This window comes from Cupressus sempervirens, chromosome 10 (assembly GCF_028749045.1).
Source record: "Cupressus sempervirens isolate cs-2001-9-10 chromosome 10, ASM2874904v1, whole genome shotgun sequence".
Classification (NCBI taxonomy): Eukaryota; Viridiplantae; Streptophyta; class Pinopsida; order Cupressales; family Cupressaceae; genus Cupressus; species Cupressus sempervirens.
In genome coordinates this window covers 758839147-758983325 of record NC_143127.1, presented here as the reverse complement: position 1 = coordinate 758983325, position 144179 = coordinate 758839147, and the positions used below count along the sequence as shown (strand labels likewise).

Below are 144179 nucleotides of genomic sequence, written 5' to 3'. Positions count from 1 at the left end.
GACGAACAAAACATTTACACCACATGATGTCAATACTCACAACATATAAACATTTGTGAAATCATGAAGACTAACTTATTGAGTGATAAATTATATCTCATTACCAAAAATTGGAAAACTAAATCGGTAGGAACTAGACGCTACGAATCCTTGTTAATATGTATACTATGTTGTGAAAAGTAACGTTTCATAAATATGGAAATTGTTAGGTCCCAAGAATAATAACAAGAAGAAGTGGTGGTTATAAAAGTGAAACCATTGTTACAAATTCAAGTACACATCCAATAATTTCACTTGGAAATAGTTCAGTAGGAAAAAAAATTAAATTGTGATATTGTTATCAGAATTAATTGTGTAGTTGTTGAGTCAAAATAATTGATCCACATTTCATGAGTAGTGGTTCACAAGAACCTATCTCTCATGAGAATGAATGGAACACTTAGCACTCATTGCATCTAGATGATGCTCACTAAGGTGAAGCATCATGACTTCCCAAGAGGTCACCCATCCTAGTACTACTCATGGAACATGGGTCAATAAGTTTGACTCAAAAAATGCATAGTTGAATCCTGATAGCAATATCACAAATTGACTTGCTATGGAAAATATCTAGTACTTATCAATTGATGTGCTTAAAGAGATTTACAATGAATGGTTCATGAGGTACAACACTTGTTGAAGGTTTTGTAAGTGGGTTTGCAAGCAAAGTGGGCTTAACTTTGGAGGGAACTTCATGGTTAAGCGCACTTGAGTTGGAGTAGTATAGGGATGGATGACCCTAGATGCAATGAGTGTTAAGTGTTCCATTCATTCTCATGAGATATGTGTTCTTGTGAACCACTAGTCATGAAACATGGGTGAATGAGTTTGACTCAAAAAAATGCGCAATTGAATCCTTGGAAATATTAAATTGTTATGTTAGGATTTTAACTTATGATATGTACTAGGACCGAGTTCACATGGTTAGTGATTCGATGGTTAGGGATTCAGTGTTTCAATGTCATGATAGAAAATGGATTATGATAATATTCATAATTTTAATTTGGTTATGATAAGTAGAAATTAATGTTGATATGCAGATTTTGATATTTCAATGTTTTAAATATTTCATATGAAAACGATTAAAAATGAAAGTTAATTGTGATAAGTGAATAGGCTAGTCAATGTGAATTATGCAATATTAAATTGCCACACACATATATACATGTATTTTTATAAGATTTTCATTGGACTACTAATGCTCAAGTTTAGGGTGTGGGAAATTGAACCATGGAATTTAATTAGGGAAACAAGGCCCAAACTCATGCAAACACAGTATAGCTAAGGTAAATCTTTGGAAGATTCAAGACCTCATTGTTATGTGTTTATTTTGTACAATGTGAGTTTGCATGTGTGTGATAAATTTAAATTCATGAGTAAATAGGGACATGTCATTGTGATGTGTAATGTTTTTTAATGTGTCACTTGACACTTGTAATTTTCCATGTGTAGATGACATGTCACTTAGAGTTTTGGGCATGAGGTCACTTACCTTAATCTAATCTCCATTAAGCATTTGAGTAAACCCACTTGGGAGAGTGTTTGGATGGGTCACCATCATGTAAATTTCGGATTCATACTTGATAGGGACTTTAGAAGGCCTAAAAGTGGTCCCAAGATGTCATTTTAGTGAAAATAAGCTAACCACATGATAGTATAACATGTTAGGGTTTTAAATTTCACCATTTTAGTGTCTAGATAACTTTGGATACCCTTTTAGCAAGTCATTCCTTAAGCATTTCGAAATTAGGAGTGTCTCATGTTTCCTTCCACACTCACCTAGTTGGTCAAGGCTATAATTTTAGGAGATAGTGGTGTAGGAAGGGAGGCTTATGTTATGACTATTTTTAAATAGTGAGGGTTTTGGGAACATTTTTAAAGGGTTTGTGACAAACTAGTGGAGTGTCTACCCACTCTCTAACTTTAGAGACACTTAGGGTTTTGGAGATGAGGAGAGAAGGAAAGGAGCTCTTCAACAACTCTCGTTGTCATTTTTCTTGGACTAAGGTTGGTTCATCTTGCTCATGGAGTCTCTTCCTTAATACTTTCATTACAATGTAGCATTCATGTAAATGTTGGAATGGTGATTCATGTTGTGGGAAGATTGTGATATTGTTATGTTGTGATGGAAATATGTTTGTTGCATTTGAGTTTCTCTTTGTTTTCTCCATTTGTTATGTATGTTGTTTATGGGTGTGAGGACTTCACTCACCCTTTGGGAAGGGAAGAGAAGTCCAAGGTGAAGAGCTTAGTTCGGCTTGAAAATGTATTTGAGAGCCTTGGAGTATGGATTCCATTGTAGCCATAATCATTCATATCTTGTTTTGGGTGTGATAAGGGAAGTATGGTGGAGAGAGGAAGTTTATGGAGTATGGGCTCCAAGAAAGCTATAGTTGATGGTAGTGTGTTTGGGAATTTATTGTGAAGAGGAGGATGATTGTGAAAGCCCCAAAAGGGCATGGAAACTACTTATTGTAGATATTGTTTGATATGGAAAATCTCCTATTTGAAAATCCCACCTTCACCCTATGTTCATGGTTCCATTTGTGAACCGTTATGAAATCCTTTGGATGGGATTGTTCAAGTGTTGCATCATGGTGTTTTATACATTTTCAAGATTTTATGTTGTATCTCATTTGAGCCTTGTTTCCCCTAGCTCAAGGGTGGTCTCTTTGGAGGCCTGTGGCTGGGAGGAGAGTATCCATGGTTCTTGTTATTTTTGTCTTATATAATTGCAGGTTTTGTGCTCATAGGATTCAAGAAGAAGCTAGGGAAATGGAAATATTGATTTATCATAATAGACTTAATTGGAATATAAAAGAAATTAATTTCAAGGGATATAATTGCATTTGGATGCTCAATTAAAGAACATGTAAATGTAGAATTGCACTCATTTTGAATCATGAATGAATACATTTCAAAAAGATTTCTCATATAAAAAAATTCATGATGCATTAGTTCAACAAGAAATATCACTTAAAGTTCCATTACTGATTGGAAGAATTAATCTATTAGCTTCATATTTAATCTTGTTTCAAATACATTTCAAGTGTTAAGTTTATTGTTCAAGTGATCTTATATAGATTCATTAATCTAGATAGTTATATTGGAATGTTTAATAACATCATATTACTACCCAACCAATATCACAACATCATAGTTGAATAGAGAAGATCAATCGAATAGATACTAGAACAAAAATAATCAAAGAGGAACACAATGATAAGCTAATATTATAGGTTGGGAGAAAGTATTACACTATGTAGAAAATGTATGGGGAGGGAGAAATAATCCACTCCCTAATCACAAACCGATAAAATATTCATAGGGAATATTCCCTAGAATCTTTGACTTCTAAAATTAAATTAAACATATGCATAGTAACAACAAACATTTAAAAATATATATTTATAGAACATTCATGTGAGATCCCATGAGAGTCACGTGAAGTGAACTCGAAGAAATATTTATAAATTTAAAACTCTACAATAATCCCTAACAAGGGAAATCGACTACCCAAATATAACAAAGAAACATTCAAAAAATAAATAAACACACAAAGTAATATGAAAAGATGGGAAGGGACACCTTTTGGTCAGTGGTCCCCACACACCCTTCAACTTATTCCCCATGCAACACCCCTAACTATTTTCACACCTAGCACCACCTAACTAACATGTGACCCCACACCACTCTCTATCCTAAGTGCACGTCGCCTTGATTGGGGATCTGATAAGGACATGGACAAGTGGGTTGAAAGGTGATTGGTGATTGTGTTGTGATGTGGAGCCTAACAAGAGCTGATGGTTTATTTGGTGTGTCTTCCCCCCGGATTATTTCTACGGGAGTTTGGGGGTAGCGCCCCCAAGTCGAGTTCAAGGGGTAGTGCCCTAAGTGTGCTCCCTATCACAGTATAGAGTGGGTCGAGGGGCAAAGCCCCCATGAGGGTTTTCAAGGACAATTCCCTCAAAGCCAAAAATGACCTTATATTGTAAAAGGTTTTGGCTGCTACTTTTCTACTAGATGACTTATTCTAGCCCTAATTTTGTAAGCGGCAAAAGCTTGTATAAAATGACATAGGGTTAGGGATTTCATAATGGATGGTGATATTGTAGCTTCTTGTAGCAGTATTGAGTTGTAAGGGATTGCAGATTATAATCACTGGATAATAAAAATATTGGACTTGTTGTCGGTGGACGTAGTCCATGGATTGGGTGAACCACGTTAAATCCTTGTGTCTTGTGTTCTCATTTGTGTACTTTATTATTTTCTAATATTGGTTATATTTGCATGTAACTATTATTTATGTTTGTGGTTAATCCTAAAAAATTGGTGCAAGTTGTAACATAACTTTCATCCCTCTCCACACCTCAACTCTCCCCATACGAGCATTAATAATGCGCTGCCAAGTCTGACATGGATTAGACCTTTTTCCCTAGGCACTATCCCATGTCTACTTGACACAAGTCCCTAGCTTAGGTGCAAGAAAAGGGTCAGCCAAGTTAAAAGGGGTGCATGATAGGAGGAAGTACTTGGAAGGGGGGAGTGGTCCACACTTTCCCCAAACCTTCCTCACCCTTGTCAACTCAATGCACCTCCTTCTAGGTAAAAATACACTCGCCCTAGGTTGTATGACCCTCCATATCTCCACCTCACCCATAGCCCATGTTGGATGTGATAAGACTTTAGGGGATCACATGAGAAAGATGGCTTTGGGGAAATAGTTAGATTAAGGGGGATCAGCTAGTTAATAAGGAATTATGATTTGGCTATAACATTCATTAATGTACAAGCCCAAATGCATATATCTAAGCATGAGAACTTGGCTATGAAATTCATTATCTCTCACTTGAATTGACTCTATTCCCAATAGACTGTCTAAGGCTATTGGTTTTTGACGTCTAGCAGGCAACCATATAGTAGAAGTCGCCAAAATTGTTACCAATTTTTACCACACTATGCAAATTGGTAGAAATGTTGACCATCTCATGAACATACAAGGTGATAGCCATGACCCACATTCTTGTATTATTCATTTATTGTCATGCAAACATGAGAGGGATACGTAAAGCTTTGGTTATACATTCTTTTATTTTGTATCCCTAAGTCTTAATCATTTTCTATATTGTATGTCGATTTTCTTAGGGATATTTCAAGTTGCAATCATGCGAAGGCCTTTCATCACTTTGTCACTTTGGTTTATGCTCTAACTATCAGATGAACTACAAAGGTGTGAAATGGTCAAGTCCACAGTTAGCACGGCTTCACAATTGTTTGGGCTAACTCTCAAATGAAAGTTGTGAAGTTGCAAAGTCAAACAGCTATAGTCAAATTCAATGCCTTTGCATCATTGCATGTAGTTAGGGGTTACCTTGGGTCAGAGCTGCGAGGTGGAAATCCCCTTTGTTTGCACTATCGCATGGAGTCAAAGGAAAACTAGAGTTAAGGATGTGAGGTTGCACAAACCCATTTTTGCAACATCGCAAGGGGTAGGGCAAGTTAATATTCAAGTCAATAAAGGTAAATAAATTCAATTGATAGCACTCTATCAAAAGCACTTAGTTTCAAGTTGTGATGATGCAAAAATTTAACCATCTTTAGTCAGATACCATTGTTGCTTCATCTTCACAGAGTTAAAATGCTAACTCCCAATCACAGGTCACGAAGCTACGATGTCGTGAAATAGTTAAGTTAGGGCTTTGTCATAATGTTGTGGGTTAAAAGGCTTTGAGATTATTGACAACTGCAAAGATGTGAAAGGGGAAAGTTGACAGTGAATCAAGGGGCAATCACGGCGTTGCATGGATTTAGTGTTAACCAAAGGTCAGGGTTGCGAAGTGGTGAATGCCTTGTTCGCATCGTCACAAGGTTAAAATTGTGGTCGAGTTTAGGGGGTGCTAAGGAGTGAAAAAGGAAAGGTATGAAGCCTTACAACATTGCATGATTAAGTAGCAATTAGGTCCTAACCATTGCGAGGGTGTGAGGGTGTTAGTTTGTGATGTTCACAAGATCACAATAGTTGATGAGCCAAAATGATTCCAAGCCGCAAACCAATGATAAGACATGAAATGAAGAGATCACAGTTTTGTGAAGCCAAGTAGTTAAGGAGGAAAGTATTTTGTGAGGTCGTGAACAGTAGCAGGCACAGGTCAAACATAATAGGGAAGATGTAGGTTGAGGTGGTAGATTGCTTAAAAGGCATAGGTCCAAGTTACAAGGTTTGATAGTTGATTTTGATCAACTTGATGAAGTTGTTGATTTGGCATATTGAGAACACTATCAAAAACAACTCTTTGATGGAGGAAAATCTCTTGGTCTCCTGCAACCACCTTTTGGTGTTATCCATGCCTAATTAATGAAAATTCCATCCCTCTGCCACCATGGTGATCCATCTACTATCCAAAGAAATTATGGTCACCGGTTATGTCTCTTCCAAGCCTAATTTGCATGCAAGACTTGATCTTTTGCATAGGGATGTGCATCTGATCAGATCTTCTTTCTATCTCTCAGCTACTGCTCTCATCTACATTTTTACTCCACTTGGCTAGAGTTTGAACTCAATGTAATCATCAAAGTTATGTCTGAACTCTATAAAAGGTAGCTGTAAATATGTTTTAGAGGTTCCATTTTTTTTCAAAAAAAACCTTTTTCTCATGATCTCTCAGGAGTCCTTCAAAATTTTCTATAGATTACTTCAGTTTGATTAATCTTGTTAAACTACTTTTGAAGCTTGAATAAAGGAATTGTTTAGAAGCCCTTCTTGTATTCATTTTTGTTGTATAAGTCACTGGTCTAATGTAACTTTTGTGATGTATTTTTAAATCTTTGAGTTGTGTCTTAATTTTTATCTACAAGTGAATTTTTTAGAATATTCATATAGGTTACAAGTCATGATTTTGTGCTTCCTTTTAGGTTGTTAACTATGAGTAACGTTATTCCCATTAGCATCTTGTTTAAAGCCTAATCCTTCTTGTGAAGTATTTGTGTATGAGTTTTCTGAGGTCAATATTGTGCTAATGTTTAACTATTTAGAAATGATTCATCATGTCAGGCCAACAATATTCTCATCTTAATATTTTGATGTATCACCTCAAGTTACTTTTCAATATTTACATTCATGCAAGTAATCCTTCTATCTCTTTCCCTCCAAAGTTTAAATTTATATTTGAAGACCAAATAGGTGAAGCATCATAAGGAACTGGCCTAGAACCCAAAGATTCACTCCTAACCCTAGTACACCCACTACCCAGGAGTGTTTCCATGTTACTCAAAGTGACTAAGTTTTAAGGTTCAATTAGGGTGCAACTTTTAGAGATAACAATTTTGGCATGCCCGATGGAACAAGAGCTAATTTTTTAGTTCTTTTCAAGCTTTGTATGACTAATTTTTTGTGTGGAGAGTAGTATTTTCTACCTTTAGAGGCAAGGTTTTAACACATCTGGCAACTTTGGAAGGGTATCAACTAGATTTCAGCAGATTAGGCGATGGTATGTGGAAAGTCAAACCTGGTTTTTCTAGTTTTTCAATGATTTTAGCAATTTTCTAGATCATATAAATGTTTCAACATGTCTTCTTGTCATGCAAATTTACCTTATCATCTTCATTTCCATGAAGATCCTCATATCACATCCTACCAACCATGTCAAGAAGAATATTATGTTGGTTATACCCAACAAAATATTAGAAATCATATATCAGTGAATACCCAGCAGGTTCTATATGTTTACCACCCACCCATCCTAGTTCAAGTCTTATGGCAGTCTACCCATATGCATCAACAACTCCATGAGAGTCAATTTATTTCTAGCTATCATGATTTTCAAAATCAACCTCAGCATGTTGTTAGCACACACCTAGATGATGTTTTACTTAACTTGTAAAATGAGATGAGGAGTATTGATAGGAATCAAGAGCATATTATGCAACAGGAGGAATGGGATTACAAAGCTAACCAAAGTTAGTAGGTGATAGATTTGTAGCAAAGTCACCATGATGAATATTTTGAAAGGGAGATAGTTGTAAAGGAAGAGTAGAGGAGATGGTTTTCTGCTCGACTTCAAGAGATAAAGACCCAATCCCTTTGTGTCCCTAGTTTCAAACCAAAATCTCATGAGTCTATTAACCATTCCATGAAGGTGGAGGCCCCTAAAGAAGTAGAACAACCCTTGCAAGCAACTGTAATGATAGAGTATTTAAAGAGAAGGTTTCCTAGCTTCAGGCAAATTGATTTTCCCCAAAATCCCATTTTAGGCCTTAAGTGAATTGAGCCTCTACAACTTCCAAGTAATGTGGACTAGAGCAATAAATAATATTAATTAAAAATATACAATAATACAAATATTTACCATGGTTCTCTCAATGTAGGCTATGTCTACTAGGGAAAAAATTGCCTAGTTCCTTTCTATTATTAAGTAAAGAGAAATTACAATATATATGATATATTTCACATTACATGATCTCTTATATATAGGATTTTTAAGGTACTTTTTGAAGATTATTTTACATACTAAAATAATATTGAATTTATGCATTAAATAATAGGCAATTTTTTCTTTACTAGTGTTGCCCCCCAAAACTCTCAATTAGGGAGTTTCCCTCAAACACCTACAATGGGCTCCTTCCTCAATCCCCTAATAGAAGGGTCATCTCTATAGGTTTTGCAAGAAGGGATCCACCCTCCTTACACTCTCCTATTAATTAGTTTTGTGGGGAAATGTGATTGATAAAGTCACAAAAAATTAAGCATAATGAAATAACCAGTCACTACATACTAGTAATTTGTGACCAAGTAGATCGACCTATTGTAATGTGCATTGGAGCTTGGTGATTCCCTCATCTCATCCTAATTCTATTTGGTGAGAGGATGTGATCATGTTTGGTCTCAATCACCATCAAGCATCTCTTTTCATCTTTATCCCTTCTATTGTTATTTATGGAAAGTGTTTATGAAGTTATTCTTCTACTCTGGACACATTTGTTGTGCAACTGTGTGATCTTCAATAATTTCCTTATGTCTCATAGCCTCTCTTATAACACTTGTTTACACATTATAATGCAAGTATAACATGTTGTGTTATTTCTTTCATGATGATATTGTTAAGTTAATCTAAAATATTTGAAAAAATATTATTCTAGGTTATCTTGGATTATTCCCTCAAGAGTTTCTTGGCAGATATTAGACTAACATTGATACTAACAATCTACACTACAAAGAGTGTTATGATACCTCAAGTGGCCCTTGCTTGAGTGTTGTAACCACTAATATTAATGATTGGTCTAACTCGTAATATCATTAATATTCCATCGTTTATTCAAATACAAATAGATAAATAAGTTGAAAATAACAGTCTCATTGATTAACAAGAAGCTATGATAAAATCTAGTATCTAAATAACTTATACATTCTTAGTGACCCAAACTTTTGACATCTATTCTTTATACATGAATCTAAGTGTGGGTTTCTTAAGTACTATAAATAACCTTAATTGAGATGATTTGATGGTAATGGAATTCCAATCAAACTCACACTACATTTGAAGAACATTTAAAATAGGAAATGTACAAGATAGAAAACTCCATTAGGAGTCATTCCTACAGTTCTACAAGATTCTCCTTGTCCTTCAAATTTTTTACTCTTTGATCACAATATCAATAGAAAGAAACAATCAATAGCTTCTATTCATGACAACACATCAAATTTGGCACATCTACGACTATTACCTTGTAAATTATTAGGGATAGTATGTTGCAAGTAGTATTCTTTGGTTGTAACTTCACAATTGAACTTTTTGCTATAAATTAGCAACTCACAAAGTATGTGTCTATACATATACATAGACATACATTCATGCATATATAGATAGATACATATGCGCGCGCACATATTCGTACATATATATAGTATTTTTTAAATTTTTTTTCCCATCCTTATACAATATTCATCTTCATGAATACTATTTTCCATAAAATTATGTAATAATAATTGTCCATTTTTCTATATCCAAATAATCGACTCAAGATTCCTTTCTAATCCTCCACAATATGTTATCTCTACTTTTATGTCATGCACACATGGTAGTCTAAATAAAATGAATAATAAGAGATTATTATCCTTACCTATTTGTAACTCATGTGTCTACTCTTAGCTAATTAAGGTTCCTCACTTTTTCTCATTAATCTTAATTTTCAATTGAGATTGAATCACATTATTCGCATTATGTTCTTTACCTTTGTATATTAATTTCATTATCCATCATTTCAAGGCCTTTTCAAATGATAATTGGCACATGTAGATTATAATCTTGGATATGTAGTAGTAGAGATGTGGTATGACACTAAAAGTTCAAATATAGAGTTTGTTTTGGCTTTCATTTCTCTTTTTTTACTTCTGTTGTTGTTATATCTAAGTACACACTATTGGATTTGAGCAAATATGCAAATCAAATCCACAAGCCCTCGAATCACCTACACATAGAAAACCTGTCATAGAGAAGAAAAAGACAAGAAGAGGCAAGGGTTTGGTATAAGAAAATTGTATTCTCAGATAAAATGCAAATTGCTATACAATATGATATGAATTTACAATGAGAGAGACCAAATATAAAGGCCTAAAGGAAGCTTGTAGAACAAGCTGGAAAGTGTTAGAAGATAAGGTTGACAACTAAGCATATGTCCACAAAAGGTGGAATATCCTCGATCAAGGTGAGAGGATAAGTATGACTAGATAGAAACAAACTCCTGTGTTGTCAACAACTCCTAGACTACAACTATTAACTAAATCCATTAACCTAAGTAAACTTAAGTAAAAAAATAAATAATTATTTACTATAACACACACGTTATTCAAGTTTTTGGGTTTATATAGTAATCTCACTTTTTTTATAGTTTAGATTAAGGGTCCACAATAGTTATGACTATAAATAAGTAGATTTAGAAAAGTATAAAGAAAAATATAAAATATCACAATGAAACACTTCGAATTTCATATTGATGGTAGAGAAAATCAATATACTCCAACCAAATAATCAAGTCCTTCCTATATTTCATTGTTTAAATTATAAAAATATAATTTAGAATAATATAGCCATAATCTGAGCAAAAAGCATCATTCCCAAAACCTCTAATATGCAATAGAAAGAGGAAGACGTTATTTTGTAAAATTCATTACATCCACAAAGTCATACAAAATAATAATATTTCATGGACAAATAAAGGGTAGATATAGGACATCTTGTTTACAATTGAGATGCTCTACAACTAAGCTACTAGTCATCATCATGATCAATCCATCTTCAATTAATTGTTACTCATATTGAAAAAAAATGGTGATAAGCAAGAGGAATTTAAAATGTCTATGATTTGGGAACTAATTTATTTCTTGATTTACAAGTCAAATGAAAAAATGAAGGTATTTTTATTTCACAATTAAAGTATATTAAGGAAATATTGAAGAAGTTTGGAGTGGAAATGCTAAATTGGTATGTAACATGTATGAATACTTGTTGTAAATTGAGTAAAGATGTTGAATCTCCTAATATTAATGAGAATTTATATAGATTAATTATTGAAGGACCATTATATTTTACAACTACTAGATTATATATCATGCATTTAGTTTGTCTTGTAGCTAGATTCTAACAAGATCCTAGAGAAACACATGTTGTTGTTGTGAAAAGATTTTTCAAAAAACTTGAAAAGAACTTAACACAATGTATTATGGTATCTTAGGAAATCTGACTTTACTTTAATTTCTTAAATTGATTCAAGTTGGATTGATCATGTAAATGATAGGAAAAGTACAAATGGGGTTTTATTTTTTCTTGGACTCTAATTAGTTGCTTGGTCAAGAAAGAAATAAGATTTAGTATCTCTGTCTATCACAGAATAAGAATATATTTTGCTACATTATATTGTACATTGGTGTTATGGATAAAAAAAACTTTTAAGGATATAGGATTACTATTTGATGAACCTATTTATATCCTTTGTATCAATACTAATGTTATAAATATTTTAAATAATATGGTACTCCATTCAAAAACAAAACACATATTTCAATCTAGTATCATGTTTGAGAGGTAAAGCTTTGGATAATGAGGTAAGACTTGAGTATGTTCCTAAAAAGAATAAATTTATGACATCTACCAAGGAACTTTCTAAATATACTTTATATATTTTGACAGAGATAAGAAGTTGTTGCCCCTCCCTTCCATATTTAGATACAATACAGTTGCATTAATCTAATGGACTTTATGTGTAATCTTAATTTAGACTAATAGTGGAGGCATCCTCTCATGGGGAGATAAGTATAGGTACAATTTGGTATGTGTTCTCCTAAGGGAGATTAGATTGAGAACGTATATTTGAGTTTGGAATTTTCTATTGATGTCAAAGGGGGGGATAATTAGGCACGAGGGAATTTTTAGAAGGAGAGAATTAGATATACAAAATTATAGTTATTGATGTTTTTCCATAAATGAAAAGGGGTGAGATCATTACAGGTATGAATAGAGAGAGGTGGATGAGTATTTATATTGCCATTGATATTAACATGCCATTATGTTCATTGGTAACAGGTTGTTGTGTATATTCTTGAATTTCCTGTGTAGTGGTCCTAAGAGATATGCTTCACATTTCTTCTATATATTACAAATGTTTTGATGTATTATAGAAATCTTGTTAATTATTATTTAGAAAATTTAGATTCAATATTTTATTTTTCAGATCATAGTTTAGAGAAATTGGTGTTCACAAGTGTGTGACAATGTTTGGTAGATTTTCCTATGATAAATGCATGTATGCATTGCTAGCATGAATTTTGATACTATGGAGGATCATATTGTCATTGCTGGAGACATGATTTAGAGCTTATGTATTACATTCATGATAGTATTTGTCACTGATGTTAGCATATTGGTTATTTTATAAAGACTAATAGAACAATAGAAAGAGATTGGCTTCGTGCAATTTGAGGATTAAAGATCAACTTATGTGCACTTGGGATTATGTTCTGGAGTATTTCTACAGTTAAGAGCATGTACAAAAATATGAAGACGGGATGGAGTTGTGAAGATTTTGGTAAAGACAACTTTCAAACAGTGTTTTTGAAAAGTGGTTACTGATGTTTGGATTTTATCTCCTAATAGAGATGGAATCTAATTGAGTGAGCTAAGATGGAGGTTGAAGACATGTTGAATATGACTTGGTTAAGTTAGTATGATTAGACGTTCATCACATGAATAGTTATGACAACTGTGAACCAGTAGATAAATTGTAATCTTGAAAAGATGTAATATTGCAATGTAAGATGTATTGTAACATCTTAAGGTGGTTCTATAGTAAAAAGGACAAGGTGAAGGTTGTTGCTGAAAACATGCATATTTGGGTGGATCAGGCTGATGACCTGATAAAGACTTCTTAGCTGGTCGGTTGTTGTTCTTTTTTTGTCTTTTCCAACTTTGTCTTGGGTGATCTCATGGATGTTCTTTTAGGAGGTTTTTCTCATGTTGTCATGTACCGCTTGTCTCTAATGTTTACTTCTCTTGTTTACCTCTAGACTTTTGTTGTTTTGTAAATGTTTCGGGTCCTCTAAAACCTATTTTTACTTAATCAAAACATCTTAAGGTGGTTCTATATTATTATCATAAATCGGAAAACCCTTAAGGATGAATCAATATTTTTTCTAGGACTTGGTATAAAGGAAAGATGTTTTCCTTGGTTGTAATTATCAGTGAGATCATTTTCTTGTTATGCAAACTAAAGAGTGAGATCTAGTGTAGATATTTTGTAATCAATGAGAATTTATTTGTAATATATATTGTGTGAGCTTGGTATGCAAAGTTGTGAAGATCAAAGCAAAGTTTGGTATAGTTCAAACACGGTGAACTGAAAAGAAATTGTATTTACCAAGACAAGTTGCTAGTTTGACAGTTGTTATTTCATATTGTATTATTTAGAAGGAATAGTGCATAGGCTATTTAGATAGTGGGTTTGGTGGTCTTTTTTTCAACTACTAACAAGGTTGCTACAACTCCTAATATGGATTCAAAGCCTCATAATAGGGACTCACATGTATTGATTGTATTTCATTAACTCTTAGTAGGGTTAATATCCTCTTACAAGGAACATTTATATTAGTAGATCATTTTGTGAGTACCATCCCCACTAGGGTTTTCCATTTGATCAAGGGTTTCCCTAGTTAACAAATCTGGTGTTATTGTGCATGGTTATCTTTCTATGGTTGTTGTATCTACTATTTACATATTTCAAAATTAATAAGGATATTGAGAGTTGTTTTAATTGCATAACTGACCCCTCCCCCCCTCTCTATTATCTTGGTGGACTTTTCTTTGTAACAATTGGTATCAGAGCATCAGGTCCTTGAAGGAAAATCTTAACTACTTAAGGAGATCTATGACAATACATTTTAGGAAAGAGAGTCCAAAGTTTGTTGGATTTAACTATGACAACTAGAAAGAAAATATGAAGACACATTTACTGTGCATGAATCCAGATTATTGGTTGGTAACTAAAAATAGTAAAAATGTGATTGAAGAAGATAAGGTTGAAGGTTGTGAAGAGAGTCAAAAAAATACATTCATGTACAACATGCTTGCAAGAGAGGCATTGTTATCACCTCTTCTAGAAACTAAATATGGTCAAGTAAAATCCTTGAGACTTGCTCATGAAGTTTGGAATGATTTACAAGTTACACAAGAGACACTATTATTAGCTCTTCTAGAAACTAAATATAGTCAGGTAAAATCCTTGAGACTTGCTCATGAAGCTTGGAATGATTTACAAGTTACATTTGAAGGTGATAAAAATTATCAAAAGGCTAGATTGCAAAATTGGATATGTTTATTTCAAGATGTTAAGATGTTGGAAGATGAATCTATAAGAAGTTATTTTGGTAGAATTTCAAAAATTGTTATAGTAATTAAGACTTGTGGAGGAGAAAAATTAGAAGATGAAGTTGTATGGAAAATATTGAAGACCTTGACACCTTCTTACAAACAGACAACACAAATTATTGAACAATTCATTCCTTGTACATCTAATTTTACAAGAGATACTCTTCATGGAAGGTTACAAACTGTTGAAATGTTGATGAAACAAAGTGGAGAATTGCCTAGAGTGGAGATTGCTTTCTATGTACAAAGAGACAAACCTTTGTTGACAAGAAGTGCAAGTAAAAGTGGAGACTATGCTAATAGAAGCCAAACAAGAGATGAAGAAGATAAGAAGATTCAAGGAGTAATATTTCTTATGAAAAGAGAACCTAAAGGTAAAAAATATATTATTTGTTGGACATGTCAAGAATTTGGTCATTATTCCTCTAAATGTCCTAAAAGAGAAAAGAAGTTCTAGACAAAGCCTTACAAGTCAAGAGCACCTAAGGATTTCTTTTATGTTAATGAGGAAGTTGAATTTGATTTCAAAATGGTAGACTTTCTAAATGAGAGTGATAATGAGGAAGATGATGAAATTGGATTTGTTGCTATTAAAGAGGAGAGCCCTAAAAAAGATGAAATAAAAGAAGAAATAAGAGAAGAAAAAGCACTAGCATGGCAAGTTGAAAAAAAAAAGTCTAATTGGATTATAGATAGTAGTTGTTCCCATCATATGACAGGAAATATGAAAAAATTTGCAGAATTAATAGCTATGATGGTGGAGTAGTTAGATTTGGAAATAATGCATCATGTGACATAAGAGGGAAAGAATATATTACACTTGATGGAAGACTAACACTAATGATGTTTATTTTGTAGATGGTTTAAAACATAATATTTGGAGTGTTGGACAACTTATTGATTGTTAGAGTTTTAGGTGACTCTACAACACCCCCAGGATCAAATGAAAGACTAAGATAACTTCCACAAGAGATTGGCAAGACAATTGCATGAACATGCAAGAATGTTATTATTGATAATGGACTTGATTGACATCCAATGGATTGATTTAAAATGTACATAATATACCTCCTTATATAGGAGAGGCAATAAGAGACAATAATAGGGAGAAGATAAGCTATCACCCACACAAGGTGGAATCACATGTCCATCAAAGGTGGATCATCCTCCATTATGCAATGAACTATGTGTGATGATGAGGATGATAATGTCATAAGTGCACTAAAGGTGGAATGAGATAACAACTATGACCACCTAGAGTGGAATTCTCCTACACCATGTGTTTAATTGAGGTGCAAACTCCTAAGTGTCTCAATCACAAACTATTATGCAATGCATTATTCTAAGTAAGCTTAAGTAAGTGTAATTAGTGAATATTTAATTACACCAACACCCCCCCATAAGTGAAACTTAGGGAAATGCACTTAAACTCACAATGCAAGATGGGTCCTAGTTACTAGGCCATTTTAGGTACCCATGGACAATATGCAAAGCAATGCATGAAATGTAATCTCTCATAAAATGGAGAAAGAGAGAAAACTTCATGGGAAAAACCCTCCTCCAAAAAGAGAGAGATGAAAGATGCATGGATGGATGGAGTACTTAAGACCCCCCAAAAATTGTATACATCATGTATATACAAAGAATGATCCCCCCATTGGAAGGAAATAAGGAGACATGATATCCCCCTCATAATGAAGAAGCTCTAATGTAGATGAAGAGTACCTACAAGAAAAATATATTCCAATGTCTACAAGAAACATGTCTCTCCTTAGGAAGAGATAAATACATCAAAAGATGAAGAAGTCACTCCATGTAAAAAGTGAGGAAGGAGGAAGAAGGTCTCTATGTATGCATCTCTGAAGACTAAATAGGTGTCTCCAAGCTCAAAGATTCTATCACACCATCAAGATAATCTATGAGATGTGAAAAACCAAGAGAAAATGAAGAGTTGGGAAATCCAATCTCCAAAGAAGGTGAAGAAGTATCTCAAAGAGAAACCCCCTCAGATGCATTAACCCAATCTACATTATGAGACTCGTCTGAAAGAGCATCTAGGAATTGATAAAGATCATCCTACTTAATAGTAGAACTCATATCTGAAGAAGTAGGAGGTGGAGGAGTAGGAAGTTCAACACTTGTCTCAAGAACAAAATGATTCAAGTGTCCAATGTTCTCCTCACATGAATTATTCACCCTTGATAAAGGTTAGGTACATCATGAATATCATCATCATTATCAATAAAATGTGCAAAACAATAAAAGTGTGATGTATGATCAACAACTCTCATAGCTATGACATCTCTAATCTCCATGTCCCTAATATAGACATAATCAGGAGTGAACTCAATAATTTTACCTTGTATCCCATGAGTAATTTGGTAAATGGAAAGGATATGAATGGTCAAGGATGGTACACAAAGAATATCATTAAATTTACCCTATCCTATAGGAATAGAACCTTCCCACAAACCTTCATGTATGTATTATTATCCATAAATATAGGTGGAGAATCACAAGGCTCAATAGAAGAAAACATATCCATAGAAGATGCATATGATGTGATGCATCTGAATCAAGAAGCCATTTACCTTGCTCAGGATGTGTGGAAGCAATGAATGCTTGTCCTTTGCCTTTGTATGATGATGTTGATGTAGTAACTACCTGATATTGAGAAGAAGGAGAAGACACTGATGAGGGCAATTGGATATTGTTCTTTTGAAAAATGTGGGTAAGCCCATCAATCTTCTTATGGAAACATTTATGTTCATCATGTCCTAACTTTTTTCAATAAGCACATTTATCTCTCTTTCTTCTAGATGATTCCTCTCTTGAAGAGGACTTGAATTCAATATTATGTTGTGAAGGAGAGTCATCACCTTTTTCATGTTGCTTAGGATCCTTGTGTTGTCTGTTTCCCTTTCCTTTGGGAGCCTTTGGAGAAGAGTCATTTGTAACCAATGCTTGATACTTGGAAGGCTTCAATTGACCCATGTGTGCTAACTTTTCTTGTTCCCTTGTGAGTTGAGCTGCAAATTCATCAAGAGAAGGCATTTTGTATGCACTACCAAGAGCATCCATAGTAGCATGGAATGTGGAAACAAATATTGAATATACAAGACCTAGCTTGGAAAGAATTGATAACATCAATTGCTCATCATCTTTAGTAATACCATAATTAGAAAGCTCCAATCTAATGGAATTGAACTTAGAGAAAAAGTCTTGAATATTGTGAAAATCACATGGACTTGGACTTATCAGTTCATTCTCCAATTTGAATTTTCTTATTCTATCAGGTTTATGAAAGATCCCTTCCAATGTTGTCCAAGCATCATGAGGATGTGTGTAGGATGAAATATGATATAATAAATCATTGGAGATGGTAGATCTAAGATAGCCAAGTGCTTTATCCCTTCTATCAAACCATTTCCTTCTTTCTACAACACCTGTAGCTGGTTCTAGATCCTGTCCAAGAATCATTCTAAGCAATCCAATACTCATCAACTGATTAGAAATTGTTTGTTTCTATTCATGATAGTTATATGGAGTGAGTAATGGAACTTTTGAAAAATTCATAATGAATCAAAGAATGACTAAAATCAATTGATAACTCGTTCAAATTACTGACTCAATTAAGAAAATTGCAAAATCCAAGTATTCACCAAGTGTAAATATAGCCAAAAAAGACCTATTTCTGAAAGTGATATGTCCACTCCAAATCATTAAAATCTAATTATAGATCTGGAAAGTAGAGGAAAATTCATGCACTTTCAAAAAAAAAAATTGCACATGAAAGTGTTACCGAATGTGCCCAAATAGAGCCTTGAAAGTTGCAGAAAATGGGATTTGCAATTTTCAGAAAAATTTAGAGACAGAGATCCAAAATTACCTACACCACTGTGTAGATTGTGAAATTCTGCCCCAAAACAAAAAAAAAAATTGCTTAGAAAAAGGAGTCTTTATGAGGGAGATATTATTGTTTGAAAATCGCCTCTGAAATTATTTTTTCTGAATCACTGCCGTCACACCTTCAAAAATCAAATGGCTCTAGATTTGGCCTCAGATGTCTGATTTGGATGAAACAAAATTCAATTTAGGGGTTTTTGGACCTCCTCTATATGATGCTGACCTTTGATTTGCACCGACAAGCTCCAATTTTCACTTGCAATAGAACGTCACAAAATAGGACTCCCGAAATCTCCTCTAAATTGTGATGTCCAAATTGCCAAAGCTACACCAATAATAAGTCAAGCCAAGATTGTATTTCTTGAGAAGATTTTTTCACTCCATTAGAGCTCTGATGCCATGTTAGAGTTTTAGGTGACTCTAGAACACCCCCAAGATCAAATGAAAGAACAAGATAACTTCCACAAGAGATTGGCAAGACAATTGCATGAAGATGAAAGAATGCTATTATTGATAATGGACTTGATTGACATCCAATGGATTGATTTAAAATGTACATAATACACCTCCTTATATAGGAGAGGTGATAAGAGACAATGATAGGGAGAAGATAAGCTATCACCCACACAAGGTGGAATCACATGTCCACCAAAGGTGGATCATCCTCCATTATGCAATGAAGTATGTGTGATGATGAGGATGATAATGTGATAAGTGCACTAAAGGTGTAATGAGATAACAACTATGACCACCTAGAGTGGAATTCTCCTACACTATGTGTTTAATTGAGGTACAAACTCTTAAGTGTCCCAATCACAAACTACTATGCAATGCATTATCCTAAGTAATCTTAAATAATTGTAATTAGTAAATATTTAATTACACCAACATTGATAAGGGATATCAGTTGCAGTTTATAGATAAGACATGCATTATCAATAACAATAATGACACATTGATTGATACTAGTACAAGAAAAAGAGATAATGTATTTCAATTGAATCCTACTAAAATGACAAGTTTAATTCATAAGGTGGATGATAGTTGGTTGTGATATAAGATATTTTATCATATCAACTTCGGTGGCATTCTAAAGGTTAGTACTACATTTGTAATTAGAGATTGTCCCAAGATTGTGAAACCTACTAGCATGATGTATAAAGAATGTGTTATTTGAAAAACAAAAAAGTTATTTTCTGAGAAAAAAGTATACTACTTCGATAAAAGTGGAGATTGTGCACATAGATTTGAGTGGTCTTACAAATACTAGAGCATTCTATGGTGAAATTTATTTGATGATTCTTGTTGGTGATTTCACTACAATGATGTAGGTTGCATTTCTTAGAGAAAAATCTAAAGCTTTTGAGAAATTCAATAGATTTAAGAGTAGAGTTGAGAATGAATATGGTTTGAAGATTAGATTCTTGAGATCTAATACAGGAGGATAATTTATTTTGAATGATTTTAACAATTTTTTTAAAGAAAATGGTATAAAGAGATGGCTTTCAGCACCTAAGACACCTGAGTAGAATGGGATAGCAGAAAGGAGAAACAAATCAGTGACTAAAGCATCAAGAGCAATGATGTTGGAAAACAATGTATTGCATATCTTTTGGAGAGAAGCAGTTAACACAACATTATATACTATGAATAGAGTGCATATTAGACAAGGCACTGGTAAGACCCCTTATGAACTTTGGTTTGGACATGTACCTATTGTGAAGTACTTTAGAATCTTTGGAAGTAAATGTTATATTAAGAGGGATTATGATGTTAGAAAGTTTGATTCTATAAGTGATGAAGGAATGTTTCTTCGATATTCGTTGAAAAGAAAAGCATATATAGATGTTTTAATTAGATATCAAAGACTATTATTGAGAGTGTTGATGTGAGAGTTGATGAAAAGTTTATAATTCAAGAAAGGATACTTGATTATAATTCTGATGAAGAGACTAATCCGAGAACTAATAGGCAAAATGTTGAGCAGGTTTTGTTTTATGAAACTGGCACTGATTCATAGACTAGAATAGAAAGAGAAGAACCTAGATCTGAACCTAACGAAGAAATCAAAGTTGAGATAATGACAGCTAATAGGAATGTGGAAAAAAATCACCCTATTAACATATCATTAGAAGAAAATATAAAGCAGTTATGATAAGGAACAAGGTACATGCAAAACTATGGTTAATTTCTCATGGAAATTGGTTCCTAGACCAAAAGATAAGAATGTTATTGGAACTAAATGGGTATTTAGAAACAAGATGAATGAACAAGGTGAAGTTGTAAGAGAAAAAATATATATTGGTATGTAAAGGATATTTACAAAAAGAAGGAATTGATGTTGAAGAAACTTCTGCACCAATTGCCAGACTAGAGGCAGTAAGAATGCTTTTGGCATATGCAACTAACAACTATCATATGGATGTTAAATCAACTTTTATAAATGGAGAACTAGAAGAAGAGGTATACATTAAAGAACTTGGTGGTTTTCCTTTAACAAATAAAGATGATATGGTTTGCAGATTGAAAAATGCATTGTATGGAATGGCACATGCACATGAAGCCTAGTATGCAAGATTGGATAAGTATTTGACAAGTTTGGGATTTGTAAAAGGTAATGTTGATAGTAGTTTGTATTTGAGAAAGAATGAAAATGACCTATTGATTATTGAAGTATTTGTGGATGACATTATTTTTGGAGGAAATGATGAAGCAAGTGAGGCATTTTTGGGGGAAATGAGGAAAGAATTTGAGATGAGTATAATTGGTGAAATAAAATACTTCTTAGGATTTCATATTGTATAGAAGAATGATGGTATTTTTATATCACAAATGAAGTATCTTAAAGATTAACTAAAAATATTTGGATTGGAAAGTTGTAAACCTATTGGAACTCCTATGGTAATTGGATGTAAGTTATCTAGCAAAGATGAATCCCCTATTGTTGACCAGAAAAGTTACAGATCTATGATTGGCATATTGCAGTATTTGACACAAACTAGATCTGATATAGCTAATCCAGTAGGAATTATCGCAATATTTTAGGAAGATCCTAAAGAGACACATTGTGTAGTAGTAAAAGGAATTTTTAGATATTTGAAAGGCACACCTAATTATGGATTATGGTATGAAAAATTGCATGATTTCACTTTATGTGCATACACTGATGTTAATTGGGAAGGAAGTGTAGATGGATGAAAGAGCACTAGTGGTGGAGCATTCTTCTTGGGAGGCAGATTGGTTTCTTGGCTAAGAAAGAAACATTATTGCATTTCACAGAGTATGATAAAAGAAGAATATTTAGTAGCAACAAAAAACTGTAACTAAATTATTTAGATGAAGAAAATGTTGAAAGACATTGGAATAGAGTTTGTTGGACCTGTTACCATATGTTATGATAACACAAGTACTATAAGTATGTGAAAGAATCCAGTATTGTATTCAAAGACAAAGTATATATCTATTAAGCATCACTTCTTTAGAGAGAAAGTTGTAGAAAAAGTGATTAGATTGGAGTATGTCAGCACAAAGGAGATAATATAATATATATTTACAAAACCTTTGGTGAAGGAAATATTTGAGTACTTGAGATGTATGCTTGGGGTTATGCCTCAACCTACTTCAGAGTAGATGATGCAGATATTGCATCAGTCTAGATGGTCACAAAGCACTATTTCTTTACATGGACTAGATGCTTGATGCTTCCTCTATGGGGGAGTATCTATGCTTGAGATGAGTCATTAAGGACTTTTAGTATTGGTATTTTATGGTGTCTTTGGGCACTACAATTTTAACAGATTATTTTGGAAATGAATGAACTTCAAGAATTGACATAATGATACCTTTTTTGTTTATGTCAATGGAGGAGAGATGAGTAAATGAAAAACATTATACTTAATACACCCTTTGGGGGAGAAAAGAGATGTATAGTAGTTGTTGATTTTGAATACTGATGAGAGAGATTATTGATTGATGAAGAGGATTTGTTGATTGATGAAGAGGATTGGATTAATGACGAAGATTTATAAAAAGATGTTGATGTATGGGGAAGATTAACATCTTCCTTGTGCATGTTGGCTACTTGATAACAAATGACATTCATGAGAAGCATGAATGGTAGAGAAAAGGCATATGAGGAAGAATTATATTTGGTATTCTTGGAGCTTAGAAGTTTGTCATCTATGTTTCCATCAATACCAAAGGGGGAGATTTTTAGCATGCATGTTGATGGTATTCCTATGGGGGGTGTATTAGCATTTTTGGAGATATGATTTAGAGCTTATGTGTTGCATTCATGATAGTATTTGTCATTGATGTCAACATATTGGTTATTCTATGGAGATTGGTTGAACAATAAAAAGATATTGGTTTTGTGTAGTTTGAGGATTAAAGATGGAATATGTTCTAGAGTGTGTCTACATGTTACATTTAAAGTGTGTATGGAAATATGAAGACTAGATAAAGTTATGAAGATTTTGATAAAGGCCTTTCAGACAACATTTTTTAAAAGAGAGTACTATTGCTTGGATTTTATCTCCTAACAGAAATGGAATATGGTTGAGAGAGCTAAGACTAAGGTTGAAAACATGTTAAATATGACTTGATTAAGTTGGTATGATTGGATGTTCATCACATGAAAAGTTATGAAGACTGTGAGTCGACAGATTAATTGTGATCTTGAAATGATGCAATTTTGTAATGTAACATGTATTGTAATATCTTAAGGTGGTCCTATATTATTATTATTATAAACTGGGAAAGCCTCAAGGTTGAATCAATAATGTTCTTTAGGACTTTATATAAAGATGTTTTCCTTGGTTGTAATTATCAGCAAAATCATTTTCATGTTATGCGAACTTAAGAGTGAGATCTAGTGTTGATATTTTGTAATCAGTGAGAATACCTATTGTGTGAGCTTGGTATGAAAATTTGTGAAGATTATAGAAAATTTTGGTATCATTGAGGCATGATGAGATGAAAAGGAATTGTATTTGGCATGACAAGTTGTTGGTTGGATAGTTTTTGTTTCATATTGTATTATTTAGAAGTAGTATAGAGGTTATATTTCTTTGGTTTTTGTATGTATTATTTACATGGTTCACAATTAATAAGGATATTGAGAGTTGTTTTAATTTCATAACTGATTCAGCACTCCCCCCCCCCCCCCCCAACCCCCACCCCAAATTGTCTTGGTGGAGTTTACTTTCTTACATGCATTTCTCTTCTTGTTAGCTTCTAGTGTCATGGATTTGGAATTGTTCTTATAATGTTTATATATTTTTTAAGTTCTACTAGTGCAAGTTTTTGTATTTCAAAGTTGTGTATTCAAAGTTTGATGGTATTTACTCTAGGTTTGACTAACCTTATGTGTTTAACCTTTCATATAAAATCTCTTTTGAATGTAAATCGAAGAGTAATGTATATGTTGTATATTTTGGTCCTAGTTAAGACACGGTGTGGTCCACTTTTTGTTCCTTTCCAATGCAAGAAGGTTTAAGTGTTGACTAAATTTGAACTATGTTTATTTAAGATTCTTAGCCAACCTTGGGAGATTTTGCATGTGTATTAATTTTGTATAAATAAAGAATAAATATTGTGTGTGTGTGTGTGTGTGTGTGTGTGTGTGTGTGTGTGTGTGTGTGTGTGTGTGTGTGTGTGTGTGTGTGTGTGTGTGTGTGTGTGTGTGTGTGTGTGTGTGTGTGTGTGTGTGTGTGTGATGAAGATTTATGAAAGATAATAGATCTCCCTATATGTGAGGATATGAGTAAGTGAAAAGTGTGGTAATGTGGAGTAAAAACTTCCATATGTTAGCTACTAGAAGAAGTGGATACAAGGTATCTACAATTCTTTCAGCAAGGTTGTAGCACTACACCAATGGTGTATCTTTTATTTTTTATTTTTCATCATCTAGATAGTGAGATCTCATACAATAAGACTTCTCCAGGGTAGTGAGCATTTTATTTAGAAATCATTCTTTGCAAAAAAATCATTGATTAGTGTCACCCCAATAGGTGTTTGTACAATTAAGAGTTAATTTTCTTTGAGGTTTTTCCCTTAATGGGGTTTTCTACATAAATTTAATGTTTCTTGTGTATTCCAATTCTTGTTTTTACATATTCCTTTCATAGTCACATTATTTTATGATTGAGGATTAAATAAGTTTTGCGGACCTAATTCAAGAAAAAATTTATAAGTTTTAGAGAAAATTGATTCACCCCTCTCTCAGTTGTCTTTTGTAAGGAAACTCAAGTGCGAAAACAGCTTCCTACACTAATCTCATAAGGAAAGTATGATGCAAATCCTATTAAAAATCTTCTACACTTATAGATTCAATATCATGTAAACAACAATATTGCAGCCAACCATGCATATAGAAAATAGAGAAAGAAAGAAACACATAACACAAAGATTCGCCAGTGGGAAAAAACCTTTCAGTAAAACAACCCCACCCCTTCAGAACCTTCTCAATGTATTATCTTCAACAAAAGGTTACAATACACTTGCAGTGCAAGCTCAATAGCGACAACAGAAGACTCTAATAGCAAATTATAGTACCAACAATACACTCTCACGCATCATTTCTCTTCGCAACCCTAAAAATGTTTATAACATAGGCTTCACTTTATGGCTACTCCCAAAGGTAAACTGTATTAGGGTTTTACCATTCTCCGAGAAAATAGGAACCCTAAAAAAAAATTTGAACCCCACTATTGGGGTAGAGTGTACAGTACTCAAATATCTTAGTTGCCACATGTCTTCACCTGTCATTGAATCTTCCTAACATAGCTCTTACATGTCATAGGAATCTGTCATAACCATTTTAGTCATGATCTCCTTACACACAATTCAAGATGTCGACACATCAACATTATTTGCAAGAAATACATTTTACAAAACAAATAATAAGAATAGGAATTATACAAGGTTGAGACACCTTATTCCTAACATCTTTCACATTTAATGTACACATATATGAATATATAGATACATGTATGTACAAGTATATATGTACATGTATTTATGTATTTACATACATATATACACACATGCACGCATGCGCGCACGCACACACACACACACACACACACACACACACACATATTTTAATGTCATATATTATGCAAACTTTGTTAAGGGTGTCCAACTCCACACTTTCTTAGAACATGTTTTGGTGTATTTTCATTTTAGCATTCATTATAAGACTCATTTTGTATTTAAGTTATAGTAAATGTAAATGATGAGTCCTCTATCAATTCAATGTTATTAAATATCTTTGATGACCATTTAACTATGGGTTCCCCTTTAATTATTTTATTCATTTTATATTTATTTAAGAATATATATAAATTATGAGCATTTTAATGTATAAAATTTCTAGAACATAGTTAAAATTGTAAGAATTAATGTTTTGATTTGCACTCAATGATCATCAAGAAGAGAAAAAGTAAGAAATTAAATTGCAAACCTAGGATTAAAGAGATATAGATGGAGGTGATGTATGGGGGTGGGGGTAGTACAAGAAAGAAGTAAGAAACTAGAAAATAATAAGACAAGGGAAGATTAAAAAAGGAAAAGATTAATATAAAAAATTAATTAAAAGAAAAAAAGTAAGATGTTTTGAATTGCACTCAACAATCATCAAGAAGAGAAAAAGTAAGAAATTAAATTGCAAACCTAGGCTTTAAGAGATATAGATGGAGGTGGTGTAGGGGGGTGGGTGGTTGTACAAGAAAGAGGTAAGAAACTAGAAAATAATAAGAAAAAGGGAAAAATAAATAAATAACTAAATTAAAAGAAAAAATTCAACAAAAACACTTTATAAAAAAAAATTAAAAAAAATTAACAAAACTAGAACATAAAAGTAGAAAATGTAAACAAAAATAAGAACTATATATACATATATGTATGAAATTTTTTATTTTTTTTAAGTGACCAAGGTCATTGATATTTTACTAATATTTCAAAATAAATACAAAAAAAAACCCTAAAAAATGAACAAGTTGTACAAAATATAGTGTATGTATCATATCCAACAAAAGCAAAATAGTCCCAAGAGAAATATAATAAATCCACCCACCAACCCCCATACTGGCAGAGCCAGTAGCATATAAATATGACAAAAAATATATATCATTTGAGATGTGCATAGTACATCAAAAAATTATTACAAATGAAGATGAAACTAGAGGCTATTAGAATCCCTACAAGAAGAACATGAAGACTCCAAAAACTAGTTACTAGTGCTAGTAAGAGGAAGGGAGAACATATATCCCATTTCATTAAAAAATGTTATGTTCAATGTACCCTCTTGCAAGGAAATCTCACTCAATGATGAAAAATTACAAGAACCATTTAGGAAATGAAGAATCTTGATCATATTCTCTATGTGGCTTGTAATGCATGAATTGCCAAAATATCAAGGTCATCACGCCTCTAAGGATGACCCAAGAGAGTGTAGATCCCCCAAAATTGTTCAAGTAAAATAGAAATAAATATAAACTCTTCAATAGTTCCTTGAAGTGTTTCATCCAACATGCCAAATCTAGCAACAACAAGCAACTCTCAAAGGTAGACGTTAGTTGTAAAATGAAGAAAGTTGATAACACCACCAATGGGAAAGGTTGCATCTTTACTTTGTGAGAATTGAGTAAGTGGTAAAGAGTATATTCATCTATGTGTGTGTGTGTGTGTGTGTTGATATACATATACATATCTCTATGTGTGTGTGTGTATACACAGACACACACACCCACACACACATACATACATATACATATATATATACACATATACACATATATACATATATACATACATATATATACATACATATATATATATATATGTGTGTGTATATATACATATGTATATATATATATGTGTATATATATAGACATATATATATATATACATATATATATATACACAAATATATATATACACATATATACATATATATATATATATATGTGTATGTATATATATATATGTGTGTGTGTGTGTGTGTATATACAATATATGTGTATATAATATATGTATATAATATATATATACATATGTATATATACATATATATACATACATATATATGTATATACACATATATATACATATACATATATATATGTATATGTATGTAGATATATATGTATATATATACATTCATATATATATATATATATATGTGTATATATGTGTGTATATATATATATATATATATATGTATGTATATATATATATATATATATATGTATGTATATATATGTGTATGTATATATATATATGTATATATGTGTATATATATACATATATATATATCTACATACATATACATATACATATATATATATATGTATATGTATATGTATGTATATGTACATATATATATATGTACATATACATATATATGTATATGTACATATATATATGTACATATACATACATACATACATACATATATATATATATATATTGTTGGAAACTACAATTGGAGCAATTGTTATGTTGTCATTGATGTCAAACCTATTGGTAAGATAGAGTATCAAACCTACTAGAGAGACATTTACTAACAGTGTACAGAGCCATATAATTTGATTGATGAAGATGATTTGAAATGAAGAGATTATGAAATGACCTAGTGGAAGGTTGAGTTGAGATGTGTTAAGTTTCATGGAAATACAATAAGCACTTGATAAGTCAATCATTGACAAAATAATGTGTTGTTCAAAGCAATACATAAAGTGAAGAAGATGGTTAGATGAAGCTTGGAGTTAAAATAAGTCAAAAGGATAAGCTTGACTGAGTATCAGTATTGCACAATCAATGAAGGAGCTAAAGTGGAAGATTAAGGAACTTAAGTAAAAGCCAAACAAAATAGTTCAATTTGAGTGTTAGTTATTGCCAAAAAAATGTATGAAGACATGTTGTAGTGACCAAGCATAATAATGGTCAAGTGAGCATGTTGATGCTAAATGAGAAAGTACAGTATATGTCGATCTATATAGTGATGATCAAGCAGAAGAACATGGTGATGATCGAGTGACAACAAAAGTTAAAATTTGAGAAAGATTTGAATTTGAGGCCAACGGAGTTGGAATTTTGAATTAATTAAAGCACATAGAAGATAAGGATTGATGAGCTTGCATATTTAATGCATGATGAGAGTTTTTTAAGAGATCAAAGGAAAGGATTTGATTAGAAGTTTCTAAGAGAAGAAGGAGAACAAAGATGGAAGAATTTAATGAATCTGACCTAACCCTAAGATCAATAGTGATGTTTAAGCAGAAAAAGATCAAAATTACCTATTTAAGGAGGCATAAGAGATGTTTTCTAAGGTTGGTTCATTATTGATTGGCGATCTTAAGGAGAATTTGTGAAGGGTAGAATAGTAGAGGTGAAGTGTGAAGAGTTTGGTGGAGTGCTTACTTGAGGAGATGCCAAGAAGATCAGTGATAGAGATGTCAATGGAGGCTAGTCAATGAACTAGAAGATGAGTGAATGGAAATATGAATTTGCAAGGTAATTTTTACTGTACAGATCGAACCTACTATTACATTCTAACCATTGTATTTGTCAAAATCCTTTAATTAAGGTTGACCTAACAATCATTTTGTAAAACTTTTAATCAAGGTGACATCCTAATAGAATATTCTTAAGTCCTCTAACAAGGCCACTCCTAACAGTGTGATTAAATCCTTTCACAAGGTCACATTTAATAGTGTGTTGTATAACCTTTAACAAGGTTGGCTCTTAATCGAGCTCACTTTAGAAGAGTGAAAAATTGGTAGCATGTTACTTGGTGGTTTTTCCCAAATTGGGTTTCCAGGCTAAATCATGGTGTCAAAGTGTTATTTTCATGTATGGATGTAATTTTTATGCATGCTATACTTTATAGTATTTTATTTACTGATAGTTGAGTCATATAGAGAGAGAGTTAAGATGTTGCATGAAATTTAAATTGTTAATGATATGCTATATAAACTGAGTGGGTATTTGAGATTGATTAAGTTGTTTGAAGTTAGGTAAAGTTGAATTGGTACATCTAGATCTAAGGATAACTGATTCACTCCCCCCCCCCCCCCATCTATTCTAAATCATTATAAAAATTGGTGCTTGTAAGGCAAGTTTGAAAGGACTCAAGCCAAAGATCAAGATGTATAAGAGAGAGATACCTAAGATGAACAAGGAGAACTTCCTAGCATGGCAAAGACTGATGAGATTGCATTTATTTGGTATTGGAGATTCCACATCATACTACTTGGATAATGAATACATTGAGGTGCCTAGACCTATGATAGTTGAACAAATGAAAGAGAAGTAGGAGCACAATCAAATGATGGTTAAACTTGCAACAACCCCAAGTTATGTGAAATTTAATGGTGTGAAGGAATGCACTACTGCTAAGAAAGTGTGGGACAAGTTGGTAAAAATCCATGGAGAAGAACAATGTTTTGAGAGCTAAGGCAGAAAGCCTACGAGAAAAATTTGATGACATGAGAATGAAAGAAGGTGAAATGGTTGTACAATATTGTGTTCAAATCAAAGAAGTAGTGAATGCTATCAGAGGAGGTGAAGAACAAATAACTGATGAGACTGTGATGAGTAAGGTATTAAGGACTTTGCTTCTTATCTATGTAATCAGAGTATCTACAATTCAAGAACTAAGATGTACACCAAGTAATGATCTAACCTTAGATATTCTAATTGATATACTTACTGCATTTGAGTTATCCAATTTTGATAATTATTCCCCTACTAGTATTGAATCTACATTCAAAGTACAACTAACCCTTAATGGATCTAAGAAAAAAAAGGAGAAAGTATGTAGAAAGTGATAGTGGATCCAATGATGAGCTTGAAGCATTGTTAGCTAGAAGACTTCCTAGAGCAAAAGGAAAATATAAATGTAAACTTCCTATTATCTATTTTACATGTAACAAAGTTGGTCATATTGTTCCTAGTTGTCTTGACAAAGATGAGAAGGATGAAAGGAAAGACTTCAAGTACAAAGGCAGGAGAAATGACTAGAGATAATAGAGGCAGCAACGATAGAAGATACTACAAGAATAAAGGTAAGAAATCTTGTTATATTATTGAAGAGGATGGTTTGTTAGAAATAGGGAATACTGAGAGGGGGGTGAATCAATAATCTACAAAGTTTAGCCCAAAACTAGATATTATTAATTACCTTATAACTTGCATATAAAAGTAAACTAATTATGTTGAACAATAAACATAACCATGCAATAAGAGAACTCATAACACCATGTTTTGTTAACTAGGGAAACCCTAGCAAAGGGACCAGTAGGGATGGTACCCACAAAATGATCCACTAAACAAAAGTATATGGTTAAAGATATTGACCCTAATAGGAGTTTATTACATATGTATAGTATCTTGGTCCTTGTTAGAGGACTTAGCCCTTGTTAGAAGCATCGAACCTATTAGGAGTTGTTATATACAAATACAAAATGTATGCTAGATGAGTCCACTACCCAAACATGCAATATACAATGGAGTTCCTTAATACAAAGAGATAGATACAAAATCCTCTTTCACATTGTTGCTGATATCTTCAATATTTGATATTTTCCTTTTTTTGTTCAATAGAACTTCGATTTGCATTCCTCTAATCATACATCAAATTTTTTATATCATTTATCACATATGAAACAACATGTTCAACATTTTAACTTCACATTTCCAAACTTTCTTTTATACATTTTCAATTACAATATTATTACCCAGTCAACCTTCATGCTTATATGCACTTTATAAAATACATTATTACAACTTTATGACCTAGTTTTGACATCTAGGATGTTATCCCCAATTAGTTGATTAGTTATTTCATAAACAAAATAATTCCTTAACCCAAAATACCCATTTTTCAATTATGCTTTGTTCTACCTGTAAACTACTGTAACTAGTAATTCACTCATAACTCTATCTATACAATATGTACTAACTTGTGTTATAGAATACATCACCATAGTAATATATTCTTCCTTCCCTTAAGTGTGCATATGCCAATATGACTTCTGTGAAGCTCACCAACCAAAAATCCATCCATTTTGCCAAATAAATTGTATAATTCTTAGACAAATTTCTAAATATGATTGCCATAATTTGATCTTCAAGATCTTCCTTCTTCATAATGAAGATATGTTGCCATAAATGAAAATATCTAATATCTACCTTAGCCAAATTGCCAACAATATCCCCCTTTGGCATTGATGGCAACATATGAGAAATTTGGCTAAGTCCCAAAAACTTATAGCATCAAAACTTTACAAAATTTGGTTGTATCAAAATCTTCAAAATTCAAAACTTGTGGATCATTACTTTTAACCATCTTTCCTTATGTCTTCAAATTACATAATATAACTCCCCCTTTGACTAATCTTCCTTCCATACATAAATATATCTATACAATTTTTCTTACCTTACTCTCCCCCTTTGACATCAATGACAAAGGTGCCCAAACTTATTTACAAGCAAAAAATGTATTACCTCTAATTCATGCCAAATTTGAGATTCTAGATATGCAATTTGTAAAGCTTTTCTTCAAGCTCTCAAAATATTTCTCTCAGGTGTTCTTGATTCCCTTTGATAAGTTAAGTAATGCGCATAGGCCATAGGATGCCACCTCTACTACATTCAAATCTATATAAATAAATTTATCATAAGATGTCTTAGTTGCAAGACATTCCTCAAGATGTTTCTACACATTACTAACTTTCAGTGTCAGATGTACTCTTAGAAAAGAGAACCTCTTTATCACTTTCTCTTTTCTCAGCTCCATTATTCTGATATCATCATGTACTTTTGCAATCTTTGCCTCTAAATCTTCAATATTTGTGTCAAGATGTTGTAATTTAGATGTCAAAACTTATAGCTCATTCAGTTTAGCACTGAACTCATCATTCATATCATTTATATAATTTTATGACAAGGTGCATTGTCCATACAATTTCATGCCTTCTTCTAATAATTTTCTTAGATTCTTGATGCAAACATCAAGTGATTGCAAGTCATTCCTCACATTTGTGCATATAGTGTCAAACAACTATATATCATGCTTGATTTGTGCTTGACTTGGCGTCATCTTAGCTAACTGAGTGTGTTCAGTGTCAAATATTCTTATCATATTTATTTCTCTTTCTCGAGGGTCGGTATCTATTATTTTAATTGATATAACTTCTTGTAGCTTGTTTGAAACTTCGCTTAATGTTCTTTCCAATATTTTGACCTTTTTCTTATTCTTAAATAATTTACTTAAGGATGAAATCAAACCTTGTTGATCATCATCATCAGTTAAGTTTTCCAGTGATGTTACCAAGGGCATCTTCCCTTTCTTCTCATTTTCTTATTCTTCTTCTTTCTTCTTTTTCCCTTCTTTCTCTTTTCTTTTCTCTTCCTCTTCCTTTTTCTTTTGCTCCTCTTCTAATCTCTTCCTTTCCTCCTCAATTTTCTTCTTCTCTTCCTCCATTCTCATGTGTTCTTCCTCCTTAATCTTTCTATCATCTTCTTCCATTTTTTTCTTTTCATCTTCTTCTTTCTTTTTCTTCATTGCTTCTAACCTTTCTTCTTCTTTCTTTATTTTCTTATCTTTTGCTTCTCTATTCTTCTTATTTTCTTCTTCCTTTTTTCTTTTCCTTCTCTTCTTCTTATTCTTATTCTTCATTCTCAGAGTTGGTGTATCTTACCAAATTGCCAACATTAGTGCCATAGTCTTTGAATGGATCCTCTATAGTATCTAAAGTGATCCTTATACTGTCCACTTGAATGGTATCGGTACCAATGGACACTTGCAGAGTTGACTTTGTCATCAATGTAGTTACTATTATAGACTATGTAGTCTTCTCTATTGTTGCGGTCTCTGCATGTGTTTTCTTTACTTCAGTCACAAGGATTGCTCCCCTTGAATCTCTACTTAGTTGTGGAGTGTTGGATATAGAGGTCATGAATTTCACAATTGTAGATTTGGTTTCTTTATTTACCTCTTCATAATTAGCACCCATCAACAAAATTGATCTCCTTTTGTTTCTCAACAAAGGTTCAATACCCTTCATCATTTTATCTATGTCATCATCAGTAGTAACTTCACAGAATTGTATGATTAGATTTTCTCTGTATCTTTTATCTTTTTTTGCCACTCTTCTTCTTCTATTAATTAGTCTATTAAATAGGTCTTGTGGAATATCCTTTTGTGTGTCCTCAAATCTTTTATTTTCTGCATGTGCCTAACTACAACATTCTCTAGTTGTAATCTATCCATATTGCTATATAAATTGCAATACTTGTTTAATAGTACAAAATTGTTGTTATTAATTATTTGCACATTCAGATTTTCTAATTTGGGTTTCCAAGTCTTCTTACCCAAATTTTTCCTTACTTATGCTTCAACCTTCTCAATGGTCTTTTCCCCTATTTCCTTTGACTCTTCTTCATCAAATTTATCTGACTCAATTACCTATAAGGTTTTTCTTCTCTTACCAGGACTACTAGCCATCTTCTTTGTCCTTTTCTTGGGTTGTGGCTCAGTTGACTCTTATTTCATTTTTGATAATCTGGCTAACCTACTCTTCACTCTTATCCTTCTATATTAATCATATAGTATTAGGTTGTACTTGTGATACTATGACATATGGTATAGCTGATGATGCTACTTGTGGTTCTGCAACAATTATTCTTTCTGAGGGTCCTGCTATTGTAAGTGATGTCACATACATAATTCCTTCCTAACCACTTTACCTCAGACCAGTTTGTTGCTACTTCTTTTGGAGCCATTTTAGCTTCCTCCACAATTTTCTTCTTTGTAACCTCTACCTTCTTCTTTGAAGATTTCTCAAGCTAAGCTTAAGTAGTTGCTTGCATGATTTCTTCAAAGGTTCCAAACATATTAAATTCATCATCTCTTGCTAATTTAAAATTACATCTACATATCCCTCTACTTGCTCCTTAGTAGCCTCATAACCAAGTGTTTCAACATAAGTCATTCTTTCTTCAACTAGTTCTGTCTAGGTAAGATCAAAATCAACCATGAAACATATTTCATTCTTGAATTTCCTCACAAGTGAAGATGGGATTCTATACCTTTGTCTCATTTCATCTTGGAATGTTTTCACAATAAGATTTGCACTATTGTCAATCTTATCAACTAGATGTCTTATATATACATTAGTCATCTTCTCAATTGTGTTCTTATCATTGTTAATTAGTTCAATCATAGATACGAAAGGAAATCTCTTAATCAAATGGAAAAACATATAAATGATTAGTAATCTAAATCTGAATTGACTATTCTTTACTTTCTTTATCCTTTCCAAGTTTTTTATCAACTACACTCTCAAGATTTCACACATGTTGACCTTAACTCTTTCCACACACATCTTGTAGGCTGCATGTATAAGGTCTACTACCATATCATCCTCTCTAAAGCTAGCACATATCTTGGATGCCATGATCCAACATTTAAATCTCACATCATGTTGCTTTATCTTACTTATCACTATTCCTCTTCCATTGTATTCAAGCTTGGTGTTTTCTAACACAAGTTTCTTCATATTCTTTTCATTTACTAGAATTCCTTCATTTCTCAAACCAATCACCTCATGAATTAGGTTGGCTGATATTTCTACCACATTTTCTCCTAATCATAATTTCCCATCAAGAATCTTGCTCAATATAACTTTTTCTCAATCCTCATTGTCAAAGTCATGTGAAAATATCATCTCAATCATTTCATTTTGTTCTAGGAATTCATAACCAGTTTTAAGACTCATGTCTTGGTTGTAAATGTGATCAAATTCTTTTGATATGCTTCTGTCACCTACTATTTCAAACTTGCTTTTCAGATAGCTTCCTACATTCTCCTAATATAATACTTCATTTTGAATAATGGAGAATGTTGTTGTAGGGTCTTCCTCTAAGGGTTGAATAGGGCTAATCTTGATCTTAGTTTTAGCCTCAACCTTGACATTATGAATCAAACTCATATCCATGTTTACCACAAATTCTGAATTCAAATTCATAGATAAAGCTTTCAAAATTTGTTAAATACCTTGACTTTGTAGATCTAGGGTTTCTTTTTTTGGCACTTGAAAACTCTTTCAAATTTTCGTTAAATTTACTCCAAAAGTACTTATTTAACTCTTTCATGATCAAATGGTGCTTCAACAACCAATTTCCAACCTTCAATTGCTTCCAATTTACCGTTGCATTAATTATGCAAGTATGCAATCAACAAAAAGTTGTTTCTGGTTACCAGGCAACTCAATTTCTTTTGTGCACTCATATACGATCCAAATCATTTGTGTTCTTAACCATGGCTTTACACCATCATGTTTTACCTCATACTAATTGCGCAAACCTTAACTTGCTCTCTATCATTACTTATACCTTTTTTATTCTCAGTCTCTTATCTAAAGTACTTAATTCAAATAGGATGAATCAAATACAATTGTTGACTTCAATCTTCCTTGAAGTGCTTTAAATAACTATTATTCCAATACTACATGTGAGAAAGATGGATCTTTGGCTTTGACAACTACCTCTTTGAATTCCTCTACATGTTCCTTTAAGCTCTCTTTCTGACTATTATTGCTATTGTCTGTTCTTTTGACATTCATGTTCATATTTCTTCTAAAGTTTGGATTCCTGTTGATGTTTCTCTTATCCATTCTATAAAATCTTTCTAAATGATCAAGTTGTTACACAACTAGCATACTAGTGCATTATTTCCAAATCTAGGTCTAGGCTAGTTTACTAGTGCTATGTAATCTCTGGCTATATGTCTTAAATTGTTACACTTATAACATACAATATTATTCCTTACTCCATTAGTTACTTCATTGGGGTATGTGCAGGATCATGGTGTGCCAAAAAGTGGTGATGTGAAAAAAGTGGAGTTTTAAACATCTAAAAGCGTTTCAAAATCCATTAACTATTTTCCACCCATCTTGGTACCAAAGCAAAAAGGTGATACCAACCCTTTTTGGGTATCCGATCCAATATTAGGTACTCGATCCCACATTGGATGCCTAATTTGACATTGGGTATCTGATATAAGATCAGGTACCCGAAACTTGTGACCACAAATTTAAACCAGAAAAATAAAGCACTTATTTTTCATTGTTTCTTGTTTGGTTTTGGTGTTTTCTTGCCCCCATTTCGAGTATATGATTGTAGATTAGGTATAGGATTTAGGGAACCTAAAGTTATTTTTTAATTTATTTATTATTATTTTCATTGAATTATATTTAAAAATATAAATCACTAATTTTTTATTTTGATTAAAAATTATTAATACTAATAGTAATTTTTGGATTCTTTGCAATTTAATAGGCATGTTTGACCCAAATGATGTCGATAACACTGAGCCATGAAATAGAGTTCCTCAAAACCCTCCACCAAATGATCTAGTACCTCCTGAAAACCCTCCAACAAATGATCCACTACCCCCTCAAAACCCTCCTTGAATTGAATATTTTATACAAGAAAAATTTATCGAGCTGAGGGGTTTTCAAGCCACATATAACAATATACTTGCATTGGCTCCCATGTTATCCATGTTAAACACCATAGTGGATAATATTGAGACACTCATCGATGAACAAAATGTTGCTCTTCACTGGCATGAGTAAATGCATGCCATGTTTGATGATGGGTTGGACTATGATGAGGTTGTGGCCCTATACATAACTAAAGGTGATATAGTTAACCTTTTTGTGAACCCAAAACCCAGTTAAAAAGTGGAACCCAAAAAGTCCAAATTATCAATTAAATGGTACACAAATGAGGCTACGCATATAAACTTTTGGGATCGTTGGCGGATGGTTTTTGACAAACCTCCACACAATAGTTTAGAGGTCCCATTCTATTTCATTAAAAAATTATATACTAAATCTGTGTTGAGCCTCAAGGTGAACTACTAGAGAATGAGGCCCAACATGGGTGTAGGAGGAGGAGCTCCTAAGGATAGACCCTTTCCTTAGTAGAAGAAAGCTAGCACTTTTTTCCCCCCTACTGATGTCTCCTCCCTCCTCCAGTGCAACATCTTGATATCATTGCAAAGGCTAGTTCTCAAACTATTAGATTCATCCATATATTGAGTATCCTATTGATATCCTATAATATGTCATTGTTACCTCTCCATATTGATGATGCTGGTGCGATTTCATCATTGGAGAGCCCATCACATGTTTATGTGCCCCATACTTGCATAAAATGGAAGAATATTTTTCTGGGTCCCATTGGTGATCATTCTGAGTATCTATTTCAATTTTAGGAGGAGGATACAACACACGTGCCTATAGAAACTACACACCCTGACATGAGATTGGAGGGACATGCTAAGCCATGGGATCCTTTTGTCTAGGTATGTGTATACATTTTTTTGTTACGACATAGTTGATTTAAAGTTAATCTATATAACAGAACAATTTTAATCCATACTGACTTATACATGTATGTGATCGTCATTCATGTTTAGTTGATGACTGAGGAAAAGTTTACATAGGTTAATGATGTCACGTTCTTAGCTATTTCATTTGGCCTTAAGACATCTACGATACATTATGTTGTGTTCTCATTGCTTTTCTATTTGATATTGGAACATATATGTTTTCTAATCTTTCTTTTCTCTTGCAAGTATCACCTGTCAATGGGGGAAAAGTGCGGGGAGTGAGGCACAACCCATTGACAAGGGAAAGGTCATTAGGTGTTTGTAAAGTGATTAAATATTGATGCATTCTTGTAAAATTCTTGTGCTAATGAAATTTAATTACATTATTTATTGTATAGGACATGGCTACTGGTGATGAGTCCAGGTAGATTCGGCATCGCAAAACCTCTAGCATTTCCATTTGCAGTGAGATCCCCATTGTACATAAAACTATCATTTATTTGTTATTTTCCTTTTTATTATTAAAAATTTCAAAACTGATTTCCATGATATTAACAAGTAGGCTTTTGTATCTCATAGGAAACACCTAGTACATAGAATGCTAGACGTCAAAGGTAAGTTTTAGTTTGAATTCTTGATTATATGTTATAAATTTAGTATGCTATCAATTATAATGTTATATTTTAAGTTGTAGATCAATATGACAACCATACTTGAACATATTGTTGAAAACAAGATTGTTTGATGTGTGCAATCTGTAACAATCATTATATTGTCAATGGTGTCAAACTTGCTACTTGTTGGTGAGACAATTTCTTTTTGGTCTGAATGTTGTCATTTGTTTGATTGATGAAGAGGATTTGATAAGATGTGATAACAACTAGAGTACCTAGAGAAAGGTTGAGTTATATGATGTATAAAAGGAGCACTAAGACCAAGTGAGACATGGATGATATGATGTATTATTTATCTAGTTAAAGCTAAAGTTAATGTATACACTAGCTAAGTCTAGAAGAACAAGGAATACAAATTGTGTCTATTAAGCTTGACCAAGTGATCAATTAGAGTCAAGCGATGTTAGTTCAAGCCAAGCAAAAAATCAATTAGTGCCAAGCAAAGTGAAGATATATTGTTTGTCAAGTGAATTTAGTATGTGTCGAGTTATAGTAAAAGATAGTATGTGTAGAGTAAATTTTAGTGGAACTCGAGCAACCTAGTGTGTGTCAAGCATCATAGGCTAGTTGTTGTTGAGTGACAACAATTAGAGTTTGATCAAAGATTCACTGAATCTGAGCCGACAAAGTTGATTTCTTGGATTGCGTGAAGCATCTGGAAGATAAGCTTGATGAGCTAGAGGCACAAAACTTGAGATAAACCATTTTGAGGTGAATTCAAAGAGGATTATAGAAGAAGTTTCTAGAGGGAACAAAATGAAAAAGAGGGAGGATTCAATGAATGTGACCTAACCCTAAGATGGATGATTGTGATTAAGTGGAAAAAGGTCATAAAGCTCTTTATAAGGGGATACAAGGCCAAAAATAATAGTTGGCATGTGTGAGAACCCAAGGAAGACAAGAAGTCTAAGGTGTTGCTTCATATGGTGGCCGAATAGAAGAATCTGCAATTGGCATGCAAAGCAAGAAGGCTTAAGAGGATGAATGCTTGAAGGGTGAACAAAATGTCAGAGATGAAGTGTATGAAATCCAAGAATAATGGAGGATTGAAACATAGATTTGTAATCTACAAGTGAGTTGTGATTTGTTATCAGATCAAGTCCTGCTATCACTTTCTAATCATTGTATCAATTTAGGATAAATCCTTTGGATTAAGGTTGACCTAACAGACATCTATAAATCCTTTAACTAGGTGATATTCTAATGGAATTTTTTAAAGTCCTCTAACAAGGCTCACTCCTAATAGGGTGATTGAAATCCTTCAACAAGGCCACATTTAACAGTGTGTATTGTAACCTTTAATAGGGTTGGCCTTACACAGGGCATCAGTTCAGAAGAGTGAGAATTAGTAGCATTTTATTGATGATTTTTCCCAAATTGGATTTCCACATGAAATCCTTGTGTCAAAATTTGTGAATGATTTGGTAGTGTTTAATGTTTACATTTTTGCAAAGTGATTCTGACCTAGGATAGTAACCTACTAAGTTATGGAATTATTAGATGCATGCATGATACATGATAATGAGATATATGGATATGAATTTTGTTAAGTGTTGAAAAGTTTAATTTGGATATTTGGACCTTGGATAACTAATTCACCCCCCTCTTAGTTATTCTAAAGTATTCCAATAATTGGTATTAGAGAATTGGTTACTTGTGAGGAATAGTTTGAAGGTACTATAAGCTAAAAGATCAAAATGCCCAAAAGAGAGGTACCCAAGCTTAATAAGGAGAAATTCCCTGCATGGAAGAGTTTGATGAAGCTTCATCTAGGAGGACTTGGAGACTATGTACAATCTACCATTATCACTAAACATGTTGACCCTACTAAAGCCCCTACTATTGATGACCTGAAAAAGAAGAAAGAGCAAAATCAGGCAATGTTGGAGATTGCATTTTCCCTAAGCTACACTGAGTTTGATGACATCAAAAGATGTGATTCTGCAAGAAAATGTGGGATGCTATAGAAAATATCTATAAAGGAGATAAAAATGTGTTGAGAGCCAAATCTGAAAGTCTCAGAGGTAAGTATGATGATATGAGAATGCAAGAAAGTGAGAATATAATTCAATATTGTGCCAGAGTAAAAGAAGTTGTTAATGCTATTAGAGGAGCAACTGGTACTATTGAAGATGAGACTGTGATTAGCAAAGTATTAATAACACTATTTCCTATCTATGCTATTAGAGTCTCTGCCATACAGCAACTAAGATGCACACCTGGTAATTATATGACACTCGAAGGAGTGATGGGTAGACTCACTACCTTTGAACTCTCTAATTTTGATCATTTCAAAATTAAAAATGTAGAATCTACTTTCAAAGATAAATTGTCACTGAAAGAGCCTAAAGAAAAGAAAAAGAAAAGGGTCAAACATTTTTTTAGTGACTGTGATACAAATGAAGATGATTTAGAAGAGATTGAAGCATTGTTGGCTAGGAGATTTCACAAAGGCAAAGGAAAATACAAAGGTAAGATCACATGTTTCAATTGTAATTAGGTTGGTCATATTGTTGCAAGGTGTCTTGAGAAGAAGAAGAACAGGAGTGGAGAAAAATTTAGAGGTAAAAGAGATGAGAACAATGAAGATTATAAAGACAAAGGAAAGAAAGCCTACTACATTTCTGCAGATGAATCCAATGAAGAATCTGATGACCAAGATGATGAACTTGTCTATGTTGCAATGAAGGATGATTCTGATGAAGATGAGGCAACTGCACTGGTGTCTTATGTGAACAAGAGCGATAGATGGATAATTGAAAGTGGTTGTTCCAATCACATGACTAGAAATAAAAGTAAGTTCAATTTTCTTGTGCATTATGATGGAAGTAGTGTTAGATTTGATAATGATGAACCATGTCTAATCAAAGGAAAAAGATCAATAAAGTTGACAGATAAGATCATACGTGACAATTCTTATTATGTAGAAGGACTTAACTATAATTTGTTAAGTGTATCATAATTGAATAATGTTGGATGTAACGTTTAATTTGGAAACATAAAAGCTAAGATCTATAATGTTGATGGAGAACTAATTGGAAATGGTGATCAAACTAAAGGTAATCTGTTCTACCTTGACATGAATGATGCTACTTGTCTTGTAGTAAAATTTGATGATGTGTGGCTATGGCACAAAAGACTATGTCATGTAAATTTTGATAATTTGGTCAATATCAGTAAGAAGAAGAGAGTAAGAGGCTTGCCAAAATTGAAAAAACTAGATAATGTAATTTGTAAAGAATGTCACTTAGGCAAGATGGCAAAATCTAAATTCAAAAGTAAGACTTATTCTTTGAAAGAAATTCTAAAATTAGTTCATATTGATTTATGCGGACCAATTAATATGCAAAGCTACAAAGGCGACAAGTACATTATCTTATTTGTTGATGATTATTCTAGGATGCTGACAATTATGTTTTTGAAGCAAAAATATGATGCATTTCAAATGTTTAAGTGGTACTTGGAAAGAGATGAAATAGAAACTAGTAAGAGCTTGAAATGTTTGAGATTTGACAGAGGTGGAGAATTTACATCAAATGAGTTTGAGATATTTTGTAATGATAGAGGAATCAAGAGACAAACGTCTTCGCCTGGGACCCCTCCATATTATGGGATTGCTAAAATGAGGAACATTTCTATAATGGACCGTGCTAGAACACTTATGATGGAGAAGAATGTTGCTTTGAAATACTAGAGAGAAGTTTTCGGTACAAATGTTTATGCCTTAAACCGAGTACAAGTCAAGAAAGGTACAAACTCCACACCTTTTGAACTATGGTATGGATACTCACCCAATGTAAAATATTTTAAGCTATTTGGAAGAAAATGCTACATTCTTAAGGACAAAAAAAATAGAAAATTTGATGCTAAAAGTGAAGAAGATATATTCCTAAGCTATTCCACAAGAAGTGAAGCTTATAAGTGCTTAAATACTAACACTAACAAAGTTGCGGAAAGTGAAAACATGAAGTTTGATAAATACACAAAGGTACATGAAGTTGAACCTATGAAGGAACCTGAAGATTGCAATAATTTTGTGTATTTCTATGATGACATGAGTGATGATGAAGCTATGAACCGAGTTATAAATCCACAACAACAAGTATCAGTGACTATTGAGTCACATTAAATGAATGTCGAATTGCAACCAGAAGCCAAGGTACATTCTGATACTGAGATTAGTGCACATGAAAGGAATATTGAGTTCCCTGATAGAGAAGCACATAATGATTTTGAAGTTGAAAAATCCATTGTAGAAAATAGAGTAGAACCAAGATTGTCAAAGTATGTCAAAAGACATCACCCTGCTGAATAAATTATTGGAGACAAAGAAGCCAGGCCTATGACAAGTAACAAGTTGAGAAGTGATACATGTTTGCTAAGCATGTATGAGCCTAAATCAATGAAGGATACATTGGAAAATGATGACTTGAGTCAAGTCATGAGAGAAGAGATTGATCAGATTTGTGAGGCCTCGCCCCAGCCCATCCTAGCACCGATGATACATTGTTATTTTGATACTCATGCTCATCATGTCAGAACATTATTGGATACATTGAACATTGTTAAGCTATTTTTATGATGTGTGATGCTTACTTCAGTTATTTGATTTTGTCATTTAATGCTTATAAAGATGTATAACGATGAAGAAAATGTATGCAACACTAATACATTTGGTTATGCAAGTCGAAAGGTTAGAAATATGAGTAGAATTAGATAAACAACTATTTAATTAAGAAATGGATGCTTTAATTTATATAATTCCTCTAATATTTAATTCATGTTATGCATGTGGTTTTGGACCTACTGATGTGTGCAATGAGTGTGCAGGAAAATTAGCCGAGACAACTTAACGGAAAAGCGAAGCTAAACAACTTGTTAATTTTGTGCTAATCTTATATTGTAATTCTTTAAAGGTTGTAATTTGATCTTACTATTCTCCTAACTTTTAATTGTTCCTAATAAGCCTTTAAAGGCTTAGAGACATTAAATTTAAGTACCCCTATGGGTAAGGGTATGGGTGGGGGTACTTTCCAACCCTTTAGCCTCCTAGGTTGACTCTTAGGGTCTCTTAAAAACCCTATTATAGGTTGATTTCGAAAATGGGTTGCTCTTTACTTGGGTTAGTGAAACCAAATCCCCATCTTGAGTTACTTGAAGCTTAGTGGAGTTAAGGACCATACTTAGAGGCATTTTTGGGGGAGTTTAGTTTTGTCACCCAATCCTCTAGTTTTGGAGGAAGTCTTGAAGATTGAAGGAAGAAAGGGAAGCTCTTCTCAAACCACCATTTCCATAACTCTTTTATGAAGGTAGGAGTTCTTCACTCCATGAATGGTTCTTTATGTGTGTTCATATTTTGAATCTTGCTTGAATCATGTTGGAAACATTGTGTAGTTATGCATTTCTTGCTTGTGTGTTGGGGGTGGATTTGGGAGGGATTTTATCTTGTTTTCCTTGGATGTTATTCTTATGCCTTCTTGATGTTTGTTTGTTTTTGAGAAGTTTTCATGGGGATGTTTTTGGCAAAACTCACCCTTGGATAGGGAAGAAGTGGCCATGTTGGGGAAAGGGCCTTAGTTGGACCTCAATGGTGTAGAGTCTCCTCTCATGGTGAGAGGAGGGAGAAAGGGTAGGGTGTATGGGCCCCTACTTGTCATCCCATACCTTGTTGTTATTGAGAATTCTTGAATGTGGAATAGAATGAAAATCCTTGTGGATATAGCCTCGAAAGGGCCTTGTGAAAGAATGGAAGTTCTTGAAGTTTTAGCCCCGAAAGGGCTAAGTGAAGGTATGGTGATTGACTTCTCCTATTGAGAAAATCCACCTTTCCCCTATATTGGTCCATTGTTGGACCTATTGTGCAACCGGGTGGGAATGCATATTCAAATTGCTTATCTCCTTGTGTTGTTATCTCCATGTTGATTCTTGTATCTTTCATGTTTTTCCTTGATGCAATGAAGACATTTGATAAAAGTTCTTTTGTGCAAGCCTTGAAGAAAACTCAATGAATTGTAATAGTATGTAAATTGTAATTGAATTTGATGTAGTGGCAAAGACATCGGGTTTTCTTACTAGTTCTTTCTCGATGGAGCCTTGAACCAGGATGAATAATAGAGGAAAGAAAAAGATTATGAATTTTTCCTTGAAAATGTTCTCATGTGTTTCCAAACTTTGGCATACGTATGTGAGAAATTAGAATGATAGTAAATGTCTTGAATTGGGAATTTTGAGTTTCAATTATGATAATGAAAGGAAATGGATGTATTGAAGTTTCAATTCAATGTCTTGAACATTAACATGTTATAATATCAATCCTATATTGTGATCACCAAGCTAGAACTTTCATTGTTAAGTTACACTAGTGATACAATTAAATTTGATAAGGATTAATTCATCACCTTTTTTGAACTCTGATTATAAGATCATAATTCCTTGTTAAGCTTCATAAGGAATAAAATCGATTTTGATTAGGAGGATTATATTCCTTTGCATGCTTGTGTGTCAAATTGATTTAGAAGATTATAACTCCATATTGCCTCTAGGAATGTTTAACTCATCTTGTTTATCAAAAATTTTAACAAGAAAACATGTCAGCACTTAGCCAAAATTGGCTTCCGAAAAAAAAAATGTGCACCTCCAAGCCAAAAAGGCTCTCTAGAAAATGTATGGAGAAGCCTTAAAATTCCCCATGTTACAGAGAATATTCCATGAAACATTCCTCCTTACATTGCAAATTTAAAATCATTGTTATTTCATTTAACAATACAACTTTAATTAGATTGAATATAAAGCATGCATATATATATATATATATATATATATATATATATATATATATATATATATATATATATATATATATATATGTTAATGCTTTTAAAATCACATCCCTCAACTATAAAACTTTTACATTAACTCCTAGGAGCTAGGAGGCAAGGCTCTAAACTAGGACCCTATGTCCATCCTTAATTTTTTTTTAATCATATAAATCTAAATCTCACCCACTTTAGTATTACTCTTTCCATCTTCTATACTATTTTCTTTAGCCTTATCAATGCTAGGCGTGGACTTTACCACCACCTGCATTGTACCCAAGCCAATCGATGGCTAGGTCACGTCATAAGGGGCAAGGTAAGTGTCTCACAAAAACAAATTTAATGCAAAGGCAAATGTTGTCACCTCCCCTCCCAAGCGCTGGCTTCATTCCCCCCCCCCCCCCAAATCACGCAAAGACTTAAAGAGGAGCCGGGGAAACAGGTCTGCGTACTACAGACTTAGGGAAGCACAGGACTGGTCTGCGTACTGCAGACCTAGGGCAGCGCGTAGTCATTGGGATGTGGGGGAAATGTGGGCAGCTAGCCCACTTGGTCTAGGGTAAGGGGGTATGGGCAGGTAATGTTGTGGTTAAAATGAATGTTAGGTTAGTATAGTTAGTGATGTTTATGTAGTCAGGTTTTATTAAATTAGTTAGTTAATTTCTTCTTGTTTTGATTTAAGTTAGCTTAGATTAAGATTGTTAGAGTTTAGTAATTAATGGCTTTTAAATCTAGTTTAGTATTAAATTAGTATTTGATTAGGTAATTGTAAGTTAGTAAGTTTAGTTTGGATTAAGAATCATTAGTTTAGTTAGTATTATGAGCTTTTTAAATTTTAGAGTAATTAAATTTAGTTGTTATATTGTTAGTGTAGTGCTAAATCATGTTAATTTAAAATTTAATTTATGTTAATTTATATTAATAGTCAAGGTTCGTTCAAGTTAATATTTGTGTTTAGTTAGTTGAAATGTATGTTAATTTTAAATGAGGATTGTGGTTATTGTTACTTGATCAATAGTATTCTAAGCTAGGGTATTAGATGTTAAGATAAATTATAGATTGTTTATATTTTTAATTAAGGATGGCATTAATCGATAAACTAGATTTGAAATTTGATGGCATTAGGAGGTAATGTATTGTGTTAAGAAATGTTGTTAATATTAAATTAGTTATTATAAAAGTTTTAACTTGGAAATTTGAACATCTTGATTAGAATGATTTTAATGTTTAATAATTAGTGTTATAGATTACGAGAAGGGCTAGATGAACCCTACACTAGCATTTAAAGGTTGAACCTAAAATTTTAGTAGTTTTAAATAACGTTTAGTTTGACTTTTAGATCTAATTGAATTAACCCTAGTCTTCAATCTTAATTGTAATAATAGATTAATGCAAGATGGATTGTTATGAGTATGTAGGAGTTAATTTTCTTATAAACTTAAGATTAGAGTTAAGTGGTCAGTAAAGGTTTAATTAATTAGCGTAACTCTAGTGCTCATTGGTAAGGAAAGTTAATGGATACGTTAAATATTAATTGTCATATTATGCTTAGTTTAGATTTCTTCATTCAAATTTAACTTAAAATTATCTCTCAGGTAGTTGTACTAATTCAGTTTATGATTGAGGATTGTTGAAATTGTAAGTTAGCCCAAGATCATTTTTGATGAAAGTTAAATTAATGTTAAATTCCATGCGTGAAGATTATAAAACTTAGATGAAGTGTACAGAACCTTTGCTTATATTATGAGCACAAGCATAACAAGCTTATAATAGTTTTAAGTTTTAACGCAATAAATAAATAAAAATTTGTGTGTGTTTTTTTGTCCTTACTTTTGGGCATGACATTTTGGTATCAGAGTCAGGTTTCAACACTAGGAACCTAAAACCATTATGCTTCTAAACTTAACTAAAAACTTTAATTGTGTAGGATGCCTCCTGTTACATGGAGCAACCGATGAGGTAGAGGTCGTAGGGCGAGAGGTGGTAGAGCAGGACAGGAGGATGGACCTCCACCTCCACCACCACCGAACTTGAACCAGGACATTATAGATGCACTTCAAACCTTGATCGGTGTAGTTCAACAGAGAGTAGTACCTGTAGTTCAGCTAGATCAGCAAATTCCAATTGTGGAAGCAAAGGGACTCGGAGGAGGCAGACCCAGAGTCCGAGAGAGGACTAGGAGTCCCCCACCGACACAGTTAGAGGGTCAGGGTGAGAATGAGGAAGAGTCAATACACCAGAGAGGACCCCCACATGACAGACCTCCTAGACATATAGGAGATGATATCAAGGAATTGATTCGACTCGGGCCACCTTTATTTATCGGTTCCACTGAGGGGACAGTAGCAGAGGCATGGCTATAGAGCCTACAGTGGTGCTTTGGATTATGTCCATATGGGAGTAATCTAAAGGCATGACTAGTAGTTCATCAGTTGAGAGGTGATGCCTCCAATTGGTGGCATCAAGAGGAGACCATTGGAAGAGTGAGCATGGATACTCTCACCTGGGAGTCATTCCTAGAGAGGTTCAGGGAGAGGTACCTGTCTGAGCACTTCAGGCAGAAGCAGATAGAGGAATTTCATTCACTACATCAGAGGGGTCTCACCGTGGCTCAATATGAGAGCAGGTTTCTCGAGCTCCTTCCTTATGTCGAGTACATGAAGGACAAGAAACTGTGAGTGCACCGATTTATCATGGGCCTGAATTTCTCACTTTAGGGTCCAGTTCGCATGGCCTTTCCTACCACCTTTAGACAGGTTGTTGAGATGGCACTAGTGGCAGAGGACACTCGAGGTAGACAGGAGTCACGGGATCGGTCTCAGAACCGAAACTCTTTCCAACAGAAAACCCCTTGGAAAGGGAATCAAAACTACACAGTAGGGTCCTCTAAGGGCCAACAACCTCAGTAGCAGAAACCCCAATAGCAGTAGCAGAAACCCTCACAGGGTTATCAGGGCTCCAAGCCCAAGTAGTGGCATTCACAAGGTCCGAGGCAGGATCAGAAAGTACAGGCCCCACAGTCACAGCCAACGAAGACTCAACAGTCTTCTAGGGGTGGATTCAGTGGATCTAGTAGGTCAGGAGGTCCACAGCAGTCTGGATCACAGGGTGCCCGGTCCTATACATGAGGACCATGTTACACTTGTGGTAGCATGGGGCATATTGCTAGAGAGTGTTCTCAGGGACAGTCCTCTAGTGTTCAGAGAGGGGCACTTTCAGAGCCGACAGTTGGCGACGTAGGCAGATCCCACAGAGTTTTTGCAGCAGTTGACAACCGCCAGGCCAAGCATCAGGCCACAGTTATTGAGGCTATAGGTAGTATACGAGGTAGCATGGTTACTATTTTATTTGATTCTGGAGCTACTGATTCATTTATATCTCCTTTCGTCGTGGAGCGTTGCGGGCTAGTGGTAGTTAGTCAGGATGTCAGCTGGGAGGTAGAGTTAGCCTCAAGAGCCAGAGTGTCAGTTAGTTCCATGGTGCATAGTTGCCTGATTCAGATTGGAGACATGTCCACGATGTCGGATCTACGTATTACCCCTCTAGGTTCTTATGATGTTGTTCTTGGCATGGATTGGCTGTATGCCCACAGCACCAAGATGGATTGTCGACAAAAGAGAGTGGAATGTGTGGATGAGTATGGTATCTCTAGAGTGATCCTTGGGGTTAAGAGACCCATATCCCTTCGTATGATTTTTGCTATGCAGCTTAGACGATGCATGCGAAAGGGATGTCAGTTGTTCGCTATCACCATCAACGACAAGGAGGAAGATCCTGAGGGGGAGCCATCCCTTGATGATTTTCCTATTTTGTAGGATTTTGTAGATGTATTTCCTTCAGAACTTCTTGGTAGGCCTCCACCTAGAGCAGTGGATTTTCATATTGATCTTGTGCCAGGAGCAGAGCCAGTGTCGAGAGCACTGTACCAGATGACTACCCATGAGCTTAGTGAGCTTAAGATTTAGTTGGAGGAACTCTTAGAGAAGGGGCATATTCGACCTAGTGTGTCACCTTGGGGCGCACCAGTGATCTTCGTTAAGAAGAAGGACGGATCACTTAGGTTGTGTATTGATTATCGGCAATTGAATAAAGTAACCATCAAGAATCGATACCCTCTTCCTAGGATTGATGACCTCTTTGATCAGTTGCAGGGCGCTCGAGTATTTTCGAAGATTGATCTCAAGTCAAGCTATCATCAGTTGAGGATTGTGGATAGTGATATCCCTAAGACTGCATTTCGTACTAGGTATGGTCACTACGAGTTCACTGTGGTACCACTTGGCCTCACGAATGCTCTAGCTGTATTCATGAGCCTCATGAATGGAGTATTTTGTACCTTTTTGGATAAGTTCATAGTTGTTTTCTTGGATGACATCTTGATTTATTCACGAGATGAGAAGGAGCACGAAGAGCACTTGAGACAGGTATTGCAGAAATTGAGGGAGAACCAGTTGTTTGGCAGCTTGTCAAAGTGTGCATTCTTTAGACCTGAGATACGTTATTTGGGTCATGTCATATCAGGCGATGGTGTCTCAGTAGACCCATCAAAGATTAGGACCATCATGGATTGGCCAGCACCCACCAGTATCACTGAGGTGAGGAGCTTTATGGGACTAGCAAGGTATTATCAATGCTTCATTGCAGGATTCTCCGAATTGGCACATCCCATCACATCTCTTCAGAGGAAGGGAAAGAAGTATGAGTGGACAAAGAAGTGTGATAGAGCTTTTCAAGAACTCAAGAGAGCCCTCATGAGTGCACCGATTCTTGCAGTACCAGACCCATCTACGGACTTCGTGGTGTGCACTGATGCATCTTTGGATGGTATAGGGGCAGTCCTTATGCAGGATGGCCGACCCATTTCCTTTGAGTCTAGGAAGTTGAAGACTCGTGAACTCAACTACCCTACTCACGACCTAGAGCTTGCAGCAGCGGTTCATGCCTTAGTGAGGTGGCGACACTTTCTACTGGGTCATAGATTTGAGCTTCATCCTGACCACCAGAGCTTACAGTACATATTCACACAGCCGAACCTTAATGCTAGGCAGAGAAGGTGGATGGAGTTCCTTTGTGAGTACGATTTTGATGTTCATTACATCAAGGGGAAGGAGAATGTAGTTGCGGATGCCTTAAGTAGAAGGCGCCATGAGTTATCATCTATGACTACTTGTACTGATTTGAGGGAAAGGATTCTTTAGCACTTGCCAGCGGATGAGCTTTATTCAGAGGTTAGTCAAGTGGTGCGTTCTCAGAGACCCTTAGAAGGGAAGTATTCAGAGTTTTCCTTGGAGTCCGATGGACTCTTGCGTCATAGAGGACGTATGTACATACCTTCCACTGGGGGATTGCGTGAGTTCATTATACTTGAGGCTCACAGAGCACCTTATGCAGCGCATCCCGGTGTTAAGAAGTTACATGCAGATTTGAGACAGTTATATCATTTGCCAGGTATGAGAGTGCAGATTGCTAACATAGTTGCGAGATGCCTCGAGTGTCAGAGGGTGAAGGCAGAGCATCGGCATCCCGGTGGGCTCCTTCAGCCTCATGAGATCGCTGAGTGGAAGTGGGATGTTATATCTATGGACTTTATTGTTGGTCTCCCCTTGTCGTCTCATTGCCATGATGCCATTTTTGTGACAGTTGACACATTGACCAAGGTTGCCCACTTCTCTCCCATGCGCACCAGATATATAGCACGGAACATAGCGCAAGTGTTTCTACGAGATATTGTCAGACTTCATAGCGTTCCCCATAAGATCATCTTTGATAGGGACTCTTTGTTCACCTCGTCTTTTTGGAGAGAGTTGCAGTTGGCATTGGGCACTAAGCTCAATTTTAGTACAGCGTACCATCCTCAGACTGATGGGTAGATCGAGCGAGTGAATCAAGTTTTGGAGGACATGTTGTGTATGTACGTGATAGACCATCAAGTCAAGTGGGAGGAATACCTACACCTTGTCGAGTTTGCCTATAACAATGGGCACCATTCTTCCATAGGCATGTCACCTTATGAGGCCTTGTATGGAAGACCTTGCAGGATGCCGTTGAGTTGGGACAGGATCGAGGACCGAGTATCTATTGGCCCTCATTTGGTTAAGGAGATGGAGCAGCAAGTGACTCTGATTAGACAACGCCTGAGAGAGGCACAGGATCGATAGAAGAAGTATGCAGATGCGAAGAGGATAGATCGGGAATATCAGGTTGGTGATAGAGTTTTCTTGAGGGTGCGGCCACATAAGAGTTTGATTTGATTTGGAAAGGGTTCTAAGTTGGCGCCCCGATTCGTTGGACCGTTCGAGATCCTAGAGAGGATAGGACCAATTGCCTACCGTTTAGCCCTGCCACCTAGCCTGTCATGCATCCACGATGTGTTTCACATTTTCGTACTTAGAGGATACATTTATGATGAGTCTCATATTATAGATTGGGATGCTTTGTAGGTGGAGTCGGATGGCCAGTTAGCGCTACAGCCCATCTGTATTATTGCCCGACGAACCCTAGCACTTTGAGGTCAAGAGCTGGACCAGGTTAGAGTCCAGTGGGATTGCTACGATGAGGTTACAGCTTCTTGGGAGGATGCAGCATAGATGTGAGCACAGTACCCTTATCTTTTTGATGAACTCCAAGAGGAAGTTAATGCCTAGTGGGGGAGGATGTGAGGCCTCACCCCGGCCCATCCTAGCACCGATGATACATTGTTATTTTGATACTCATGCTCGTCATGCCAGAACATTATTGGATACATCGAACATTGTTAAAGGATTTAATCACCTTGTTAGGATTGGCCTTGTTAGAGGGCTTTATAACATTCCATTAGAATGTCACCTTGATTAAAGAATTTACAAATGACTATTATTTCAACCTTGATTAAGGGATTTCAAAACTGATGCAATAGTTAGAAAGTAACAATAGGTTGATATGATAAATACAACTCAATTTGCAAATACAGACTATAAATTTGGTTCAACAACTGACTGATTGAGTGGCCTCCATTATCATCTCCATCACTGATTTGCTTGGCAACCCTTCAAGTAATCACTCTTCACCTCAACTCTTCACTGTTCAACCTTTTGCTCAAGTTCACTAGTCAATAACATCAACAACTACTCCAACCTTGACTATATTAGCCCTTGCGCCTCCTTAAATATGTAATTCTTATATTTTTGCATATAAACATCATTGTTGATCTTAGGGTTTGGTCAAATTCATCGAATCCTTTCATATTTTCATTTCCTCCTTTCTCTTCTAGAAACCTTTTAAAACTTCTCTTTGAATCCATGCACAAAAATGCCCAAACATGGTTTTTTATGTATTAAATACTCCAGGTCATCCATACTTATCTCCAACATGTTTTACATATTCAAAGAGTTTAGTTGTGTTGGCTAGGAAATTAAGATTTCCTCATAATCTACCAGATAGTGTCACTTGACGAACAATGTGTTCTAACACTTGGTCATCATTGAATTACACGGTCGATACTAGTGTGTTTTGTAACCTTTAATAGGGTTGGCTCCTCACAAAGCTCACTTCAAAAGAGTGAAAAATTGGTAGCATGTCACTAGTGATTTTGCCCAAATTGGGTTTCCATGTTAAATCTTGGTGCCATGCTTGTGTGGATGTTATTTGAGATATTTTACTATTAATGTTTTACATTCTTCAAGTTTGTTACTATTGGGACAGTGGACTACAAATTTTATGTTGTTGATCAGTTGCTATAAAGACTAAGCTACTAAATGTTTAGATCTGAAGTATTTGAAGTGATTAAAAGTTGAGTTGGTACATCTAGACCTAATGATGACTACTTCACCCCTCTCTCAATTAAACTAAATCATTCTAACAATTGGTATCATAGCTTTGGTGCTTGTAGAGAAACGTTTAAAGGTACTTGAAGCTAAAGATCAAAATGTACAAAAAGGAGGTACCAAGACTAAACAAGGTGAACTTCTGTGCATGGTAGAGTTTGATGAAGTTTCTTATTGTAGGAATTGGAGTAGGAGCAATATACTATGTGGAAAATGCATATGTAGAGATACCAAGACCTCTGACAACTAAACAAATGAAAGAGAAGCAAGAACACAATTATGCAATGTTGGAGATTGAATAGGTCCTAAGCTATACCGAGTTTGATAACATAAAGGAGTGCACTACTGCTAAGAAAATGTGGTATACACTATAGACTATCTATGGAGGAGACAATGTTTTAAGATCAAAATTAGAAAGCTTGAGAGGTGGTAAATGCTATATGAGGATCCAATGGAAAGATTGATGATGAAATTGTGATTAACAAGGTATTGAGAACCCTACTTCCTATTTATACTATTAGAGTTTCTACAATACAATAACTGAGATGTACCCCTGGTAAGAATCTAAGTTTGGAAGGATAAGTTGATAAGCTTACTACTTTTGAATTGTCAAACTTTGATAATTTTACTCCTACTACTATTCAATCCACTTTCAAATACCAATTGGTTCTCAAGAAGAAATGAAAAGGAAAATGTGTGAATGGTGACAATGATATTTTTTATGGTGATCTAGATGAGCTTGAAGAATTAAAGGCTAGAAGACTTCCAAGAGGCAAATGCAAATTCAAAGGTAAAGTTCGTATAATATATTTTTTATGTAATAAGGTTGGTCACATTGCTACAAGGTGTCCTAACAGAGAAAACATTGATGAAAAGAAGGAAAGCAAGTATAAAGGTAGAAGAGATGACAAAGACAATAGAAGAAACAAGGATTGCAAAGACAAAGGTAAGAAATTTTGTTATATTGCTGAAGAAGAAACTGACAATGAGTCTGATAGTAATGATGAAGTTTTCTATGTTGCCATGAAAGAAGATTCTAATGAAGATGAGAAAATTGCATTAATTTCATATGTGAGTAAAGGTGATAGATGGATAATTGATAGTGGTTGCTCACACCACATGACTGGTGATAAAAGTAAGTTTGAAACCATGGAACAATATAAAAGTAGTTGTGTCAAGTTTGGTAATGATGCACCATGTCTTGTGAAAGGTAAAGGATCAATTAAACTAACTAATAAGATCAAGTGTGACAATATTTATTGGGTTGAAGGACTTAACTATAACTTTTTGAGTGTTGCACAATTGAGCAAATTAGGATACAGACTTGAATTTCATCACAAGAAGGCCAAGATATTTGATGCAAATGGTGAACTAATCAGAAGTGGAGAGTAGACAAGAAGTAACTTGTTCTATCTAGACTTATCTGATGAGACTTGTTTGTTTGCAAAATTTGATGACATATGGCTATGGAATAAGAGGCTATGTCATGTGAACTTTGATAATTTGGTAAGAATTAGTAAAATGAAAAGAGTGAGAGGATTACCAAGATTGAGAAAACCTAATAATATTATGTGTAAACAATGTTAGTTGGGAAAAATGACAAAGTATAGTTTTAAGAGCAAAACTTATTCATCTAATGATATTTTCAAATTGGTTCATACTAACCTTTGTGCACCTATTGAAGAGAAAGCTACTGTAGCAATAAACATTTCATTCTATTTCTTGATGACTACTCTAGAATGATTACTGTGATGTTTCTTAAAGAAAAATCTAATGTTTTCTAATTATTTAAGTGGTATCTGGCAAGAGTTGAAAAGGAAACAGATAAAATCATAAAGTTCTTGAGATCTGATAGAGGAGGAGAGTTTATTTCTAATAAGTTTAATGTATTCTACAATGATAGAGGAATCAAGAGACTGATGTCAGCATCTAGAACCCCTCCCCAGAATAGAATTGTTGAAAGAAGGAATAGATCAATCATGGATTGTGCTAGAACATTGATGATGGAGAAGAATGTGTCACAGGAATACTGGAGAGAAGTTGTAAGTAAAGCAATCTACACTTTGAAAAGAGTACAAGTCAAGATAGGTACACATATTACACCATTTGAATTATGGTATGGGTATGCACCTAATGTGAAATATTTTAAAGTCTTTGGAAGAAAATGCTATATAATGAAGGAGAATAAAAATGGAAAACTTTATGCTAAAAGTGATGAAGGCATATTTATAAGATATTCCACTAAGAGCAAAGCTTATAAATGTTTGAATTCTAACACTAACAAAGTTGTGAAAAGTGTAAATGTGAAAGTTGATGAATATGCAGAAAAGAATGGTTTTGAATGCAAGACAAAACCTTAAGATTACAATACATTCATATATGTCAATGAAGGTGTGACCTACACCTGACCTAAGCCAAAGACCAAGGCTACCAAGCAACAGAGAATTATGAATGCCAAGTTGCACCAGTAGGCTATCAAGCATCGACAAATTGATGTGAAGATACAAGAAGACATTGTCGAGCACCAGCAAGCTAGTGCTGAGCAACCAGAAGTAGAAGCAGAGATACAAGATGAACTTGAGATAATTTTTCAAGATGAAATTGAAGAAGTAAGAAGAAAATAACCTACATTAGAAAAGTATGTAAGAAGACATCATTCACTGAAACAAATAATTGGAAACAAAGACTTTGGAGTCATGACAAGGAAAATATTGAGAAGTGATTCATGTTTACTTTATGAGCATGAACCTAAAACAATAAAGAATGTTTTGGTTAATGAAGATTGGATTCAGGCAATGAATGAAGAGATTGAACAGATATAGAAGAACAAAACCCAGTCATTAGTACCTAGACCAAAGGACAAGAATGTTAATGTAACAAAGTGGGTATTCAAGAACAAGATGAATGAAAAAGGAGAAGTCACAAGGAACAAAGCTAGATTAGTATGCAAAGGATATGCACAAGAAGAAGGCATTGACAATGGGAACATATTTCTCTAGTTGTAAGATTGGAAGGAGTTATAACTCTACTTGCATATTCTACTTACAAAGGATTTAAAGTGTATCAAATGGATGTCAAAACTGCATTTTTCAATGGAATACTAGAAAAATAGGTTTACATTGAAAAACTAGAAGGATTTTTTGATCTCAACAATAAGAGCATGGTATGTAAACTACACAAAGCACTATATGGGCTTGGTGGTAAAGGGATACTATTAGTTGAAATATTTGTGGATGATATCATATTTGGAATATAATATGAATTATGAAAATTATTTTCTAATGAGATGCAAAAGGAATTCAAAACGTCCATGTTTGGGAAAATCAAATTCTTTGTTGGTTTACAAGTATATCAAATGAAGAAAGGTATCTACATTACCCAATCCAAATACATCAAGGAGATATTGAAAACATTTGGAATGGAAGATTCAAGACCATTTAGCATGCCTATGGCTACTAGAAATAAACTTTCTAAGAATAGCGATTCTACTAATGTGAACTAGACATTTATAGATTAATGATTGGCAAGCTACAATATGTTGTTCACAATAGACTTGATATTGTTGCAAGATTTTTTGCAAATCCTAAGGAGAATCATATGATGGAAGTGAAAAGAATGCTAAGATATCTAAAAAGAATAGAGGATTATGGACTATATTACAAAAAGAATGACAAGTTTGAACTATAAGTGTACACAGATGCTAATTGGGTAGGAAATATCAATGACACGAAGAGTACAAGTGGTGGAGTTTTCTTTCTAGGAAAGAGATTGGTTTCATCGACAAGCAAGAAGCATAACTACATATCACAATCAACAACAAAAGTTGAATATGTAGAAGCAGTGGTAAATTGTTCTCACATTGTGTGGATCAAGAAATTGTTAAAAGGAATGAAGGAAGAGATTACTAATCCAATTGTTATTTGTTGTAATAACATAAGTGCTATAAATATATCAAAGAATCCTTTGTTGCACACAAAGACCAAGCATATTGCTATCAAGTATCATTACTTGAGGGAACTAGTTCAAGATAAAGAAGTAAGATTGGAGTATGTGAACACTAAGGAGCAAATAGCCAATATTTTCACTAAGGCTTTACCTAAGGATACACAAGAGTATCTAAGAGGTAAATTAGGGGTGATTCCCCTAACTAATGTTATTTAAGCAAAGATGGAGCTCTATATCAAATATGTTGATCAGGATATCTTACAAGTTGATGGAGAAAGTTATACTTTAGGAGCTGCCTAAAGTAGTGAAGAGAAGTACAAGATGTTGTATCAATCATAAGATAGATGACAATTGGAGAACCAAATTTAGAATACTAACATGAAGATATCTATATGGTGACGATGTATGAGAAAGATGAAGTGTCTTTAGCATTATTGTCATAGAGGGAGATAATATATAATTATCATATAAATAGGAAGATATTCATGAAGAGTTACCATATGAAGAAACAAACATGAAGTGATGTTGTGAAAGAGCGAGCTGATTGATTTCATGATCTGATATGATAGTGTTGGTGTAAATATGTATTTACTATTTACAATTACTTAAGTTTACTTAGGTTAATGCATTATTTTATTACATTGCATTATTTTATTATTTTATTTTGTGAGACACTTAAAAGTTTGGGCACCTTTATGAGTTGTCATGTTGACAACACAGAAGTACACAACTCTAATTCAGCACATGGTGTTTACAACACTGGAGTTTGCATCATTCACTAAGTTTTCATGTAGACAACATAGTTATTCAAACTCCCTTTTTAGCACATGTTGTCTACAACATAAATTTGCATGGTACACTATTATAGGCTTATCCTCTCATCATGGCACTTAGTTACGTGCTTAATGGAGGATAACCCATATCTGGTGGACATGTGCTTGGTTGTATGACTTATCATGATGCTGATTCTTAGGCATTCTAGATGCATCTCAGAGGCCTTTATATACAGGCACTCCTAGTGTACTTTTATATATATTGAATCAAATACATTGATATTCTGATCATACTCTCTCTGGTCTACAATTGTGCTTGTGTTTGAGTTCTTAGTTCTTGGGTGAATTTTTTCCAAAAGCAAATTCTTACATGGTATCAGAGCTTGGAGATTTTCTCTTCACATAGCCATTCAAGACCATTGTTGCTTTAGCACCTCGGCTTGAATCTGGAGTATTACTGTTATTGGGAGCGTCTAGAGCCAAATTTGACCTTGCCATTATGTCTGAAATGCTAATTCGATGAAAACTGGCTATAAATTTGGTTACCCTAGCCCAAAGTCGATCAGAAGGCAATTTTTTTTTGCAAACCGACACTCGGAGGCCCTGATTTGCAACACGGGTACGATCTTTTAGATCTACAATTTACTTTTATTCAAATCTAATTTTCAATTAATCTCTGCAATTTTTTTTGAATTCGGTATTTTTATAATTTTTTTGCCCAGTTGGGCTAGCAAAGAAAAAAAATTGTAGGAACTGTGCAGTGACACCTCGGCTCCCGCAAGGAATATTCATTGTACATTTGGAATATTTCTACCCGGCGAATTCTACATTATTCGACATCAGACTATTTAAATTCTGGCGAGTATAACATAACTCGACAACCTTTCTAGTGACCTTACCTACAAACATTCACGGCATCGCCAAAGGTTCTCAGCTGTTTGAAATACCCTTCGGCAATGAAAGTAGTTCTAGTGCCCACAATCAGAACCTTCGACGATAGACATTTTCACAGGTGCCACGTCCACAGTCAAACCCCCGAAGCAGACACCCAGATCAATAACCCACCTCCACATAGCTATCTGCAATATAGGCCACGCCTTGTATAGCCTATAGTACGATTGACACGTGGTTGCCTCACAACAATGCCATCCCAATCGCCCACCAAACAACATTCGTTTCATCAGACACGTAGAGCCACATATACTGTGACATGGCATGTAGTCCAGTCAGCTACAGGTACCTTCACAATGACACATAAGTATCTAGTTAGAGGCCACATGGACCACCATGACACAACCCATGTCAATAAGTTATCCGCCACATAAGCCAACACGTAGGCATTTAGTCACCTACCATTGTACTTGTTTGTACTAAGACACATGTACTATCGTACAGTCCAAGTAAGCCATCATACAACCACGTCATTGTATAACCTACCACATCACCAAGGAGGATGTTTTTTGCTGACATCCTCATTTTATGAGGATAAATTTGACAGCTGTCTAATTGTCAAAATGAGGCCTTTTATAACTGCTGCAACGGCCCTTTGACCATCAAATTTAGGCTAGCATTTTTCCTTCCAAACCCCTCTCCAGATTGTTTTTTGATTTGGTAGCTCAACTTTGCAAGGCCATAACTTAGTTATCCAGACTCCAAATCAGGTGTATTTTTTTATTTTGGGTAAAATTTCCTAAACTTTTTAGTGGTGGTGTTCTTTTCTAGTTTCGGTGCAAGGATATTTTAGAAATTGCATTTTTTGGTGATTGTACCTTCTTAATCTTGCATTTTGCAACTTGAAACACTCTCTATGGGCTCATCTGGACATAAAAACAAGTTCTTTTTTTTGAAAGTGCATTATTTTTCATCTACTTTCTAGATCTACAGATAGATTCTAGGGTTGTGTGGACAAAAATCTCACTTTCAGAACTAGGGCTTTTTCTACATTATAATAATTTGATTACTTTTTAGAATTATTGTACATCTGAGTTATAGTGCTTAGTGATAGATTTGGGCCTCAAAAGGCTGTTGTAAAAAGAAAACTCAGAAGTCCATTTTGTAAATTTTGACAAGTGGCCTATTATACACGCACTACATATAAAGTGCCAAAAAATCTTTTTAGGGGGGGTTTTTTGATTGAGTGAAAAGGGGGGGGGGTGTGTATTGTGTTCTTGTGTCCCTTTGTGTGCTCTTTTCATTTTCTGCATCATGGGTTCACTTAAATGTCCAATTCTAACTTCACACAATTATTCTACTTGGAAAGATATTGCATGGAGTAGATTAATGGAAAAAGGTTACAATCTTTATGTTGATGGAACAATTCCCAAACCGATTGATGCTACAACACTCATTAATTGGCAAAAACAAGACCAACAGGCTTTAGGAATTATTAGGAATTTTGTACATAGAGATCTCTTCTTCCACATTTCCAATTTCAAGGAATCCAAACCTGCATGGGACAAACTTGAAGAATTGTATGGTAAGGTGGATGAGGACAAGGGATTCCAGATCGAGGACAATCTACTTCTCTTGGATCCAAAGAACTTTGACACAATTCTAGATTACATCAACAAAGCCAATGAGTATAGGGCACTACTTAAAGATTGTGGAAATCCCATGAATGATGACAAGTTGATTCATCACATTTTGAAGAGGCTACCTTTAGAGTATGCTTCATTTGTTTGGAGTTATAATACTCACAGGTTGACCATGGGAAGTGCTTACCAGAAGCCTACATTTGATGCTTTTGCAGAGATGTTGATTGTTGAACAATCTCACTTGATAGATTTGGGGCTTCTCATGACATCAAAGACCAAAGCATTGGTGGCTAGTGATGAACACCAATCAAGTCAAGGAGGGAAAAGTTCTAGCAACAACAAGAAAATGTAGTGGAACCAGAAATCACAATCTGAGACATAACTATCCTCCTCATAGCAAGGCAATTGTTCTTCCAACAAGAAGGCAATTAATGAAAAGAAGGACAAACTTTTTTGTGCATATTGCAAAAAGCCAAAACATGATGAGTATCATTGCAAGACTAAAAGAATCGATGAGTTGGAAAACCTACTCAAGAAGAACAAAATTCAATTGCCAGGTACTTCCAAGGATTCAACTCCAACCTCTTCAAAGGGAAAAGGGAAAACACATATGGCAAACTCAAGTTCTTCTATGGAATGGATACTTGACTCAGGTGCCTCCTACCATACGGGTTCTTCAAAGGGAGACTTTTCTTCATTGAAGCAGTCATAGGTACCGCACCTCTTTGTGGGAGATGATACTAAAATGGAAGTTGAAGGAAAAGGACATATGGAAATGGAAAATGGAGAATTCAAAGATGTTCTCTATGTTCCAAACCTCAGCTCCAATCACCTCTCAGTTTACCAAATCACTCACCTTGGAGATGGTCACAGAGTTGAGTTCCTTCCAGATTTAGTGATGGTGCATAGTCTTAGAGATGATTCATTGGTTGTCATGGGGAAAGTCAATCATGACAAGAGACTTTATTCCTTCTCCCACTTTGTGCCTAAGTCTCCTTTACAAGCCTTGTTGACTCACTCTAATTCACAAACCACATTATGGTATGAGTAGTTTGGTCACCTTGCCTTCCACCATCTTCAGCAACTTTGCTTCAAACACATGGTCAAAGGTCTACCTAACATCAACTTTTCTAAGGGAAAGTATTCATCATGTTCAGTGGATATGCATCTCAAGGAGAAGTATGATAAAGGGAAGTCTTCTAGAGCACCAGTTGTTCTCCAGTTGGTTCACATGGTTTAGCAGGACCTTTTTTAGTGACATCAGTTAGCCAAGGCCGCTACATCCTTACTTTTTTTTATGACTTTTCACACCTCACATGGGTCTACTTCCTTCATCATAAGAATGAAGTGGTTGATAAGCTTCAAGCCTTTAAGAGTCATGTTGAACATAAATCAAGGAAATCCATCAAGGTTCTACAGAGGGACATCGAAAGTAGATATGTGAATAGAAGACTTAAGCACTTTTGCAAACTTGAGGGAATTGATCTTTAGAACCCACTAGCATTCAGTCCGCACAAGACAAATGTTGCAGTTATGAGGATTAGAACTCTTAAGACCATGGAAAGTTGCATGATAAAATCCAAGTCTCTTGATCCTACACTTGAAGTTGACACGCCATTAGTAGTGCTACTCACATACTTAACAGGTCTTCTCATAATGCCCTAGATGGGAAGACTCCTTTTGAGGCATGGTGCGGCAGAAAACTAGTTGTGAGTCACTTCAAAGTCTTTGGTTGTCCAACATGGGCAAACCTATCTTCCAGGGGATGGAAAGCACTAACACCTAGGCCTTGTACTTTCATCGGATATGAAGACAATGTGAAGGCTTATAGACTTATGGATCTAGAGACACATGAGATCTTTGTGGAGAAGGATGTACACTTTGAGGAAAGTTCACCCAGCTTATCCTCTACTCATCTCTGCACTTCATACACTATGGAAACTGATAGTGACACCAGTGATAGTGCTTCAATAGATTCAGACACATGGAGTTCTATCAACAGTTGCAGTGAGAGGTCACGACATCAATCTAGTCCACATGCTTATATTGCCACAATGATAGGTCTAACAAAGCAGGGTACTTCTTGTCTTCCAACTCCAACTTCAGGGGATGACTACATGGCAGACATTGTAGGTTTGTTCATGGAGTCACACACCGCAGATTTGGGAGACAACGTTGATGATCTACATCTTCTCTTTGATGAAGATGATCCTTCTATAGTTGTTGCGAGGGCTCACTCTGACCCTCATATCCATTCTCTACGTGATCAATCTTTACAGGTTGGCATGATTATGGATCCTTATAAACAACAGTTGTTGGAGATCTCTTTATCACTTGAGGAGATAGATGGTTCATTGGAATAAGTTCAACAAACATCCTTTCTAGATCTGCATTCGTTCTTTTCAGCACAGTTGGAAGGGGCGACTAGTAGCAGCAACACACGGACACTTGAGCAAGTTTCAGGGCCACCATACATCTTCAAGATTGTACCTTTGTCATTGTTTCTTCTAAAGGGGAGGAACATCATTCTGCACTCATGGACCAACTTCTTCCTTGGAGCAGCAATCACTGGCCAACATTCTTCATTTGGGGGGGGGGGGGCGAGGGGGGAGGGGGACTACCTTGTCTCTCTTCCTCTTCTTTCTTATGGGGGAGAATTTTTCCTCTTATGAGGTCTTGTTCTTCTCATTCTTCACTATTGTATATATTGGATGTATGTCGTAATGGGGGGGGGGGGGGTCTTGATTACTCCATCCATCCATGCATCCCTTTTCATCTCTCTTTTTGGGGGAGGGTTTTTCCCATGAGCTTTTCCCTCTTTCTCTGCTTTATGAGAGATTGCATTTCATTATGTACATGGGTACCTAACATGGCCTAGTAGCTGGGACCCATTATGCATTTCATCTTAGTTTTTGTAAGCTTAAGGGCATTTCCCTAAGTTGCACTTAAGGGGGGGTGTTGGTGTAAATGTGTATTTACTATTTACACTTACCTAAGTTTACTTAGGTTAATGCATTATTTTATTATATTGCATTATTTTTTAATTTTATTTTGCAAGACACTTAGGAGTTTGTGCACCTTTATGAGTTGTCATGTTGACAACACAGAAGTACGCAACTCTAATTCAACACATGGTGTCTACAACACTAGAGTTTGCATCATTCACTGAGTTGTCATGTAGGCAACATAGTTATCCACACTCCCTTTTTAGCACATGTTGCCTACAACATAAATTTGCATGCTACACCATTGCAGGCTTATCCTCTCATCATTGCACTTACTTTCATGCTTAATGGAGGATAACCCATATCTGGTGGACATGGGCTGGGTTGTATGACTTATCATGATGTTGATTCTTAGGCATTCTAGATGCATCTCAGAGGCTTTTATATATAGGCACTCCTAGTGTACTTATATATATATTGAATTGAATACATTGATATTCTGATCATACTCTCTTTGGTCTACAGTTGTGCTTGTGTTTGAGTTCTTAATTCTTGGGTGAATTTTTCCCTTAGGCAAATTCTTATAGATAGAACAAGTATGTGTGTTGCATATTAGAGTTGCATGAATGAGAATTAGAATGAAACTAAAAGGGAGATCATTGGATACTGAGACTGAACATAGAGGGAGCCACTTGAAGAAATTACATGTTTTGAATTGCATGAAAACAAGAGATGTTTCTATCAATGCCAAAGATGGAGATTGTTGGAAACTACAATTGGAACAATTGTTATGTTTTCATTGATGTCAAACCTTATTGGTCAGATAGTTTCTATCTGAGTAGGGTGTCACATCAAGATGATTGATATAGTTTCTATCTGAGTAGGGTGTCATATCAAGATGATTGATGAAGAGGATTTGAGAAGAAGAGATAACAAAAAGACCTAAAGGAAAGTTTGAGTTATGAAAAACTACAATGGGCACTTGATTAGTTAGACCTTAACAAGATAATTTGATTGTTTAATCATAACCTACGTGGTGAAGACAATTTCATTGAAGCCTAGTAGAAGTTATCAATATAAGACCAAATGTATAGGCTTGACCGAGCAAAAGTAGAAGATTAAGGAACTAGCAATATATGTCGAGTGATGCTAGAGTTGATCGAACAATAGTATAAGCTGAGCAAAATACAATGTCAACCAAGCATCAATATTGATTGAATATTAGTAAGTGTATTGAGAAGAATAATTGGTATTGACCGAGTAATTCAATAATGACTGAGTGTCAGAACACAGTGTTGGCCGAGTAACAACATTTGACAGATTATGAGGAAATCTTGATTTCCAACCAATACAATTAAATTCTTGGAACATGTAAAACACGTTGAAGATAAGGATGGATGACCTAGAGTATTTAATACATAAAAAACTATGTTTGAGTGTTTCTATGCATGGATTCAAAGAGAAGTTTCTAGAAGAGAAAGGAGGAAATGAAAAGATGGAAGGATTCAATGAATCTGACCTAACCATAAGATCAACGATGATGTTTAGGTAGAAATATATTAGAATTACCTATTTAAGAAGGCACAAGGGCTAACCTAATCAAGGTTGGAGCAGTTGTTAATGTTTTTGACTAGTGAAAATGAGTAGAAGGATGAACAATGAAGAGTTGAGGTGAAGAGTGATTGCTTGAAGGGTTGCCAAACAAATCAATGATGGAGATGATAGTCGAGGCCAATTAATAAGTCATCTATTGAACCAGATTTGTGATATGTATTAGCAAAGTGAATTGCATTTATCAAGTCAACCTGCTATTACTTTTGAAGCATTGTATCAATTTTGAAATCCTTTAATCAAGGTGACATTCTAATGGAATGTTCTAAATCCGTCTAACAAGGCCACTCCTAACAAGGTGATTAAATCATTTAATAATATCACATTTAATAGTATATTTTGTAACCTTTAATAGAATTGGCTCCCCACAGAGCTCACTTCAAAAGAGTGAAAATTGGTAGCATGTTACTAGTGATTTTTCCCAAATTGGTTTTCCATGTTAAATCCTAGTGTCACACTTGTGTGGATGTTATTTGAGATGTTTTACTAAAAATGTATTTCATTTTGCAAATTTGTTGCTATTAGGATAGTGGACTACAAGTTTTATGTTGTTGATCAATTGATATAAGGATCAAGGCACTAAATGTTTAGATCTAAAGTATTTGAAGCGATTAAAAGTTGAATTGGTACATCTGGACCCGAGGATAATTGATTCAACCCCCTCTTTGTTATTCTAAATCATTCTAACAGAATCTATTTATGGAATGTTGGATTTTAATATTGAGACTTGTCCTTTTGAGTTAAAAAGTGATCATATGCTACTCTTTCTTAATTTTGGAGTTCATAATCACAACCCTCTAAAAAGTGAGAACACGAATTTTCTTAAGAAAGAACACCTATAAGTACAAATAATTGTAAATCAAGACAACTAAGAATTATTTGTTGTTACTGTAGATCAATAGCTACAAATGGAAAAGGTCATCCTTTCATGCAAACATCACAAAGAAAATAAAAACTACAGATCAACAATAACCTTTTGGTTCTTTTAATGCGCAAAGCCCTTAAAATATGCAAAAGGTCCCAACCTAAGAAGGGAGTTAACAACACTTTTATAGCAAACATGTAGTATGACAAAGATTGTAAATGTTGCAAAAAGAATAGTCAAAGAGAATAATTTAGACAAGGAAATCAAAATAATCTATGATAAGTTGATGAAATCTAAAAAGGAAGTCTATCTCATTTAAAGGAGAAATGAATTAATTTCCTTGGATAAACAAAATCTCGAAGGATTTTGGAGATAACTTAAACATATAAGAAAAAATATAGAAAATAGTAACATGAATGTTCAATAGTTAGTCTATACAAAACTTCTATGTGAGCTAATATAAGATAAATGTAGTCTTCCTTCTATTAACACTTCAACCAAACTCTTTATGGTGGAAAATGTCTAACAAGGTATAAAGTGTTTAATAGGTAATAAAATAGAGTACATTGATGGTTTATAGGTTAAATATTAAAGCGGGGAATGGTGTTTCTTGCTCCTCACATTCAAAATATTTTCAATAAAGTAATCCAAAGTGGGTTTCTGGTAGATTGGACTACTAGTATGGCTATCCCTCTCCACAATATTTGAGACCTTAATAACCCTTCTAATTATTCTACTATCACGATCAATCCACTCTTGGATAAGCTATTTGAGAGCATGATAGAACAAAAAAATCAATGGTAGGACCAAAAGTGGGTTTAAAGAGTGATTGGATAAGCGAGGTTTAGACCAAAACACTCTACCATCAACCACTACATCATTTTTAAGCACCTTATTGAAAATATTTAGGATCTCCAAGGAAGAGAAGCCTTCCATTGTTTCATAGATTTTGAAAAATCTTTCAACATTAGAAAAGACACATTTGTTTTAACACTTGGTGAGATATAGTTTTGGTGGATGAAATATAATGCAAGGAAAATAATCAATCAAGGCATGTAGTTGGACAACTAGAGAGGATAACAATATTTAATGGCTAGAGAAAAATAGGGATCATGTTTGGCAAAGTGATTCCCATGAATTGTAGGGTAATGTGTCTCATTTTGGAGCAAAGCTTCTAGGTGTTTGTAGCTTATATGGGCTGGTTATTTTAAATGGAATGAAAGGTTGGTTGTGCTCTAGAGGTGGAGCTTGTAAAACATACAATAGACAAAGTGTTGTGCATAATATTTTATGCTATCAAGAATCCATTTATAGGGTGTTGGATTTTATTATTGAGACTTGTCTTTTTGAGTTGAAATGTAATCATATGCAACTCTTTCTTAATTTGGGAGTTCACAATCATATCCTCCAAAAAGTGAGAGCACAAATTTTCTTAAGAAAGAACATCCACAACTAAAAGCATTTGTAAATCAAGAGAGCCATGAATTATTTGTTGTTGCCTTAGATCGACATCTACAAATGGAAAAGGATGACCTTTCATGCAAACATGAAAAATAAAATAAAGATTGCATCAACAATAACCTTATGGTTCTTTTACTGCACAAAGCCCTTAAAATGTGCAAAATGTTCCGACCTAAGAAGGGAAACAACACTTTTCTAGCAAACCTATAGTATGGCAAAGATTGCAAATGTTCCAAATAAGATAGTCAAATAAAATACATCAGATAAGGAAATAAAAATAATCTATGATAAGTTGATGAAATCTAAAAAGCATATCTATCTCATTTCAAGTAGAAATGAATTGATCTCCTTGGGTAAACAAAATTCCCAAGGGTTTTTGAGAGAACTTCAACACATGAGAAAAGATGTAGAAAATAACGTAATGAATGTTCAATAGTTAGTCCATGCAAAACTTCTCTATGAGCAGATACAAGATAAATGTTTTCCTTCTATTAGCACTTCCACCAAACTCTTTTAAGTGAAAAATGTCAAACAAGGTATAAAGATAAGTAGGAGATATTTTCCATAGCAAGTCAAATTGTGATATTGTTATTAGGATTTAACTATGTAGTCTTTTGAGTCAAACTCATTGATTCATGTTTAATGAATAGTTGTTCATATGAACCCATTTCTCATGAGAGTAAATGGAACACTCAACACTCATTAGATCTAGGTGATGCTCATAGAGGTGAAGCATAAGGACTTTCTAGGAGGCCACTCATCCTGGTACTATTCAACTTGAATGTGCTTAACTACAAAGTTTCCTCCATGGTTAAGCCCACTCTACCTGCAACCCCATTTGCAAAACCTTCGCCAAGTGTTGTGTCTTATGAACCATTCATTAGAAAGCCCCTTAACATGCTCAAGATGAAGTAGTACTGGGATGGCCGACCTCCCAAAAGTTTAGTGCTTCACCTTTGTGAGCCTCACCTAGATCCATAAGTGAGAATTGTTCCATTTATTCTCATGAGAGATGGGTTCATGCGAGCTAACTCATGAACCATGAGATATTGAGTTTAGCTTAAAAACTACATAGTTAAATCTTGATAGCAATATCACAAATTGACTTGTTGAAAATATCTCCTACTTATCAATTGACTAGCTTAAGGGGCTTTTTAATGAATGATTCATAAGGTATAACACTCAGTGAAGGTTTTGCAAATGGGGTTGCAAGTAGAGTGGGTTTAACCATGGAGGAAACTCTATAGTTAAGTGCACTCAAGATGCAGTAGTATTGGGATGGGTGGGCTCTTGAGAAAAACTGGTGTCACCTCTATGAGCATCACCTATTCCAATGAGTGCTAAGTGTTCCATTTACTCTCATGAGAAATGGGTTCATGTGAACAACTACTCATGAAACATGAATCAATGAGTTTGACTCCAAAAATTGCATAGTCAAATCCTTATAACAATATCAAAAGGTATAAAGAGTTCAACATGTAATAAAACAAATTAGATTGATGGTTTACATGTTAAAACTTAAAATGGGGAACGAAGTTGCATGCTCCTCGCATCATTTTCAATAAAGTCACTAAAAGTGGGGTTTTGATAGAGTGGACTACCAATGTCACCTTCTAATTAGTGTACTATCATGATCAATCAATAAGTTATTTGAGAACATGATAGAACAAAAAATCAATAATAGGACCAAAAAAGAAAAAAAGAGTGATTAGGTAGGCTAGGATTAGACAAAAACATTCTACCATTAGCCACTACATCACCCTTAGGCACCTTATTGAAAATTTTTGAGATCTCCAAGGCAGATAAGTCTTTTGTTGTTTCATAGATTTTAAAAAAGCTTTCAACATTATGCCTAGAGACAAACTTTGGATATGAATGGAGGAACTCAAAATCCCAAATGAGCCTAGAGTTGCTAGAAAAAACTTTAAGAACAAGTTATAGCTAAAACCAAAACTATAGAAGGTATTTTGAAATGCTTTGGAAATGATATTGGGTTAAAATAAGGATGTATACTCTTGTTCACTCTATTTCGCTTGTATATTGATAAATTTGAAGATTGGTTAAAAGAAACCATTGGGAAGGGCATCTGAACAGCTAGTTATGTAGTGAAGTTGATTCTTTATGTTGATGATCTCATTCTAATTGCACAAACTAGCCAGGAATTGAGAAAACATTTGAAAGCTCTAGAGATCTTTTGCCAAGAGGTGGGGATGTAGGTGAACACTAGCAAAATCAAGATCAATACTTTCTTTTTAAAGAGGAAAAATGAACAAGATAATTTCATCTTTGATGGAAATTGGTTAGAGACTGTGGAAGAATGCAAAATTTTGGAATTGATCTCCACAATAGGCTCAAGTGGGAGACTTGTAGAACTAAGCATATACAAGGGGTTGAACAGATTCTTTTTTGCTACACGTCAAGTGTGGATAATTAGAGTATGAGATTGGAAAACCAAGAAAACTTTTTTTGGCCCGTTGGTAGCTACAATTGTGCTCTATGATTGTGAGGTTTGGGGAGCAACCTTTCATATCACCAATGAAAATGAATAGAAGGAATTCAAAAGTATCTTATCATGACAACCTCAAAGTCAAATCAATGGTTCTCTATGAGATTCTTCTAGCATAAGCAACTATATTTTTGATGGAGGTTTTGATGATAACTTATTTGTTAAGTTATCTAAATAAAGTTGAAAATATGGATAATCATTTTCGTCCAAAACTTGTGGTCTAGGAGAAGCTAGTTTGTAGAAATAAAACATGAAATAGCTAAACAAATGGGAAATTGACGTGCAAGAATGTCTCAACAATAATGAAGATATAAAAAGATTTGTGCTAGAGATTTATATGACTACCATGTCAACAACCCAAATGGGGTGGAAAAAAGCCCATTATGTAAAAGAGTTTACTCCCACTTGGGCCATGTCGAAAAAGATTACTTGTAAGTAGCAAATAAAGGTAAGCTAGATTCCTAGTGACACAAGCAAGATCTAGGTCTCATAATCTAAGGTATGATACATGTAGATGGATGGTTTTGAAAGAGGTTTGGGAAAAAAGGTTGTGTACTTTTTGGAACAAAAGGATTGTAGAAATTAAATAACACTTTATCTTTGAATATGTTGCTTACCAAGATAATTATGATTAATATAGGAAGTCTTGAAAGAATACTATCGAAACCAACAAGAAAAAAATACTCACAAGATTGCCCATGTCTAGATAAAGACCCACAACCAAAATGCCAACATTGTAGATAATTTCTGATTGAATTCTTGATCCCTTAGGGCTCATTTGGTTGGTGGAATATGATTTGAGAATTGGCTTTCAGAGTCCTGTATTTGGGATTCTTGAACTTGAAATCTAGATTACGGTTTTGAGAATTTAGTTTGGGACCATTTGGTTCAATCTAAAAAATATTTGATATTCTGGGTATTCCAGAACCCATTTGGTTCAAGCCCAAGAATCTGACATTACCATTAGATTTGGGTCTGTGCAAGCAATATCATCTAATTCGATCAGGCATTCAACCTTCAACACTTCTCAACTAAAATAGGTGTTCTTTCAATGAGCACTCCATTTCAAAACAATGATAGCCACAAGAAAAAGAGTGAAAGGTGGTTACTGGCTTTCCGCAATGCCCAAAGTCACAATAGTCGAAGAGATGGATTCAACACCTTTCTCCCACATCTTCTATGCATTCATACAACTCAGCAAACAACACTCACCATAAATCCCACACCAAATGATCCAAATTTTGCCAAGCAACCAAGTGTGGCAAGAACAACATCTGCCAAGGTTGTTTTCACCGTGCTATGTTGCATTCATTTCATCCTCCCATTCCAAAAGTCGAACCACTCGATTCACGTGCTCATTGATCCCAATCATAAATGAGATTGATATTTACATTTTATTATTGCATGCAAATCAATTAGTTAGAGTGAATGGGTTAAATAAGGTAAGGTAACAAAAGAAATGATGAGAGTTCAACAGACCTACCGACATGGTGAGGAATATCAGGGTGTGAATAGAGAGGTAACAAAGTTATCATTGGAGGGACTTGAGAAGAAATGATGTTTGCAAGTGCAAAGACCTTACTAGAGGAAGTAAGAGTTTTTGATGGAGGTAGAGTCACTTCTGAATCATATGAAGAAGAATCATTGTTTGCAAAAGACTTAGCATGAGACAAGGAAGCATGTGCCGATGAAAAGCACGGGCATGGGCTAGACAACAAAGAAGATATGGGAGAAACAAAAGAGAAAATGCTTCCAACATTGGATCAAACAAGTCATGTGGACCTCAAATTTTATTTATTTCCATTCATATGTAAACCTCATTTTTGGCAAGTTGGAATTGAAACAAGAATTGGAGCAATTCCACCTATTAGATGAAAGACCAAATCCTAGATTTAAAGGTAAATTAAGATACCAAATTCTATTTTAAAAAATTTTACGCATCCAAATAACAGATTAGAATTTTTTAGGAATTACAAATGCCACTTCCTTTCAAATCCATGAAGCAAATGAACCCTTAAAATGGTAGACGTCATTAAAATTCCTTGGTTAATTTGTGCACCAATACCCCCTAAACTTGGCCAACCAAGTTATTTCTGAGACTTATAAAATTATCCTTTTTCAACCGTACGGCTTTCAAAGGTCGGAATTTGAAAGTTCTCTTTGCTAATTAGGTAGAGTTGGCTGCAGACTTTGGACCGTAGGAAATTCATTCAGAAGCTCACATCGTATCAGAGGATAATCATAGAAATTCCCTTCGCAAGTTGTTAACATCTAGTGGTCGAGAGCATGGGTTCTTCCGCCGATTCTGCCAGGATGCAAAGTTTTCTCGAAGTAAGCAAGCCCTAGCCAATGAATGTGTTTTATCTTTTCAAACGTGAATTGTCATTGTGTTTTGTTAACAGTCCCTCTGTTCAGATTTTCAAATTAAAAAATTGGATACACTGTTACGTTTCCTTTGAACAATATATAAAGGCGTTGTTTTCTTATGTGGAAGCATTGCTTTCATTCTGTTACGATAGTTGGCACACGCATTTTATTTTTCTTGAACTCAAAGCAGCCTCTTCTAGGGATTATTCCGCTCAGTGAAAGGAAAATCTCTTGCTCGTGTTCCTTAGTTGGGGTCATTGAGTTTAGGGTTTAAGGGTTTAAGGCGTTTGCATTAACCAGGAGATACATTATGGAATAGTGTTGGAGAAGCTGCAATAAATTTGTAGATGCTGCTCACTCAATAGTTTTCTAATGAGAAACATACATTTTCCATCTCGAAGATTATACTACTTGACAATTCATATTTTATGAAATTATTGAGTTAAAATTCAGCTGGGTAAGACACACGTCTCTTGCGTTCAGAGTGCAGGTCAGGCTAGAGTTATCACGAGATTTATCCAATGATTGAAATTCAAAGAGTTATTATTTTGAACAACAGACACAAGGAATAGCGTATTTTCCTTGCTCTAGCAAGGGTGTTTCCTGTGCTCATAATCTGTGCTGGCTAGATTGTGACCGAAACGATTACCTGCCAATATGGCGTGGGTCTTGGTCTCCTTAGTAGATTTATATGCTTTTTGCTACATTTTCTTTGCGTAAAGCAACCATCACTATATCCATTTTTAGTTTCAAGGTACTACTTTTAATTGCTATCACAAAGTGATCCACGAATATAGCAAAGAAGATGGATGTGTAATGCATTAATTCTTCCTCTCAGTTTCACTCTAACATGCTGTAACTAGCTGACAACCATATTGGACATTCATATGCTTGATCCTACCACTACCATCATCCATTCACAAGGTTTACAATCTCTTTGTCAAGAATTTTTTTTTATAAAGTATTTAGCTTGTCATAGGTCTCACAATTTCTTCGAAACAGCTTGTGTGGTGGCTTCTTCAGGTAGAATCAAAAAGTTGAAATTTGTCAAGTATAACTTAATGAGCCTGTTTGTCGTTTTGTCCAATAGATACTCGTTGGCATGTGACAGTGTAATGGGTTTGGATATAAATACGGTGGCCTATTTATCTCCATCTATAAGCATATCCTCCATCTTTAGCTTCCATAACTCTAAGTTAGTGCCACTGAGTCTTCTATTTGTATGTGAGATGCGCTCTCCATTTTCTAGCAATATCTTCTTCTGTCCAAGCTTTCATTCAAAGCAATATTAGAACAAAAAACCTTGTGCCTAATACTTAGGACTAAATGTGATCAAGTTTTTGTACCAATTGAAAAGTAGGGATTTTGTCAATAATCAGGGTCACAATCACCAAAAACTTAGATGATAGGGCCGACTAAAGAATAACAATAAAGAAATATAATAATATTTTAAATTTTTAATAAAGAGGCCGACCTAGGTAAGGATTTCATTGTAAAAGAGTGAACCAAGGGTATCTACATTGAATCCAAAAAGGCCATTCAAGGGTAAAACATACAAAATCAGAAGGGCTGACCAAGTTTTAGAATATATAAATGCCGTCAAGATAGTACTTGAATGAGAAATGGAGGTGTGTGATGTGGTTTATGAAAAGAAGTGACCTTCAAAAATTTAATTAATAAAAGGAGAAGAATTCCATAGTGGCAAGGGTGTCAAATGATCAAGAAAATAGGAAAGAAAATAATTATGACCAGAACTGAGTAAGATCAGTTATTAATTATATTATAGCAGCAATTGGAGCAATCTATGAATATAATAAACTCATAGGCATATCCATATGTCTATATTATAGTAATATTGGTTTCAATTAGTGATCTTTGTAAGCAATCTAAATGATCTAATTATTATATATGATAGGGGATTTGTTTAATAGTCTATTTATGAATTTAGAGAAATGGATTACAAATAGGGAGGACAACCAACCTTCTGAGTGGGCCAAGGAGCTTTGTGTGCCCTTTGGCCTTGAGATAGCATCAAGTATGCTACTTTGTGATAAATGCCATACTTGTAGGCTAAGGGGCTTTGTGTGGCCTTGGGCTTGATATACCATAAAATATGTCAACTCAAGATATATGCTATGCTTGTGAGCTAAGGGGCTTTATGTGCCCTTGGGCTTGAAGTCCCATTAAGTATACCATTTTGGCCAAGCGCCTCAATGTGCCCTTGGGCTTGAGATCCCATCAAGTATGCCATTCCAAGATAGATGCTTGTAGGCCAAGGGGCTTAGTTCACCCTTAGGCTGGGACAAGGAAGATGTCTATGTCTCTAAGGTGAATTGAGGGATGGAAGGGCAACCAATCCCATGCTCTTTTAAAAAAAACATAGTACTTATCACAAATTTCACTATGAATTATGATTTGTTTTTGGAATTCAATTCCAAGTGTTAATCTATGAAACCTAACCTATGGGCTACGATTCCATGAAATGATGATTGATTGGTATTCAATGAGTAATTACATAAGAGACAAAGGCTCCTTACCTAGGGAAGTACAAAGATGATGTTTCTAAAAAAAACAATCAAGAATTGAGAGTGAAAATAGAAAGATACTAAAGTATCTAACTAAAGATACATTTAGTAACAAAATACATTTGAAGATACATTAAGTGACTAGACACATTTAAGTGGCTTAAATTACCATTACGAGGTAATTAATATTGATACCCTCCCTTAATGGTCAATTTATCAACTAACCACTACCCTAAAAAGGATTGAATTTGCTCGTCATTTGGCCATGAATGCATAGAAGGCAGCCCCCTTCTCTTCAAAACACTTCGCAACATGAGTTTTCTTCTTATTGTTAATTTTGTGGACCAAGAATGAAGATAAACAACAAAACATTAGAACAAAAGCAATAATGAACACTAAGACACAATAATTTATCCTTGGAAAACTCTCCAACTCGAGGGGAAAAACCCAAATACACAATAAAATCACTTTTTATTGAATAATCAGAAGTCTGAAATACAATATGCCCAAACACAAGGCTTGGACTGAAGTTATATTCAGAACCATAAGATGATAACTATATATTACATATGAACCCCTTCTAAAGAATATATAAAGTTGCCTTGACCCTTCATTATCTTGGTGTTGTAAAGTGAAGTCCCCTTTGTTGTGTCAAACTTTCATTGTCTTGACTCTTCAATATCTATGCACGGTCTCGTTATTAGCTAACATTGAAGACTCTTCGTAATCTTCAAAAGGCACGGCTCTTCATATGAAAGATCATTCATAAATAAAGACTCTTTGCAGCCTCATCATATCAAATGATTAGATAATGCAGTAGCAAGTATCTCAAATATAATGCTGCTGCAATCATAAGTACACAAATATCTTTGGTAGCTACCAAACTTTTAACACTCCCCCTTAGCAAAGGAGATATCATTTGCAGATTTCATGTCATCATGATAGACACAATGGCTTCACCCATAAAACTTATCACAAAATTTTTCAACATGATATGGGCATTTCAGCATGACATTCACCATGGATGCTCCTAGAGGGTGAAGGAACAAAAAACTAAGTCATGCAATGTCGCACATAACTTCCACCATGGCTACTCCCAGAGGGTGGATCCACTCTAGCTGCTCCTAGAGGGTGGAACAAGGGATTTCACCTCAAACTTCTTTTGTAGAGAAGAATGCATTAACAAGGGATTGCACCTCAAACTTCTCCCTCACAAAGAGGAACTCATTAACAAGGGATTGCACCTTGAAATTCTTCCTCGTAGAGACGAACTCATTAACAAGGGATTGAACCTTGAACTTCTCCTTCACAGACAAGAACTCATTAACAAGGGATTGCATCTTGAACTTCTCTCTCACAGAGAAGAACCCATTAACAAGGGATTGCACCATAGACTTCTCCCTTACAAAGAAGAACTCATTAAGGCACATAAAAGATCATTTGAATGTTGAGACTCCCTCTCAATAGGGACAACATGCTGTTAAGTTTTTGCCCATAAATAAAGATGAACAACAATAAAAGAGCATAAACAAGACACAAAATACATTTATCCTAGGAAAACCCTTCCACTTGAAGGGACAAACCGAGCCACACCAGCAAAATATCTCTCTTATTGATAGTAAAAATGTTCGAGTAGAAAGTTTTCACTTGATTGCCTTGCAATACACCGAGGAGTCACATTAATAGATTGAAATGAGACTCTTCATATTACACATGAAGGTCTCTTCAAATTTCAAATACAAGACCCTTCATATTTCCGTATGCATGCCTCTTCCCATGACGTATGACACATGTCTTTTTATATAATATTATCTTAAATATAATCACAAATTTCTCTTTCAACTAAAGATGACCATAATAGTCATAACAAACACGTTTCTATATCTATTAGAGATGATCTCTATTGCAGCTACAATCTTCAATGCTATCTTTAGTAAAGGAGGCACACATAGCTGCAACCAAAGATGATAAATTCACATTACATAACACATGTTATCTCAACATAACATAATTCACTATAGATACTTCATAAGCACATAAATTAAAGTCATGGAGACATGCACAACCTTTACTATGCTTACTCGCAGAGAGTGGTCTATCATACGTACTCACAGATGGTGGAATGAGGGCTTTCACCTCAAACTTCTCCCAGAGAAGAATGCATTTCCACCATGCCTACTTGCAGAGGGTGGAAAGAGGGCTTTCACCTCAGACATCTCCTAGAGAAGAATGCATTATAAGATCATGTATAAGAGTGACTTGCTCTCAGCAGGGACAACTTTGATCACCACAATAGGATAGATGATTCAAATTGTTTTACTTTCACATAAGCTTGCAAAGGGGTAGACATCTCCCTCTGTCATGTTAACTCCCTCTGAAGCTGAATATGCTTCTTCTGAATTTTCTATATCATTAGCTCAGTCCCATGACTACATACAACACACTCATGATCATTAATCCTGATGTCCCCAATTTTTGTAATAATTAATTAATTAATTGGTCCTAGGAATAAAATAAAATAATAAAGGACCTTCAATCAATTAATATAAACATGGGGTCTAAATTAATAAAGTAATAAAATAATTAGTATTGTTGGCCTCTTGTGAATCTCTAGATGCTTCTTGGAGGCCTTCCCTAATTTTAATGTAATTAATTAATTTGTTTTGGAATAAAATAAAATAATAAAGGACCTTTAATTAATTAATAAATACGAGGCCTAAATTAATAAAACAATTAAATAAATAATATTGTTGGCCTGCACTTGTAATTCTCTAGATTCTTCTTGAAGGCCTTTATAAGGCGATGGCTAGGCATTGCAATTCATCAGGGATTGGATTTGATTTCGCCTTGCATTTCCGGAGGTTGAAGGTTGAAGGTAGTTTGTGCGTAGTTTCGAAGGTGGAAGATCCTCCCTACTTTGCTTTTTGTAGTTTCGGTGGTTCAGTGCCACCCTATTCTGCTATTGGAGGTATCATTCCGATATCTCACTCTATGTGCCATATTTGCTAATAGTCACCATTTGGCGACTGCTTGTATACCCTCGGATCTTGGCCAATGATTGTGTAATTGTAATCAATTAATATCATTTGGAGATTAGTATACCTTTTGTTGTTGGCGGTGGGCGAGTTCCATTGTGTGTGTGGTTCTAAATCATGTTGGCAAATATCCTATGCATAGTTGGAAAACTCGTCAAAGCCAAAAACTCACCAAGCTCCCCAAAAGTTTAATCGGGAAAAACTTAGGAAAACTCGGGAACCTTAAAAAACCGCTGAAATTAAAAAAAAAAATACAATTTTTTTTGCAAAATTTAATGAGAAGATGCATCCAATAAGTTAATTAAAGAGAACACAAAAGAAACAAGTAGAGTTTAGATATATATAAATGCATAGTGGTACAAAATCGCATTCTCTTGCGGAATGCTCATGGCGGAAAGCAGAATAGTAAATAGTTTCAATCTGTCATACTAGAAGTAAATACAAAATACATCAATGCAATCACATCTTCCTCTTCCCAGCTGCACTTGCAGGAAAGTGAGGGGGTCTAGTCCTCAAAGAAGAGCCCCGCACTGGGATTGGGCGTGAGCTGTGTGACTGTGAAGTCTGTGGCAGAGCCTGTGCCTCCTTGCTTGACATCCCTATTGATTGGCTCGACGTCTTGGAAGAGGATGTATTTCCTTCTATATGTGGCACTAGTAATGCCTCGTTCTCTGAGCTTGAATCATCATCGTTCTTGTCCTCAATGTCATCCATTGTGAAATGAAAATTTGTTCCAACACCCCCCTCCATGGCCTGCCTCTCCAAATCAGTGATCTCATTCGGTGAAAACAATGGACCTGGCTCTTGTGCCGTCCAATCAGAATAAGGATCTATCTCTTCCAAATCAAGTGGATCAGGAAGTGCTGAACTCTGTGCCCTTTTTATGCGCAACTTGAGATTATAGTGCACATAAACAAGGTCATTAAGTTGTCTTTGAGTCATTCTGTTTCTTTTCTTTGTGTGGATGGACTCAAATAAGCTCCAATTGCGCTCACAATGGGATGCGCTACAAGGTTGGCATAGGACTTTGAGAGCAAAATTCTTTAAATCGGGGGTATTGCCACCCCAACTTGCCCACCAACCATCTGCAAAACAAAATATAAAAAGTTATAAAGCAATGAAAAAAGATAATCATGAAACACAACTTATCAATTTGCAAATTTTTTAAAATTTGACGCTTTACCTGGTGCTTGAGTAGCTCTTGCTCTCTTTGCTAGCATAGAAGAGAACAAATTACCCCTCGATTGCACATAGACTTGTTGTTCGGTCACAACAAGGTCTCTCTCTCTCTGCTTCATTGGATATCATTCTCTTAGAGACCATCCATGACCTCTTCGCTAGGATTTGAGTAGGAATCATCAGCCTCAAAACAAATAGAAAATGATATCAAGTCTTACTACACAACCTTAAAAAGTAAAGTAAAATAAAGTCTTAGTAAAATCTCAACTTCAAGGACAATCATAGTACCTGAATTTGGGGTTGAGGAAGTAGCCTGCTACATGAATGGGTTGGTGGAGCATATTGTTCCACCTCCTATCAATTATTTCCCAAATGGGGCAAATCTGAGTCTATCTGTATGCTAGTAATTTCTAACAGCCTCTTTGGCCTTACCCATGGCCTCATAAAGACCTCCCATTGAGGATTGTTGCCCATCACATATGCGCAAGGCTCTAACCAGGGGCATAGACATCTACATTTGAAAATTGAAAAATAGAAATTAGTTAATAACATAGTAAGTTATGAATTAAAAATGAAACTTGAATCAACTAAAAATATAATGATTTGATTCTTGAAGTTACCTCCACAATCTTTATAGCCTTTGCAAAAAAACTATCATCAAAGACTATCCGTGCCACAGCCTCTCTTTCGAGCTTCTTTGAGTAAGATAAAGCAACCCAATCAGCACACACAAACATTTGTTTCAGAGCCAATATGTGGTCAATAATACTTAGCAATGTCAAGAACACCGTTGCAAACCTTGTCATAGTGGGTCTCACTAAATCTTTGCCTTTAGTGGTCTTTCTCATCAAACTGAGAACCCACGGGTAATTATAGATATATTTGGTGACTCGCCTAGCATCTTCCACAACTGGACTCACCCAATCAAGTTTTCCCATGTCCTCCAAAAGAAGGTCAAGGACATGTGCTGCACAAGGTGACCAACAATGTGTGGGATGCCTCTCTTAGAAGATTCTACCTAAGAGATTAGTAAAAAATCAATAATTAGTTACAAACTTTTCATATTTACATCAAATATTAAATTGAATAATACCATAGCATTACATTCATGATTCATATTGAACATAAATTAAATTTACCTGCTGCCACATATGCTGCTGCATTATTTGTGATGATTTGCACCACATTCTCTACTCTTACCTACATGACAACATTCTCCAACATTAAAGCCAATGTGTGTGCATTTTTCACTTTGTTGGAGGTGTCAACAGATTTACAAAGCACCACATCATCTTTGCAAGCAACCAAGAAATTAATAATGGTTCTACTTCTTCCATTTGTCCACCCATAAGATAAAATGATGCAGCCATATTTCTTCCACTCCTTTTGGTTTTCCGTCAATACTCTTGCCCTATCGACTGCATTGTCAAGCAACCTACAAAATTTAGGTGTAATAAAGTGTTAGTAAAAAATAGGAAATAACAATTAAGATTTAAAATACAACAATGAGCTGAAGTGAATCACAATTATTTACAATTACTAAATAGTAAAATACTAACCTTCCACTCAAATCCTTGCAAGAAGGTGGCTTGTACCCTTTGCCCGATATTGAATTGCATTCACCAAATTCAACCAATAGGGACTATCAGCCACATACATTGAGATATTGTTGAAAAACCAAAAATCAGCAGTTGCAATATCAATTTGCTCATGCACCTCCTTGTTCCATCCAATGTCCTCTAATGATGGCTATGATCCAATTGTGTTCCTGGACACAAAATAACTCCCTATCCCTGATGCGGATGGCGATGAAGAAATAGGAAACATAGAAGAAGTGGAACCGGCAAAAGAGCCATTTTTTTTGCAGATCCGTGGACCACGAAGAGATCTCGGTATGTTCTCAAGTGCTTCTTCTTCTTCCTGCATATCAAAAGGAGCCCCTTGAGATTCAGCTATGGCTGCCCTCATAGCTAATTTCGCCCTCTCCTTATTCAATTTTTTCTCTTCAGCAGCTGCAAGTATGGCATTGATGAATCTTTTTCCTTCTTTAGTTACCTTGAGACAAGGATTTGAATCATGTTTCTTTATGCCTGCAAGGTGGTATTTGAAGTGGTTTATGCCTCTAGAAATAAGTTTTTCACATGGAATCATATAACCTTCCCAACATCATTTGGAGCTTCATAGGCATACAGCCATGCCTTATCTCTTGCATTTCTTAGGCCGAGTGCCTATATATCCAGATGGGCATGGTGTCTGTGGCCACTCTTCCTATGGATTTGTCATGCTTTTTTAATGCTTAACCGCTGCCCTACACATTAATTTATAGAAAAGTGAATAAATAAAGTTAGAACAATTAGGGTTTGTTTTTAGAAAATCTTACATATTCTTCAAAAAAAACTGTCAAACATAGAGTTGAATGGCTTTCAAATGATTCAAACATAGAGTTAAAATGCTTTTAAATGATTTGAATTCATTTACAAGCAACAACAAAAACAATAGGAACCTTGAACAGGTTAGCAAAGATATCCAAAAAAGGATGGAGAGTCTGGATGCTAGAGTAAGTAATATGGAAAAAATAGTCAAGAAATTGGTAGATCAAAATTGCAGTATTTTGAAGACTGTGGCTGATAACTTCAATACATTGCTGAACAAGATGGATCAGAGTAAATGCCATGACTCCTCTGTTGTGAATGAGGACCAGGGCCCGAGCAAGCACACAAGGGCTAATTCGAAGAAGACTGAAGGAGTGGAAGCAAAAAAGCTAGATGAAATGAAAGCTTCTACGAAAAATATGAACATTTTGGTAGATCAAGCTACGGACCTGTTGAAGACTGTAGTTGTCTGAGTGTTGTCCTTTTGCTTTTCTTTTGCTGTCATTTAGTGCATAGCTGTACTTTGGCCTCTTGTTTCTATGGTTGTTTAATTGTTCTCTAAGGCCTTTTATTTTCTGAACTTTTATGTTTGTACTTCTATGATATTGTGTTAAAGGTTTTGGGTCCTTTGAAACCTGTTTTTACGTAATCAAAACAACAAAAACAATAGAACATTTTTTTAAAAGTATAAAAAGTTTTCCAACTATGATAAACAAAACATGCTTGAAAAGAGATTTGTCTTCTAAAACCGGTTAGAATCCTCTACAAATCCACTCAAATCCACCTTGAATCAGTTGCAATCACCTAAGAATGCCTCCAAACCTTCTTCTCTCCACACCTCAAGCCTCTAGAGTGCACAAATGCAACTGAAGTTGCAAAAAAATAGACTTTTTGCCCTATATTGCCGTCATAGCGCGCGAGTTTTTCACTATGACTGTCATTGCGAGTTTTTGTTAAAAACTCGCTTACTCGCCGATTTTTTCTGCTCGGTTGAGTACTTGAATCCTGCAAGTTTTTTCGAGGAAAACTCGTCGAGCTAAAATACTCGGCGAGTGTTTGAAACTCGCCAAGTTTTCCAACTATGATCCTTTGAATTGGTTTATTATTATTAATATTCGCATATGGTTTGGCATCAATACTTCCTCTATCATTGGTAGCTTGCTCATTCCTAGTATGTCACCGTACGAACCTCTCCATTCTGATATTGTACGAAAACTTCCTTCCCACTTTGTACGCCATCCTTACGCTCACCCCTTCTTTTGTGTGACCAATCATACCGTACGCTGTCGAACCATATCTGCCCTTACAGACATCTCGTCATAGCCTATACGGCCTCAACTCCCACCATCCCAACTCACCATACGTTGAAGATCTCTCTTCATTGCCGTATGACCATCCCACATTCTCCTTCTATACGAAAATCAACAGAAAAGGGGTACAACACATACTCATAACAGTTGGGAACATTACAGAATCTCTCATCGTTTCGTTGATGTATCTTGCAACGAAGAGAGATTAATAATAATCATAAAATCAATCTGATGCTCAAAGAAAAACACTGACCCAATGTTGTATCAGAAATTCAGTATTTAGGATATAATCATAGGATACTTATCTCTTTCATATGCAGGTTCACAAATGTTTTCAAGCAACATGTCCTTAGCTCATCAACAAGTCCAAGAGCTTACTTATAGACCATGCAACTGAAAAATAGATTCAAATAAGCACACAAACCATAGGTACCACTATAGCACCGATTGTTAAACCATACCAAGAACAACAAATTAAGGTATAATCTCTCAGAGTAACAGATAAAAATAGCATCCCATAGTGATACTAAGTCATTTAATAAACATCTTGACTTTTTAACCGCAGATACTGAGTCACTCTTAGTTTATTCTGTTGGAAATAGTAACAAATATAATCCTCAGAGCAAATGGACACAATGACACTACCTAGAATTCCTCTGAAATACATTAGCGTCAACTCCTAACTATTACTTTAGTTGCGGCTTATATAAGAAGCCTTCTTCTTTAATTCCATGACAAGACACAAAACAAAGCCAATATATGTAACTTGTTTTATCGATGGAGGTCTTTATCTTAGTTTGGGAGTTGTGACAAGTTGAAACCAAAACCCATCCTTTGATTATACTTCCACCAAAAACACATACGGTATGACAATAAAGACGAATAGTTATATTTTCGCCTTCCAAAATTGATAGTCCGTTCATTCATCTGAACAACAACTTAACAAAGAAAATTGAAGACAGTCATTCACTGACAAGTGGAAATAATAAATTGCAACATACAAACCGATCCCCTGAATTAATAACACCATTGTAAGAAGAAAACTTGTATACCGATATCATTTGCAGCAATTCACCATTGAAACTAAGACATGTGACGTTGAGATCGTGAAAATACGTTTGAGTTAATACATATGCATATATCAAATTTGCTTTTTCATAAATGCATGATTTTCAAATGTTCCAAAGGCGGCACATTGAGTTTCCTTCAGAAATGACTCCATAAAATGGTGAATACCATACGCATGAATGTAATCACCCAATTTGGATTTGAGCCCTCGTTTCTACCTTCCTTGTTCTTCTGGATAGTTAGCTGCACAAGAATTGAACAATTTGCCAGCCTTGCAAAAACACAAGGTAAATAATCATCTCACTTAGCAGTTAGTCATATAAATTGAAACATATCATAGTTCGATGATAGAAATATAGGTGTTCGAAAAGTTTTGGGAGAAGTCACACAAAGACACGAAAAAAGAATGCAAAATGAAATCATTGACATCATAAAAAATACTTGATTTTCTGATATTTGGAAGGAGGTTGCGTAAGAATTTTCTTTTTTACCTTGATGGTAGAGATAACAACATCGACCTTAATATTCCAAAGGTGACCTAGCCATAGGCAAACATGCAAATTGAAGGTGGGATTGACTGGAAAGGGTTAGTCAATTGATGATTGCGGAACATGATTGAACTTTACCACATAATCATTGCCATTGATAGATGAGAGTTACCCAAGGTGCTCGCTGCTACACTACTGAGCCTCATGTACATATTTTCTCTTTTTCTCTCAAATGTTGCAATTTTTGATGAATTTGACACGTTAGATTGCAGAAGATTCGCTAAATTTATCCTCTAAGTTTTGAGATATAGAGCCAGAAAGGCTATTGTTATGTAGGTCCAAATCTGTTAGCTTCTTAAGATGTAAGAGAGCTTGAGGAATCTCCCTATTGAGATAATTGAGCTGATATCCAACCTATTGAGTGATCTCAGCTTCCCTAGAGAAGACATAATACCTCCAATGATGCCTTATTCCATGCAAATTGAGAAAAGGATGCATCAATGAATTCAACCCAAATCGCTTTGCAAAAGGGCCTACCAAGGTCCTCAAACCTAAATGCGGTGATCCACTCATAACTTTGTGTAGAGTAGAGCATGTACTCTGCACTCATATCTAGTCTCAATAGACGGTTGAGAGTTGCACAAGAAGACCAAGAGACTAAGCCTAAAGGAATCCAAACATGACTCGACTGTCTAAACATGCTATGCAAACCCAACACCTGTGAGTAAGTCGACTGCAAAGGTGGATTCAATCTATTTGACTGAGATCCTTCCATTTGCACCAACAAGAAAGAATAAAAAAAAGAAAACAATGCACTTGAATCAACATCAAATTAAAATGAATGCACGAGGAAAGAAGACAGTTATAGATGAAGATAAAACGATTAGACTTCATTGACCTTTTGAACTGACTATGCATGAAGTCTCCCAGGCATAATGGGCATCTTGAGTGAGGATGCATTTGGAGAGATATTACTCTAAATGATCCCCCTTTTATTTGGTCCAAATCGATAGAATGAGACACACCAAATTTCAAATGCTGATATCTCATTAGATGATTTGAAGATGGATAAGAACAAAAAGCTCACAACACTCTGCAATAGAACTTAAAACAAAGAAATTCCCTTAGGTGTTGTAATATAACCAGACTCTGATATCATGTTAAGTTTTTGCCCAGAAATAAAGATAAACGCCATTAAAAGAGCATAAACAATGCACAAAAGACAATACATTTGTCTTGGGAAAATCCTTCCACTTGAAGGGAAAAACCTAGCCACATGAGCAAAATATCTACTTTATTGATAATAAAAATGTTTGAGTACAAAGCTTTCACTTGATTGCCTTACAATACACCGAGAAATCACATAAATAGATTGAAATGAGACTCTTAATAATACACACGAAAGTCTTTTCAAATTTCAAATACAAGACCATATTTCCAAAAATTCAACACTTCATATTTCCATACACATGCCTCTTTGCATGTCATATGGCACATATCTTTTTATATAATATTATCTTAAATATTATCACAGATGTCTCTTTCAAATGAAGATGACCATAATGGCCATAACAAACATATTTCTATATCATAAAATCATAGATAAATATATCTATTGCAGCTACAATCTTCAACACATACAACTTTAATTATCACACTTAATTGACTCCAATATTTGACCAAACAAGGAGCTTTTTCAGTCTCATTGCTACAGGAGCTTGTTGATCCTCTTCAAAGGACTTGACACTCTCCCTCTACCACATAAGCTCCCTCTGAATATTATTGAGCCTTATAGAAGTCCTCTCTCTTCAGCTTATCAAGCTTTCCCCTGAATTCCTTATGTAATCTCTCATCATCCTGTTGTAGTAACCCAGGACAGCTCTGATACCCAATCTGATGGGGGTGGATGGATTGGATCCACAATGATAATTAAACACAAAATACACACTACAGGCACTTACAGAGATTATGAAATCATTTCATTCCCTGATTGATAAAAAAAACTAGTACATTGTGCCTCTTTTATAGAGGTTTTTGATTGTTTCCGGAAACATCTAAATTAACGGACATAGAACAAATAGACTTTTCTAGAGCTGTCCACACAAATGCCTTCTAGAACTTTACAAATTGGAATATTAATTTTACCTAACCCTATTCGGTAATCCAGCTGGAGTTTCTAGAATCCTCTAGTATTATTTTACATTTCATTTGAGGGGAAATTACACATTCCAACACTACCCCCTAATTTCAACCTCAAATGTTGTTGTATACAAATCCAAATCCTTTCTTTTGCCTGATGCCAAAATGTCATTTTTTGATAATCTTCGTATATGTTAATTTCTTCATTAATAGTGTCTCACAAGGCTGCAACCTTTAATTTCTACAAACATTTTGTAAGCAATTGGTTGCGAATGATTTCCTCTTTTCACTAGATCCACTGATAATCTTGCCTCATTTGTCGCAAATGCGGGTGACAGGGTTTACTAATAACCTTTTGCCTCTTTAATGCCTTGCTCTAATCTGTTTCCCAATGCTGCTGCATTCCTTCTTACACTTGAACATATTTACTTGAATAAACTTCTGATCATTCCTACAATTATTTGCCAATTTGATCCATAGCTCCATCCATAATCCGTTTTGATGCAACCTGCCATAAAGATACAACCTGCCATAAAATCTTTATTGCATTCTTTATTCCAACATGTCTTAGAACAATGATATTTCAAGCCACAAATATTACAAGGACATATATCCCAACATCTATCCTTTGTATGCCCTTTCTTGTTACAGTGTGAACATTGCACAATCTTTATGCCTTCAATTAATTCTCTTGAGCCTTTATTTATCTTTCTACTACCTGCATCAAATCCAAGACCTGCATATTTGTCTTGACTATAGTCTCAATCGGATTCCTTAATCCCTGTTCATCCTTTCCTAGACCTTAACCTTTTGTTGTGAGGTTTTCACACCGTTGCCAATTTTTTGGGGACCCCCTTTTATGATCGCCTCGACAATAGTTTTTGAAGTTGTCCAAAAGTTTTTTTGAGTTTTGAAAATTTTGAGCCTTGGACACCTTCAGGTCAGTGGGAGAGACTTAGCTTATTTACCAATTTTATCCTTAGGCCGAACAAATTTCAAATTTAATTCCAACTTGGCAGGATAAAATTGTAAATTTTGTACTTAGACGTTTTCTTTTGAAAATTTGGATTTAATTGTGTAAATTTGGATAATTTTCAAAAAATGAAAATTTTGTTAAATCTGGTCTTTTGGAAAATCTTCAATTTTTGGTGAAGAGAGATTAATTTTGTGATGATGAAATCAAATTGCAAAATCGATTTTTAGGCTCTAAGAGAAATGAGTTATTTGTGTTAAAATGCTAAAATTGCTTAGCAAAATTGATTTGAATTAAAATTGCAAAATTTGGCTTTAAATGGATTAAATTGCCTTGAAAACTTTTTAGTCTTTAATGAAATTAGTAATTTAATATTTAAAAATGGCTTTTGGCTAGCCAAAATCCAATTTTAATGATGTATTAATTACTAAATCTTCATTAAATAGAAATATTTAACACCTCTAAGGCATTTTTTCTTTTTTTTTTTGCAATTTTGGTCCAATTGGCAATTTAAAAAATTAATTTTCATGATGGCAAATTTAATTTTGGTTAAGTATTTAATTGTGGGCCATAATTTTGCATTAATTTTTTGTTTTTTCTTTCTCCCAGGGTCTAAGTCGGCCAGCTAGGGAGGGTTTGTGGAGTTGGCTATAAGAGGAAACTCCTTCCTCTTCTTTTCTCACTTCTCATCTTCTCCTCCTTGCTTTTGGGTGATTTTTATTTGAGGGCAGATTTCTCCATTTTTGGGCGAATTTCTTCTTGGAGCAGCTCTTTGGTGTTGTGTGATGTCCCCAGTTATAGATTCTAATAAGAGTTAAAAATAATAATATGAGATTAATATAGATAGATAAATAGATGATATAAAATCATTTAATACATATATTTTGATATATTTAAATATAATATATATTAATCTATGAGATAAATGATAATTAGAACAAATAAATATTTTGATTATAAATAATATCAAATACCAATAATAATTTTATAATGTACGTACATGGTTTATATTATGAAATGGACATATTCAAGTGGTATGGTGAAGAGATGCAATCATTCATCTTTGAGTCATATTAAAGAAACATTGGTGACACTTAAAAGCCATCCAAGGAAGATGTTATTCTAAAATGGAATTCTAAACTACATGCTCAAGTTAAGCCGCAGACCTGGAAATCGGGATCTCATATTTAAAAGAAACTATAATCAGGAGCAGTCCTAAATATAGCCACAACAAAGCTAACATATCAGACAAGCAATTAGATTTTATCTACAACATCCTATTAGACCAATCAACCACAATACATTTTATATATACATGAAGACATATCAAAAGAGTGGTCAATATATAATTTGGGACAATATAGTTCATGTCACACCCACGGTCAGTAGGATATTAGAAACACCCACATGCATATCAGAAAATATGATAGAAATATATGGAAACGCTGGAAAATAATCAATACTATTAAAGTTTTGAGAACAATGTCCATATTTTCTACGCTAGAGGAATTGGGAACATTACATGTTGGGCGATTTTCCTTGCAAGGCAGTTTTTTCTCCATTTTTGGCGATTTTGGTCTTGAGGGCAGATTTCCCTTCCATTGGCGATTTTCTTAAGGGCAGATTTGGCCCTTGTCTTGTGGCGATTTTTGGTGGGAAGGCAGATTTTTTTCATGGTATTGGCAATTTTTTTTTGCAAATTCTGATTTTTTGCAAGGAGCTGCTATTTTTGCCCTAGGTTGGGCGATTTTATTTGAAGGTGAATTACATGATAAATTTCTGATTTGCAAGTGGATTTGAAATTCTCAAGGTCTGATCCTAAATCCGAAAAGTCACTGTCCGACTATTGGTTAAGGTGAATTTTAATCATTTAGACTTGAAAGGGGTCCTTAAGTTGGCATCTTTCTTTCTTTCTAGTCTAAGGATTGCTTCCCTTGGTTCTGCTAGCCTTCTGGTCCACCACTCTACCATCGTTCTTTCTTAGGTTTCGCTAAGAAAATGAAAGAAAGGGAAGATTTATATTAGAAGATCATTTGATGTAGGCCCAAGTGTCAATTTCTCTTTCTTTTAGAATAGGACAAGTGTCTATTTCTGTTTGGCCACTATTTTGGTGCCTTCTCATTGGTTGCCACTCTTGCACTTTTTTCATTGGTCCATTGATCAGGTGGTAGCTTCTCATTGGCTGATGGGGTGGCAACCCTAATTAGGGTTTTTAGGATCCAATCTAGATCGTTGATCTTGTTTTGATCTCCACTGTCTGTTGTATTTTTGGCCCCTATATAAGGCCATTTGCTCTCATTTGTAAAATGTTGGAGAAATTGTTGCTAAGATAATAGCAAAATCACTCTCTTTTTCATTGTTGTGACTTGCATGGTGATTAAGAACATTGGGTGTTATTGCATGGTTTCTACTTCCACATAGTTAGATTTCTTTTCAAGTTGTTAAAGTTGGTTGCATTTCAAGTTGTTTAAGCAAGAGTAAAGTAGATGGATAGTTGCATGGTAGCATTGGTAGGTGTTTGATGGGGATCACTACTAGACCACTAGCATCCTAGCGGCTTGTTGGGAAGCCTTGTGTGGAAAATTAGTTTATTATTCCTTTGAATCATTACACTTGTGGAAGTGAGGCTACTGGTCAACTTTAATTAGGTTCAATCCCAGTCCATTTGCTAGTCTTCCATCCATAGGAGTAAGAGTAGGATAGCAAGTAATTTAGGACTTAGAAGTTAGGAGAAGAAAGTTAGAAAAAACTAGTTGAAAGAACCATTCACCCTCCACCACCATCACTTTCCATCAACATCATTTAGCGTTCACAAACCCATCACCATCACCATCACCATCACCATCACCATCACCATCACCATCACCATCACCATCACCATCACCATCATTCCACCAAAGTCCAAGTCATCTTTGAATGAACAACGTAAGGCCGCTTACGTGATTACCAACAAATCACATTGATAAAATTGAGCGAGTATCCACAAGTGTAAAGAACATTGGAGTTATTCTCATATCCCATGAGCCATAACTTTTCAAGAGAGGAATTGTATGTTTGATACTCCGTATCAAATTTTCAATTACTAATAGGTTATGCAAGTGATACAAAACTCGCATCAACATTATCTGGCGCTAGAAGGAGGGCCTGATCGAGGTTCATGGGAAGGTTGAATTGAAGAAGAGATTGACAAGGAATGAGCTTTCAAAGTTAGATTTGAGATGAGAGATCTCTTTTAAAAGTCAAAAAATCAAAAAATTCAAAAAATCAGAAATTCAGAAAATTCAAAAAAGGAAGAAAAAAGATTTCTCAATGGATAGGCGAGTGGACGTTCATCCCATTTGGTTTGATTTGAACAAAAGTTTACATCCATTCAATTTGTCTCAACTTGCAGCATCAAGGAAATGTAGGATACATGGTACTACGGATCATGGGGAGATGGATTGTTTGGCGTTTCTCTTAAGATTGGACTTGGCATTAAGAGGAAAATTTTCTTTTTCACAAATATATGAGCCTGCAGTCTTTGTCAATTCAAAGGAAGATTTTCTTGTTTTCAAAGAAGATATCAATAAGGAACCAAAAAGCATATGTGGAAAACATTATTGGTGCCATGCACATAGTCTCATATATTCAGAATCTACTTGCCCATCTTGCCAAGACACCATTGACTTGGTCAAGTTTCAGTTGGGTTGGTATGAGGAAATATCAGTGGGGGGTGGTAAGAATTTCTTTCAGCTTTCAAGTTGGACACCAAAGAATGAAGAAGATATGGTGTGTCAAGTGATATGGTTGATTCTAATGTTCAAGATAACCGAGTGGAGGAACTTGCACCCATTATATCACGAGGTGGAGCTTTTGACAAGAAAATTGAGGAAACAATTGAATTTATCCAAGGAAGAGAAGGGATGGTGGGCAAAGATCAACAGGTGAAGACACACGAAGAACTACAAATGGAACATCGAAAGGTGGACGAAGAGGAAATCTTTGGTGAGCCTTAATGCATAATTCAAGGGGTGACTCTTGAGGATGCATTGCAAGAAGTTTCAAATATCTTTAAAGAGGAAGATAATCAAGTGGGTGAGTTGAACAAGGAACTACAAGATATCACAAGAGAGTTCAAATATGAGGAAAATATTGATAAACCAATACAAGGCGCTATCTCCACTACGTTCTTTGGGGGGATGCTTGAAGATCCTATAGAATAAATACAAAAGGAGTCATTGCCCAAGGCCTTTCAAGGTGACCAAGTTGTTGCAGGTGGCATGATTCACCATCAACTTCGACCTCCAAAAATTTTGCCTCTTTAAATGGAAGTTGATGGGCCACTCACTAAGATGTATGATGGTTCTCCTATTAGTCTCGAAGGTACTATGTTCGGTGAGAGTCTATATAAAGAATGGCAAGATGTTCCTAAAGAGAGTCCAAAGGGAAATTACATGCTAGATGATGGAGCTCCTATTTGTAAGGATATGCAAGGATTGTTGAGTGATGATCAAGTTGCTCCCATGGAAAAGGAAAATAAAGAACAGTTTGGGTTGATGCTACAGTTGGATATTTTGTTCGAGCGACTTGGAGAGGTGTTTGATGGGGAGAATATAAAAAAATCCTTGATTTTTGAGGATACACTTGAGGAGACTCACAAGGATTCATGGTTTACTATTCATAGGGACAAGCCCCCAAAGACGATATTTCATGAGCTTGATTCCAAGATTGATCCTGCTTGGACTACCAATGAGTTCGATGTAGATGTTAGAGGGATGGTGCACCACCAACTTCGACTTCCTGAGGCCGTGGAGAATTTGCAGGCTCCATTTGAATTTGAGTCATGCCAGGTTGTTTCTTTCCCTGCTCTTAAAGATGAGAGGTTTGAAAGTTTTTATTTTGATTATGGAAATTCTGGGAAAACAACTTGTATTTGGATTAATTATGGACCCTATGAGTTGCCTCAATTGTTGATCTTGTATGATAATTTTCTAGAGTTTGAGTTTGAGGCGAGCAATTTTTTTCGGAGTATAAGGATGAGTTTGCGAGATTGAGAACTACCACCCAAACCTTGTTACTTTTGAACATCATGAGAAACCATGTTACATCCAGTGTATATATTAGATCGGCTAGTGTTGTCCCTTTAGAGTCTTGTACATAGTTAGGGTAGGTTTCTCTGGGACCATTTGGTTCAAGAGAGTAGTTTAGTTTGCTTTCTGTTCTTTAGAGTAGAGTTTGTTTTGGACCATTTGGCCCAAGGGTTAGAGGAGTTTCCCTTTCAGTTGGGTAGAGTAGTTTCCCTTTCAGTTGATTAGGGTAGTTTTCTTTCGGTTGTTTAGTTTAGGTGTTGTGAGGGAGCTCGAGTTTGATTTGCCTCAAGTCTTTTGACTGGAAATTTGTTAGCTTCCCTTAGTTGGGGCAATTTTGGTTTTGGTCTTTGCAAGAGCAAAGGGGGGTCTTTGTTATCACTTGTGGGCGAGATGTGTAGATTTTACATTTTTTGTGACAAAACGGAGTTTGTCTTGTTCATGTCTCGAATACATTTAACAAGGTTTAGAGATTAAAGGATGTGTTTAGTTGTTGGTCTATGATAGGACTTGTACTAAATTTGGGTTAGACTCGATAGAGATTCCTAAGTATCTTTGACATGGTTACAACATTCTACTCACACGTAATCGCTCTGAGTCCTTGATGTTTTGAAGTGAAATTAGACGTGAAATTAGACTTAGTAAAAAATCATACACCTGCTTCAGCGCCACTGTGGTCTTCCAAACCCTTTGCAAGCTTCATTGCTTGCAAACCAAACAAAAGATTGGAAAGAAAAGGAATTATCAAAAAAGAAAAAAATGAGAATTTATGCAAAAGAAAAGGCAGTATCAAAGTGAAAATAAAGATGAAATTAGGTTCGAGGGTGTGCAATCATCTCTACCGGTGCTATAAAAATAATCACTAAAGGTAGAACCATGATTGTGGTGCCACAGAAATAACTCCGTCGGGGCTATAGAATCCTGACTGGTAGTGGGGCTCTATCCAGGTTGCTTTTGAAGTAAGGATATTATAATAGCTAAGTTAAATGGATCAGAGAGATTATCAAGTTCTTGTCGAGCAGGGAATAAATCATAGGCACACACGTAACATACGGTCAGAGTGCTTAGGTTCAACTTGAGAGTTCTTTCCCTTGTTGAGTGCTCGCCCTTGAGTAGGTTTTCGGTTAGGCCATCTTGAGATTTTTGTTCTAAGATATTTCTTGAAATGTTCAGGAACATTTCTTTGGGTTGATGCTAGATGTTGTGAGGTTTTCACACCATCGCCCCAAAAATTTTTGGGGACCCCCTTTTTTGATCGCCTTGGCAATAGTTTTTGAAGTTTTCCAAAAGTTTTTTTGAGTTTTGAAAATTTTGAGCCTTGGACACCTTCAAGCCAGTGGGAGAGACTTAGCTTATTTTCACCCGGTTTTTTAACTTGATTTTCCAGAGCCACCAATTCTATCCTTAGGCCGCACAAATTTCAAAGTTAATTCCAACTTGGCAGGATAAAATCGTAAATTTTGTACTTAGACGTTTTCTTTTGAAAATTTGGATATAATTGTGTAAATTTGGATAATTTTCAAAAAATGAAAATTTTGTTAAATTTGGTCTTTTGGAAAATCTTCAATTTTTGGTGAAGAGAGATTTAATTTGTGATGATGAAATCAAATTGCAAAATCGATTTTTAGGCTCTAAGAGAAATGATTTATTTGTGTTAAAATGCTAAAATTGCTTAGCAAAATCGATTTGAATTAAAATTGCAAAATTTGGCTTTAAATGGATTAAATTGCCTTGAAAACTTTTTAGTCTTTAATGAAATTAGTAATTTAATATTGAGAAATGGCTTTCAGCTAGCCAAAATCCAATTTTAATGACGTATTAATTACTAAATCTTCAATAAATATAAATATTTAACACCTCTAAGGCATTATTTATTTTCTTTTTGCAATTTTGGTCCAATAGGCAATTTAAAAAGTTAATTTTCATCATGGCAAAATTAATTTTGGTTAAGTATTTAATTGTGGGCCATAATTTTTTGTTTTTTCTTTCTCCCAGGGTCTAAGTCGGTCAGCCAGGGAGGGTTTGTAGAGTTGGCTATAAGAGGAAACTCCTTCCTCTTCTTTCCTCACTTCTCATCTTCTCCTCTTTGCTTTTGGGCGATTTTTATTTGAGGGCAGATTTCTCCATTTTTGGGCGAATTTCTTCTTGGAGCAGCTCTTTGGTGTTGGGCGATTTTCCTTGCAAGGCAGTTTTTTCTCCATTTTTGGCGATTTTGGTCTTGAGGGCAGATTTCCCTTCCATTGGCAATTTTCTTAAGGGCAGATTTGGCCCTTGTCTTGGGCGATTTTTGGTGTGAAGGCAGATTTTTTTCATGTTATTGGCATTTTTTTTTGCAAATTTTGATTTTTTGCAAGGAGCTACGATTTTTGCCCTAGGTTGGGTGATTTTATGTGAAGGTGAATTACATGATAAATTTTTGATTTGCAAGTGGATTTGAAATTCTCAAGGTCTGATCCTAAATCCGAAAAGTCACTATCCGATTATTGGTTAAGGTGAATTTTAATCATTTGGAATTGAAAGGGGTCCTTAAGCTGGCATCCTTCTTTCGTTCTAGTCTAAGGATTGCTTCCCTTGGTTTTGCTAGCCTTTTGGTCCACCACTTTACCATCCCGTAATAGGGCAATGAGATGGAGGATGTTAGTGCAAGTAAGAATCCCAAGCGGACAAATACTAAGAAAGACAAAGAGGATATGATGTCCAAAATACCTTTCTTCTTGAAAATGAAGCAAATAATCGACACCAATATCGGTACAATAGACATGATACGGATGAAGGATAGACTAAAGGAAAGACAATTCCCCTTGGCAAAGAAATACATAATGAGATTGCACGACATAGCCCAAGCGTCGACACTTCCATTTCAATCATGATGAGTGACGTTGGGATGACACTTGATTTTGAGGATATCAGAGAAGAGAATATCAATGAGACAAATTTTGGATTGAGGTTGGATGAGTTAGGAAAGGTTGCTATCAAGAAGAAGCATTTGGGCACCCTTTCCTCTCTCAATGCTTTTATTGGATTTGCGAAAGAATATGAGAAGGATCATGAAAAGATACTACAAGCAGCAAGCAGCGTGGTGAAGTCAGCGAAACTTAGGGCGAAGCACATACCTTGTCCTCCTATGGAAGAAGAAGTTAAATGGAAGGCTAGCTAAGTTCATTGCCCTAGCTAAGAAAATGAAAGAAAGGGAAGATTTATATTAGAAGATTATTTGATGAAAGCCCAAGTGGCAATTTCTCTTTCTTTCAAAATGGGACAAGTGTCTATTTTTGTTTGGCCACTATTTTGGTGCCTTCTCATTGGTTGCCACTCTTTTCACTTTTTTCATTGATCCATTGATGAGGTGGCAGCTTCTCATTGGTCGATGGGGTGGCAACCCTAATTAGGGTTTTTAGGATCCAATTTGGATCGTTGATCTTGTTTTGATCTCCACCATCTGTTGTATTTTTGGCCCCTATATAAGGCCATTTGCTCTCATTTGTAAAATGTCAGAGAAATTGTTGCTAAGATAATAGCAAAATCGCTCTCTTTTTCATTGTTGTGACTTGCATAGTGATTAAGAACATTGGGTGTTATTGCATGGTTTCTACTTCCACATGGTTAGATTTCTTTTCAAGTTGTTAAAGTTGGTTGCATTTCAAGTTGTTTAAGCAAGAGTAAAGTAGATGGATAGTTGCATGGTAGCATTAGTAGGTGTTTGATGGGGATCACTACTAGACCGCTAGCATCCTAGCGGCTTGTTGGGATGCCTTGCGTGGCAAACTAGTATATTATTCCTTTGAATCATTGCACCTGTGGAAGTGAGGCCGCTGGTTAGCTTTCATTAGGTTCGATCCTAGTCCATTTGCTAGTCTTCCATCCATAGGAGTAAAAGTAGGATAGCAAGTAATTTAGGACTTAGAACTTAGGAGAAGAAAGTTAGAAAAACACCAGTCGAAAGAACCATTCACCCTACACCACCATTAGTTTCCATCAACATCATTTAGCTTTCACAAACCCATCACCATCACCATCATTCCACCAAAGTCCAAGTCATCTTTGAATGAACAGCGTAAGGCTGCCTACGTGATTGCCAGTGAATCGCATTGATAAAATTGAGTATCCACAAGTGTAAGGAACATTGGAGTTATTCTTATATCCCACGAGCAATAACTTTTCAAGAGAGGAATTGTATGTTTGATACTCTGTATCAAATTTTCAATTACTAATATGTTATGTAAGTGATACAAAACTCGCATCAACACCTTTGAAACCCATTCTTTTCATAATCTTCAAACCAATACTATTATTATCATAACAAACAAAATCTGCAAACTTCTTGTCGTTTTCGTTCTTACACTTTTCATAAACACATTCAACTTCAGCAAAATCACATTTCTCAATCCCATAATTACCCAAATCATTTGTGTCACATGATAGATCACATACAAATGGTTTCGCATTCAAACATTTTTTCTCTTGTTTCAGAGTAGTCAAGTCCTTCTTTAACATAATATTTTCCTCTTCCAATTTCTTCAAATTTTCTTCTAAAACTTTTTTCTTTTTCTCACCATCATCAACCTACTTTAACTTTTCTTCTAATTCTTTATTTTGCTTTCTAAGCTTCCCTTCCATGTTTCCATCACTTGCCAATTATGTACTTTTTCCACAAATTTTAGCCTATCCTCTAGCTCTTCCATTTTCTGTTTATATTCACTAATTTCATTTAAAATTCTACATTTATCTTTTGACCTCTCTCTAATCATTGCAAACTTTTCTATCTCTAGTTTCAATAATCTTTCTTTTAAACAATCGATCTCAAGAGTCAAATTTATATTTTCTTTTAACACTCTTTTACCTTGCTTTCCCATTTTAATAAACTCAAATCTATAAAATGAAAATCCAAGCTCCCTCTTAAAACACAAATCTGAAAACTTTTGTCACCATCAACTATTAACATGAAATCTCATACTTACCATGATTCATATCGACACTCCTCAATGACAGTGACTGTGATATCTTTTCATAGGCTCAATGCGCTCTACAAACACTTCAATGCTCTCTTCACAACAATAGTCTCTTTCATGGAAACAATAGAAATCCTCTGCAAACTGGTGCTTCCAATAAAATGCTCTCTTTCTTTCGATGGGAGCAATGATTTTCTTCTTCTCCAAACAAATTTCTAGGAGGGTTAGTGATAAACTCATCTTAGTGGCGAAGTCAGTGGCAAGCTCTTGTCTCATGTTGCAGAGCATTCTGCAGAAGGGGGGCAGCCTTCTCTTTTTTTTTGGATGGATTTTGGCTATCTTGGGTCATTGACATCCCCCCAGATCCAAGGAGGGTCTTAACAGTAATAGAATGTTTTGAAGAATTAATGGGCTATCTTGGGTCATTGACATCCTTCCAGATCCAAGGAGGGTCTTAATAGTAATAGAATGTTTTGAAGAATTAATGACCACAAGACGTACAATCTTTTGAAGGCTAGTTAGATGATGACTGTTAAGGAAGGTTATTAGAGTATTGTAATGTTTGTTTAACGATCATCATAGTCTTTAGTTTATTTAGTAGCTTCTGTTTTCGTCTTTAGTTCACAATTGTTTCATAATAGAAACATTGTCTTTGTAAATCTATATAAGGAGCTCTCATCTCCTTCGTTTAATACAACATCAATGTACCATAACGGTATGCACCCAAGATCACATCACAATGGTAAAAGGGATAGAGATAAGAGAATGCTCAAGAGGGTTAAAATTAGACCACAATCCAATTTTATTAAAAATGGCTATTTATTTAAATGAACACCAGGGAAAAGAAATTTATCTTAAGCAAAAGAAAGCACCATCACATGAAATCATCTTAATGACCCAGGAAAATCAGACAATCTTCAAAGATGCTAGTAAACAGCTGATTAGGATCTTTGAGTGTGAATTTGAACACAAGAACTAGCAACTTGTAAGCAAAGATACCCTAGTAACTCTAATTCACAAGGCATTAGAGAAGTGTAAAATAACTAGACCCAAAAGAGAGGCAAAAAATACCTTTCTTGCAAACCTCTGGTTTGATGATGAGTGCAAGTCAACAAAAAGAAATCTTAGAGGAGGAATGACTAAAGAAAACAAGAAAGAGTACAAAAATTGATAAAGTGTAAAAAAGAAAAATATATGGGCATAAGAAGGATGGAGTTGATTACTCTTGGAAAAAAAAATGCCAATTATATTTTGGAAAGAGTTGCAACAAAAGAGGAAGCAAATAGAAAACGAAATCATAGGGTCCTAATGGCTTATGCAAAGATGTTATATGAGCCTGGGCAAGATGAGCATATAGAGCTTCGGTAATCAATGTCACAAAAGGGCTTTTCGCCATTGAAGATATCTTCCAAGGCATAAAGAGATTGGCAAGGGGAAAAGCCCAAGATATTGATGTGTTGAGAGCTGAATATTTGAAATGGGGCATTGATGTCCTTGCACCTCATATCAATCGTATATTCAATGATGTCAATGAATGATTCCTCTCCACAAAAGTGACGACATAAATAATCCATCAAATTATTACTCTATTGTGATTAACCCTCTCCTTGACAAGCTCTTTGTTAGCATGGTTGAACATATTACAAAGTAATTGGTAAATATTTGCTTAATATTAATAGAGAATGAGAAGTCAATATATACAAAAGAATAAAACGATGTTTCCTTAGGAAACATCATAAAGAATAGGAATATTCTATTCTAGCTAAAAGAAAGATAAAGAAAGCTAATAGATAATTACAGACTAGCTAATATTAGAAACATTCTAATATTTACAATAGATCACAAATAGATAACCATTAACTAATAATAGAAGCTTATCTATTATTGTAATACACTTCCTTAATGGTTAATCTATCCACATCACCAAGTTATCCTTTGAATTTAACAAACTTATTAGGACCAAGAGGCTTGGTGAGAATGTCTACAGTATGATCCGTGGAAGGAACATACTACAAGTCTATTGTCCTATCTTCAACCAGTTGTCGTATATAGTGACAATGAACATCGACATGCTAGGTTCGTTCATTGAAGACTGGATTTCTTGCTGACTTGATAATGCCTTCATTATCAATAAACAAAGTGGTCAATCTTGCTGGTGACATCTGCATATCCCCAAGCATTCGATGAAGCCAAACAACTTCACAACTTGCCTTGACTGTCCCTCTACATTCGATCTCTATAGAGGAGAGAGAAACTGCTTGCCGCTTCTTAGTGGTCCATGTGATCGCACTGGATCCTAAAGTGAACATATATCTAGAAGTTGACTTTTTATTGTCAACGTAGCATGCCCAATTTGAATCTGTGAACCCATTGAATCTAGGATTAGAATTTCGAGAATAAAGAAGTCCAAAATCTATAGTGCCCTTCACATATCGAAGCACAAGCTTTTCTGCCATCTAGTGATCAGCCTTAGGAGCTGTCGTAAAATGTGAGATGTAGCAGACTGTGAAGTTGATATTAAGCCTAGTAGTAGATAGGTAGATGAGGCTGCCTACAAGTTGCCTATACGTAGTATCATCAATGGGAGGAGAATCAAACTTGGCTGATAACTTCAGACCTTTCTCCATGGGTGTAGATGCGGGCTTGCAATCCTGCATACAAAATTTGTCTAACAGAGCCTTGGCATATTTCGACTGAGAGATGAATATACCAGAAGATTGTTGCTAAACCTCAACATCGAGGCAATAATGCATGAGCCCATGGTCAGTCATATCAAAAGATTGGTATAAATTCTGTTTGATTCTTTGAGTCAAAGATGTCGAATTGCCAATGATGATCAAATCATCCACATAAATAACCAGAAGGATGATGTCATTATCAGTAGTCTTGATGTACAAATTTGAGTCTGAAGAACTCCTCTGGAAGTCTTGATCACTAGGGTACTTATCAATTTCATGTACCATGCCCAAGGGGATTGCTTCAAGCCATAAAGAGCTTTCACTAATTTGTGAACTTGATGCTCTTTACCGACAACCTTGAAATCAGGAGGTTGCGTCATGTAAGCCTCTTCGTGGAGATCACCATTTAGGAAAGCACTCTTGACGTCCATTTGATGGAGCTTCCAACCAAACTGTGTTGCCATGGCTAGGACTAATTTTATTGTGCTCATCTTTGCAGTAAGGGAAAAGGTCTCCTCATAATCAATACCCTAACGTTGAGAAAAGCCCCTGGCAACTAAACGAGCTTTGTAATTATCCAAAGTACTATCAAATTTGTATTTGATTTTGTAAACCCATTTGCAGCCAATGGGTTTTTTCCCTGGTAGAAGATCAGAAAGGACCGGGTGCTATTCTTCAGTAGGCTTTGGTGTTCAAATGTTGTGGCCTGTTCCCACTTTGGAATTCCTTTAGCCTCGGAATATGTTTTGAGGTTCAAACACATTGTGAATGTTGGCCATGAGAGCAATGTTAACAAACTTTGTAGGTTTTCTCTTTTTCCGAGCAATTCTCTTGTCAATGAGCTCATCATCACGAAGATCAACAAGTGTCTTAGCCCACCACTTATGCCGGAGAGGAGAATGGCCAACATTAGTATCAGGAGATGCTCTATGATCAGGTTCCTCATTTGAAGAATTTGGATAAAACTCAGGTGAAGCATCTGTTAATGTATAGCATCAGTAGAAGTAATGATGCTCATCTGATATATACAAATCTATATTTAGGTTCTAAGATAAATGTTTATTATTGTTATATATGTGTGTGTGTGTGTGTGTGTGTGTGTGTTTAGATTAACATACATGTAATAACATTATCGGCAAACAAATTGTATTATATCAGCGGTCTTTATGTGTATCAGCAATGTTGTATCAGCGTGATTTATATTGGCAGTATTGGATTATATATTACCGATGGCTTTGTGTATATTACACTAACTAATGTTTGTTAGTCATGCCATTGTAGAGGCATGACTCTTCGTGGCCAAAGGCCACGTAGAGTCATGACTCTATGGGGGTCGTGAGCCTTCACCATTGTATATATGAATAGGCAGATCACTGAGGATAACAATCTATGCAAGGCATTATAAGTCCTAGCGATCTGCACTATCATCACAAAATTATTCTAAATTTTCTCGTCTGCACTCTTTGCTGAAAGACAAATATCATATTCACCTTACAGTACGGGTTATTAGTAGACATCATTGAAGATCATTGTCATATCAGCAATCACAGAACTGTCACCATTTGAGAATCAAATCGATTCTGCAGTTGTACAAGTAAGAGTATTTATCCATATTTATTGTAATAGTTTTATCTATCAGAGATCTATAAGAATCTAACATCATCTACAAATCTGGGTGATCTTGCAGAAGAAGCTGGAGATGTTTGTATAGTATCATTGGTAGAATTGGAGCTGCAGGAGCTATTGGAGCCTTCCCATTAGGTGGACCGAATGGAAGTCTAACTCCCAAATCATGAGCCTTCATGGGCTGGTTTGCTAGATCAGGAACAAGAGAAACATGCATGAATGGTCCCCGCTACTCATCAAAGACTACATCACGACTATACAGGAGACGAGATGTCTTAGTGTCAATCAAGCAGTAGGCTTTGTGAAGACTACTGTAACCAACAAGCATGAGTTTCTGACTTTTGGCAACCAACTTGGTGTGTGACGCGTCAGGAATCCAAACAAAAGCAAGGGAACCAAAAACTTTCAGGTGACTGATTTTGGGCATGCGACCTGACCAGGCCTCTTCCAAAGTCTTTCTTTTGATCACTATTGTGGGTGATTGGTTCAAAAGATAAACTCCAGTATTATCTGCTTCTGTCTAGAATTTCTTTGGAACATGTTTGTGTTCGAGCATGGAGCAAGCCATCTCTGTAATTGTTCTGTTCCGACATACAACTGCACTGTTTTGTTGTGGTGTGTGGGGTGTGGTTAACTGGCGTTTGGTGCCATGAATATCCAAGAAGCTAGATAGTTCATTAGGAAAAAATTCCTCCTCATTGTTTGACCTAAGAGTAGTAATAGATTTCCTAGATTCTTTTTCAACCAAAGGTTTAAACTTCTAAAAAACAAGAAATGCATCTGATTATTTTTTGAGAAAATATACCCACATTTTTCTACTGAAATCATCAATGAACAACATAAAATACCTGGACCCAAGAACAAAAGAAGTAGCCACAGGGCTATAAATATCGATATGAACAAGTTGAAGTACCTGAGAAGCTCACCATAAATCGCCATTGGTGAAAGATGTGCGATGTTGCTTCGCAGCCTGACATGCATCACAAACTCCAAGCTGTTGAGTTTGAATCTTTGGCAAACCAAGGACAAGCTCTTCTTGAGCAAGCTGAGAGAGATAATGCACATTTAAGTGCCCATATCCCTGATGCCGAAGTGTGTTAACAAAATACCGCCGAGTAGCCATAGCTAGGTCTTGAGAATCATGAGAATTAGTAGGTCAGAAAAGACCATGATCCTCAAGACCCACTGCAACAATAGATTGAGTTGCCCTATCAGTGATGGTATACTGATGTGAACTGAAAGTGACATCCAACTGTGGAGAATGTTGCAGCAATTGACTGAGTGAGAGTAGATTTAGTTCCATCCCTGGAACATAGTACACATCGAGGAAAATGAGATTTCTCCCAATAGATTGAATCTAAATGTTGCCTTTGTCGACAATGGTGTACTCTTCTTCGCCACCAAAAATAATAGAATCTGAATAAGGTTGGTAGTCAGTGAACCAATCTCTGTAGTGGGGGAAATGACGAGAGGCACCTGAATCAATGTACTAGACAAATGACTTCACATGATCTGTTGGTGTTTTAGCCATGAGGGCGTAAAAGGTAGATTCCATCTGCTAAGTGTGCTCTGTACAGTTCGCTTTGGGCTACAAACCTAATTGCTTAGATTGGGCAGCTAAACGTTTCCGATATTCAACCTTCATGTGACCAAACTCATTGCAATAGTTGCATTGAATGTTCGTCTTTCAGGAGCCTTCTGAATCTGCAACAGATTATTTTTGCGGAGAAGACTGTTGAGACTTGCCTTTATCCTTCTAAAAGGATTTAGCAGCAAAGGCTTGCTTTGAGGAGGCAGAGCTGGAACTGCTACTGAACTATTGTTTCAACCAATCTTGCTAAAGCAGGAGTGTGCAAAGATCTTTAAATTTCAAATAAACACTTGAAGAAGTAATGTTGAGAATCTCGATAAAATGCTCATAGGACTTGGATAAACTCTTGAGAGTGATGACCACAATGTCCTCTTCCCCCATCTTGCGAGCAATGGCAAGCAACTTGTTGGTTCCCAAAACTGTAGATTGAAATCCACGAGTCTTGCCAACTTGATGTTGGGATATCTAGCTAGTTATGGCCAACTTGACGGGACTGATTGATGCAATCCAAATCCCTTGCGCTTCTGGGTTTGCAAAACTAAGGCGGGTATACCTAATCTTGAACAAAACACTTAAGTCCAGGATTCTTGTAGCAGATTGGTTAGAATGCGAATGTATTGAAAGTTTCTAAAATGGTAAGGATTATAGAAAACTTCAAACTACAGTTTATGAATTAAAAATAATAAATGAATATGTGAATGTTTTCAAAATAAGAATAAGTATAGATTAGTGCAACAAATGATTGTATTAATTCTTCAAAGGAAAAATATGAAATAAATGCCAGCGTATGGATTGCAAATTAGGGCGATAGAGTCAATATTATAAGTTTAAAACATACAACTTTATAAAATTTTATGCACATCAATTATAAACAATTTAGTAATGAAGATGCGATAGATCAAATATGTGAACACAATTTTAAAAAAGTCTAGAATGTATTTTAACTCCTATGGTTAGGAGACAAACTAGACAGATTCGGAAACAATTAAATATTTATCAATATCTATGATCGATTTTAAAATGCTATAATTGATCCTGTCCACTTATCAATCATATAAATTATTTATAAAATTGAAAGTAATAATTATAAAGGACGAAACTATATAATATTTTAACTCTAAAGCTTCATGCAAATAAAATAAAATAATTATTTCTTACTGATCATGCCAGAAATAAAATTGCACGGGAGACACTCCTTACAGATGATCCATCCAATGCAGTTTGACTGTAGAATCACATATAAATATATTTATTCAATAATCCGGGATTCACGAGCTTAGTTCAAAAATTCATTCATTTGCCAATGAAAGAATATAATATATTAAATGCGCTTGTATATTGAGTATGTTAATTTTGTGGAAATTGTATATATGAATTGCACCCCTCTTTGATTTTTACATCTTAAATTTATAATAGACGGAGAGGTGTCGATTGCCTTTCTAGACATCACCTCCTCTCATAACAAATAGCTAACCATAATAAACACAAAAGTTTAGTATAGTTTCTGACTTAGCGATTAATGTTTCATGTTCTTTATATGACAACCAAACTTAATTTTAATAGTTTAGCCGATGGTGGAACAAATCAAATTCCCGTGCTCCATATCCCCGAGGGCTCTTCCTTTGTTTACCATTGTAGCATCTGATAAGGTGCGTATCATTTACTCTCCATACACCGAGACACCATGCCTTCAACAGATCATGCTGTGCGTGTCCTTGTATCAATCGATCCTTATGGCAGATGAGCAAAACGTTTTGGAGGGCTCGCTAAATCACTCTTAATCTCTCCTTCAGCACACATTGTCCATAATGTTGATGTGCTCACAGTGGTTTCCCCCTGTGGGGATTTTTCTTTTCACTCAAGACTTTCTGGTGGAGGTTCCTTTCATCCTGAATGCATCATATATATACCTGCCGCAAACATAAATATTCGTTAGATGCAAGTCACTGAACAAGATATGAACCCATACTGGATGATTAGAATTCATCATGATTTCTGGAATAGCTCCTTCCACTCCTCCAAACATGATATTGACATGCACTGTGAGAGGATAATATACTCTATTCACCAAAGATGTCCGTTTCATCCTCTGATATGGATGATCTGCTTGCAAATTGACTTCATAACATTAGATACTGATGCCTTTAATGACCTTTTCTTTACATCGAACCTCTGGAAATGCCACCACAGGTGCTGCTACTGCATAAAACTTATTACTTTGATCTACTTTTGTTATTCTTGCTTCTCCATTGTTAGTTACCGGCATCTGGGTCAAAGCTTGAACATTCTTACCACTATGCACCTGGTTCACGTAAAACCAGTCCTAATGAAAACATCCCATACTTGCTGTTCATAATTTGCTCATCAGATCTACACATCCCTTCACTTGGCACCTGTAGTTGATTGTATATAATTTGATTGATTGGAATATCTTCGCTTCAAATACTGATTTGTTCCATTATAATCATTTCCATCTTTCTCTGAAACTAGTCACAATTTCTGGACTTCATCGATTATAGTATCATAACCAGACTTGTTTTCTTCCTAGCTATCACTGTTGTTTATATGTTGTGATTGTGACTATAATTTTTTTGTTGCCTGTAGATAACAATACAATTGTTGATGCTGTAGGAAAATCCGGGTCTATATCTTTTATTATTGTATAATATATTAGTATTTCCCAAAGTTCAGAAAAATACATACATATCCTCATCAATTAAGTAGTGCCCAAATTGTCCAAACTTCTTATATGTTCTTATTTTGATGTTGAATATACTACTTCATCTATATAATCTATTCCAAGGAGTGCTTATTATTTTCGAAGCTGACTCATAACATTGTCATTTATAAATTCAATCCACAACCTCTGCTGGTGTCTCTGACGCAAAACAATAAGTGCCCTGCTACCGCTGATTAATGGGTAGAGTCATGGCTTTTCCTTCTGCTATATCCATTGTAACAGAATTATAGGGCTGAAGATAATAGCCACCAATCTGGATGCCTATCATAGACAACTCAACTCATGTTGATTTCCAATTTTTGTATATCCTTGTGCATATTTGCATAAATGAAAAATGTTGTGAATGGAGACTATAATTTGCAAAAAAATTATGCTCCATCGCAACTGATCACGGATTTCCTGAATCCTATTTAGGTGAGCCTAGAGTGATGTTTGCTCATCCATGATAATAGATAACAGAGTGTTCTTCAAGAAGAGAAGTCTCATGAAGAGTTTTGAGATGTGCCCATATCTCAGTAGCTATTTTGCCGGATGGAATCTAAGAGAGTTGATCATCAGCTACGGTTAATTTGATAAGCATCACTGCTTCCCAATTATTTAGAACCCATGTATCATGATCAGTACCAAGGGCAGTCGGACGTTGTGTAATATGCAAAACAATCTGATCAGTATTCTTATATTCAAAAATTGTGATTATCCGCTGCTTCCAAGTACCATAATTTTGACCATTGAATATTGAATTGCTCTCGAGCAAAGTATTAGTCATTGATGCCATAGCACGTTTTCCAATGAAAAAGTGTTAGAATCTGTAAAGGCACATACTTCAAAGCAAAAATAAGAAGACCTAGAAAAAGTGAAGGGGTACCCAAAAGAGAGCTCAAAAAACCTATAAAGAATATGATGTCGATTTTTGGATTTGCTGGTTCGAAAATTGAGGCACCCAAAAAAAAAGATGACAACCCAGTTGAGATTGTAATATCCTCCCTTGATTTGAACTTTGACTTGTAGAAATTTAACTTAAGGAATATTGTCAAACACTTTGTATGCAAACTCATAAAGCTGATTTCCTCAATAAATTGCTTTCCAATGAGTAGATTTACGAACAACTATGAAGTGACATTAAAATGCATAATACACATCATAACATTTTCACAAACACTTGGTACACATTCAACAGTATATGAAAAATCTGGAAACTCTTTCAATCTGCTGATAAAGGGTGATTTTTAAATGTAGATGTGCACTTACAGCTGCCTTAAAGGCTGCAACAACTATTCAGACTTGTATTCAACAATTATTATGCAAAGTATCAAAATTTGACAGAAGAAACCTGGAATTAGTTGCCGTAGTATTTTGTAGATGTAGTTGGCAGCCCTCCAAACTTCTAATCAGCCGGAAAAACAAGTAAACTTGATACCAACACTGTTCATGCCGTACTGTAGCAAAATACTGTTCATGCCGACTGTAGCAAAATACTGTTCATGCGGCACTATAGCAATAACTAACTTCAGATTTGCATCTCAAACCCTTGTAAATTTCTTTATGCGAACGCCCCAAATGAAACCCAGTGTATTTCCTGAAGTGAAAACACCCTTGATCCTCCTGATTGTGTCTTCCAACAGCGAAGAGAATGCTAGCAAAGAGGGATTCCGTCTCCAAGCCCGATAATAAGATATCCAGCAACATAACATTAATCTTCATCCAAGCATACAAAAAAAAAAACTCTTCCATTTCTTTTATAGTGTTCTCACAAGAGCTCAATCCTTCGTTTTCTCAATGTGGGATAAAACATAACTCCCTTTATGTACCTTATGTCTCCAATGTGTTATAAAAATAAAGGGAACTCTTTTAATTTAAATATTTCCCACAAACTATAGTCTATGCATTAATAAAGTTAAATATTTAAATTTAACTTTATAAAATGGCTTTATCAATGCATAACAAATCTTATCAATGATAAATAAGTTTTTCTGTCGATTTTAAACAATTACCATCGACATACCACTATGATTGAATGTCCGGCCATGTCCAAGATGACTTACTATAAATAGTAAGTATGCCCAAAGTTGCCCCAGAACCCCTCAGAAAGACCTGCAACTGAAACTGTCTAGGCCAAATGGCCTCTAAGCCCCTTTAATGTCCTAGTTAGCCTACGGGACTGTGGGGAAATAGGCTAACGACAACATCATGCTATGAATGCTAGAAAGGGGACGTTACAGTCCGCCCTTCCCAAAATTGCTTGTCCTCAAGCAATTTCAACTCTAGATGTTGCAATATCTGCTCATTTTCCCAAGTAGCATCCTCGACAGGTAGGTTCCTCCACTTCACTAGATACTTCCTGATAGTCCTCCTGCGAAGCACCCTCTCCCTGGAGTCAAGTATGGCCTCGGGAACCAAGATAAGCTTTCCCTCATCATCAAGAGGTGGCAATACTACTGAAGGCACCACATTGTGACCCAATGCCTTCTTAAGGCGTGACACATGGAACACATTATGCACTTTACTGTCTGCAGGCAACTCCAACTCATAAGCTACTTCGCCCACTCTCCTGATTACTTTGAACGGTCCATAGTAGCGTGGTTTCAATTTCTCTGCTCCACTCTTCTTGAGAGAGGACTGTCTATACAGCTGTAACATGAGGTACACCATATCTCCCACCTCAAAAGACCTCTCAACCCTGTGCTGATCAGCATATTGCTTCTGCAGATTTTGTGCTTTTTGCAAATTTTCCTTAAAGGATCGCATAATGTCCTGGCACTCCTGCAAAGTATCCTTGGCCTTAGGTACCCTGCTGTCCCCAAATAACAAATCCAAAAAATTAGGAGCATCATACCCGTACAGTGCCATAAAAGGGGACATTTGAATAGACATATGGAAAGAGGTATTATAGCAGTACTCCCCTAGATGTAGCCACTTCACCCAAGCCTTTTGCTCTCCTGCAATGTAGTTTCGAAGGTACCCCTCAACCCATTTGTTCACTATCTCTGTCTGCCCATCAGTTTGGGGGTGGTAGCTGGTACTCAGAGTGAGCTCTGTTCCAGATAACCTGAACAACTCCTGCCAAAAGTGGCTCATAAATCTGCTGTCTCTGTCATTGATTATGCTCCGTGGTATCCCATGTAGTCTGAATACCTCTCGAAAAAATAGTTCTGCCGTTTGTGCTGCTGAATATGTAGATGAAATTGCAAAGAAATGTGCAAATTTCGTCAATCTGTCTACCACAACAAAGATACAATCCCGACCCTGTGCCTTGGGGAGGCTTGTGATAAAATCCATGGAAATGCTATCCCACTTCTTCTCTGGTATGGGTAGGGGCTGTAGTAAACCACCCGGAAAAGAATGTTCCTGTTTGTTCTGCTGACACACAGGGCATTCCCTCACAAACTGGAGCACCTCTGATTTGAGTCCTTTCCAAGTGAAGCGCTCTCTCACCTGCCGATATGTCTTAAAGAATCCGGGATGTCCTGCCATTGGTGAATCATGAAATGCCCTCAAAATCTTCTGCTTCATAGCAGATCCGGGTACTAAATAAATCCTTTCCTTGTAGATGATCAGATCATTTACGACAGTGTATCGACTATCTTGAATAGCTCCCTCAATAATGCTAGATGCCCAACTATCCTTAGCATATTCTGCCAAGATCATCTCTCTCCAATCATCCATGACTATCCCAACAACAAGCAAATGAGGCCTTCTAGATAAAACATTTGCAACAATATTTTTCTTCCCTTTGACATAGGCTATGTCGAAATCATAGGCCTGTAATTTACTCACCCATTTCTGTTGCCTGTCATTAAGGTCCTTCTATCCAAGGAAATGTTTCAAGCTATTATGATCTGTTTTTACTGTGAACCGGCTTCCCATTAAGTACTGCCTGAACTTAGCTAGCGCGTGCATGATTGCTAACATCTCTTTGTCGTAGATGCTGTAGGTTCTCTCCACACCTCGTAATTTTCTACTCTCATATGCGATGGGATGTTTGTCTTGCATGAGAACAGCTCCTATGCCCTCTCCCGAGGCATCACACTGCAACTCAAAGGGCCTGGTGAAATCTGGAATGGCTAAAATAGGACATGTACTCATCAGCTCCTTAAACCTGTCAAAACAATCCTGAGCCCTCTCTGACCACTTGAAACTATCTTTCCGTGTCAAATCTGTAAGTGGTGCCTGTGAAAATCCCTTCACAAATCTGCGGTAGAACCCACAAAGCCCGAGAAATCCCTTGAGTTGTGTTCTTCGGTGGTGGCCAATCTAGAATGGCCCTGATCTTGTCTGGGTCAACCCGAACACTTCCTGCACTAATAATATGCCCTAGATAAAGCAACTCTGTCATCCCAAACTCACATTAACTCATCTTGGCATATAATGACTCCCTCTCTAGAATACTGAGCACTATATCAATATGCTTCAAATGTTCCTCCCAAGTACGGCTGTATATCAGTATATCATCAAAAAATATCAACACAAACTTCCTCAACTGATCTCTGAACACTCTATTCATACAGGACTGGAAAGTGGCAGGGGCATTTGTCAACCCAAAGGGCATGACTAAGAACTCAAAATGTCCATAGTGGCATCTAAAAGCTGTCTTCTCCACATCCACCTCTCTAACCCGTATCTGATGGTTGCCGGATCTCAAATCAATCTTGGAGAAGTAGCATGCACCATGCAATTCATCAATAAGCTCATCGATGCGCGGGATAGGGTATCGGTTCTTGATTGTCTTCTTGTTTAGCTCCCTATAATCAATGCACATCCTCATTGTACCATCCTTCTTCTTCACCAATACTACTGAAGAAGCGAAAGGACTTTTGCTTGGCCGTATGTGCCCCATGTCAATCAACTCCTTAATTGCCTTTTCTATTTCATCCTTACATCTCTTTGGATGGCGGTAAGGTGTGATGATAACTGGCTTAGCCCCTTCCTCTAATTCAATAACATGCTCGATTCCCCTATCCGAGGGTCTCCCTGGAGGTATCTCACCAAACACCTTAGTATGTTTGGTTATTATTTTTTGTACATCAGGTGGATACTCTTGTTTATGCTGCTTTGTCATCTTAGGCATTACTCTAAACTCTGCTGCCCACTGCACCTGATCATGTCTAAAGAAACTCTACATCCGCTTGAGTGACACCACTCGAAGTCTCCCATCTGACAAACCTCTGAGCACTATCTTCTTACCATTTGCCTCAAACCTCATTTCCATTTTCTCAAGGTTAAATGTAAACTCTACCAGAGACTTCATCCAGTTCATCCCAAGCACCATATCCTGATCACCAATGTTGACCACAAAGAAATCTCCTGTCATGTCATAATCTCCCAAACGAAGCTGCAAGTTGGAGATTTTCTTGGTACATTCAATTTTGAAGCCATCGGCAACCATCACCTTAAATCCCCTATGCTCCTCTGTATGTAGCCCTCTGCGTGTCACAAACTTCTCATCAATGAAGTTATGTGTCGCCCCTGTATCAATGAGTGCCACAACTCTCTGTCCATCCAAGGTTCCCCTAACTCTGAAAGTGACGGCCTCTTGTATACTTGACAACTGAGCTATCGTGCTATCATCGCGTGCTTCTTCCTGTGAAGAACTATCATCATCTCCATCTGATTCGGATGACTGCTCTGAATCTCCATCTACTGACTCTTCGGCTAAAAAGTACTCCATCTGCTTAGCTTTTGCTTTCAATGGACACTTATGTGACAAATCCCAAGGCTCCCTGCAATGAAAACAAAGCTTTTTCTTCCTGAGATCATTAAGTGTCTCATTGTCCAACCTCTTACTTTCCTCCTTAGCTGGCTGAACCTCTTTATGAAAAGGTTTCCTGTCCTTATCTTTCTTTGAAGGGAAACTCTTTGCCTGGAATTTATTTTTTGAAGATGAAGAGGAATCCATGTCACGAGCTTTCTTAATGGCTTCCTGCAAAGTGGGAGGGTTGAGAGCTTTAATCCACCCTCTCAACAGATCAGCTAACCCATCCATAAATAGAACTAGTATCCTCCGTTCAGATACATCTGTTACTAACAGTGCAAGTTTCTGAAACTCTGAAATGTATGTTTGCAATGATCCCCACTGTTTAAGCTGAGCTAACTCCTCGAAATGGAGTTCTGGATCCTTCCTATCAAAACGTTCAATCAGCCTCTCTGTAAACTCCACATATGAGGTAATGTGTGCATGTCCCATAGTGACCATACCATGATGCCACCACTCGTGTGCTAACCCATCCAGATGAATTGCTGCGTACTTAATAGCTTCTTCCTCGGGCATAGGGTTCAATTGAAAGTATGTGTCAAGCTTTTGAACCCAAGCTCTTGCTGTAGACTTTTCTGAGCCATCATAATATGGTAACTCAAGTCTCCCTACTTTCTTCCGTAGCTCATAGCTCTGGTTCCTGTCATGTCCACGTGGCATATGTTTCATCCGCACATCCATATACTCCCTAAAGGTAATTGCAGCAGTAAAATCTGGCCCTCCGGCTTCCCAATCTCTCCTCAACTGGTCCTGTATATCAGTAATCTGGGGCTCTGGTACGAGTTGCTCTGGAGCTCTAGGAGGAAATGTAGGAATCATGGGCCTTGAACTCACTGTCCTAGCTCGCTGGGGTGCATGACCGAAATTGTTCCCAACTTGTTCATCTCCATTATGTGTCCCATCCTAATCATTTCCATTCTGATTGTTACCATTCTGATTATTTCCTCCACCCATGTTAGCATTCAACCCCATTTGACGAGCCATCATCTGCATCATAAGATCCAATCTCTGATTCTGTTCTTGTGCCCTTTGTTCTGCTACTCGCTGACCCTGTACCAAGGTCTCTAATAACTGTAAGAATCTTTCCTCTCCAAGCTCTGGACTGGCATTCCCGCCTCCACCTAATCTTGTATTCCTGTCATCTCGGTCACCTATATTGCTGTCTTGATCAAAGAATACCTCCGCTATGTCTGTATGACTGGATTCTATACCCCCCTGTACGGATGAACTAGACTGTTTGCTTTGCAGGTCTGAACTCCTACTTTGTCTTGTTCTGGTATTGCGGAAATTATAAGGCCCCTGTCGCATGCTCAAACATAAATGCTTTGATTTTAGTGTTTTGACATTTTATCAAACACTTTCCCCTCTATCCGCCAATTCCAAATTTCCTATGAGACCTCCACAGGATGGCAAGACTTATAGCTCTGATACCACTGTAATATCCTCCCCTGATTTGAACTTTGACTTGTAGAAATTTAACTTAAGGAATATTGTCAAACACTTTGTATGCAAACTCATAAAGCTGATTTCCTCAATAAATTGCTTTCCAATGAGTAGATTTACGAACAACTATGAAGTGACATTAAAATGCATAATACACATCATGACATTTTCACAAACACTTGGCACACATTCAACAGTATATGAAAAATCTAGAAACTCTTTCAATCTATTGATAAAGGGTGATTTTTAAATGTAGATGTGCACTTACAGCTGCCTTAAAGTCTGCAACAACTATTCAGAATTGTATTCAACAATTATTATGCAAAGTATCAAAATTTGACAGAAGAAACCTGGAATTAGTTGCCGTAGTATTTTGCAGATGTAGTTGGCAGCCCTCCAAACTTCTAATCAGCTGGAAAAATAAGTAAACTTGATACCAACACTGTTCACGCCGTACTGTAGCAAAATACTGTTCATGCCGACTGTAGCAAAATACTGTTCATGCGGCACTATAGCAATAACTAACTTCAGATTTGCATCTCAAACCCTTGTAAATTTCTTTATGCGAACGCCCCAAATGAAACCCAATGTGTTTCTTGAAGTGAAAACACCCTTGATCCTCCTGACTGTGTCTTCCAACAGCGAAGAAAATGCTAGCAAAGAGGGATTCCGTCCTCCAAGCCCGATAATCATATATCCAGCAACATAACATTAATCTTCATCCAAGCGTACAAAAAAAAACTCTTCCATTTCTTTTATAGTGTTCTCACAAGAGCTCAATCCTTCGTTTTCTCAATGTGGGATAAAACATAACTCCCTTTATGTACCTTATGTCTCCAATGTGTTATAAAAATAAAGGGAACTCTTTTAATTTAAATACTTCCCACAAACTATAGTCTATGCATTAATAAAGTTAAATATTTAAATTTAACTTTATAAAATGGCTTTATCAATGCATAACAAATCTTATCAATGATAAATAAGTTTTCCTGTCGATTTTAAACAATTACCATCGACATACCACTGTGACTGAATGTCCGGCCATGTCCAAGATGATTTACTATAAATAGTAAGTATGCCCAAAGTTGCCCCAGAACCCTTCAGAAAGATCTGCAATTGAAACTGTCTAGGCCAAATGGCCTCTAAGCCCCTTTAATGTCCTAGTTAGCCTACGGGACTGTGGGGAAATAGGCTAACGACAACATCATGCTATGAATGCTAGAAAGGGGACGTTACAGAGATTTCGAAAAAACCATCAAGAATCTATAAAAAAAGTTTGACTCAACACAAAAAATTAGGGTTTTGAACAAAAACAGGCCCGCTGCAAAAAAATCCCACAAAAATGGTAGAAATGTACAAAAAAAACAAACGTCAATTGCAGAAAAATGGTTAGAAGAATCAAATATCACAGAAAATAATTTCAAAAAATATTGCTCTGATATTTCAACCAAGAAAGTTCAAAGAATTGGCTCTGATACTATATTACGAAGTAATTGATAAATATTTGTTTAATATTAACAGAGACTTGAGGGGTCAATATATACAAAAGAATAAAACGATGTTTCCTTAGGAAATGATTGTAAAGAATAGAACCATTCTATTCTAGCTAAAAGAAAGTTAAAGAAATCTAATAGATAACTATAGACTAACTAATATTAGAAACATTCCAATATTTACAATAGATTACAAATAGATAACCATTAACTAATAGTAAAAGCTTATCTATTATCATAATAGAACACAAAATCAATAAGTAGACAAAAACAAAAGGTAAAAGAGCTAAGATGCAGGCTAGTTCCAAACTAAAACATTCCACTATTGATCATGGTGTCACACTTAGATAATTGGTTGAAAAATATGGAATACTTAGGGTAATGAGGCCTTTTACTACTTTGCCAACTTTAAAAAGGCCTTTGACATGATATGACAACAAACTTTCAGATAGAATGGAAGATGTGAAATTTTCTATAGAGCTTAGTTTTGCAGTTCATAGACTATATGAGTAGGTCAAGACTAAAATCAGAACTATATGTGGGATGTCAAAGTGCTTTGACTATGATATAGGTGTCAAATAAGGATGCTTCCTCTCACCAACCTTAGTTGGATTATATATTGGTAAATTAAACGAATGCTTAAACGAGACTAATAGTGATGGGGTTCAGCTAGCTTGGTGTGTGATATAGTTACTTCTCTATGTGAATGATCTCATTTTAATTGCTCAAAGGAGTAATGGGTTGAGGAAACACTTGAAGGTGCTTGATACCTTTTGTTATGAGGGTGGGATGCAAGTGAACACTAGCAAAAACCAAAGTGATTATCTTCGCTTTGAAAAAAAATAGGAAGACATCATTTTTCTTTTCGAAGGCAATCCTTTAGAGATGTAGATGAGTACAAGTTCCTTGGAAAGAACAATCTCAGTTGGGAAACACATAGACCAAAAAAGATTTCAAGGAGGTTGGAAAACACTATATTCCTTTCAAAATAGATGCAAGAATGCAGAGTTATGGGATTAGAGAACTAAGAAGATGCTTTATGGTTTGTCGGTTGCACTTGTGATCCTTTATAGATGTGAGATTTTGGGTAGCAACATGTTAGATTAGAAATGGAGGCATGAGAGAGAATTTAAAAACATTTAATCATCAACAACCCCAAAATTAAAACCACTGCCATGAGATCTTATTGGTGGAAATAGGTATATTTCCTTTAAAGGCTTTGGCAATGGTTCGATTGTTAATCTATCTAAAGAAAACTCAAGGCATGGGAAAACATTGTTGCCTAAATTGAGCTTGGAGGAAGATTAGATAGAAGAAAGATCAAGTGGACCAAGCAAATTGTCAAATCCAAATGATAAAGTGGAATGTTAATATGCATGAATGTCTAGATGACAATGAAATAAAAAAAGTTTGTGAGGGAAAAATTCAGAAGTATTATATGGGTAAAACAAAATGGGAGCGAAAAAGATTATAAAAGAATTTAATCCCACTCAAGATCACAAGGAGAAAGCATACTTAGATTAGATGTCAAATGGATAGCAAAAATACTTATAGTGCAGCTTAGGACAAGTTTGGACCATTTGAGTTATGAAACAAGTAGATGGATAATAGCTAAGGAAGAATGGGAAGAGAGAATATGTGTATTTTGCAACATGGGAGTGGTATTATAATGGAATGGCCAACTTACATACAATGACATTCACTCTAACTATGAGCATATTTTAAAAGAATACAATTTAGGCACCTTATTTGAACAAAACTAGTTAGACATGACAACAAACTTAATGATCAAAATTCACTACAAAAGAGCAAATTTAAAGAACAAGTTTCAACTGGCCTAAAGTTTGGGCACCCTATTCTGCATGTGTGCTATTTTAGGAGTGTTAGAATTAGAAGACAAAAGTATAAGCTACATACAAATGTAACCAATAATAAAAAGAAATAAAGCACATAGAAGTAGAATTGAAGACACATAGATTTAACGTGGTTCACCCAGTCTTAGGCTACGCCCACCAAAGAAAGAGTCAAATATTATTATGCAGTGAATTGACCTGATTGCAATCGTCGATCCCTTGCAACTCAATATCGCTGCAAGAAGCTACTAAAACTTTCGTATACAAATCCCTAACCTTAAGCCCTTTTAAACAGGACTTATGTTGGTTATAAAATTAGGGTTAAAATATGTCAGCCAATAGAAAAAACAACTTGCATCACCTTTTACAATAATAAAGTCATCTTTGGCCTTTGACCCCATCTTGGAGGCACTGCCTCGAACGCCTGTTGAAAAATTGTGGGGGGGGTGGAGGGGGATGTTAGTGTAGTTTTTTATTTTTCCTATTTTGCTAGGTTTTTCCTACACTTTTAATAATTTCGCGTAGGTTAATAAAGCATGTCTTATTAGGTGAATGGTTGTGAGGTGTCACCTTCCTACATGTGAGCATCCATTAGCTATCTTGGGAAGATACTTTGCTATCTTTAGTCCGATAGATGGTTGCTCCTCATTGGTTAGTGTTGCCACCTCCTGCCTTTTCCTAGCCTATATAAGCATGCTACCTGGCTTGTATTTGCATCTCTTGTTTTTGCATCCTCTTAATGCTATTTTGCTTTCAGCGTTTGCATTACTCTCTTGGAGACTAACTCTGTGTTGCTATTTTGATTTTGTATCATCTGCATTCACAGTTTAGATATTTACTCTTTGCACTAGTTTTCTGGATTATTAATCTTATCAGATTCTAACATGGTATCAGAGCTTTTCTATGTGCAAGAGTAGATTTTAGTTTCCTTATTTGAGAGATTCGGGGGGGGCTAATAAACTTTATTGTAGTTTTTTGAAAAACGAAGTATGCTCTTCTCTTGCATCTTTGGATGATCTTGAGAATTAGAAAAGTTTTGACAAAAACGATTTTTCTTTGGGGTTTCAATCTCAAATCTGACAACCAATTTGCATATTTGGAGTTTTCAATCAGTTTTGCAGGTTCCAACATGCCATTGATGGACTTAGGAAGCTGATCCAGCATTTGCATGTCATATTCTGGTTGCTGGGGTCGTTTTTTAATTTTTGGAGCCGTTTTTTATTGTTAAAGGTGTCTAATTTACACTACAGCAACATCTTCTGTACATCAGAAAGAAAAATGCTTTGTAGATTTTGTTCGCAGCCTCGAAAAACCATCTAGGTATCTTTTAGATTTTGCATGCAAGTTGTATACTTTGCAGAATCAAGCATGCAAAGCTATAGTCATACCCCTCTCCATTGGCAGTCGCAGATTTGAATGCAGTTTTCAAATGTCTCGTTCTTGCTCATACGGACTTCGATTTTGATGATTCTTGTTATGAACTTGGCTATTTTTTTGTGCTCTATCCACTAGTGGAGTTGTTTTTTGATTTTCATGCATGAATTCTTCAGAAATTGCAGATTCTCAGCCATGACTGTGCACAGTTCTCGTTTTGGAAACTTCAGAGGATCATAACTTTCTCATACAACCTCGTATCAAGGCGATTCTTTTTTTGAAAGTGCATGATTTTTCGAGTAGATCATAGTGGTGCTATTTGTTTCCTTGATTATTGTGCCCAAGTTTCACTTTTAGCATATACTCTTCATGAGGGTTTGTAATGCATTGAAATCAAGACCACTAAGTATTTCTTTCTAGTGGTAGTTGTAAACGCACTAAAATAAAGTGCCAAATCATATTTCTTTGGGGGGGTTCTTTGATTGAGTAAAAAAGGGGGGGGCATTATCGTGGCTGGGTTCTCTTCTTTTTAGCATTTTTTCATCATGGATCAAACAAATATGCCCATCCTAACTCCATACAATTACTTTGAGTGGAAATCACGCATGACAATTCACTTAAGGAAAGCTGGATTAAATAGGATAACTATGGGACTTGAAACTGAACCTGCTAAAGATGAAGACAAGCCTAAGTGGTTTAACAAATGTGATGAGGCATATGGAACATTGTGTTTGTCTGTTTCTCTTGACTTGCTATTTCACATTGAGTCTTTGGATACACCAAATGAATTATGGACAAAGCTAGAAACACTATTTGGCACACAAGATTCAATGAGGGGTCATATGTTGGAAAATGAATTAATTAGTTTGAGTCCAGGCAATTTCAACACAATCCAAGATTTCTTCACCAAATTGAAATCACTAAGGCTGCAGTTAAAACAATGTGGAATTGAAAAGAAAGATGAACAACTGATTCTTAGTATTCTCTCTAAGCTAAGTTCAAAATATTCTGTGTTTGTCTCTACCTTCTATGCTACTAAGGGTGCACTTGGTACTCAATTCACCATGCCATCTTTAGATGATTTTGCTGTCAATCTCACTCGAGAACAGGACAAGCTAATCCAGATGGGCACTCTTACGTCCTCTAAGTCACATGCCTTGGCTGCCAACCAAGGCACAAAAGAACAACAAGGACAAAGTAGTAACAACAATAGTAAGGATAAAAAAAAAAAGAATAGCGAGGAGAAGAAGGATCAGATATCGATTTCTTCAAAAGCAACTATTGATACACCATCTTCCAAGGGCGATAAGCCTAAGAAAGAAAATGTCAAATGTGCCTATTGTGAAAGACCTGGTCATGATGAACATAAATGTTTGTAGAAACAACTTGATCACTTGACATACATTCTTGAGAAGAATAATATTAGTGTTCCTGAGTCTATCAAACAAAGTTCTAATGAAGGGTCTAACAAGGAAAAAGAAAACAGCAAGGGGAAAGGAAAGGGCAAGGCCCTTTTTGCAGTTGCTTCCTCACCATCCACTTGGGTTCTTGATTCGAGTGCTTCACACCACATGGCTTCATCTAAGGAAGAACTTGCATCCTTGGAGCCGTGTACTATGCCTTCTATTTTGATGGGTGATAACACTCTTGTTGAGGTGTGTGGGAGACGGTCTGTTGATGTGGGGGATGGCACATTCCATGATGTTCCTTGTGTACCCTCATTGTCAACTAATCTCCTATTGGTACACCAAATCACTCACATAGGTTTAGGCAAGCGGGTTGAGTTCGCTCTTGATTCAGTGGAGATACGTGAGTTGCACAATGATTCTACAGTTATAGTTGGGAGAGCAGATCATCAGTCACGACTCTATATGTTTTCTTACTTTGTTCCTGATCCTCCTTTGACTGTTTCACTCACTCACTCTAATGATGTGAGTAGATTATGGCATGAGCGGTTTGGCCATCTTAACTTCCACTACTTGCATCAGCTTAACCAGCAGAGCATGGTCACAGGGTTGCCTTCTACTTTGACATTGGAGTCACTTGGAATACATGACAGATCTTCTAATGGGTCAAATTCACTTGAGCAGTCTTCTACCTCCACTTCTGATGTAGAGAGTGATTCAGAGGACTCACCTCCTTCCTCTCCTAGTCATCATTTATAGGTTGATGATTCTCCTCTAGATTCTCCATCTTCTGGTCCACTTTGGGCTAGATAGACCTTGCAGTTTGCAGGTGATTGGGTTGGGGATCCATCAGACACTAAGCAGACTCGTTCACAGTTCTAGGATGCTCTACATATCTTCATTGCTACTATCTCAAATCCACAGTCCTTTCATGAGGCTTTTGGTATTTTTGAGTGGGATACAGCTATGCAGGAAGAGTATAGTTCCTTGATGAGGAACCACACTTGGGATCTTGTCCTTTTTTTTAAGGGAAGAAAAATTGTTCGATGTAAGTGGATCTATTGGACAAAATTTGCAAGCTTTGCTGGGGTATGGGATGCTTCATCTTTTGGGGGGGCCGCTTCCTCTCACTTGGAGTCCTAATTTTCTTTGGGGAGTCTCTTTTCTCTCTCTTTTGGGGGAATTTTATGTACATGGGTACCTCATTAGGCTTGACTTGCCGGGACCCATTTCTACATCCACCTAAGCTTCGCTTATGGGGGGGTGTTAGTGTAGTTTTTTATTTTTCCTATTTTGCTAGGTTTTTCCTACACTTTTAATAATTTCGCTTAGGTTAATAAAGCATGTCTTATTAGGTGAATGGTTGTGAGGTGTCACCTTCCTACATGTGAGCATCCATTAGCTATCTTGGGAAGATACTTTGCTATCTTTAGTCCGATAGATGGTTGCTCCTCATTGGTTGGTGTTGCCACCTCCTCCCTCTTCCTAGCCTATATAAGCATGCTACCTGGCTTGTATTTGCATCTCTTGTTTTTGCATCCTCTTAATGCTATTTTGCTTTCAGCATTTGCATTACTCTCTTGGAGACCAACTCTGTGTTGCTATTTTGATTTTGTATCATCTGCATTGACAGTTTAGATATTTACTCTTTACACTAGTTTTCTGGGTTATTAATCTTATCAGATTCTAACAGGGGAGTGGACTGTGCTAATAAAGCGGAAAAAAAAACCTCTAAGCTTGATTAGGCTTCACATAACAACGAGATTTCAGGCTACTTCGGCCTTGCAGACGTTATAAAAATCATTATTCATAGGAAAGAAATAAAACGTCTTTTTTTTTCTCCAAAAAATTAAAAAAAAGCCATCATAATTTTTTGTGGAAAAGAATTAGAAAACCCTTTTTCTTTGAGCAAACACGGAAACCCTCAAATGTGGCAAACAAAACCTTCTAAAAAATGCAGTTCTGAGACAAAAAAAAGAGGTAAAAAACCCTTGTGCTCAGAAGAAAATTCTTCAAAATCTGTAAAGAAAGCCTTCAAATTCTTCAGACATTTGCAATGTTATTATTAAAATTTTGGCAAAAAAAACTTAAGTTATTAATTTTTTTATAGGATTTCCCACTAATTTTTATACATTAATGTTAAAAACTTTTGGATTTTGAGGCCAGTTATGGAACTACGAAAACTAACTTACGAGTTTAGATACCATGAAATAATAATCAATTGATATTCAATGAGTAATCAAATAAGAGACAGAGGCTCCTTAAGTAAGGAAATACAAAGATCATGTTTCTAAAAGAAATGAACATTAACTGAGAGCGAAAATAGATAGATACTAAACTATGTAACTGAAGATATATTAAGCAGCCAGATACATTAAGTGACCAGATCCATCTAGGTGACTTAAATGACCATTATGAGATACATAATACTAATACATTGGCTCTATTTTTGGCAGCTTTAGGATAATTAAGATTTGTCTCTCCTTTTCATGGTGCTGTCACAGGATCCTCTATACAAAAGCATTGCAACTCTTCAATGGCTATAAGATTTAACATTTTCTTTGCTTTAGACTTTTAGTATAAGAATGCTTTTTTGGTTTTCAATGTTTTCTCTTCAATCTTGGATATTTAAATATATTGTGGACTTTGGGATCCTTTGTCCTCTGTGCTATACTTAATACTTTTCTTTCTTTTCTTTTCTTGTAAAGAACATACAATCTTGCATTCTAGATGGAACAATCATAATTGACTGCTTTCGTATAGTCCATTAGCTTATGTTGTGATTTTTCTTATGCAACATTAACATCTGGTAAGAACCTCGCATATCAATGCTGTGCACTAATGCTAGTTTATTGGATAGTTCAACATAAGTACTTGCATCTCTCTCTCTCTCTCAAATGTAAGAGAAATCGAGTCACTAACTTATGACTGGTTTTCCTTTTAAATGCTCTATGGTCAATTTCAAATTGTATTCTACTACATTTTTTGAAAATTAAAATCTGAAAACAATCAAAGCTTGAATTAACTTTGCACAGCTTTCCAATCACATTATCTAAAGCAATATTAAACAAATGGGACAAGTACTTGATTTATTTCGACTTTCTTTCAAGTCTCATAGAAATCGCTACTAAACAACTATAGTAAGTTCAATATGGGATGACTTGATTCTTAGTGGATCTACTACAATTGGGATTTTTGTCATATTATATATTGGATATTCTACATCTTATGTAATGCCCTGCTGAGAGATCCTTGGAACAAGGATAAACAAAGGCATATATATATATATATATATATATATATATATATATATATATATATATATATATATATAAAGTAAGTCGCAACAACAATATCTTACACTAGAAAGCAACGAAAGACTAACATAACCAAAATGCCAAAGATCCCCAAACGTCACTACTTACCAACTCAGAATCAAAGATCAAACCAATAATGAGAATACCCAAAGAGATCTGGATAACATCAATGAATCCCAAGAGAGGAATATTGAACTATCAATCCCAAGTAAGATGTTCTTTTTAAGCCCAAAGTAAAAGTTCCTAGCATAGTTAAACATACATGTCCATTTCCAACTAACCATAACATAATCAAGAAAAGTAAGTAGAGACCCTCAAATGGTCATGCACAAGACAAGGGCTCAATGTTACACCCACTCATCTATTGGACACCATGACGGAGGACAAATGTTGAATCCTGAAATTTGGCTAAGTCTGAAATCCTGAAACCTTGAAATTAGGCTAAGCTTGAAATCCCGTCACCTTTAGAAACGTGGAATCTTTTTCTCAACTCCTAGAGGGCTGGAACCTATCTCAAATGAATTGTCGTATATAAAAAGTCCATCTTAAGTATAAGAAAGAAGAGTTCTTTCTTATACTTAAATGATATATTTTATACACTCTAAACTGAATGGTCAAGGTATTGGGAGCAGGAACTCCCAAAAGGGTATCCACATTACCTTCTGAAACATATTGGACAAGTCGAGAAATATCTACTATTTGGCCGAGCAGGTCTAGTACGATGCTTCCTACTATTGCCATACAATAGACTTCATAATACTGATACGATACCCATCCAGTATTGTATGATAATGCACAAAGTATTGTTTAGTGTTGTATGATAATCTTCAAGAACTAGTTCGATACAAGGACAACCTGTACAAAATTGGCAAACTGTCGCTCAAGATACTCATAAGGCCCAATCGACCGACTCAAAGAAAAGTAGGGTTAGAACTAGTGTTACCAGGCTTGAACTTGGCTCGGACTCGGTCAGCTTGGACTCGATCTTAGCGGCCAGACTCGGCAAGGACTCGACAAATTTTAAAAACCCATGAAATTCAAAGATTTTTAAGGATTTTAAGTTTTTTTCATGCATCATTTAGCCAATTAACATCAAATACACAATAATTAAGATAAACATAAGCTACTTTGCACACATACAACTTTTCATAGATCACCGTATGCATAAATGCGAATTTTTGAAAGAAATTACTTGAAGTTAAACTTAATAGCATAACAGAAATATGAAATATAGTGTAACTGTCAAATGTCTACACTATGTGTGGAATATGCAATCCATTGAATCAAAAGTTCAAAACGTATATCAAAAGAAAGGCTCATAGTAGCTTATGTCTTCCTACAAGTATGCCTAAGATAGGTCATGGAAGACTTTAGAGCCATCCTCTCTCCCTATGTCTGATGTTGAACCTCAATGACATGCTCATCCTCCTCATCCTCATACTCATCCTCATAATCCTCATCATCAAAGTCAAATCCATCACTCTTGGACTCAAGGTTGTGTATTGGGTCTCTTTGTGCTCTAGCCTCCTCCAGTGCCATCGCCGCTGCCTCTGCCTCTCGATCCACCTGATTAACCCACTCCAAGTCTTCATCACTGAACACAAGATCATCAACCTATGTGTTCCACCCTACTTATATCATCAACCTTCTTCTTTCTCTATTCTTTGTGTTTGCAAGTGATTGAATGTCCTTTTTAGGTCTTACTTATGCTTTACATACCAAAACAAACAAAGAAAAACATTAAAAAACTTTTTTTTGGTCCTTTTTGGACACTAACCACTAGCCGAGTCAAGTTGACAAGACTTGGTGAGTCAGCCAAGTTAGCCAAGACTCGGCTAGGACTTGGCCGAGTCCGAGTCAAGAGGCCATCTATCTTGTTTTTCTTGGCTCGCTGAGTCCTGTAATGTTGGTTAGAACCTCTCCACCAGGGAGTACCGAAACCACCAAAGTCGAGGAGTAATCACTCAAACACATAAAATAAGATCAATTAACCCTAACATACTAGAATGTCGAAGCAAAAGAATTTGTCATCTAAACGATAGCATCATAAGCCAAACATGAGTCACAAGCAACATCACAATAAAAAGGATTGAGGAACCACAAGATGCTATCTCCAAAACATGATAAACAACTGAATAAACACAACCTTGCTCGTTTCCTCCCAACCTTAATGGCATCATGAGACCTCAAGGATCCTAACCATACCCCCGAGTATACTCTCTCATTCCACCACCAAGATCGTTGGTGTTGTCTTATGAGATCTTTCTTACCAATAAACCATCCATAGCATCATAAGAAACAAGAACATCTAACATGCTAATCTACCAATAGCATCACTAATCCAAAACAGTGGTAAGAAACATCAACTAAGAAACAAGATACAAATCACAATAAAGGAATGCATCAATTAACATACTAAACATCATCTAAACATGATATCAAAAGCATCCAAAGTAAAGCATCAATCACAAGGAAACATACTTCAGATATATCGAAGTACCAAGTTAACATTCAACACTGACCTCAAACTACAAGTAGACCATCTCTATACACTAGTCCTCAACAATGGTATAGGTAGCTATGCCTCCTAACCATGTGGTACCCGTAGGCCCACTCTTGTTGTGCTGATGGAGATGGTGATTCGACCACAAACACAAAGAACAATCATCCAAGGCTAACACTCACGCCAAACAGAACAGAGGATTGAAACCAAGATCATGAGACAATGCAGTACAATAGGTCCTAGTCAAACACTTTAAGGGATAAATATGTAGGGACTCTAGTGGAGTATAAGTCGCTTGGCATTGGATAACCCAAGTTATATTGGTATGGTAAATCAGCTCCCTCGGGAGGCTACATATCTAGTGCAGTAAATCAACTCTAATAGGATGCCACACACCATGCCCTCGTATAGTATCGTAAATCAACTCCCTCAAAAGGTCACATACAATACACGTATTCTCTTATCATTAAGTTTTACTACCTAGTTTTTAATTTGGTTATCACCTATTTAAAACCTCGTCATGTTACCTTGTCGTCCACTTCTAGGTCAAGGTCCACGAGAGAAGCCTACTCCACACATCTACCCTACATACCCATGCTCATCACATGATGAGTGCCCGCAGGCAATGCATTTTTCCAACCCAACCTTTAATGAACTATCTCTTGACTGACCTAAATCTGGGAGTTTGGGTCTCGCAAGACCCTGTCATACGCACGCGCACGTGCTCATGTGTGAGCATAACCAACGACATTAAATCAATGCTAAACAACGGTTGGATGAGAAAACAAGAAACACCAAGCATAAAAACACCCTCAACCGAGCATATCGTCAGGAGTACAAATTCAACACGAATCACAATGAAGATAAGGTGAAAACATGGCCGTATTAGAAATTTAGTATACATGCCAAATCTACGACCAAAATCAATGCCAAGAAATTCCGGAGAAAGCTGAGCGGCATGCAAAATGAGGCGATGTAAAATTCGCTAAAAAATTAAGGTTGTTAAAAATCGACAAAATTAAAACTCTTTTCCCAAATGGGGGTAAATGTAACATACCATTTTTACTAAGTTGAAAGTAAAGAACATATTCTAAGATTATAACCGAATATCATAACGGAATGACATGAAGTAATATTAGAAACAATACATCATACAAAAATGAAATTATTTCTGGAATTTATTATGTAAGCTATAAAATCAAATTTAAGTAATGACTATATCCATTTCATATGAAGGGCAACTAAATTAACTTCTATAACTGACTTCTACAATTACATTTTGAAAGATTTAAATCAAATTAACCATATTTACAAGTATACATTTTAAAGTAATCTAAAAGTACGTACAAGTAAAAAGATTTAGAATTTCATTCATGTACTGAAATAATTGACGATGTGTTGTGGAAGCCTCAAAATCTGGCGAAGAGGTGAAGCATTTACATAGGCTTAACTTCCCAACCACGGATCTTAACATATCCCCACACAATCTCTTACAAGAAAGACCCTCCCTACCTTGGGTTAGGCTTGGGACACCATAGTCCTACCATCTTGAGCATATTGGTGTTAGAGTGTTGGCTAAGCAGTAGTCAAGGTTGAGGAATTCCTCCATCAACTTTCCCTTTGTCAGCTAGCATTCCCGATCTCTAGTGATCATTTGTGGCAAGCATGCCTCTAATCTACCTTGGCCTAGGATTTAGGTGGGCATTGAACAACCCGATCACCACCACTTGACTTGACAATCGAATATATCTTGGACAATGATGAGCTGACTTGGACTACGAAATTTCTTTCTTTAAATGTTAAGATAATTAAGACACTGATTAATAGTTTATCTTCCTTTTAGGAATACCTCTTCTCTTCGTCCATTTACACCTGGCTCTGCTAGCCTTGGGTGCAGCTTAGGAGACTGCTGGTAATTATGAGATTCTTGTCAATCAGATTTGTTTGTGGGTACCATTCTGACTATAACCACAGCTGGTATATAGAAAATACTAGAGTAAATCAGAAAATACTTCAAGGCAAAGATGTAGCGGACCTTATACAATATAAAAATGTTATGCATTAGACAATTGCTGAGCATTCATTTTAAAGGGAACTAAAACAGTTCAGTCCCCACAGGCATGCACTCGATATGCATAGATAAGATCTTGTCATAAATAAAGAAAGAGCAGGGCCGACGCTTCTTAGAAATTCTCACTACATTTTGAACCTTGGTTAGGACTCAGGTACACAACCGAGCTTATGATCATGATACTATATCATTTTCCAGTGATAGATAAAGAGAGAAGTTTGCATTGAAAAGGCATAGCATGAAATAAGAATAACTTGCAGAATGTTTCATAACCTGAGAAAAGAAACAATTCAATTGCTGACGTGATTCTTTGGGCAACAACTCCATGCGCTATGGCTTCCACCCGCATGGCTCAATACTATAGATTAAGTGTGGTACTACGCTTCAAAATATATGCGAAAAGGTGAGAGGATACTTTGGTTCAAAGAGTAATTGCATACAAGAAGGAAACGAAAAATAAGAAAGATCGTCCAGCCGCGGGGAAGGGAGATAAAGCCTCCTATGCTTCCAGTTACAAGGAGCTCGATATCGATTACAAGAACTCCATAAATTCAAATTTAAAAGTTGATGTCGATAAGGTGGCAATGCTCATCGATTTGTAGTCCTAATAAAACATAAAGATCATATTTTTTCATGGTGTAAAACACACACACACACACACACATATATATATATGTCATAATGCTATTGAATTTTACCTATAATTGTACCTACATATACATATATCTATACGCGTGGGTGATTTTGAGAGTACATATAATTCCTTTTTATCATTATATTCTCTCTAGGTAGGCATGCATATATGTATATATACATGTAAGTGCAATTCATAGATATTATCAGAGTATCATGGTGGCATCATATATATATATATATATATATATATATATATATATATATATATATATATATATATATATATATATATATATATATATATATAAAGTTTATAATGTTGATCACTTTCACAATCTCAAAATGAGAGAGGTAATAGTTCTTTTCATGATATTAAATGAATAATATTTCTTTTGTTATAAAAATTGATCAAGTAGCTCATGACTGTCCTAAGTAAACTCCATTTCCTAGCCGTTAAATCCTTCATCAAGGTAGTTAGAGCCCATACCTGATGGTCTGATGATGGACTAATTTGGTGCCCCATTCCTTGAATTCTGCTCCTGCACCAAAAATGCATAATCCACAATAATAACATGTTCTTCCATTTAATTTGAAACATCAAGGAAAACACAATAATTGATAGTTGTCACATCCACTAACCACCACCAACATTTATCTAAAATATAAGCATATGAAATAACAATAATCGACTAACAAGTCATTAACACATGAATCAATTCAATTATTCATAATTTTCATCCCGCTCTGAATCCAAAAAGCCTACTTTCGTGTCGATCCCACTCTCACAACAAACAAATATCTAAATTGCTCAGAAGGGGTTTTGGAGGATTTGCTCCAAAATCCTGAATTAAAAATGTGGGAAGTGAGAATTGTTTCTCTTTTGGGCCATAGATGGACTTTTAAACAAAGTGACATATTAAAGGAAAAAGGAATAACATGAATAAACTAAATCCCTTTTTACCCTAGATAAATCAAATAATTCCAATTAAATGGAATTAAATTGTGGCAAATTATTTCAAAATAATTATAAATCAAATATAATATTTCCCTTAAACAAGAAAACACAACAATTTAGTAATTTCCTCGACCACTACGGACTCCTAAATGCACAGACATTTCACTAATCTAGTCACAATGCATAATGAATTCGGATTTACCAAATTACAGGAGGATTTAATTATTTAATTAACTTGGATACGTTGCCCATACAAGGACATTGGCTCAGTATGAACAATCAAATCACTAACCCCACATGCCACTGCCGGGGATATAAGTCCTGCAGAATAAACAATATGATCAAAGTGTAGATACACAATAATAATATAGCTGAAGCAATAGTGCACAAAATTGCGTAAATAATCATTTAATTAATTTCATCAAAATAACATATTTGGATCATTCATTTGCACCATAATAAAAGTTTACTGCATGAATGATATGAATATCGGTAGTACAAGCACATCAATTATAATCCAATAAAGTCCATCATAAATCCATGAACAAAGTTTATATCCGAATACAAAACAACTAGATATCATCATAAAGCATCATGTCACATCACTAGCATCACCGTGCAAATATGATCAAACTGAACAGTGTAGCAACTAACATCTATCAGCTATGATATTGACAATCAAGATAATGTCTAAACATGGAAGCATCTCAAATGCACATAAACATGAATGTCACAAAGTATCACCGAACAAAAAAGACCCAAGGGATAGAATGCAAACATGGTAGGCACTACATCTTATGGTAAAATTTGTCTCTCGTATGCATATATCTCTTCTACAATGTGTTACCAGCCTTTCGGCCTTGTAATTTTTATTCTTGCATTTTATCCGTCTTGATGATTTCCTTGTCAGTCTGAACCTTGAACTTGAACCTTTGAACCAGTTGGTTCAAAGTTTAAGAGTTCAAGTCGTCTTCGTCTTGTTGGGACATCTTGTTCACAATTGCCCATGTTGCTTTTTCCTTGAACTTGAACTCTTGGACAAATTGAGTTCAAGGTTCAAGGTTCATTCCTCAGACTCATGCATCCATTTTAAGACTAGGTCACACCCATGACGTCAGTCGATTTTCGGTGCTTGTTTTGAAATTGAACTTTGAATTGACAATGATTCAAGTTCAGAGTTCATTACTGTTTGATTTTTCTTAAGTTCATAGTTCGTTACTGTTTGATTTTTCTTACTTTGGTGAGTAAGTCGACGAGCACTGAATTCCTATATTTTATGACTATTGAGTTTGAACCTTGAACCTTTCCCCTTGGTTGAAGAGTTCAAAATTCTTCAGTCTTAAAGAAAAACACGCAAGCTATGATGACAAGTGGCATTACGAAGATTATCAAATCTTTCCTGAAAAGAAAGAAAAGAAATGCTTTGATGGTTTATCAGTGTGAAAGGTGGTGAGGAAATTTAGTACGTGCGGAGCTAAACCATACTCGTTAATGATTGAAAGGACTTGTCAATCGGTACTTTCCTCATTCATTTGTGATGTGCTTTCCTGTCTAAAACTGTTTTTAGTTTCCTTTTGTGTTTATTCTGCCGTTGCCATATGAGGTAAGAGTTATGATCCTTCCTGGAGATGCAAGCAGCCTACAACATAATCTCTCCCATCAGGAGATTTGTCATTTCTTCGTCATGATGAGTCTCATTCTTTTTCCTCATTAGCTGCTATTTAAATTTCCTTTTAGAGGCAAATATAGCTTTGCTGCCCTCTTTCATTTTGTCTTTTCCTATGGTAAAATTGTAGTCTGTTCTTCTAACATGGCTACATCCCGTCCGAAATTACCAAAAGAAAAGATAACCACCACCCTCACTAGTTTCTTGTCAGTACTAGGGGACACCTTTCTTTCTAATGAGTACATTGGGATATTAACGGAAAGGTTTTTAAAACCTAAGCCAAGGTCTATTGTAGAAAAGATATCTGAAAGTGGGTTGTTGCAAGCCGGGGGATTTCCAGAAGTGGTCCTTTGCCCAGAGCTGGTTTTAGAGTTTAGGAAGAAGTATGATGCTATCCACAGGTGCATTGGAACGCAAATAGGGCAAGTTTTGGTCTATGTAAATAGGATTACTATTATGGGTGCCTTGAGGATTCCTTCGCATGAAGAATATGAAGCTTGGACTATCAACTTGTCTGACTCCCAGTTTGACATAGACACCAGAACATTTAATAATGCCATACCTAAGAATTGGTTGCATAAATTGGAAAAAGGGGGTTCTCGTCTTCCTCATCCCTTGACACGAGAACATATGATTCCCGAAATTAAAGATGCAATCACTCTTCTGAATAGAGTCAAAGGAAATGAAAATGCCTTCTATTGGGAAAACTGGATGTATTTCTTTGTCCAGGCCATTTTGAGTGAGGGAAAATATGTTGATTGGGCTGAGATTATAGCAGACCAACTGCATGAACAACTTTTGCAAGTGTCTGGTGTTTCCGGATTCTATATGGGTTCTTATTTGTTCTACATTTTAGCATGTTGCACAGGATGGGATGGTTTGCCCCACACAAACTGGGTAAATGACATGCCTATATATGATTACTACCCTTTACTGCAGAAAGAAAAGAATCCCAACGGTTTCAAAAGAGTTCAAGATACTTTTCTTGGTAAGTTGGTTCTTGAGATTCAGGTTAAAGAATATAGGAGATTGTCTGAAGAAGCAGCTCAATTTGTTAGAATCTACGGTAATTTCTTCACCCAATTTCCCAAATTCACATATATAAGAGTGGGTGGGTATGAAGGCAAACCTCTGAAACTACCTAGGTATTGCCTGGATCGTTCTATCCTGATCGAAGTTTGTAGGTAGGTGGCTAAAGTGGATAAGAACTGTAAAGCTAGGAAAAGTTTTGGTTTTGCTTTCCTTATAAAGCTCGACTATTATCAATTCAAAAGCATTCAAGATGCTTTGGGTTTAGGACTTGAACTAAAAACTATGAACTTGGCACTCTACTCTGTTCGCTCTTGATTTAATAGTAAAGGTTTTGCACAGCCTCAATCTCAGTTGCGCCCATCTTTCACACACATTCCCCACATGGAAGATTTCTGGGCAGATTGCGAAGAAGACAATAAGGTGAGGAAGCGATGGTGGTCCAGGTTTACTTCGAAAAAAATTAAGGAGTTCAAGCTATAGATGGATGTTAAAAATGTAGAAGAAGAAGGCAAGGAAGTAGTTGAAGCTGAAGTTGAAGCTTTTCCCTTGCCTGAAATAGATTGGAATCTGTCCGAGGAAGATGATCTTCAAGCTAGAACCCTCCCTGTTAATGAATGAACCAAGAATTGGTTAGAAGAGAAAAAGGAAATCTAAATTGGGACATGCAGAGCTACATCCTCATAAAGACTCTACCAGTTCTAGATCAGCTCTGCCTATTCATAGTACTGATAAAATTGTGACATTGTCCTCTACAGGTGCCTTAAACCCTGAACCTGAAGTTGAACTTGTTGTTCAGAGTTCTTCAATCTTCAACTTCAGTGAGGTGGACTTGTTCCTGCACTAAGAAGAAGAAAACACAACAAGCTGCAGTGGTGAATTCTAGTGTGGAACCAATCAAAATTGAGGTTATGGCTGAATCCGTCGGGGAAAGTTGGATTGAAATCATGGACCAAAGTAACCAACAAGCATTGGATGGAGCAGGTAGTTTGAATTCATTAACTGTTGGAACTTCCCCCGTTCCTCAAACTCCTTCGCCCAAAAGTGGTTCTTCAGCATCAAATTGGTTCGATTTGTCGGTGAGCAAGGAAAAAAGCATAGTCCCTATGAACATCTCAGTTGAAGACATGGTTGGAAAATGCCTAGGTAAAACTCCAAAGAGTAAGAAGCCCAAGATTGGAACCTTGTTGGAAGTAGATGAACAATAAGGGAATTGGGTGGCTCACATCTACAAACCATCTGCATATAAAAGTTTGGATGACATCACACCTCAAGACTATAAGGTAGAAAAGACCATCCTTGGTCCAGCTTTCAGGGCTACTGACATGAAAATCCTCGACGTTGGTCATGCCAAAGTCACCAACCAGATTTGGAAAGATTGGAAAGAAAAGGAGGAATTGATTCAATCTATCCGTTTGCTGGCAGAATACATCCACGCTTTGCAGAATGCTGAAGCTGAAGTTCAACTTTAGGCCATTTCTATGGTCAATGTAACTTCCCTTGCAAATCAACAATTTATTGATCAGGCAGAAAGGGATATATCAATTTCTCATGCTTTTGATGAGTGGATTGAATCTGTTGTTTCTCGAGAAGCCAATTACATAGCCCACCTGGCTGAGACAAGGGCGAAAGTTGATCAAATGAGGGAAGGTCTAGAATCGAAGCTGAAAGTCTGGGAAGTGGAAAAGGAGAAATGGGATGAAGTCCGATGAAGTGATCATCCATATAACTGAAGTCCAAGAGTATGGAGTGGATAAATTCCTAGCAGAGAAACCGAGTCCCAGCATAGATGCTGATTTCCTTTATGTGTCCAGAACTAATCTAGAGTGGAGAAACATGGTGATTGAACAATGTCTGAAAGAGTGTTCAGAACTGGTTAAAGAGCTGGAATGTTTAAAACAAATTCTGGATAATGACATAAAATGCATTGACGTTGAAATCATGGGAAACAAAGACCAGCTGAATAAAGATCTGAAAGATATAAGTGCTGCTTGCCAGGATAAACTAAGAGCAATGAAGGAAGCCAAAGAAGTTTCTGTTGCAAACTTCATCATCACAACTTGGGCAGGCTCCATGATGATCATCTAATGGTTCAAGACAAAAAGCTGGAGCACGCCTGTAGAGTAATCACCATTTGGCAATTGAAGACAGAGCAGCTGGGAATTCCTCAATAGAAGGAAATTGTAGAGTTCAAAGTCGGCTACAAAGAGTGGAAAGAAGCAACTGAGAACGTGTCCGCGGGCCAAGGCGAGCAAATCGACCAAGTCAGCGCACTTGGCAATTGAATAGTAACTAGGGGCCTTGGCCATTAGTTGCTTTTGTTTTAATTAGCCGTATTCTGGTTTTCAGTTAGAACTCTCGGTAGCTCCTTCTGGAGTTAGTTTTAAAACTACTTTAAAAGCCCTGCGTGGCTATAAGTACTTTATTATTCGACTATGCAAGGGTCGATACTCTGGATAATTTTCTTTTGGTACTAATTAGATATCTAACTTGCTCAGGAAGAGATTTTGTGGGGCTACTTTATATGAATTAACAGAATATGATAGTGAATCTGTTGGTCCTTCTCATGATATCATCTTGGGCTTGAAATCTTATGGTTTTAGGTAATCTGGATTAGTTTCGTATGGAATGCAGTCTTGACTGTGATGATTAATTGTCTATTATTTCTATAAATGGCTCCTAAACATTAATATTCAGTAGAATCGATCAGTTTATTTGATTCTTTTTTTTTCCCTCTCTTGTCGAGTAAGTCTCAAGTCTTTTTTCTGAATCCGCTGATGTTTAGTAATACTTTTGCATGTTTATGGAAAAGTGTTCTCAAATGCCTTTAGTTCTTTCTGGTCAAAAGAGTGGATTTTCTCTCATTCTTTTAAAATAAACGAGGTTATTGCCAAACTTATTTAGGAGGGAGCTGTGCCTCTAAAACACAGAGTTCTAGGTAAAAACTCATTTGTTGTGAATTCCTTTTTCCTATTTTTGGATTATAAAGGTCATACATCAATTAAAAGGAAAAACTATTTGCTAACACAGTGCATTAGTGTTTTCTTGCATACTTGCACACTTGGACATAATATTGCATATGTAATTAAATATGTGCAATCACTGAGTATATAAAGACATGGTTGAGTATCTTTTATTTGTTATGCTTATCTTTTATTTGTCATGCTTATCTTACTAGTATGTAACAGAAATGTAACTTTTATATCAAATTTCTTGCATTTCTTTCTGCATTAATTATTTGAATAGCTACAGTGGAATCTATTACTACATTTGCTGGATCACTTAAACCACATACATTTCGGCCCATTGTTGGATAACTATCCCTTCATGAACTATAACTTTCTTTAGTATTGGAAATTTTATTGTAAACTCATATATGTACTAAATTTGATTTCATTCATCTGAAGCTTACTTGTTTGTCTATTGAATTATGCTGATTCTTACAGGAAGAGAAGAAAAAGGCTATGATAAATCAGATGGTAGCAAAGCTTACGAATGTTTGTTGGGATAAATGTATCACCAGTACTCCTGGAAGCAAGTTTAGCTCCAGTGAGACGGCATGCCTCACAAACTGTGCACAGCGTTTTATGGATATGAGTGTAATGATCTATGGACGCTTCCAGAATATGCACTAAACTTTAAAAGTTCGTGAAGAAGTTTACTGCATTCAAATGACAGTCTGTAAGCACACATTCAGAATCTTAGTTCACTTTGTTGGAGATTTGCAAATTGTTTGAGAGGGGTAGTAATTGCTAGATAAATATGTTATTATTTTAAACTTAATTCTTGTAGTGGTTTTCATTGGGTAGGTCTGGTACTTTCCTTGTCTTGGAAGATGCCAAAGCAATTAGTTAGAGGATGACCAGGCACATCAGGGAATTTACTATTTGATTCATCAGAGTTTTGAGAATTTGATTACAGGGTTCAAAGTTATCAAGATGGGAGGCCACTGTGGCTGTGAGCTTTCTGGGTGATGGAAACGGAATTGTCAATCTTTTGGTCATTGGCTTTTTTATAATTTTGTATTATCTAAGCATATTCTTGTAATATTTTTGCATTGGTCAAATGGACACGTGACATTATTAAGAGGTGGATCTCTTCATTTTTTGAAATATATTATAGCTATAAGTCAGATAAAACTTCCACTTTAATCTATAAAGCTACTCATAAAGATTTAATTTCTTAACAAAAATTAACTGATTTAACACTAGACTGCATTTCAATTACAGCTTGCCAATTCAATTAAACACCACTGCGACTTCATCTAGTTTTACTGCTAGTTTTGGGTGTTTAGAGAAGCTGTGTAACTTCTGAAGAAGAGTAGGGCTGAAGGATTTGTTTGACAAATTAATGACATAACAAGACGTGGGGCAGGCTGCATACGGTCCACTTGTACTTCACTTGAAAGAGTCCAACCACTCTTTGCATATAATATTCTCGGTGAACTTTCATTGTTTTGTGGAAATGATTATTTTGAAATATTTGTTTGGCAGTAATCATAAATGTAGTAGGAAACAATGCCAAATCTATAGAAGTGTTGTGTTCTGTGAATTGAATATGGTCTATCTAGTTTTGCATATTACTTTGATGGTTGAGTTCCCCTTTGTTGGGTGGCTTTTGGTTTAAATGCCACAACTGGGGTATTTCTTCTATCAAATTCTCTTAGAAACTGTATCTGATCTCGCCCATTGCGGTACATCTCACTTGAAAATATATCAAGATGTGATATTATCATAGTTAACCTGATTCAATATTCACAATTTGTACATGTGAGCATGTAGTATGCTTCCTATGAATTTGAACACGAGTCTCAACTCTAAAAGCTCTTATTATATAACATTTTGACCACTCTAAATTCGGTTTACCTTTCCGGTCTTATCAATATGGGAAGCTGCTGTAGTCGTAATTATTTGTCTACTAAAGACTCATAATTTCGATTCATCAATCTGTTGTGCACCAGCCATTTTGTCATTCATTGTCCTTGAAGAAATTTACTATGTTACGAGGATAGTCTGGAAAAACATGCATGTGGAATTTAAGATCACTTTTTTGGAGTTTTTTAATTGTTTAGTGGGATAGTTATTTGGAGATAATTATGTTTTCATTTTAACCTTTGTAGTGGTTTTCTTTGGGTACGTCTAAGAGGTTTCTTGTTTGGGAAGAAACCAAAGCAACAAGTTAAGAGGACACTAAGAAACATGAAGGGCCTGCCACTTGATGTTTCTTGTAGGTAATGAATCATCCAACTTCCAGTAATTTGAATTAATGGGCAATACTTACGAAGATGGCTTGCTACTGCAGCTGCAAGTTATCTGTTTACTGGAAACTAATAATTTGATGTAGTTTGATGTAGTGCTCTCTTCTGAAGGTACCTGTAATTGCTTTTATTAGGTGGTAAATTAATAACAAACTGAAATTAATAATAAAATTCAAGTTTTAATAAAACTAAAAATCAAGGGGCATGTGAAGAGCTATCTTTAGTAAAGAGAGGTCACAAGTTCAAATTCCACTGGGGGTAAGGTATGTACACCTCATTTGTAGCGCTAAACACCTTTCAAAAAATAGTGCGAGGTAGTCCCATATAACTGTCACCATATGTAAACCCAAAAAAATTATGGCATAGTGTCGTGGACTATAAATCCCATTTCCTCTCCTTTCCTTTCCTTTCAAAGAAAAAATATATATGAAGAAGATCAAGCAAGAAGAAGGATGAATAAATGGATTGGATACATCTTTAGTTATTTAATTAATACATATTTGGAATACATCCTCACTTTTTGACATTGTAAGACCATATTGGCAGCCCTATTAAGTATAGTAGCAAATAGTAGCAAATCTTTAGGGATATCATTGTAGGAAAGATTCTTAGACATAATAAAGACAATTAGAGAAGCATCATTTGGTGCAGGATATTCAAATTTTAATTATATTATAGAGCGTTGCAACAAAAGTTAACCACATTACAAGGAGGATCAGTCTAAGAGATACAAATTTCCAACGTTGGTTTGTGACCTTAATAATTTTGAGAGCATTCTAACTTGCCATTGTTTGACAAACAAAATTGGGAAGGACAGGCTGTATGATATCTTCTCAGTAGTGTAATTTAATAGTGAATAATGATTAAAATTGGAGTTTTAATAAAAGTCAAGGGGCCATGATATCTTCTCAGAAGGGTTAATTTTAATAATAAATAATGATTAAGATTTAAGCTTTAATAAAAGTCAAGGGGCATGTGAAAACCTATTTCTACTAAATAAAAAAGGTATATAAGAAAGGAGAATACAAATAAATGAATGGAATACATCTTTCATCGTTTGATCATTACTCCTTGAGCATGAATCTACCGTTCAGTTTGACACGACAAAACTCTGTAAGTTCTGGATTAGAGTATTTCAGATGTATAGTAATTTTTCTCAGAGATTACATGGAAGTTTCATATGTTAGGCAGTTTACAGTTTTGGAGTCTTGTTTAATGCATCCAAATTGATTGTAATTTGCTGCAGATTTAAAGTGAAGTAAGTCTGAATTGTCTGAGAAAAAATTGAAATAAAGTATTCAATAAAGAATTAAGCATATTAATTGAAAGTTTTGAATTGATTTCATCTGGAAGCGATAAATTTCAATCGTTTCTTCATTTATGAATCGTGTAGAAATTATAATAATTGTGTTTGGGGTTCGATATATTTGAATTTTTTTTAAAGGGGACACTGCAATTGAATTGCCAATCTATTGTGTAATGGCGTTTTTGTAATTGTGTTCTATTAGTATTGTGTTGTAATTTTTTTGCTTGGGTTTAATGGACACGTATCCTTATCAAGAGACAGATCCCCTCGTATATTATTTAACATACTACAGCTGTAGGTCAGATAAATGTAAAGTGGTTCATTGTGAGGATTTACTTAGTAAAAAAAAGTCTGAAGATGGATTCCTTATTGGAGAAATAGAACAGCAGTAAAAAAGAAGAGAAGAAAGAACTTTCATCTTAATTTTATTGAATAATAGATACAAATTTATATAATAGCTTGACTTAATAACATTCTTAAATGACTGCTAATTAGATTGACAACAAACTATTTCATTATTGACAACACACACAAATTTGACAGCTAACTAAAAATTATGGACACCTAATTTAAGCTTGTGCTACCAGCAACTGAACAATGTTTGTCACGTGTAACAATTATTATTGACCACTTTTGGAACATTAATTCCAACACCCCCACTTAATGTGACAATTAATAGAAACATTATGTAGAAATTATACTTTGAAAATATGTCATAGAGGAGTAAGAGTTTCTCATAGTTATATAGTTATCATCCAGCTTTGAAACACTATTGGACACACCATCTTCACATGAAATGTTTCATAACCCTCGTAAAGGTATGATGCCAAGCTTCTAGACTTTTAGATCTTCCTGAACTATTGGACACACCATCTCCACATGAAATGCCTCATAACCCTCTTAAACATATAGCTTCTTTGATCCTATAGCACCTCAAACCATTCGAGCATACATCTAGCCTCAACCATATCTTTTCCTACTTTTCAAAGCTTTGATCTCTTCAAAATGAAACAAAATTTTCAATGAAAACAATAATCATCCGGTGGTTCTCCTCCTGGCCTCATCTTCTTAACAATTCCTTCTCTAACTGATAGAACTTAATAGAAAGATAGCTTTGATTACATAATAGAAAATAGAACAACAATAAGAAAATAAGAGAACTTTCAGCTTAATTTTATTGAATAATACATGCAAATTTATACAATAGCTTGACTTAACAACATTTCTAAATGACCTCTAATTAGATTGACAACAAACTACTTTATTATGGACAACACACACACAAACTTGACAGCTAACTGAAACTTATGGACACCTAACTTAAACTTGTGTTGCAATTCAACAAAGTTTGCCACATGTGCAAACAATTATTATTGACTATTGGAACATTAATTCCAACATTCCTTATTTAACATATTGTAGCCATAATTCAGATACAACTTCAATATGATGCACTCAAAATCTAAAACTTTTCATCCAAGCATTTGATCAGTTAACAAAAAGAACTGCTTAACGATGCAATTGCATGTTAACTTCTTGCCATTCCATTTACAACTTCATTTCACTTATCTAGTTTTACTAAGTGCTTAGTTTGGGTTTTTAGGAAAGCCGTGCTAATGTGTGAAGAAAAGTAGAGCTGAATGGACAGGGTTATCTTGGAAATTATTAATGTATTGAACAAAAAATGAGGTGGAGCAGGCTTTACACATTTTCCACTTGTACTTTACTTACATTGTGTTCCAACTTTCCTTGGTATAATAATGTTCGATTATTTTTCAGAGGCATGCAAATTTTTACAGACAATCATCATAAATTTAGCAAGATTAAAACCTTGCCTATAGAATTGATATGCTTTGTGGATGAAAATATAGAATTTCTATATTTTTATTTTATTTTGAGCGTTAAATTCAACTCTGTATGGTGATTTTTGGCTTATATATCACATTCAAGCGTTGGTCAGTTATGTCCAATTCCCTTAGGACTATTACCTAAACTCACACATTTCCCTACTCAGAAGTGAGGCGTTGGTTTTTTCAATTGGCTTCATGGTTCCCAATTCAACATCCAACAATCAATGTTTGTGCACGCAAGCATATAAAGTGTCATGTGGATTCGAATATGGGGCTCAGCTCCGAGAGCTCGAATTCTTTTTTATTTGAGCTCAACCCATTTGATGAGCCATCTTTGCACATTCCTCTTGATTAAGAATTATGGGTTTAGAGGTTGATTGGGAAGGCCTGGATGACTTTGAGCTCTGTACCAGTCATTATCTAAGGAGGCACAGTTTTGAGACAATTAAGACCCGCGGAAGAGGAAATCCTATCTAGCTCACCATGAGAGACCCTCATACCATTTGTCTATAATGTGACCTAAAAATTCCACTTTACGTTTATCTTTTAGTATAACGCTGCTTCCTTTGGCTAGGGATTGTGTATGGTTGCAACATTAATGTTTTGTTGTAAAAGGTTTAGGTTACCCTGACATTGCATTGACTGCAAGCATTTCCCGTGTGCTTTTTAACCGCTTTAGACTACATTCTTTTAAGTAATCGCCACCAGTGAAATGATTATTGCATTTCCACCCATTGTTCAGATTTGCTTATGAAGTTGAAATTAATAAAAGAGTAGTTTGTCTTGCACGTGGTTATTTTTGTTTGGCGTCATCTAGGGTGCAACTTATATTGCATTGTATTGCAGTGAAAATAATATGGATTTACACTATTTAACACTAGCTACGGATGCATATAAGTTTTCCCCCAGCCAAAACTTTTTAGTTTTATATTGACAAATTTAGATGAGTAAAAGCACAATTGTTGTAATATGTTATTGCTCATTTGTTATTGCAACTTTTTTGAGACTGACATAATCATGCCCACTTGAAATGGAAATCCACACAATAACAACAATGGTTGATTTTAAAAACAATTAAAAAAAGTGAAATGTCATATTGGTGCAAGTAACACTCTTGGCTAGAAAGCTTGAACGAAAAAGCAATAAGGATGAATGGTAAAACGCCAAAAATTTTATTGGCAGTAGACAAAGTGACAACAAATATGAGACATCTTGGAGTAAGGAGAAGCTATTATATCATGATAGTCTGTTGGAAACATAGAGGTTGAAGAGGGTAAAAATAGTTTCTCAGATGTTGCTATAGCATGGGACAAGAAAAACAAGTATCCAGTTTGGGTGGGCATGGAAGCAAATAATTGCAGGAATAATGCACATAATAGGGAAGTCAAGGAAAGGAAAATCAAGGCACCCAATATAGTTATGAAAGGAGTAAAAGACTATGGTGAAGGGGAACACAGTTTGGAGCTAATGAGGGGCTTCTTAAAGGAAGTGTTGCTTTGGTATGGTCAATTCTGCTAAGTTTGGGGGGTTGGTAAGTTATTTGATGAAATAGATAGGCCCATTAAAGTGGTTATGCCTAATATTCAAGACATGCAAAATCTTTTGAGCAAAAAAAATCTCATCAGAGGTTATCGCTTCTTAGAGGAGGATTTAACTACGAGTCAATGTAATGCATGCCCTTAGTTTGCATTTTTCTATCATTGCCAAACTCTTTTAGGCCAGTCTTATGCTTGATGTTTAGTAGCATTATCTTTCAGATTATCAGATATTGTTTCATATTCAATTGATTTTATGATGAGATTACTTGGTACTCTATACTTCATGTACGCATGATGATTATTACAATGTTTTTAGTTATTGATGATGATTAATTAGATGGATTATCATGCGTTTTCTTATAGATACTTATCTCATACTGCATGTGTATGGCGTGCGTGTATGTTTTCTTTATGTATGGCGTATTTGATGTGATTAAAGAAGGGAGTCGTAGTCACCTGCTAGTTGGGATCTACATGATGCACCACTTCTTGCCATTGTTTGTTTAGTTTAGTATATATGTGTTTGTACATGTGTGAATTTTATGCAGATTGCAGGTACCAGGTATCGACTTCCCTGAATTGCCAAGATGAGCATCTCAATGGTAAGAGAGGGGAGATAAATTCTTAAGTCCAAATCCTAAACCTTTAAGCCATTTGTCTTAGAAAATTAGGACAAGTATTTGAGTTGTTTACCTTCCGAATGCATCAGATGATGTTAATTCGTGATTATAACCCTTTAGTTTGATCTTGTATGTGTTTTTCTATGATGGGTTTTCGTATTTTGTCCTATAGGTCTTTGGTGATTTTTCTATTAATTAAGTCTAATTAAATGATTAAATTAATGATTTAATTTAATGGAAAATTATTATTGATATTTTAATATTTAATTAATTAAATAAAAAGAATTAAATTTAAAGATAAAAGTTAAAAGTTTAATTCTATAATGTGATAATATTTATTTAATTTAATAATAATATATTTAGAGTAATTTTTAAAATAAATTCTAAATACTATAATTATTTAAGTTAATAAATATTTTATCAATTAACATTTCAAAAATAAATTAAAAAGTGAAAAAGATTAATTTATTAAAAGTTTTAAGATTGCATAATGTGTGCATGAGACAAAAATTTAATAAATTAATTAAAAAAGGAGAAGTAAAGTGAAATTAAATAAAGTTATTTTATAATTCATTAAACGTGCATGAAATAAGATAAAAAAAAGACAATAAAGAGTAAAGTCTGTTAAGCAAGGAGTCCTCTTGGGTGATCACACAATTAGTGCCTCGATTTTAGGAGAGAACTCCTTATCACCAATTGAAGGTTCATTTTCAAAGGACCGCGATTTTTGGAAGAGGAAAGAATTTTGAAAGACAGAAGGTTTTGAGATGGAAAATTTCCTTGACAATCTTCTTGGGCGTAGCGATTAGCATCAAAGTCTAGGTAGATGCTTGTGATTCACTCAGTTTATTACGTTCTTTCTTTTCCTGTCTTCATCGTGACCGTCGAACGGTTATTTGAATAATTCTTTTGACGAATGTTTCAATATTGTGAATTTCTAGTATGCTTATTAAATCGTCTGTACATGGGAAGATTAAAAGATCGATATAATCCTTCTTCAGTAGATTTAAAAATGGAAATTGGATAGGGAAGGGTTTTGTATTAAATTCAAAAATTCCATTTGAGAATTCGACCAATCGGTCGTATTTCCTCTATCAGATTAAGGCCAAAACTTTTTATAAAATATATATTAAATTTTTTATTAAAGGTTGGGGGGGGGGGGGGGGGGGGGGTGGGGGTGGAGCTTTGTTGATTATATATATATATATATATATATATATATATATATATATTGGAGGAGGGGGTTTTACCCCACCTCCCCCTTTCCCTTTTAATATGGTGGCCCTGCCGTTGATGCAAGGACTGCAGCAACCGCAGGGAGGCTGTGGCCAAGGCCGTCGGGCCTTTATAAAAAACACCAAACTCTATTAAATTTTTAATTTTATTTTTTATTAAATTTAAATCTATTTAAAGTTTAGTTATTATTTATTATTAATTTTAAATATTAATTATTAAATACATTTTGTTAACTATTATAATTTTAATAATTAATTAAAGTATAGTTATTTCATATATGTATAATCATTAACTAATTTGATTAAATATAATTTAGTTAATTCATTTAATAGTGGAATTTATTTGTTAAGATTGTAGATTTATTTAATTATTAATAATTTTGATTTTAATGAAATTGAAAATTATTTTATTTAAAATCAATGAGAATTATTTTAGTAATTTAATTAAATAATTATCCTTAGAATATTTTAGGAAATTGACTTAAAAATATAATGGGGGTAATTCTATATTTTATTTGGATAAATGAATGGGTTAACTTGTAGGGTAAACTAAGAATCTTAATTACTTAAAACAGA

At 35.4% G+C, this 144179-nt stretch overlaps 1 protein-coding gene across 1 annotated transcript; it reads left to right on the top strand.

Annotated features, from left to right (window-relative positions):
* The first annotated feature begins 72331 nt into the window (after nucleotides 1-72331).
* On the top strand, nucleotides 72332-135883 carry LOC149536083 (mitochondrial import inner membrane translocase subunit TIM8-like). The gene is made up of 3 exons (XM_089806539.1): nucleotides 72332-72527; nucleotides 135244-135478; nucleotides 135607-135883. Exons 1-2 carry the CDS (start codon nucleotides 72483-72485, stop codon nucleotides 135430-135432), a joined length of 234 nt encoding a protein of 77 aa, XP_089662665.1. The 5' UTR covers nucleotides 72332-72482; the 3' UTR covers nucleotides 135433-135478; nucleotides 135607-135883.
* Nucleotides 135884-144179: the final 8296 nt, after the last annotated feature.

Excerpts from the sequence above, each read along its gene's own strand:
- LOC149536083 (XM_089806539.1), top strand. The coding sequence starts at position 72,483 with ATGGGTTCTTCCGCCGATTCTGCCAGGATGCAAAGTTTTCTCGAA. Across the intron at positions 72,528-135,243 it reads GGATGCAAAGTTTTCTCGAA|GAAGAGAAGAAAAAGGCTAT; the intron begins GTAAGCAAGCCC and ends TGATTCTTACAG.